This window comes from Malus domestica, chromosome 17, assembly GCF_042453785.1.
Source record: "Malus domestica chromosome 17, GDT2T_hap1".
In the NCBI taxonomy this organism is placed as follows: Eukaryota; Viridiplantae; Streptophyta; class Magnoliopsida; order Rosales; family Rosaceae; genus Malus; species Malus domestica.
Genome location: NC_091677.1, coordinates 650,784 through 778,821, shown reverse-complemented (window position 1 = coordinate 778,821; position 128,038 = coordinate 650,784). Strand labels below are relative to the sequence as shown.

Sequence of the window (128,038 nt, the reverse complement as noted above, 5' to 3'; positions counted from 1 at the left end):
TAAAGGACATAAGAGTCTCAGTTCACAGACTATTAAATAAGGACCAGAAGTTTCTCATGTCCATACTCAAAATGGTTTAGCAGAAGCATTCATTAAGTGGGTGAAATTGATTACCAACGCTCTGCTCATGAAAACGAAATTGCCAGTTTTCTACATGGGGACATGTAGATTTTACATGATGCATTATTAATTCGGTTGAGACATGTTACCAACCATCAACACTTCTCAGTACAACTCGTGTTTGGGAACCAGCCAAGCATTATACTTTTACGAGTTTTTGGTTGTGTTGTCTATGTGCTTGTAAGACTGCCATAACGTACTGAAATGAGGCATCATCACGGATTAGGCATTGATGTTGAACACCATCTATCATTCAATATTTGAAATCCTTGACTGGGGATATGTTTACCGCGTGGTTTGCAGACTATCATTTTGATCTGACAAATTTTCTGCCATTAGAGGGAGAAAATAACATCATTCTAGAAGAACGATGAGAAAATATCATTCCAGAAGAATGATAAGAAAATACTGTTCCAGAAGAACGAAGAGAATTTGTCTTATTTTGATTCACGAAGCAAACAATGAGAAAATGAAATATGAATAATTGAATGATGCAACGAAAGTGATGAAATTATATATACTTGCTGCAAATGTGCCTACAAGAATTGATGTCCTTGTTGGACAAAATAATGGGACAATAAATGATTTATCTGTTGCACGCCTGAAGCGTGGTAGACTTTTAGACTCAAAAGGTTTAGTTATTTGAAAGAAGAAGAATATGGCACTACTGAACTATTGCATTCCCGAAGCATAACTATTGCATGCCAGAAGCATGACAGTCACCACATGGATACACGTCACAGAAAGGACAATCCGCAAACATGGGAATATTGATGTCTCATGCATGAAGCATGATTGACGTATAGGTTCTAAATGACTCAACTCCTAGAAGTGGAGATTAAAATCCAAGCTCTATAACGCTCAAGAAGAGGTTATGATCCGCATTCTTTAAATTATAATTATCCTGAAGAGATAGTATAATGCCCTTGAACAGGCAATGGATATCCAAAAGAAATGAAAAGTTTTTATGCATGCGCATGCACATGAGAATATGGGATCACAGATTGATGATAACCAATGATAATTTTGGTTTTTATAAGTAGCTACTAAATTCATCAATTAGCTGTGTTGATATTGAGTCCCGTTCTTTTTCGTCACCAAAATTTATTGGCCAAAATGGAGAAAGGCAATTCCATTACAATTTTGTAAGAAAGTGGAAAAATGGACCTATATACTTGAATATAATACAAATAGTCAAAAGATGTTGAACCAATGAGGTTACATATAGGCATTTGTAATACAATGAAATACACTTACATGATATGACACAAGGTTACTAATTATACTCTTGTAAACGAGTTCATATGAATGGAGAATTATATATAAAGGGTTATGAGTCGCCCACATCATATCTCCATAAGTAAATCCCTTAAGTATACATGGGAGCAAATTGCTCTGTATAAATTCCAAAGGAAAATGTGTCATGAAGTGTAGAAAATCCCTGGAGGATCCTTGAAGTAAGCCCCCAAAGGGTAAAGCATAAATTATGTACTCAATACCAATGGATGGTATAAATTGCCTTAGTGAGTACTATCATTATGATATTGTTGCAACATACTAAAATCTCTTGCAAAAGTCAATGAGTTAGAACTCCTGAAGAGTTGATGATATTAAATTGAGACTCCTGAAGAGTCAAGAAAAATTATAAAGTGTTGAGCGAAATATTGTCTCGAGCTGCAGATCGAACAATCTACCAACACGAATCTTATCCATGATGTTAAAGAACCATATGGATTGAAGATTATGAGTTGAATACTCAAATAATTTAGACACTAAGAATAATCATTTATCTTCGTGAGGGTAAAGATAAATTAATATTTGGTCCAGAAGTACCACATCTTAGTGAAGTATATACTTTATTATATTTAGCACAATACATTGAATGAAATAAAGTTTATCTATAAATATCTCCGAGAAATTATAGATATGTACATACACATAAGTTAAAACAAACTAACAGGATGAAGCCTTTACAAGGGTTGCTCATGTGAAACCTCAGTACTCGGAAGTACCCCAGAAGGGAGAGGCACTGGAGATTGATCATGTGGCACCCCAGTACTTAGCAAAACACTAGAATGGGAAGGCATCAATTGCTTTCGAAATCTAGCAATGAACCTCTGGTGATCACTTTGAATTTGACTTTCGGATTCCTGCAGCTGGTCAAGCTTTCTTTTCATGCTCGTCGAGTAATTATTTGCAAGCACGTGCAACACTCTATTCTCGTGCTTGAGCCCTCTGATCTTTTGTTTAAGACTTGCCACCTCAGCTATCAATGATTCAACTTGGCGAGTTTGAGCAAGTAGGCGTTGGCCCATATTGGATACAAAGCCTGCACACTGAATACTAAGAGCCAAGGAGTCTTGAACGGCCAACTCGTCAGACCGTTTTGAAAGGATTCTATTATCCTTTGGAGTGAGAAGATTCCTAGCTACCACAATAGCGATTATGTTATTTTTCATCACAGAGTCCCAAACCGTAAGAGGACCATTAGAAGATAAGAAGCGCCATATGTTATCCTGACGCTGCTCGTCTGCATCACTCCTAAGACTCAAATCTAAGCAAATGTTAGATGGGCAAGTCATTTTCAAAAATGATGAAGGAAAAATGAGGTCAAATAAAATTTCAGAAATGCAAGAAGGGGGAAATTTCTCAAGCAGCAACTATCTGAGCATACTCTTGAACACAATTGATGTTTCTATAAAAGAAGATCCAACCGAGCCATTTGTTCAAAGATCGAAGCGACACAGCTCTCCGAATTTCAAAAGCCAGATTTTCCTGAATAAAGTTCGTTGGCATTTTTCAGACACAATCTCAGCTTTTTTGAATATCGCGTGCAACTTTGTCAAAGATCTCTGACAAAGTTGAAAATGCGTAAATCTTACTGTTCTATTTACACCACAATTGCTGACAAGAGTAAAAGCACAGCACCACCACTTGCTATTGGGAAATCTCTATATATGTCGACCTCTGTTCTCCATAACAATGCAGACCTGCAATAATGTCCAACTCTTCCTCATCTCTGAGAATACCTTTTCACATAAGTCACACCAGAGCAAGATTATCTCATATCTTCAAGGACGAGAGCAAGAGTATCTCATATCATGCAATCTCCATGTCCTTTCCTTTATCCTTGTTCTTACCTGCAAAGACAAGGATAAAGAAAACAATATGTCGGAACCTCCACTCAAACTCCCAATAAGGAACTGACTGCCTGAAACCTTTCCTGATTGCTTACCTAGCTCTCGAGTAGTCATCTTCAACTACTGTTGGAGCTGGGTCTCCAGTCACCAAGAAATGATGAACCATCCAAATGCAAGGGTTGCATTCCACTCCTACATCAGAGGGCAAATACTGCAGGAGAAGATGCCACACATGCATGGGGGAAAAACAGGGAAAATACTACTTAAGCAAGGGAGCAAGTAAGGAAAGTGAAAATGATACATTGAAACATGTGGAGACAAGTGCAACAAACATGTGCTAATTCATCCCCAACAAAGTCGAAGATCATTTGCCACGTGAAGCTCTTCACGATACAACTTCATTCAACATCAAGCCTCGAAAGTCCTTGAAGAAATCACAAGTCCGATTCAAGATCAAGTGTCCACTACCCTTGAATCAAATTCCGCTCCAGATAAAAGGAGTAAATTCAGACTTTTGAAGCAAGTCTAGCAGAAAGCCCTCCAGCTTAGTTCAAGAACAAGCCTGTGGAAAGTTAACAACAAGTAAATCACCTCTTTCGACAACTCTTTTTGCTAAGAAACTGAAGCAGAATGATCAACGATTAGCCTAAATGTTTTAAGATCAGGGGGAGATACTCATCAAGGGGAGCATCCAAAACAGATCAAGATTTTAACAAGTTAATTGAAGACTTATGTGGGTATTCAAGGGGGAGTGTTGTAAAACAATAGGTATGTTTGCCCACATGTATATAGTAAAGGTTCACAAGTTAAATAGTGAACTTTTTGTTTGCTTTCATAATGTTTGCTTTACAAATAGAGCATTACAAGGAGATAAGTAGAGAGAGGTTCATGGGAAAGAAAGGAAGGAAAAGAAAGAAAGAAAGGAAAGGAAGGAAGAGGAAGAGAGAAAAGAGAGGAAGAAGAGAGGAGATAATAGAGAGAGTTATCTTTGTACTCTTATTATTTCAGATTATAATGAAAGCACCACTGCTGCCCCGATGACGTACTCCAATCACACTGACTGTAGAGAAACCTCGTAAATTTTGTGTTTTGTTTCATTTATACCACTGCACCTATCGTCGATTTTACAACAACTCTCTCATCATGTGACAAAACAGAATAAAAGAAATACTAATGAAGGGGTACATCTCATGTTATATCTGTTGAATGATCTCACATTGATAAGAAGAGAGATCTTGCATGAACTTCTAAGTAAGTTTGGATTCTCCATATTACGAATTGTTTTATGATGGAACCTCAACTTTCTTCATGGTATCAAAACATGTTGTTTCACGTGTGAAGTCAAATGGGCACATGTGCTCTACGTTACTCCGATGTGTTGTCCACGTTTTAGACTTGAAAAATACGTGTTAGCCTATTCTCAACACGCCTGCCCTGGTATGTTGAGAATGAATCTCATATTGATAAGAGAATGAGCCTTGCATGGGCTTATTATATTTCCCATATTGACAATTGATTTTATGGTGGAATCTCAACATCCATCATATCCAAGAAGAGTTCTAAGTCTATGTCCATATATTTAGAGGAGAGCAACTGACACGCCTTGATCCTGATATTCCCTGAATACAGGATATACGTGTGCTGGCCGACACCCGAGGATGATGAAAATCATTAATTGATACAAAAGCTAAGAATAAGAAGTAAATAAGGGTTATGAATTTAAAATACAATAAATTAATAATTTAGGAACGTGTTCAGAGCATATAACTAACTAGAGTTCTAAAAGAATTAATGTAAAATTAAAAATTAAAAAAAATAATAAATAAAAAATGTGGGTCCTACATCAAGAGGACTCAAATATGCCAATGCAAAAGCGTTGACGTCGGGATCGTATACCTCGATTCTAAATCCTGAAAGGGGGTGCAAAACAAGGGTGAGTGGATCAAGTTCATATATATAATAATAATAAAACAGTTATCAAGATACTAACCCCCACAGTTTATATAAAGAAAACTACTAGCATAATAAGTGATAGGTTTAATGAAAAAAATCCTAGCATGCCAAAAATATCTCAAGAGACATATCGTGGAACACAAAATATCAAACGTCTCACAGATCGTCTCGTCGCGTGATGTACTCTAGTAAGATCACTGAAATATATATATATATATATATATATATATATATATATCTCTCTCTCTCTCTCTCTCTCGGCCCTATGCCAGCACCGTGGTCTCTGCGACCGTAACCAGAGATTACCAACTCCCGGCCCAATGCCACTCCGTGTCCCTCAGCCTGTAACTAGGGATTATTTCTCCCGATCTAACTGCCAACACCAGATCCTCGCCCCAGGCGTCATAGTGTCCACTAGGTACGCACAAATAGTTACGCCTCTCATAAATAACCATTTCATACTATAAAGAGGGGTTTCTAAAACATGTTCTAGCATCCTATCGTCATTTCGTCTACCAATTCATGATTTTTATAGAAAATACGATATTTTAAAATATAGCTCAATATAGGCCAACAATTAATTTCTCACAAAAAACGAGACGATAAATAACATATTTCATAAATCTGCTTAACATAAAATCAGTTAATAACTCGTAAGGCATGCATTTCATTTATGCAATTAAACTATGAAATTATGCAAATTTTAAAAAGGGTCAACTCACTGTACTTAGCCTCAAAAAACTGTGCTATTAGCGAAAACAGAAACGTCACAATAATTGCCCCTAAGCACAAAAATAGCACATTTAATCAAACTCTACTCAAACGATTTAATTTAGGAAAACGGGTCTAGGACGTCGAAATTAGCCTAGGAGAGGTCCCAGACGAAACCCTAAAAAGTCAACCCTAAAAGTCAACGTTGACCGTTAACCGAGTCAACTGAGTCTAGGCTGAAGGTTTGGATCAAGATTATGGTTTAGGTTTAGGTTAAATAAAGTTAGGACTCATTGGGTTTTGGTTTTGGATAGGTTTAGGAATAAAAAGGGTGGTTTGGGCTTGAGCCCAAACCTACACAACACCTACAACACACTCCAGCATGCACATATACATGCACAACACACATGCACACATGCATCGCACCACACAGACGTGCACATGCTTACACGCACACACCCACATACGGACACACACACACGGGCCCAACACACAGATACTCACTACACACATGCACGGCCACACACACACACACACAGAGGCTTAACACACACACACTCACTATGCACATGCACGACCTAAATAACCAAAAGGGAACTGGGCCAGTCCAAGTAAGGGCTAAGGCTCATGGATGGCCTGAAGGGCCTGACGCCGACGGGAACTAACAGAAAAGAACGTTAGAGCTTCTACAGCTCCGGCTGACTGCAAACGTAGCCTTTAGGGTTCAATCTAGCTACCAATATGAAGAGGAAGTTGAGATGAGTGAAATTATACCTTTAGTTCGCCATGAAAGGACTGAAGGTGGCCGGACTTGGGCTCGTAACCCACAGCTCGCCGGAAATTGGGTTTAGCACACCCACGGTGCCTCAATGTGATTTCGTCGTCCTAAAAACATACTCAAGGTTAGAATTTGGTAAAAAGGGACAAAGATGAAAGAATCTCAAGGGAACCGAGGCTTACTAGTCATCAGAAAGGTGAGAAACTTACCGGAGTATTTTCTGGGCTTCTCCGTGCCTCGCAGCGATAAGAGAGAGAGACAGCAGGATGATGATGAAAATGATGACGATGAGGACGCCGTTGACGTCAGGAAGGGTGGTGTGGGTCGAGAGGTAAGAGATCGGGGAGTGAGGGAGGGAGAGACAGGAGTGAGTGTAGAAAGGGAGAGAAGAAAGAAGGGGGTTACGGGAAAGAGACAAAGAAAGAACACGAGGATTGATAGGGTGCTGCCACGTGGTAGCTCAATTGGGTAAAGGAATAAGGACTAAATTGATAATTTCATAAACATTTTGGGGAACAACGAAATTATACATATAATTAAGGGTTGGGGTGTTTCAGCAACTCACATCATACACGTCTTATTAGCACTAATAAGAGCTCTAAATCTATGTCCATCTATTTAGAAGAGAGTAACTCACATCACACACGTTCTATTAGCACACATGGTCGCAGTATCCATTGAAGTCCAATATAGCTCATGCAATTTATATAATAATTGGTTCATTTCAGAGCATCTACAATTTTACAGGTTATTAAGAGCAACTCCACCCCAGCCCAAGCCAAGCCACATGCCGGCCCAAAATCAACAAAGGGAAGAGATGGCTTATCTGACTTCAGCATGACGTTAGATAGCCTTTTATATTTTTTTTGCGCCATGCGCATGGGAAGGACACGCATCTTCGACAACAAAACTGAGGCGGGCGCGCTTACGTAGGCGCACTAAACCTTTCTGATGGGAGGCCACGTGGCCAGTCCTCGACCATTGGATTTCCAACAGCTAGATTTCTGGACCGTTGGATTTCCAACGGTAAAAAAAATTTGAATTTGAAATTGATCTGGACTGTCCGATCCAGAGATTAACGGTCCACATTTTTCTGCCAGAAATTAAAATTAAAAAAAAAAACACAACGATCAGAATTATGACTTTTGGCCACGTGTCAAGGTATAGACTATTGGATTTGAATCTTTTTTAAATCCAACAGTCCAAATTAATTACCTAAATTAAAATTGATAAAAAAATTGTTAAAAATACAAAATTTTATTTTATTTTAAAATCCCTATAAATACCTAACCCTCATATTCCACCTTACACCGCATTTCAATATTTTCAACAATTTCTACCAAAGCTTTCATATAATTTTTTAGAGAAAAAATGACTACGTGGAAGCTCATCGAAGGTCTTACTTTGTTTGAATGTTGGGTTCACACTACTTATGACCCGATTACGGGTAATAAGATGGATAAGCGAGAAACGTGGAGTAAAATTATGAAAGCTTTTGGCGATGTACATGGAAAAGACGCCAGAAGTAGTCAAGGTCTTCAAGGTCGTTGGAAAAAACTCAACGCATCCTTTACTTGTTGGAAAAACACCATCTCTCATGCTTTTGGTAATCTGCGTAGTGGGACAAGTTTAGCGAATCAAGTGACAATATTTTTATTTATTTATATGCATTCCACCCACATCAATATTTTAATTTATTTATTTGTGTTACACCCGCATTTTATAATACTGTCTTATCCCACATTTATAGACACTACAAGCACAAGCATTCTACAATGCAAATAACCATAACAAATCATTCAGCAGATGAGAATGTTGGCAAATTGTCAAAGATTGCCCCAGATACAAAATTGTGGCAACCGGTCCAGAAGTTGTCATGCACGACATGGGTTTACACAGTTCGCCAGAGGCAAACATGGCCGAATAAGAAGACGACACATTTGAAGAGATGGAAGGGACGCCTAAAGAAGTGCTGGAGACCTAACCGACTCGTCAGTCCCTCAGGCCTCAAGGTAAAAAGGCATCAAAGAAAAAATGTAGTTCTTCCAAAAATGACTACACTAAATATATGGACGAACTTGCTCACCAAGGTGAACTGAACATGGCGCAGGAAGCGGCTATAAATGAGGAAAAAGCTGTTGTTATGGCAACAATATTAGCAGCTACTGAGAGACGTAATACGACGTCTGAGAGACAAAGAGAAATAGTTAATCGAGAGAACGAGATGATTAGAGAAGCACTTAATCGAGAAAATGAGATGCTTAGAGAAGAAATGATGGCTCAAGCAGATCATGACACTATGAACAAGCCTCTAGTAGGATTGTCTCCAAATTCAAAATATTTTTGGATTTCGGAAAAAAGAGACGTCGTGCTAAGGAGGTGTGCAAGAGATGCGGAAACAAGTTGAGGGGGTTCTACCTACACAGATCCTAGCAACGAAAATCCTAGCACCACATATCCTAGCTCCACATATTTTGTATAATTTCGTATTTATTTTTAGTACTTTATGTAATTTCGTCTTTATTTTTTGTACTTTATGTAATTTATTATTTATTTTTATTAATAGATGTAATTTCTTATTTATGGTTTAGTACTTTGTGTAATTTCTTATTTATTTTTAAAACTTTATGTAATTTCAAATTTATTTTTGGAACTTTATTTAAACACATCAAATAAGATAGTGACACGAGATGCGTTAGGATTGGTTGAAAATCTTAGCGGAAATCTATTCACAAAATAGTATGTTCGGATAATGACACGTAGCGTGACGAAATTGATTAAAAATTCTATAAGAAATTAAAACTATTTTTTAATTTATTATTAAAAAATATATTTTTTAAATGGGCTAAGTGCCAGCATATTTTGTAGGGGTGGAGATCGTTTGTGCCAGCGTATTTTTTAAGGGTGGAGATGCATTTGACTTATTACTGTTTATTAAAGTTTATCACTGTTCACTGAATGGATTGAATGCAAGCGCATTTTTTAAAGGGTGGAGTTGCTCTAATGAAGTATGACTCTTTTTCCTCCCTCCCATCCTCCCTCAACTTCCTCATTTTATTTCTCTTTAAAAAAAACAAAAAAAAAAAAACAAAGACAACACAAAATGTTGAGATGTCTTAATCATGACCTTTCAAATAAAAGAGAACCGATGAGAGAAATTTGCTCCGTTAATTAACACGGTAGACAGACCCCGGTGCCATAGAGGAAAGTAAACGACCAAAAGCAGAATGCTGATGTGAGGGAAGAGGACAGGCTTGACAACTGAAAGTGAAGCTGATGGAAATTTGGAATTGATGGTTTGATGGAAACAGGAACTATTAGTACTAGGATTAGTGCTAGGGGAATGATTAGTGATTGATTAATCAAAAGGATTAGTAGGAACTATTAGTACTAGGATTAGTGCTAGGGGAATGATTAGTGATTGATTAATCAAAAGGATTAGTAATAAACTCATGATATCACCTTTTGATCTTTAATAATTAACACTGACTGCACACACTTTGTCCTGTCGCTGTTTTCGTCCCTCTTCGCCGCTAACTACATGTCGTTATGTCAAAGTAATATTTTGATATTCACACAAACCCCGTAAAGTCTAAACATCAAAAGCTTGCTAAACACATTTTATTACTTCACACGTTGAAATCCCCAGATCGAGGTAAACCCCGATTCAGTCAGTTACTTAGTTTCTTCAGTTTCTTGTACCTGGTCTATAAACTTTGAGTGACCAACTCGAACGGTCCGACCAGTGATCAAGCCCATATCATTGAAATCAGTGGCAGATGCAGGATTTCAACCTCGGATGGTCTTAGTATAAAAGATTTAAAGATTTTGTAAACAGAAATAGTGTGTAACGGGTAATTTTTTTTCTCTATTTTTTAAATTAACACTTCGTTGAGCACTTTGTGTGTACATGGGCATCCTTGCTTTGTCTTTTAGGGTGCGTTTGTTGCACTAGACTATCTCGGACTGAACTAGCTTTAGGGATTAAGCTGGACTGGCTTGGCTTAGACTAAACAAGATAAAAATAGTGAAGTGTTTGGTACAGTGCCAGATTAAGTGTCAGACTAAAATATTGACCCAATTTTTTGTTAATAGGAGAACAGGAAATTAAGAAAGAAATGCAACGCCATGTTGTATATGGGCAGCGTAAAACACTAGAAAATGGAGATGAGCAAAGCATGCCGGTGATGACAAAGACCACACACTGTATATTCCTTTGAGAAAAAGACGTTGAGGCCTTAACAAAATTAACCCAGAACTCAAAATTAAACCAAAAAAAAAAGGAAATGAAAGAAATTAACATCAAAATTAAACCTAGAACTCCGCACTGCAACGCAAAATCCATGTAAGTTTTCCTACCAACCAAACAAAATTATCCCAGAACTCCAGAACTCAAAATTAAACCAGAATTTCAGAAAGTCCAAGAATGCTCTAGAGTGTGTGACTGCAACGCTATTCCTTTTAGTGACTTCGACGACATCGAATCTTGGTCGTCGACACATCAAACAGAATCAACCGTCCTAGTAGAATCTTGAGAAGAAATGTTTTAGATCAATAATACAATGTTATTTAGAATTTAAACACATAATATTATAATATCATTTTAAAACGATAATAGCGTTTCAAGAGGCATATGCAAGCCATTCCCCTCGTGTAGAAGTTAGGAGCACAAAATATAATTTCTATATGTTATGATTACATCGGATGGACAGATCACCAAAAGTGTTCACGTTTTAGTGCATTGAAAAATCTGATTAGCCACGTAATTAACGGTGTCGACAAAGTACACACATATATTTATGTACAGCGAAACCAGCTGCATGCCTGCATGGCTGCATCTTGCAACCAAAACGACACCTGCCTCTCCCCAGTAAGACGTGTGTTAATGTGCTTTCATCCTCCATGCATTAGGAATAGAAATCCTGTTTTTCTTGTAGCTGACAAGAATTTTTAAGAGCTTTGGTCTATAGATGGAGAGCCACTCATATAAGATGCGTTGACGAGACTCTAGTGTTTTGGTTCAATATTGTATTGTTACGTTTAAATACGCACAAGGCAATGCGTTATTATATTTGGACTTTATGTGATAGTAACATGTTTTATATAAGTTTTTTGAGCAAAATTTAGAGTGTAACTATTAATATATCCCCTTATTAGTATTTATTTCATCACGTGTTGTAACGTGATGACTTATATCATTGTATAGCTTACGTCTTATGACCGAGTAAAATTTGGGGTGTAACCAAGATATACTCTCCCATCACGAGACAAAACGGAATGGTGATGAGGGGTTACACCTCACGATACATCCAAGAAGAGCTCTAAGTCTATGTTCATCTATTTAGAGGAGAGCAACTTGCATTACACACAAGTCAGATTATTAACACACCTAGTCACGATAACAATGTACCAAATCATATAGGTTCTTCTTTTAAAGACCCTATCCATTAAAGTCCAAGATAGGTCGGGCAATTTATATGGGGTAGTGTTATTCGTATACCCCTTTTACCTCCCACACGCATTTATTAATTTTTGTCCATTGATCTTTTTATATTCATTCAATTCAATGACTGGAAATTGAAAGGGTTTGTGAGAGGTAAAAATGTGTGTGGGTAGAACCACCCTTTATATATTAATTGGTTCATTTTAGAGTGAGAAAATTGTAGCAATGATCCCTTAACTTTAACCCTATTGGAGTAATGGTTCCTCAACTAAAAATTCATGACCATTGGTCCATTAACTCATCAAAACGTATAGTTAGGGTCATTTTCGTCAATTCAATCAGAATTCCGTCAAAATGACTAATGTTGGAAGGACCAAACAAAGAGATTCGGAGAAGACATAGATTCAACCCTTTTTTTTTTAATTTTAATTTTTTTTATATCCAGACATAGATTCAACTTAACCAATGTTTGGTTGGGTGGTAATACTCTAAAATATACTAATATAGGCATGGCGATGTGTATGATTGGGCCTAGCCCAATAAACGTCAATCAGAGAGGGCCCAATATTAAACCTGCATCCCCGTATGACCGTAGGATCAATCTACTTTCCTCCTTCAAGTCACAGAGTGTTCGACGGTCGAGATTTTCACCGTCTCCGTTTGCCAAAACCATGTCAGTCCCCTACCCTGACCTCAGCTAGGGTTTTCCTTACATTCATGAGAAAAAAAATTAATGAATGAAAAATTTTAGCAAGCTCAGTTGGGGTTTTCATACGATTTATTTCTTGTGGGGGTTTTTTAATTTGTGTTTTGCATAGTGTGTGTTAAAAAGAATGGATTTTTAATTTGTATTTGTGCATATTTTGTTGGAAAATTAAGGTGGAAATCTGTGAATCGTCCGCCGACGCCGGATGCTGCAGAAAATCAAGCAAAAGAGCCCACCCTTCAAGAGCTTATCAGCATCGAGGTGTAGTGTTTTATTTTAATTTAATTTAATTTATTGTTACCGTTTTATTTGGGAACTGGGGGTTGATTTTACTGAGCTGACTTAGATTTTTCTGGTTTCTGGTTCGAATTTGCTGCCTGGTTTTTACAGTTGATTGAGAGCGGTGAAAAGGAGAGGTTAATGGAGCTTCTGAGGGAAAGGCTGATAGAGTGTGGATGGAAGGATGAAATGAAAGCTCTTTGCAGGTATTTATTGGGATCAATTCATCAGTTACACTGTATGGAGCCAGTAAACAGTAAAGTTTCATTATTTGATTCGTAATTTCGAGGTTGATGCGGGTTAGGAGAGTTGACCTGGGTAGTCTTCCCGCCCTCTTGCACCCAAGTTCAAATTCAATTCACCCTCCCTTCAGAGTAGAGTAGTTTAGAACATATATCGTCTTTGTCATAGTAACCTGAAGGTGTGGGACGATTGGAAATCTTTTAAAATGCGCCCTCACTGGATTTGTGATGCCTCAAAAGTGTGACCGTTGTTAAAATTTCAACGAACCAAGTTACGATGTTGATCAATTTAGGCAACACTTGGACAAGATTGATTTGAGGTCATGGTGGTATCTACTCTACAAGACAACTGGTTTTTGCTGATTTCCACATCTTCCTCTTGGAGGTTGCGGCATGGTCCTAGGGGCTCGATGGTTGTGTAAGCTGAATCTTGTCCTTGGGATTACAGCAACCTCGATTGTATGGGAACTGTAGGAACTAAATGGCTGACTAAGATAGCTTTAGTCATGAACTATTTGATAACATGTACATTGAATCATCCATTACGTTTCTTTATTGCGAAATCGTTCTGTGTATTTTAACATAATGTTTTCATACAGTCAACTAAGTGTTCACATATCAAGGTTGCTAATTAAGCATCTTTTAACCCATGTGTATCTTTTTAATGTTAGGGCGTTTATAAAGAAAAAGGGGAGGAACAATGTTACAGTTGATGACCTTGTACATGTAATCACCCCAAAGGGCAGAGGTAACTCTTTCTTTCGTTCATCATATTCTTTTGATTGTTTTAGACACTCAATGTTGTATAAAAGGCCTTGTTTGTCAGTGGAAAACTTGCACATCTTATTTTACCAATTTTCGTATGGCATTCTGTGTTTGGTGTGCGTAATGCAAAGGTAGTATTGAGAGTACAATAGTTGATGGTGTCTTTGTGGGAGCGGGTAGCATGATGGATGGTGTGGGAGGAGTTGGACGTCTCTGTAAAAATGTGCTGGTGGTGTCCGTGAGGGATTAAGGATTGTTTAGATGATGGTGTCTTTGAGCATATGTAATGAAGTTGGGTGGGCATGTGGGTCGGAGTGATAGTCTTGTATTAAGTAGAATAGGTGGTTTAGGAAGCTACCAGAGCCAGGGAAGGTGGTTTTCTGGCCCTTGCGGTCATGGTGTGGCTGTTTTCTTCTGGTGCTGATCATTAGGGTCATCAAAACCCCTTCACTCTAGGTCGAGCGAGGTTTATTTTTTTGGTGTTACTAATACTACACTTATCCTCTGTAGTAAACTTGATTGATTCCTTCACAATCTTATCCTCTGTAAGTGAGACTGAGATTCACTCGGAAAAATGAAATGAAACTGAGCGTACGTATATTTACAATCAAGAAAAGTAGTCTTAGAATTCAAGAGATTCAAGTTACCTTGATCTCGATTGACCTTGACATATTTCATCCAATTTCATGTTATCGAGATGTTGATGCCCGTTTGACAGTTAGTACTCACTTATTTGTCTTCGAATTAGTTGATCTCACTGTTTAAATTTGCTATACGCAGCCTCCGTCCCCGATTCCGTGAAGGCGGAGCTTTTGCAAAGAATTCGTGCATTTCTCATGTCAGCAGCTATTTGATGCACCGTGGTTCCTGGTTGTGATGATGATGATGATGCTGATGATGATACTGATGATGCTGATGACAATGATGATGATGCTGATGACAATGATGATGATGATAATGACTATGATGATGATGATGATGATGATAATGACGATGATGATGATGTTGTTAGTGAACAGCTTGGAGGGTGGAGGGAGGCAACTGCTTTTTTATTTTTAAATGGGATTTTAGCGAACGCATGAGAATTGTATCATGTCTGTATGATGATGCTGATGATAATGATGACGATAATGACTATGATGATGATAATGACGACGACGATGATGATAATGACGACGACGATGATGATGATGTTGTTAGTGAACAGCTTGGAGGGTGGAGGGAGGCAACTACTTTTGTGTTTTTTTTTATTTTTTATTTATTTATTTATTTAATGGGATTAAAGCGAACGCATGAGAATTGTATCATGTCTGTAAAGATTTTGCAATCATTTATGTCAGTGATGGAGGAGAGAATGATCCGGATGTATGGCGCGCTGCAAGTAGCTTTATCGAAACTAAATAAATGCTTTGGCACCGGAAATGTGAACGCTTATTAACACTTTTAAAATATCATTCCACATTAAATGTAATTTTCTGATCAATTATAAAAAGTTTGAAGGGCGAAATGAAATTTTTAGAGTGTCAATAACAATTTTCTCAAAAATTAGTAAGTATATATTTTGCATCTGTGCATGTGGAAAAACTAATTTAGTATCGAATTTTTTAATTCATGAAATGATTTTCTTCATCACGTACCCATTCATGGTAGTAAAGAACCCAAAATACACCTTATGTTTGTTGAATTTCAGCTAGAAGAAAATTAATAGCACAGCCACTTAGTACTGCGATCTAGTGGTATTCTTCTTTCACTTGTAAATGAAAATTTTAGATTCGATTTTCATCAAAGACGAATTTGAAATACATTATTACTAGGCCATTATAAAACTAAACTTACCCCCCCTTAGTATAGTTAATATGGTTTGCTCAAAAAAAAAGAAAACTAATAAAAAGAGCTTGAAAACTTTGAGTTTTAATGATAAGGACAAAATAAAAGATAAAATGAATAGTACCATAATTGACTTTTTAATGTAAAAATATAGTTTTTCGTTAAGTCCCGGAAGTTTTTCGTTAAAGTTCACCACAGATTGTTGAGAAGTGATAGAAATCACAAACGAAGGCGAGATTTGAGCTTGAAGAAGCTACATCTGTAAACAACATGGATAGCACACAGCATCAACAAGGACTTGACCTTCAGAGGCTTTATCATTACATTACACAGCGACTGCGTCACAGCACAATCGTTTCGCTTTTACATCTACCTGACTTCGTTTTTTCATCATTATCAAAGCTTTCAAATGTTGTAAAACTTAAAACAAGCAGCTTCACGAGACACGTTCGCTTATTCGGCAGCGCTCACTCACGGTAACACTGTGTAACTGTTACCATACGACTCCAGACGATAAAGAAAAAAGGAAAGAAAAATGAAAAACCAGATTTAACCCCTAAGCTTGCGCTCCATGGAAAATCTGTTGAAAGCACACAGCTGAAATGCACCACGAGAAACTCCTACATCGGCATATTGCTGCCAACATTTAGCTTATGCTGCGGAGCCCGCTTGTTCGCATAGGTCCAATAGATTAAGGGTCTGCAAAATAATCAAAACTCATCAAATGGGTTTACATGAAATCACTACAATTAAACCAACGGAGTAGAAAATGCAACCAATGGCTTTTAGCTGCCATGCATACCTCAGGAACTGACAGCTCAAGACGGAACTTGGGACCATCATAGTGGTGCAAGACAGGCCTGAAGGAATCTTCTTCCAAAGCCTTGCAGATTTTTCTCACACGGATCCTTACCTAATAATCGAGTATAACAGAGGGAGACAGTCTCCGTCAAAAAATTGGATACGTGCAAAAAATTGAAAGACCAGAACTTTCAACTTTATCATTTCAAGTTTACCTGAGCAGGAAACCTAGATTCGCCTTTACACTTCTTGTCTTCCCAAGCAGTTGGATCGATGTTTGAACCACCAAAGCTCGCTGCCTGCACAAAACCAATTGAAAGAGGAAACAATAAGCTAATATCATAACGACCTTACTAATAAGCTAATATCATAATGACCTTACTAATAAGCTAATATCATAGTCCACGTCTGTACACTTTCTATGCTGCAAAGAATATTGCAGTCAAAAGTCAAAACATATGAATACAGTATAAGCTAAGTTTGAGAACAAACCTCGAAAATGCCATGCAGCTGGTGTGTTGTATAATTGTAGAGAAACAATGGCAAGCCTGGTGTTATTGCCCGAACAGAATCTCTATACCTTGGAGGTAAACCTACCACATAGATATAATGATTAATACACATGAGAATTCCTTCGAGTTTCAAAAAAGGAATACAAAAGATATACTTCATAAGCATAATCTGCATTTATTGTTAACTCAGGAAATAAGTTGCATGGCTAGACAAATACATCATAAAATCACAAAACCATTTCGTCCAATGTACTATACTCCCACTTATAACTTTTATGAGTTCAGATCCCTATGGATATTCCTAATAAGCATTGGCATAAACTGAAGGACCCTTTACATGAACTAGTATCTCAGTAAAGACTGCAAATGCATCATGCAGGGAATGCCAGCTAAATGTCAGTCATTTAAACCTGGACCTATAGTTGTAACCCGCAATTTAAGCTTAAATTTTTTTAACACACTAAAGCAGATTTTTAAGGGAGCTAAGAATTAGTCAAACTTACCAAATAGTTGTCGCTTCAAATCTTCCTGCATTGTGTCATTGTTACACACAAAGATGTAACCTCCAAGCACTTCATTTCTTGGGAGCGTCTCAGTAGCCGGCAAGGTCTTGAACCTTTTCTCAACTGTATTTGCAGATTCGTTGTTGTTATTGTTGCAGTTGTTGATTTCTTTGTTGTTGTACTTGTTACCAGTCATGTTTCCTACAATGCTTGCATTGTTCTTCTGGTAAACTGCATTCATGTTATACATACCATTCCTGAAGGAAATTTTGCTCACATTCTCATTTACTTTAGAATCCAAGCTCAGCATGTTAAAGTATTGGCTTTCAAACTTGTTATCTTCCTGGAATCCAAATTTATCCCTCACCCTTTGTTCAACTGGGCCCTTTGAAAGATCAAGGTTATTCATACGCTCGCCTTTTACCCTTGTCTGCTCAGCCAATTTTGAAGCGGCCATTAACCATTTGTTATCTTCTGCGACTTTTGACTGCCCTCGAAGCTCATCACCCAACTGCCAAAAGCTGCTCAAGCTCCCCATCTTGCAAACTCTACTCAGATCGACAGGTCCTGTAAAACAGACGAGAAAAAGATATTAATTGAGAAACTGGAAAGCTAAAAGATCGGGTTGAGAACAGAAAACCAGTTAAACTCAAAACGTTAAAACATATAGAAATACGTATAATAAGGAAATGCTTATCTAAATAAATTGCACAAAGGCAGTAATAACTGTCCAAATGCCAAAAGGAACTTTGGTTAAACAGCATTGATGGCTGAATCCACAAATTAAGCAAGGACAAATAGACAAAGTTCACAATTCAGTCGCAGCCATATACAGAATATAACCATATACAAATCCCTGAAGCTGAATCTGCATAACCACAGAATTGGAAAGACTGCACACATTTAACACCACATCGACCCGAAGTTGAGTTTTCTCCAATGAAAATAATTTGATGAAAGAACATTTATTCATGCCTTAAAAATTAGGAAAATAAAGTCCTTCCAATAGCTAAGTTCATAATTTACTCGAATCAGGATAGTTTTACAAATGGAATGCATTAAAAAAATAAATCTTAAAATCACATAAAAAGGTTTAAAAACCTAAATTTTTTTTAACAATTTGGTTTCCTATGTATTACTCATTGGGTTTGCACAAAAACACACATCCACTACAAATATGGGATAGGAATCCATTTCTCAGAATTTTTCCAAAATTGAAACACGATTCTTCTCAAAATTTGAAGATTTAAACAAAAAGCTCGAAAACAAAGCTTTTCGAATTTTGCTTTACAGACATCCACGAGAAAAAATTAACCTATAAGAACCCAGAAAACTGAGGAAGTTAACTATTTTCCATCTAACCACCAAAAATTACAGCTAAAAAGTCAACCAAATTACAGAAAAATAAATAAAATTATTCCAAATCGTGAAAAAAAACTGAACTAATCAGCTAACAAAACACAAAAATTCCTAAATTCAACCTATAAACACCAAAATCAAATCAAAGATCCAGACGCGCTTTTGAGATTAAAACAAGAAAAATAGCAAAACAACAGAAATTAAGGAGTACCAAATGCAATTAGCAAAATGTAGCAAGTAATTACCAATTAAACAGAGAGATTAAGCAAATAAAATCTTCAATTATTAGGTTTAAAGAGGAAATGGAGGCCGGCTCTGATTTGGTGGAGTGAGAGGTTAGAAGAACCCTAGATTTGGGGATCAGAGGGAAGGCCTTACCTTTTATCTTTGCCCTGTGGAGCAGGAAAACGCGACAGAGGAGGAGAGCAGCTAGATTTTTACCGTTTTATATATATATGTTTCAGTTTACCGAAAGTGCCCTCGGGTGTTTTCTTAATTACATTTCTTGCCAATTGGGATTTTGAATCTACACGAGTCATTAGTGTCACGATTCATGGGATGTATCGGTTACGTGGAAAGGTTCACATTATTTTTCAAGCTAAAATCACATTTGCGTAACAAAAAAATCAACCGGTTACTTTACCACGACAGTTTACTCGAGATCGAAAAAAATTTCAGAGATTTTCAAATTATCAACCTCACAATCATGTTATTCAACGCACGAAACAAAACACAAATACTTATTCATTAAAGGGAGAAATAATAGCTTGAAGATACTTAAAGTACAATTATAAGATAGTTAACATATGTGATAAGAGATACATGAATGATGAATTACGACTTTAATATGTAAGTTTAACTCTATATATGTTAAAAAATTAGATGGGTAGAGTATAAAAGACGCAGTAGCGAATAATGTGACAATCATGCCTAAACGAATTGCAACATGTATTGGCAACACTACATTATTAGGATAAAATGTTACCATCGATTGCAAAGTTTTTATTCAATATGTGAATTTGCAAAGCTTTTTGAAGTTTTTGGTTCACGTTTTTGGTCAAATTATCAACTAGCTCTTCTCCTAGCGATATTTCTCATCCTAAGATCGATAGTAACATCAGGTTCAAATCACTTATGCTCAAAGTACCATCAAACTGTTAACTTAGTGGTACTTCTCATGTGTGTGTGTGTGTCTATGAAATTATTATCGGCATTCCAAAATTCTCATTATACACTCCAAACTTTCTATATTTAGAAACTAGATATCCTCTTTGTGTGGATTCTGAGATTCTTTAATTATATTTGTTCATCTTACATCGTTTGATAAAAAATTATTGTAATTTTTTTATTTAAAATTAAATATAAACAGCATCTGACAAAAACTGATCATACAATGTATAATGAACGAATATAACTAGAAGATTTCCGGACCCTCATAAAGAATATCCGGCGAAGATCCTCTGTCATTTAGATTCTACAACTTTTTGCAATGTTCTGGTTCTATGTGTCGGCAAATACTCACGTCCCATTCTATGACTCTAATTATGAATCTGTCGCTTAAATAGTTAAGTGTGTTTGTTGTCCCATACGAAATTTTATGTTTAAATCTCTCGCTTTCGATACTGGCTGTACACGAAAAAAAAAAGAAAAAAAAAAGAACCACATGCTCGTATACCTTAACTATTAACAACAAATCCCCCGGTTGTCTGTTGAGCTGCAGACCAAGCTTGCTTAAATATCATCAACTTGTAAGTTGTAACAATCTTTTATATAATGTCTATTTTATATCATAGTCGGTGGGGTTGGTTGCCATGTAACGCGTGAGTATTGTCAAATATTAAGAGTATTTGTCGTTGCACATGCAATTTGTGCTACCATCTCCTCAATATTGCTTGTATAAAAAAAAAAACTAATGAAAATAATTTAAACTTGAATTTTAACGATAAAGACAAAATAAAGGATAGAATAAATAGTATCATGATTGAATTTTTAGAGTAAAAATGTGATTTTTTGTTAAAATAAACAGTACCAGAAATTTTTCTTTAAAGTTCTCATAAAAAAATGTAAGCTAAATCAACATAAGATATCAAGTCATGCTCACCCAAATCTCTCATGTTTTGGGCCTTTACTTGGTTCACGAGCATTGTAAGGGACCGGCCCATCAAATGGTTGATTTTGGGGCAGATAATGGGCTTGGATTCTGGTTGCCCTTTTTGCACTGACATCAAGAGACGAGAATGCAAATAGAAAACATTGCCTGGGAAAGTCTCAGCAGCCTGCGGTTGTCGAAACTTAAAAGCTTGTTTATAAATGTTTTTAAAATGTCTGAAAATGTTTTTGATAAAAATAAGTTGAAATTCATCCTTAATAAAAATGCAAGAAAATTTTAAATGAGAACCCTCTGTAAGACATATTCTGAAATCACAACAACAAGGCATTAGGATCACGAATAAATCAAATCAATATGAAATAGAGATCGACTAATTATATTAAACTTATCTGTAGAATACGGAAGACATGATTATGAAGGTGAAGTCATTGATCCTTGCGAACAAAGTAGAAGTAGTCTTCTACTTCCAGTACCTCTCAATGAACTCTACTATCAAAATAGGCTTATAGTTTTCGTGAGTTTCTATCGGTATGGAAGCAGAGACTGCTCCTAGGTTATATAGCTAGGGTTTCAATCAATTCCTCCCTATTATCGGAAAAGATATCAACCCAAATCATATCTCATCAATTATAGTCCCATCATGACTCTTATTCATTGTATTTACTTAATAAAGGCCCTTAATTGATTGCATGTAATTAGGACTCCAATATGTTTATTTCCTTAAGGTACCGAGAGTCCTAGAGATTTCATTAACTTGATTGTCAAGTCAACTATTCCCTCAATTATCCTCGGCATAATTCATTGTCATTCACAAAATGGTTTTACATTCTCCCACTTGAATATCAATGAGAATACCTCAACGAGATAAATATATATGGTGATCACTTGAGTCCACTAAAGTATGCAATCATACATTTCAAGTAACTTGTCACTTTGAGACTAAATGCAGAACCAAGGAAAACAAGGCACACATTGGACAGTTCCTTGCACTCCATGATTACATGCACACTTAACTCAAAGCACTATGTTACTAACAAAGTCATGATATCAAGAGCTAATAGTCAAAACATTAGCTCACAATAGTCGAACTGAAAATATGAAAATATACTTCAGTACAAAAGTAGTTCACAAAAGAACTTAACAAGGTTGGTAACAAAATCCAACTTTTCTGTCAATTTAGAATATAATAAGAGAACAAGTAAAATACAACATACTGTTTACAAAATCAGGACCCCTTATTAAAACTTATGAACAAAATTTAAACCAAATTTACTCTTAAAGTATCAGCCACTAAGACTTCAAATTTTCAATACAAAAGGAAATCTTTACTCCCATTGATTAAAAGAGACAAAATTATATAAATTATTTTTACTCCCACTGATTAAAAGAGTAAAAAAAAACTTTATAAATATCTAAAAAATGAAACAGATACCTTTCAAATATTCCCATTAGCAAAACATTAGTCACGGGATCTAGAACATAAAATTTGTGAGCTCAACATCTTTATTTTAGATATCTGTAGGGAGATGATTCTCGTGACTGAAAAACTTTACAAAATTATTTGGTCAGTTTTGTTCATCTAACAATTGACAGAAATAGAAAACTTTAACTGAATGTTTTCTTATTGCATCAAAAGCATATAATTCCATAATCATCTTTGGACAAAAACTAATTATATTAGGTTTGCATAGCTAAAACACAAAATACAAGGGCAAACATATATAACTTCAACACTTTTGAGCAGATGAAGTATATGCAATCTTGTCAAATTCATGTTTCACTATACATTGATTTATATTTGTACTGAATAAGAAAACACTTTTGAGCAGATTAATTATTCATCAATAACATATAAATCACAAGTCCAATTTCTTGAACAACATATAAGAATTAATAAGTAAAACACTTTTGAGCAGAATATACTCATTAACCATTCTTGAATTTCCTACACGATTAGTTGCATATGTAACAAATAAAATATAAACAAGTATGATAATGTACGTTTTATCTACCAAAACTATGATCATTAAAAGCATGCAAAATTGATGAGTGTGAAGCCCATAATACATTATTTCTCCCACTTGGGCAAACACTCAAAATTGCAAGATTAAACACTAGAGAAAGTGGTTTTCATATACAAAATATAGGCTAGTTGAATAAATAAAGATACTATACACAATCCATTATATAATATAAGATGACAAATTTTTACAAAGTTTGGAGTTAGAAAATCTATCAAAATGGTAATCAAATAGGACACGTTGCAAGGTATGCAAAATTGCAGCAGTATTTCCCAAGCTCTACCACAATTTCAGATTTAATCATAATTTAAATAAAACCAATTTACAATCTTTAATATGCTCAAAACACAAAAAAAAAAAATTCTTAAATAAATTTGTTGAGTCACAAAATAGTTGGTTTGGACATAATAAACCAATCTATATGTATCAAAATTAGGCTTATATAAGGAACAATATCTCAACATTATTAATCGATCTAAAAGTGACAAGTGATTAGATAAACCAATGGCTACAAAATTTATTTTAGTGTATGAGAGAAGACCCACATATGTGTTAAATATTAGATCATAAATTAAAATGAAACCTAATAAGAGAATCCAAACTCAAAATTTATGTTTTAATTCTAAAACAAAGTCGATTAAAGTAAACACATAGATATCTCAACAACATCAATTTTTTCAATAATAATTTTAATCCAATTTAGAACTCACAGAAAATTAAGGAAAAAGATTGGCAAATTTACCTACTCATTCTTGATTATGCAAGATTCATCATGGAAGTAGTGAGTTGTGGAGGATCGAACCAACTCCAAATTGCATGATTGTTACACCTTTGGGCAGAAACTAATCATGCAAAGAAAATACCTGCATAGCTAGCCAAAACATAAAATACACAAAATACATATAGCTTCAACAGCTTTGGCCAGGTGAAAATATGTTAGAAGTACTTTATGATTTGTTATAATACTAATTTATAATTGGTGAGTGATTTCCTGAAATTCTCATTGGGACAAAGTATTCACCATATAAATTAGAATTCTGATTTTTCAAAATAATTCTTTAGAACAGTATTAAATAACCGTTTTGTTGGATATTCAATGATTCTCAAAAGATTCAATCAGACACAAAAGTATGTCGTTGTTAACATTGAACAATAGAGTTCTCGAAAGAGGAAACATGGTTATTCAGTTGTTCGATAGGGACCAAAATGATCAATTAGTAAACTGATGCCACTTTCCAATTTTCTCTCAAAAGACAATTATCATCATAATCAGAATTGATGACCAAACAAAACATTGGTTTAAGCAAAACAAACCAATACATCTTTAAATCAAAATTTATTCAGTGTTGTCTATAAAATTCATTAGTGTTGATAATTTGCATAAAATAAGGACATATTGGAACCATAAACTTGTATAATAACCGGTACCAATAGATGTGCACAAATCAGTGAAACAATATCACATAACAAAACTAGTTTTGAAGTACCAAAAAATTCAGCAGTACTATTTTAGTTTGCAAATTCACCAAACACTCAATTCTCTTTAGATTGTCATGAAAATTTTTAGGTATGCACTAGACATATATGGCTACTATTTCTCAAAATTTCATGATTTTTAAAAAAATTTAAGCAAGCCAAAATGAATTCGAAAAGAAAAGTGCTTTAGAAACTGCAGAAAATGTTCATTACAGACTTGAGATTACAAATTCACCAAATATTCATAGTTTATCCGATATGCATGAAATTTTTCAGACATAAAGCAAACATATAAAGCTGTTAATTCCCAGAATTCCATAATTTTTGAGATTTTACAAGTGTACTAAAAGAAAATTATAAATGGGATATGCTGCAGAAACGGAAAAAATTCTGCAGTACATATCGGAGACTAAATAATTCACCAAAAATTTAATTTTTCTCCAATATGCATGAAAATTTTCAGAAATGAAGTAGACATATAAATTTACTGTCACCCAAAGTTCCATTATTTTTTCAATCTTAAAAGTGGGGTAAAATTAAAATCGAAATGAAATGTGCTGCAGAAGCTGAGTAAATTTGCAGTACAGGCCCTAGATTAAAATTCACCAGTAACTCATTTTCAGACCAATGCTGGTGAAAATTTCCATACTTCAAATAAACATCTCAATGTATATCATACTAAAATTTCATGAATTTATGAGTAACATTGATATATCAAAATAATATCACAAACAGACTATTCTGCAGAAGTCTGCAGAATTCCAGCAACATGGTATCACACTTAAAAATTTACCATAAATCCATTTCTAAAACTTGAAAAAATACCAGCGTCTACAATCCATTTAATATTACGAAATGACCGAATTTCATAATATTTGGAGTTATGGAAGTCTATCAAGCACAGGTTATTGAAATGAATGGGTTTCCTTTTAATGAGACTTTAATGGAGTCATACCACTATAATATTATAGTTTGAAAAGACTATAATGTAGCACGATTAATTTTGACAAAAGTTTAGGCAATAAATAATTCACACCACAATTGAATCAATTTATTAAAAAGTTGAAAACCTAATACGAACCGTCTGAAAGCAATTCATAATAATGTAATTAACCACACATCAAAATTATGACAGCAAGCAATCCTTCATAATACAATAATTTGTTCATATATACGTAAGTTGCCAAATTGTTTCACCATTATCGGTTCATCAGAAAACAAACAAATTGGAAATGCCTTTTAGAACATGTTAATTAACAAGGCTAAATCCAAATTTTAAATCATGAAAGCATGAAATCCAATACAATATTCATCCAGAAAACTCACATCTGGAAGGGTTAATTTAATAATTTGACAGAATCGTAACATAGAACAGCCCAAAATACAAGCAAACTAACCAATTTTTTTTTTTTAAAGGCTAGATTTTGCAACGTAATAAGCGGAAGCATAAATTCTCAACTTAATCAATTTTGAGATGGAAAAATAAATAAGAAAATAAAGGTTGATTGCCCAGAATCAACAATATCTTGATCAATTTAGTTGAAACCAAAAGCTTAATTTTAACTCAACCAAATTAGGTAGATTAAATTGTATGATTTCATACCTTTCCGGAGAGAATTCTTACCGGAAAACACCAAATAGATCCAAAAGCCGCTATTGAGCTGTTTTGCAAGAGAGCTAAAGACTTCACACGCAAGGGAGAAGACCCCGTACTGTTTCAACGGCCTATCTCACCTTTTTTTTTATTTTTTTATTAATAATAATGAAATAGAATTATCGCAACTAAATCAATCATAAGAGGATTATATAATAAATCCAATTATCATCCAACATTAGGTTTGGTCAAACGCCATCAAAACCCTGCACTTAGTTTACAAAATTTCAAGCAATTCGAAAAGAAACCATGTCATATTGCAATTTGAAAAGAAGTTTTCTTTTAATGGTGAAGTACTAGAACAATAGTGACTTTGATTATATGTGTGTGTGTATATATATATACACACTTTTATTTTTCCGTACAATATAAACATAATAAACTTACGAAAAAATTAATTGATACAAAATTCAGAATCGCGGAAGCATGTTAACTGATTTCATAGGATAGAATGATAGAAATCAGCCAACCAAAACAATATTCTGTAATCAAACAATTACCTTTAATTCGAACCCTAAGCTTGTTGTGTGGCTCTGATACCACATGTAAGACATATTCTGAAATCACAACAACAAGGCATTAGGATCACGAATAAATCAAATCAATATGAAATAGAGATCGACTAATTATATTAAACTTATCTGTAGAATACGGAAGACATGATTATGAAGGTGAAGTCATTGATCCTTGCGAACAAAGTAGAAGTAGTCTTCTACTTCCAGTACCTCTCAATGAACTCTACTATCAAAATAGGCTTATAGTTTTCGTGAGTTTCTATCGGTATGGAAGCAGGGACTGCTCCTAGGTTATATAGCTAGGGTTTCAATCAATTCCTCCCTATTATCGGAAAAGATATCAACCCAAATCATATCTCATCAATTATAGTCCCATCATGACTCTTATTCCTTGTATTTACTTAATAAAGGCCCTTAGTTGATTGCATGTAATTAGGACTCCAATATGTTTATTTCCTTAAGGTACCGAGAGTCCTAGAGATTTCATTAACTTGATTGTCAAGTCAACTATTCCCTCAATTATCCTCGGCATAATTCATTGTCATTCACAAAATGGTTTTACACCCTCTTGTTGCCTATGTTCATATATATCGCCACCATTCTAATTTTTTTATTTTTTTTTAAGAAAAGAAGTTAAATTTTGATCTGGGTTTTTTGTATTAATTGTAGAACTTGACGAGGTGGGCTGGTGCTCTGCTAGAGCTTTCCCAGTTTCAGAATGTTTTGGAATCAAAGAAGATGACTCAAGGTGCCAACTTTTGTTTTGGATTAATTATGTTAGATGTTGGAATTCTCCATGTAGTAATTTGAAATTTGGAACTGTGTTTTCATTTAGTAATTTGAGAGTTTCGAATTTGGGAATGCGGGTTTGTGTTTGTTTGCCCAGATGCTATTTCGAAGCTGGAGGAGGCATTGTTGATTAATCCTAGGAAACATGATGCTCTCTGGTGTCTGGGAAATGCTCAAACTGCTCGCGCATTTTCTGCTCCGGACCAGAATGAAGCAAGGGTTTATTTCGAAAGGGCGTCTCAGTGCTTCCAGAAGGCACTAAATGAGGTACTTCCCCTGAAAATTTTCAAAGAGACTGTACTGTTTTTCAACTTTTGATGTGTAGTGAGTATTTTATGTTCTTTTTGCAGGAGCCGGGAAATGATCTGTATCGCAAGTCTTTCGAAGTGGCTGCTAAGATGCACTGCTCTCTAACTTGGTCTCCTTGCTTGGTTTTGTTTCTGAAATTCTGTGTTGGCATCCATTTTGCGGTACCAAGACATGCATAGAAATTTCAATTGTTGGTTTATTGAGAAGTCGGTTGCTCCTGATTATAATATTTCTAGAACTGAAACTGTTTTATCTGTTCTATCAGCTTATGAATGTTAGACTTAAATCACAAAGTTACTAATTACTGTGTTTATAGGGGCCGCAACTGTACTCAGATTTGCGCAAGCATGGTTTAGGTCAACTGGGGATGGAGGCTGCTGCTGGAGCTAGAGCTGGAGCTGGACCTTCTGCTTCAATTGGTGGAAAGGTGATTTTTCCGTCTCATGGTTCTCTTTTTCCGATACCCTTGTTCTTTTGTGTTCGCGTTTTATTTACTAAAAGATATTAAGCTTTGCCAACGATTTACAGCAGGGTCCTTGTATCTTTTGTTTTTTATTTACACTCTATCTGGTGACGGATTGTTACCTTGTTTCTGTTAAGAGTAGCAATATGTCCCCTGATTAGATCCTTACTTAGCTGTTAAGCTTGTGATGTGTAGTCTTAGTTATTTGTATTATACTGAGCTGGCATTATCTATGTATATATACTTGATGTATGGTTCTGATGAAGTAATCTAAGAATCACAATTGTATTTACCTTTCTCTCTCTACATTCCTCCTTCTCTCTCTATAACTGTTTCTCTCTCTCTGAGTTCTGAGTTTCAACATGGTATCATCACCATTGTCTAACCGCCTCCGATCCTCCACTTCTCTTCTAGGGTTTTCTTGAATTTTCTTACCTCCCAAACAGGTCGCTGCCTCTCTGACTTCTTCCTTTCTTTCTACAAATCTTGATATGTCGGCTGTTCCGAATTCCTCCGATTCTCCTCCGCCTCCTACAAACCCTACTTTTACCCCAAATCTCCCTCACAGTGACGTCTCCAACCCTTCGATCATGTCGATTTGATCAATTTCCATTGCCAATGTTGCTGGCATGGTTCCGACGAAACTTAATCATCAGAATTATGTCACTTGGCGCAGTCTCTTCATCCCTGTTCTGAAGCGCTTCAAGCTTCTTGGCCTCGTCAATGGCGCGAATCTGTGTCCTCCTAAGTTTGTTCGCAATTCCTTTGGTGATTGTGTACTCAATGATTCGTTTGAGCTCTGGTGCGAGCGTGATCAGATCCTTACTATTTGGATCAACTCTACACTATCTGAAGACCTTCTTCCCTTGACTATTGGCATGTCAGACTCTCGCTCTCTTTGGCAATCTCTTGAGCGACGTTTTTCTGGTGCTTCTTGCACTCATGTTCATAGTCTTCGATCGAAGATCCAAACGATTCAGAAAGGTGATTCTTCCATGACCGACTTTCTGCATTCCATTAAAGATATTTCTGATAAACTTGCTGCTGTTGGTGAACCTTTGTCTGAATATGATCTTGTGGCCTACATCTTATCTGGACTTCCTGATGAATATGAGTCATTTGTTGATTCTATTGAAACTCGCACTGAATCTGTGACTGATGATGAACTTTATGGACTTCTATTGAGTAAAGAAATTTCGCTCCAGAAACGCAAAACCAGAGCTTCTTCCTCATCCACTACACCATTTCATGCTTATGCTGCTCAATCCACAAATTCTGGAGTCAATTCGACCAGAGGTACCTCGAACAACAATTTTCGATATCGAAATCGTAATCGATCTAATCAGAATCGCAATTCTGGGGGCAACAAATCTAACAACTGGCACAACAACACGTCTAGTGGTCTTCTTGGTGCTGGTCCTACTCGTCAAAATTTTAGTCAATCCTCACTTTCTGGCCAACATTTTGGTAATCGTTCTGTGCAATGCCAGTTATGCCTTCAATATGGCCACTGGGCTCCGACATGTAATCGTCTCTCTCAATTTGCCTCATCTTTGGCAAATTCATTCACTCAAGCTCCCACAGCAATGTCTGCCATGACTTATTCTGCACCTCCTAGCTATTGGCTTACTGATATCGGTGTATCTCATCATGTCACACCTGATCCCTCCACACTCAATTCTGCCATTCCCTATGCTGGAAGTGATCAACTTTTTGTTGGAGATGGTAAAGGTCTGTGTATCTCTCATAATGGTTCTGCTCTCATTCGTACCAAACATGCCTGTTTTCGTTTGAATGATGTTCTTTTAGTTCCTCAGGCTTCTCATAACTTGCTATCTGTTTACAAATTCGTCTATGACAATTGGTGTTCTCTGACATTTGATCCTTTTGGGTTCTAAGTCAAGGACCTAAGAACTGGGAAGATGCTTTTCCAGGGCCTCAGTGAAGGAGGTTTGTACCCCTTCTACTGGAATGCTTCTAATGGTGTCTCTGGAATTGCAATCTTTCCAACAGCTTTGATGATTGCCAAGGCTGACATTCATATCTGGCATCGCAGACTTGGACATCCTTCTCTGGGAGTTTTACATTGTGTTGTTCATAAGAATAATCTCCCTGTAATTGGGTCTGTTAATAACTTGTCAGTGTGTACTGCATGTTAATTTGGGAAAGCTTCTAGGCTTCATTTTTCATCTTTACCTTGTACTTCCACTAGACCACTTCAGCTTCTTCACATGGATGTATGGGGTCCATCTCCCTCATCTTCTTGTACTGGTTACAAATTCTATCTAATAATAGTGGATGATTTTACTAAATATAGTTGGGTTTATCCTCTCTATTTCAAGTCAGATGTTTTCTCTACTCTCAAGACATTTCTTTTAAAGATTCAAACACTTCTTGACTTCAAAGTGCAGAGTATACGGTCAGATTCAGGGGGTGAGTTTTTGAATAAATCACTCCAAGGTTTTCTTAATGATTAAGGCATCACCCATTAGTTGAGTTGCCCTCACACTCCTGAACAAAATGGGTGTGCTGAGCGCAAGCATAGACATGTTGTTGAAATGGGTCGAACATTGTTATCTCAGAGTGGTTTACCTGCCAAATTTTGGGTTGAAGCTTTTCAAACTGCCATCTATCTCATTAATCGATTGCCTTCTCAGTCTTCAATGGTCAGTCCTTGGGAACTTGTGTTTCATGCTTCCCCTAAGTATCACACACTGAAGACTTTTGGATGTGTTTGCTATCCATGGTTACAGCCTTATTCGCGTGACAAATTGGACTCAAAGAGTAAACAGTGTGTTTTTCTGGGTTACAGCTTGAATCATAGTGGCTATCGGTGCCTGGATCCTCTCACCAATCGCCTCTATATCTCAAGACATGTTGTATTTGATGAGTCTTTATTTCCTTACAAACATCTCTCTACGTTGGTGTCATCTTCACAACCATGTTCACCGCAGCAATCCAGTTTTCCTCTCTCCCTTTCTCTTCCACTGCCAGTGTTACATTCTGAGAAACCATCTCAACCTCCACCTTCAAATTCTGAGCCCTTCTCATCTTCTGCTATATCTTCTAGCACAGCAGCATCTCCTCTTGCTTTATCCCTACCAATCTCATCTCAGTCGTCCCCCTCTCATCCTCCTATTCTTGTCAATCATCATCCCATGATTACAAGAGCAAAGGCAGGCATTCATAAACCTAAAGTGTTCACTGCTACTAAACATAAACTTCCATCTTCCATTGACCCTCTTACCAAGTTGCCTCCTACTCCATCAACTTTTCTTCAAGCATCTAAGCACTCTCATTGGATGGAAGCTATGCAATCTGAATTTCAAGCTTTGCAGTCTACTGGAACTTGGGAATTGGTATCTCATAATTCCAATTATAACCTTATCGGCTGCAAATGGGTGTTTAAAGTCAAACACAAACCAGATGGTACAATTGAAAGGTACAAGGCCAGACTTGTCGCCAAGGGCTTTCATCAACAGGAAGGCTTGGATTTCTCAGAAACCTTTAGTCCAGTTGCCAAGCCTACCACTATCCGGATCTTACTATCCCTTGCTATTCACTATGATTGGTTTATACATCAATTGGATGTCAGTAATGCCTTCCTTCATGGTCATTTAAAGGAAGATGTTTATATGATTCAACCCTCTGGGTTTGTCGACTCTTCTAAACCTCATCATGTCTGCAAGCTTAGGAAATCACTCTATGGTCTTAAACAGGCTCCTAGAGCTTGGTATGAAGCCTTCTACAATGCCATTCATTCTCTGGGATTTCAGTCCTCCTATTCCGATACCAGTCTCTTTATTAAAAAGGATGCTTCCATTACTTTTATATTGGTTTATGTTGATGATATAATCATCACTGGCAGTTCACCTACTGAGTGTCAATCTCTCATCTCCAATCTCCAAGCTTTGTTCCCTGTTAAGGATCTCGGTGATATTCATTATTTTTTGGGTATTGAAGTTCACAGATCAGCCAAGGGCTTACTTATGCATCAATCTAAGTATGCTTTAGACTTGCTACGAAAGACAGATATGCTTGGGGCTAAACATTGTGCCACACCTGTGTCCACTTCCAAACTGGATCACTCAGGCACACTTTTATCTGATCCCATTCATTATCGGTCCACATTTGGTGCTTTACAATATCTAACTTGGACACGGCATGATTTAGCCTTTGCTGTTAATCAAGTTTGTCAGTATATGCATTCTCCACGCACCATTCATCTGCAGGCAGTTAAACGCATCTTGAGATATCTCAAGGGTACTGTTGATTCCGGAATTTGGTTTACTAAAGGAACTCAATGTCTCACTGCTTGGTCTGATGCCGATTGGGCAGGTTGTCCTGTGGATCGACGATCCACCAGTGGCTACTGTGTGTTCTTAGGTCCTAATCTCATCTCTTGGAGTGCTAAGAAACAACCCATTGTTGCAAGATCCTCAACAGAGGCTGAGTATCGCTCTCTTGCGAACACTACTGCTGAGATAACCTGGGTGTGCAAGATTCTGCAAGATATATTCTTTCCTTTGCTCAGGAAACCGATCATCTACTGTGATAACCAAAGTGCCATTGCTCTTGCTTTTAATCCTGTTTTTCATGCTCGAATCAAGCATGTTGAAATAGACTACCACTACATCCGAGAGAAAGTTTTACTTGGTCATATTGGTGTCCAACATGTTGCTACTCTTCTTCAAATTGCTGACATTTTTACCAAGCCTTTGTCTGCTGATCGCTTTGCTGCTCTTTCTTCCAAGCTCTCAGTTCGATCACCTTCCTTTAGCTTGAGGGGGTGTGTTAAGAGTATCAATATGTCCCCTGATTAGATCCTTACTTAGCTGTTAAGCTTGTGATGTGTAGTCTTAGTTATTTGTATTATACTGAGCTGGCATTATCTATGTATATATACTTGATGTATGGTTCTGATGAAGTAATCTAAGAATCACAATTGTATTTACCTTTCTCTATCTACATTCCTCCTTCTCTCTCTATAACTGTTTCTCTCTCTCTGAGTTCTGAGTTTCAACAGTTTCCCTCTCCCTTGCTCTGCAGACTACAAAGAAAAACAAGTGCAACAATCTCAAGTATGACGTATGTGGTTGGATAATCTTTGCTGTCGGAATTTTTGCTTGGCTCAGATATGCGAAATCCCATGCGCCTCCTCCTCCGCTTCCGTAGTGAGCATAGCAGGAACTGGTCATAACTTTTGGCACTTTAGAAGATGGTTTCGAGATCAATCAAATCATTAATCAGAAGGTGGAGCTACACCAGCCATAACTAGTTAACTTTTACCGTAGCGATGACAGTGTGACTGATAAAATAGTTTAACGATATTGAACATTTATCAAGGGAAATATAGTTGACGATTTCGCAGCTAGTTTTTGTGGATGCTGGGTTTGTGTTTGCAGATTCAATTCCTTGGTTTCAAATGCCGATCATGACTACGATAATCTATCTTATTGTGATCACATCTAATCCTAGCTCTCATATTCGTTACCTTCGTTGCCCACATGATAAACAAACTGTGAAATAAAGCAGCAAAATGTTTGGTAAACTTTTTTGTAAAAGTGCTTTTGGAAAAAAAAAAACAGTATGATAGTATTTGGTAAACTTTTATGTAAAACAGCTGTGACTGTGTGAAATGACCAAAAATGGTATAATACTATATTAGTATTATGATATTTTATTTAATATTATTATTTTTATGTGAGGATTTTGTGTGTCTGTGGGGCCACACCCCATTTCCCTTATCCCTATGTCTTCTTTTCTCTCTACACTCTCGAACTTTCTCGAAAACTCTCAACTCTCTCTCTCTCTCCACTCTCTCCTCCATCGAGACAACCCTACACACAAACCTTCGATCTTAGACCATCTCACCTCAGCTCTCTCTCTCTGCACTCTCTCCTCCACCGAGACAACCCCACACACACAAACCTTCGATCTCAGACCATCTCACCTCAGCTCTCACTCTCTGCACTCTCTCCTCCACCAAGACAACCTCCACCGAGACAACCCCACACACAAACCTTCGATCTCAGACCATCTCACCTCAGCTCTCTCTTTCTGCACTCTTTCCTCCACCGAGACAACCCTACACACAAACCTTCGATCTCAGACCATCTCACCTCAGCTTTCTCTCTCTCTCTCTCTCTCTCTCTCTCTCTCTTTGCACTCTCTCTTCCTCTTGCTCGGAATCCTCGGAATCAACCGCTTGAGCTTGAGCTGAGTGAATGTATCGGTGAAATGGAGAAATGGCTTTTGGGAAATTAGGGTTCTTGATGGGTTTGGAGCCGCCATAGCTCTGTGGAAGAAACGACGTCAAAGGCTGGGTCTGTTTTCCTCCGATTTCCATTCAGGATGTTCTCCGCCAGCTCCCACTCAATCCGGTCCCGATAAACGGCGTCGTCAAGGACCTGGTCGGCTAGCTTCGCCCATTCCTCGAAGTCGCGAGTGCGGAGATTTTTGGAGACCCACTTGAGGTAGGCTGAAGGGAGGGTGCCCAGCATCTTGCCCTTGTATTTTCCGAAGTCGATGACTTTGTCTCTGGCAGGCGGCGGTGTTGAGGCGAATAGAAAAGGTGGTTTAGGGGGTTTTGTGGGTTTGAAGGAGCAAGAGAGGCGGAAGGGGTGCGGAGAGGTATGGGATAATGGTGGGTTTGACGGAAAAGAGAGCTCAAGGTAGGATTGCCATAAACTTTCATTAAAGGGTCACTGTTCACTCGTGTTTTAGAGGTTTGCGCAGAAGCTGAAAAGCCAGCTTTTCAAAGCTGCATTTTGCTGCTTCTGTTTTGTGGCTTTTTTTCACCCAAAACTATGAAAAAAAGCTGAAGCTGGAAGTTTATCAAACACAAAAATGACCTCCAGCTTTTTTTAAAATCACCTCAACCCCAAACCATGCCTAATATTGTAAACAGTACATTTAATACGAAGTTAATTGGTAATGACTTCACATTTTGTATTATTTGGGGGGACCATGTTACTTGATAAGGACCAAACATGGTAAAAAAATTTGGAAGCAATCAATAAATTTCATTTAATTTGTATAGATTTAGGAGCCAAATGCTGTTTTTTAAGCCCTTCATTTCCAAATTCCAAAACTGGCGCCAAAAAAGATTGCCGCTACAATATTAAAACTTTGAAAAATATCCAGCCAAGGCTTCCCTGGCAAGCTTCTTTACCTGAAGCTCCCTTCTCAAATGACCGTTGTGCCCCTCTCCACACCACTCCTCATCCAGTAGCCGCAAATGCAAAACACAGAAACCGTATTGCGCGCCTACTAAACTGCCTGAATTTCCCAAAGTACCCTCGTTTTCGGTTCATTCTCCCGCAAGCTTCTCGTAAATTTGAAATCACCCGCTCCCGAAACCCCCAATTCAAAATATTCATAAACCCTCCGCCCTCTATATATATATTCGGTCCAATCCCACCGAATTAATCCAACCCCAAGACGCAGAATTCGAAAACCCCCCAAAAATCTCCGTTCGAATTTCATCACAAAAGATGCCTGCCTTCCCAGAAGAGCCGCTGCTAGCTCCTAACCCGGACCGCTTCTGTATGTTTCCGATCCAGTACCCGGAAATCTGGGAAATGTACAAGAAGGCCGAGGCCTCCTTCTGGACCGCCGAGGAGGTCGACCTATGCCAGGACATCCGCCACTGGGAGGCCCTATCCGACGGCGAGAGGCACTTCGTCTCGCACATTCTCGCCTTCTTCGCTGCCTCCGACGGCATCGTCCTTGAGAATCTCGCTGGGAGGTTTATGAAGGAGGTCCAGGTCGCCGAGGCCCGCGCCTTCTACGGGTTCCAGATAGCCATTGAGAACATCCACTCCGAGATGTACAGCCTCCTTCTCGAGACGTACATCAAGGACTCCGACGAGAAGCACCGCCTCTTCCACGCGATCGACACCATCCCCTGCGTCGCGAAGAAGGCCCAGTGGGCCCTGAGATGGATCGACGGCTCCGAGTCTTTCGCGGAGCGAATCGTGGCCTTTGCCTGCGTGGAGGGGATTTTCTTCTCGGGGAGTTTCTGCGCGATATTTTGGCTTAAAAAGCGCGGTTTAATGCCGGGACTGACTTTCTCCAACGAACTGATCTCGCGAGACGAGGGCTTGCACTGCGACTTCGCGTGTTTGCTGTACTCGCTGCTGAGGAAGAAGCTGAGCGAGGATCGGGTTAAGTCGATCGTACGGAACGCGGTGGAGATCGAGAGGGAGTTCGTGTGCGACGCGCTGCCGTGTGCGCTGGTGGGTATGAACGGCGATCTGATGGGCACGTACATCGAGTTCGTGGCGGATCGGCTGCTGGGCTCGTTGGGATACGGCAAGATGTACAATGTCCAGAACCCGTTCGATTGGATGGAGCTGATCAGCCTGCAGGGGAAGACCAACTTCTTTGAGAAGCGCGTCGGCGAGTATCAGAAGGCGTCAGTGATGAATAGCATCAACGGCAACGGTGGTTCCCATGAGTTCAAGATGGACGAGGATTTCTGAATGTCTGATTGATTGATGGATGTCGCCTCTGTAATATCTTTGTGTTTTAGTACAATTTTAAAATTAGATCAGTTTGTTCGTTAATTTCTCGTTGTCATGTTTTCGAAAGTATAAATGGAAGATGAAGACTTTATTACCATAATCTCATTTAATTTTTGCCCTAATTTAATCTCTGAATTGTGAACAAAACTTATTATTTTTTTAATTGTGTTTTTATATCGAGAAATTTTTTATTGTGATGGGAATATGAGTATTACATTATGTGTTTTTATAGATGGTGTATCATCTTGTATTTCAATCACGATGAAAAATCTCTTCTTTATATCAATCTCATTGTTTGCGACCATGGCCAAAGCTCTGAAAAATAAGTTCAAAGTTGCGGAGCTCCTCCTGAATGCTGTCGAGGGAGCAGCAGCTGCTCCAAATGATGAAGTGCAACTACTCGTTTTTCGTTAACTATGGTAAATTTATTGTTTCTTGCCTTTCGTTCATCGTGACTACATTTTATTCTTAAGTAAATTTATGTGCCATTTTTTAGGATGCGAATATAAGGTGCTGTTTTTATACTCGGGAACTTCTGTTATCGATGTGAAAATTGTGTGAATTAGCCGGTGAGGATTCTAGTAAGTAATAATTTAGTAAGCCTTGTGGTTGTATGCGATACGTTATTGAATAAAGTTGAAGTTCTACTATAAAACCAATTGAAAATATCAGGAGTAACATAACTTATTTATAAGTATAAACACGATTCCTCATCTCATAAATGTGGATTCATTCTTGACAGTTACCTAAGATATTGGGTTAAAAGCCCAAATCTCTTAGCTACCGTTGGATCAAAAATTTGGAACCTAAAAGTTGAATGGTTGATTTTATCTAACTGGATTAGAGATTAGGATGACGAATGCAAACGCCTTCTTGAAATTCTAATGGCTATTTTGGCATATGATTTACAAAGAACAAAGCTAATGTATGGTGTTTTGTTCTTACAACTGCATCAGCAGATGGAACATACCAATTTTGATGGTGCTGCATCGATCTGTTTTGTCATCAGAGCAAATTCAGGAGATTGTTCGAAGGTGGGCGTGAGCCTTTATTTAACGTTAGATAGAGTGGAATATGGATCAATGATGCAATGTAGTTGTTACCTTGTTTTTGTCTTTCAGACTGCTTGTTATCAATGATGCAATCACATATAGAACGCATATTATTGAGCAAATTTGTTTTTCTTTCACCCACATCCAGTGGCGAAGCTACGTGAGGACGAGGAGTAGCGGCCGCCCCTCCCTTCTTCGGAAAACATGCCTAGGAGCGCTAGTTCAGCCCCTCTGCTCTAGTCGAAAATGAGAATTTCCGCTCCGGTGATTTGGTTTCTGCTGCTGCGCAGCAAAGATGGATTTGTTTTTTTCCTCTTTTTTATTAGATTTTGGAGAAGGAAATCTGAAAAAAAATGTAGTTGCAGACCGACGGAACTTGCGAAGAAGATGAAGGTGTGTTTGATATTCCCTATACCAAACGGTGTCGTTTGGCAATGCTGACCCTTTTTTATAGTTTTCTATCTTAAAAGTTAAAATTGATTGTACTGACACATTTGTTTACATTTTTCTCTCTTAAAAGTTAATACTGATTGTACTGACACACCCTTCTCCTTCAGTCCCTTCTGCCCCACTTTGTTTTCCCATTTCCCCCTCCTCTTTTTTTCTATTCTGACCGCACCTTTGTTTTGGTTTGTTAATCAATTTCTTTCTCTTTTTTATTTTATTTTTTATTATCATTCTTGTATGTATTTTCCCTCTTTTGAATACCTCAACATATGTATTTTAAACTCTCACATTATCTATAAATATTGTATTAATTTTAAAAAAATAATGTAAATATTGTTTAATGCTTATTTTACAATAAAAGAAATTCATTTAAATCCATCTAGGCTCCTATCTAAATCTTGCTTAGGCGCCTAGCTGCAGGCTCCAGTCCGCTGCCTGACTAGTGCTTAACGTTTTTTTAGAATCTAATCTTAACTAATTTAAGCTTCTTACATGGCTTTATATTACCGCATACAACCGCTTTGGTGAAGAGATGGTTTGCTGTTATGAATATTGATTCAAAATTTTGCACTCTCCAATGTGAAAGCAACCACTTCAATTGAACCTTGCACTCTTTGGAATTTCGCCCCTCCCCTCCGTAAATCGTGGCTTCGCCACTGCCCACATCCCCTTTATTGTGAAAAAAACACTTGGGAAGTTCGGTGGAACGACTAACCAAGTGGATGGTCAAGTCAACCTCACAAAAGCACGAATCTCTGTATTTTAGTACCATTTGGCTTCACACTCATCCCACACGTATGAAAACCGTACCAAAGAGTCACCAAATTATAGATACTTTACTTTACCCTTGGAAACCAAATGTGAGTTATGAGCTGCGGCCCTAGAGAAAAAAAAATAAAAAACAAGAGGAAAGAAACCAAAACAAAGGTCCCACCGAGATTTGAACTCGGGTTACTGGATTCAGAGTCCAATGTCCTGACCACTAGACCATGGGACCAAGTTGGTAAAAGCTGGACTTATTGCTAATATAAACCTAGCAAGTTAAGTGCCGTAGCCGCTCATTGGCCGTTCACTTGACACGTATTTGAATATTAAAGGTATGTTCAAATCTCAAGTCACACGTGGACATGGCCGAGTTGGTCTAAGCGCCAGATTAAGGTTCTGATCCGAAAGGGCGTGGTTCAGATCCCACTCTCCACATTTGGTATGTAAATAAGAACAAAAAATGACAAAAATACTCTCAAGTTAATAAAATGGGCCAAAAGGATGTGACAAGATTAAGGGTATTTTTCTTATTTTCACCTTATTTAACAGAGATTTTTCACGGTATGACCAAAATAATTGATGGTGGACAAACTCTGGAATCAGTTCTATTGCTTTTAAATCCCAGAAACCAAAGTAAAGTATCATGCCAATCTTAGGAAAGTCTTTTCGTTTTTGTGATTTGAATACTATATAGTTTTTAATAGACTAGCCTTCATGCACGCGCTCACGTGCGTGCATAATGTATTTTTTTGAATCACGGCGTGCTACGCGCGATTTACATATTTTAAATATATTTATAAGGGAAGTCAAATATTTGAAGTAAATGAATAATCTTAGATAATGCTAGAAAAAACCCCTCACAAACCAATCAAAGCAGCTGAATTCACATAATTAAATTGGTCCTTCAATTTCCATCTACATTCTATTGAATTGACAGTAATAATAGAAAAAAATAATATTTAATAAACAACTGATTGAATCACATTATTGCTAGCCCATTGTGAAGTTAAGCTCACTCCTCCCCGTAGATAATATCGTTTGTTAAAAAAAAAAATAATCATTTGACAACTAATTTAATCACATTATTATGCCCGTGCGAAAAACCTTTTTTATAACTGTTATTACACGCCTCTTAAGATGATTTGAATGTGTTTAAAAATAGAGTAAATAATATTTAATGAATAACTGATTGAATCACATTATTACTAGAATATTGTGAGATACTAATTTAAAAAATAAATAAATAAACAAACTGTACAAAAAGAATTAATTATTAAAAAAACACTGTTAAAATGATAAAAATACTCCTGTATTATTTAGGGTTGCTTTTGAAATTTTTTGTTTTGGGAGCATTTTTGTCCAAAATTTTTTGGTGAAGCTTGAGACCCCAAAAATGGTTGTTAGCTTTATATATAAAGATTATTCACAATTTCAAAATCAACCCTAAAAATATATATTTTTTATTCCTACTAAATTATTATTAATAAAAAAAAAAGTTAGGCTTTATTAACAACTTGTGGTTATGGACAAAGAGGTCTTACTAGGCTTAAAAGGTCATGGTATCTTGTTTACAAACAAGTCAATTGTCTGATTTGAATACCAATCAATTGATCACATTAAAATTAATCAATTCTGGGTGACAATTGAATATGTGTAAGTTATATATTTAAAACGTAAGTGGAGAACGACTTTGTACTTGTACTTAAGATAAAATATTGATAAATAAAACATTTAAAATAATTGAGTAGAGCTAACAACAAGTGCCCGTGTTACGACCTCACTCAAAAAAATTTGTTTATTAGTTAGGGAGGGGGGTTCCAAAGTTCGTATCTCATCCAAAATTTTATTTTATTAGTTGGGGAGAGGGTTCAATTGGGACTTATCAAATGACATAAATTAATTGAAGAATGAATTGAATGAATTGAATTGAATGAATTGAATCGAATGAATTGAAGAATATCAAATGACATAAATTAATTGTTGGAGAGTTGACCTTTGTAATTAGCTTAGTTACCTGTTTGGGTCCTTGTAATCAGGATGTAATTAGGATATATATTATTTGGTGTTTCTTTCCTTGTAAATCAATCTTGTACAATATATATTTTCCTCCTTGGTGAGAAGAATAATATCAGAAAATTAAACCCCAAAATAAGCCCTAATTAGCATTAATGTGGGTGCATGAGAAGTAAAAACAGAATGCTTGAATAGCACCACTCTTGCGTTGACTAAAAGAAAATTGTACAACTAACTTAAGCATCCATCTACAACGCATCTTGGTTGAAAAATGTCTCCTGCATTATGTAATATTTTATGAACTTACTTTGCACATTGCACTCCAACTGCATGTATTTTATTTTGTTGTTCCACAGTAGTGCGGAGCCAAAAATAATCACAAGGCGACACGTGGATTCTTGGGTAAAAGAGGACAAAAATACCCTTGAGGCATACTGAGATTCCTATGTGCGAGCAGCGGGCAATCATCCCTAAACCAAGTCAAAAGTGCCCAAAGGAAGGTAACAAATTCATAGTTATCTCATACATCCTCATCTTAGGTAATTACTTCATAACCTACAAATTATTTCATATAAATAGAGATTAATTGGCTAATTAATGGATTAATTCCTAATTAATCCATTAATCACCAATTTAATCACCCATTATATCAAATAAACCACCCAAAACCACATCAATGGCCGGCCATCCCCATCTAAAAAGGGATCCATCCTATTTCCTACCTTTCCTTACCCTTTTCTCCCCTTTTTAGCTAATTATTTAGTTATTCTTTATAACCTTTTCATAACCTAATTATCAATTTATTCTAAATAAATATGTAACCACCAATTTATTCTTTAAGGTTTAATTAGCCAATAAATTGGCTAATTAAACCAAAATCTCAACCACAAAAACTCCTTCAAGGGCCGGCCATTCCTTGGAAAAAATGGCAAAGCCTAGCCCTATAAATAGGCTCCTATTTTCACCAAAAACTAATTCCAACACTTTGGCAAAAATCCCAAAAATTTTTAAACACTCTTTCTCTCTAAATTCTAACTTTGGCATCAGAGGTTCTTCGGCCAAAGCCACCCTCCCCATTCAACGTGGGCGCGTGAGGCTCTTGGCCTTAACCTAAGGTGTTAATTATTTTGTAGGTGCAAAATTGTCCAAGATCAACGAGGAAGAAATTTGCATCCACAAGTAGCACTCCACATGATTTAATTTTTTTGTTGTTGTTCCAATCATGTAGAATTTCTGATTTTAAATGGTAATATATTTCATATTTCATCTATATTTTGTACAAGAGGCAGGCCAAAGTATTTATGGAAGAGGTGAGCCGGCAAGAACCTGCCAAACTTAGGCGCCTAACACACTTTACACTTAACAAATCAAAACTAGTATTTAAGTCGACAAGACCTTAATCACTTTCAACATATCAATCCAAAAGATTTTGTTTATTAGTTGTTGAGGGGGATCCATAAGTTGAGAAGACCTTAAGCACTTTAACATATCAATCCAAATTGAAGTGCTTTGATTTGCAAAGCAAAAATACCACAAAGTCGTATGATGAAATTGATCACAGCTTATCTGGATCAAATTATGTTTCTAATTGACGAAACGCCCTATTTTCCATTTTTCACTTCTCTCCTTGTCTGCATCCTGGTGATTTTTTGGAAGCGATCCAGAGCCGGAGGCCTAAAGTCACCCCCCGGGCCATGGAAGCTGCCTGTTATTGGAAACTTGCACCAGATGGTCGGTCCGTTGCCACACCACACACTGGGAGACTTGGCCAAGAAGCATGGACCCGTCATGTACCTTAAACTGGGTCAATTAGACGCCGTGATTATTTCATCTGCCAAAGCTGCCCAGGAGGTGTTGAAGACACATGAGCTTACATTTGCGCAGAGGCCTATGGTTTTGGCAGCAGAGGTTATGTCTTTTGGTCAAGCAAGTATTTTCTTTGCTCGTTATGGAGATTTATGGAGATCGCTGAGAAAGATTTGTATGTTCGAGCTTCTGAGCGCCAAACGTGTGCAGTCTTTCGGATCCGTAAGAGAAGAAGAGGTATGGAATCTTGTTGAGACCATTGGCTCAATGTCTCACAAGGGACTTGCCATCAATTTTAGGGACAGGTGCTGCAGCTTCACAAACGACGTAGTGTCAAAGGCAGCATTTGGGAAAAAATGCAAAGACCAAAAGGAGTTCCTTTCCCTTCTTGACGAAGTAATCAAACTTGGTAGTGGGTTTGATATTCCTGATTTGTTTCCTTCACTCAGTTTTCTTGGGTTCATTACTGGGTCGATCCCTGCTCTCAAAGACATAAAAAGAAAGATCGGTGTGATTCTCGAAAATATCATCAACGATCATAAAATCAAAAGATCCAAAAAGGACTTGATGATCAGTAGTACTAGTACCACTACAGCAAGCAAGGACAAAGAAAAGGAGGAGGAGGAGGAAGAAGATTTTGTTGACGTACTTCTAAAACTTAAAGAATCCAACAAGGTGGAGTATAATTTCACAACCAATCAGATCAAAGATATCATTATGGTGAGTAATATAGGCTTGCTTTGTTGTACTGCAGACATTTTATCTTCGTCATTACTCATCACTTTATAAAAGTAAATGAAGGGGTTTCATCACAGATGGTTGCTTATGTTTTCAAAACTCATGATTTAGGTCCTGCACATTGAAACTCAATTACTGTCATGCTGCACATTTTGCCCCACGCATCAATGTCATCCTTACGGTCTAACTCAGTAAAAAAAAATTGTTATGTGCACGACATCTTCTCTGCAGGAAGCGAGACTTCAGCTACTACCTTAGAATGGGCAATGTCAGAGTTGATGAGAAACCCAAGAATCATGAAGAGGGCTCAAGCTGAAGTGAGACAGTCGGTCCTCCAATTTGAAGGGAAAAAAAGAAAAGTTATTGAAGAAAGAGATGTTAAAAAAATGGACTACTTGAAATCGGTGGTGAAAGAAACTCTGAGGTTACACGCCCCAGGCCCTTTGCTCCCAAGAGAAGCAAGGGACACGGTTCAAATTGGCCGATTCAAAGTACCAGTTAAATCAAAACTAATTATTAATGTATGGGCAATAGGAAGAGACCCGGAGATATGGGGGGCAGATGCTGAGTGTTTTAAGCCAGAGAGGTTTCATGGCTCTTCTGTTGACTTTAAGGGTTTTGACTTTGAGTTCACTCCGTTTGGGGCCGGCAGAAGAATATGTCCAGGCATGTCATTTGGTGTTAACATGATTGAACTTGCTCTTGCTGAATTGCTCTACCGCTTCGATTGGAAACTGGCAAATGGGATGAATCCAGACGAACTTGACATGAGAGAGAGCTTTGGACTGAGCTGTAGGAAAAAGAATGCTTTGTACGTAATCGCCACCCCACATTTTACTTCACTCGGCGAGTCAGATTGACTCGGCGTTTTGTTGCCATGAACGGCCAACAAACCAGCTCCATTCTGGTTTATCAGGTATCAATTGTTCATTCACTTCTGTATTCCCTCTTTTACAGGCTAAAACACGTTTTCAGTCCCATCAGTCGTCGCAATGTCCCACTTTCGTTCCCATATTTTCGAGTGCGATGATTTTCATCCCTGCAGTTTGCAGATTGTCTAAATCTAAGGCTTTAGCGCGCTCTTCCGGTCTTTTCAATTATTACTTGCGTAATAAGGCATGATTAATGTATAATATGTATCCCTAAGATGTAAACTTGTTATTCAGATCAATAATACATGTACTTGTGTGTGTTCTTTTGGTGAACGCTACTTTTACGTTGATAATACGTACTAATCCCTTACTACTATATGCCAGTACTTGTCTTTCCAATATTCAAAATGTCTGAAGCTACAAAATGCCCCTCCCTATTACTACTCTACTGCTACTCTTCTTGCTCTTCTTCTTCTTCTTCTTCCAAAATTTGTTGTCCACAACGATTGCCAGAGACGATGAACAAGACATGACTTGGGTTGAGTACGATCGAGGTCGGCGCTGGGAACCAGAGGCTAAAGCCGGCTCGGCCTCAAGATTTTACACATTAACAATATTAAAGTTATCGGATCGCGATTGTACTCAATCTTGACTGAATTTGCTAATTATTCGGTCTGTTAGGCAGACAAATAGAAAAATTATCACGCTAAACTTAAGTACTCCGTTAAAAATAGTTTAAAGATTCCGGGTGTCCTGCTAATAGATATTATATTTGAATTATTCAAAATACGTGCTGAATTTGGACTAATAATTCATAATATATATGAATAAATATTCATCAATAAGTTAGGGATGATATTAATACTCTAGGGCGAGCGCTAGTCGAACGATTTGGATTGGTTTCACTCTTGAATCCCATCAAATCAATCAACTGTTTAACGGTTTAGTCTTATTTGATTTTAGTTCATATGAGACATTATATCTCCAATTGTGTCATATGGAAATTTGTGTCTTAAGTTTTTTAAATTGAATTTGATAAGAAGAAAAATTTGGATAAGACAGCCTAATCAGGTGAAAATTCATCACCATATCGACTAGAATATTGCACTCATCCATGCATTGACATTTGACACTCATAAACTAAATTTGGTAAGGAAAGAAATAGAAAAATGAGTAAGCTTAGCTAACTAATTTGGTGCTACGTTCTAATCACATATTAAAGAATGGTTAATTTGATGCTAATTTCTGATCATATATTACTTAATGACCCAAAAAATGTTAGGGAATCACTCATCAATGCAACTTAACTTAAGCAATCAAGTGACCAGACCACCTCGATCCGAAAAGGTCATTGTGATGGTCTCACTCATATGTTTACACTGGAATTGGATCCCATCCGGATCTAAATTGTGGGGATCCTAGGGATCCTCACATCTTAGTTATTCATCGTGTATCGTACGATAAAAAGTCATTTGACTTTTCTTTATTTAAAATTAAACACAAATGGTACTTGACGAAAACTGGCCGCACGATATACGAACGGTTAGGATGATTTGTAAGTGGCTTCGATGACAGTCTCATTCGTCCATACGCCCATAAACTGAATTTCCTAATTCAGAATCTGTGTTGAATTAGTTGGGAATCGACAATACTATACTCTGAACTGTAACCAATTTTCTACTTGGTATGTTGAGAATCCTTTTAGATGTACTCTCTTGCAACCTGCATCCGGGAATTATGGTTTTGTTATCTGCAACACCCTTCTGTTGGCATTTCTTAGCTCACCCCACTCGTACTTGTAACTCGGTTCTGCATCAGTTATATCACAAGCTTCTGCAAACTCCAACATCATAGTACATGGTACTGTGCCAAAAGCAGCTATGCCCAAATGTAGATTGTTTGCCGACAACAATTGTATCAGGTCTGGCAATGGTGGTCGCTGTAGCATTTAGCATTACAGCAGTCATAATGCAACCCAAAACCCATAGCACCTACCTACTCCTACTCCTACTCCACTTGATTGGTAACTGGAGCTTTGAATTTCCCTCTCTTTTTCCCCAACAACATATTCATCGATCATGATTCCAGCCAATGTTTTTTCTAGTTCCTGTATATGAATAGTCAGTTTATGTATATAATAGAATTAGACTACATGTGACAACTAGACATTCTTGTGGAAGTGCTTCCTTGGTAAAATATGAAAAAACACTTAAAATGCTTTTGAAACTTTAAAATATTTTCTTTAAAACCGATTTCAGTAATTTTAAAAGCACTGGCACACAAGTTCTAGTTCAAAATTTAAACCTCCAATTAATCAACATGAAAGTCCAAAAAGAAAAGAAAGGAATCTTGTCGTCTTTTTTTTTTTAATATATTTTATAACAGCACATGATTGGCACGCGAAAACGTTTTTTGGTCTTTTTCACCGTGGTCAAGTGCGGAAAGAGATCCTCGGATCTCTTTCCACCAAGGTTACCGGATTAAGTAATCCGAGTTTTTGAAATTTCATCTAACGGTCCACCTGTTTTGATCCCTTAAAAACTATAATAATTTTTTACTGTTGGATAAAATTTCAAAGATCTGGATCACTTAATTCAATGGCCTTGATGGAAGAGATCCGGAGATAATCTCTTTCCGTTGAGTGCCGAATAAACCAAACGGTAACTACTTGAAAAGAAGTCATCAATAAAGTGGTGTGCAATCTAGCCCTTTTTGTTGTTCAAGGCCATAACAGAATTGAAAGCGAAGGGCGACGCTGTGGGTTACAGACGGTTGAAAAGATAGCTAGAACCAGAGGGAAAAATAATATCAGATAAAACCCATTTTATACATTATTATTGACAAAGTCAAAACCAACTCTAAAAATATATATTTTTCATTGTTACTGAATTATATTAACAAAAAATGTTAAGGCTTATTACCAAACTTGTGGTTATGGACAAACAAGTCAACTGTCTGATTTGAATACCAATCGATTGATCACATTAAAATTGATCAATTATTGGGTGACACTTGATATGTGCAAGTTATATATTTAATTTTTGTGTGTTACAATGTAAGTGGAGACAGACTTCATGCTTGTACTTTAGGTAAAATATTCATGAATAAAACACTTTAATATAATTGAGCAGAGTTAACAACAGAGTGGCGGTGTTACAATCTCACTCAAAAGAATTTTTTTAATAGTTCGGGAGGGGTTCCAGAATTTGTATCTCTTCCGACATTGGACTTAGTATCATGTTGATATTGTATTCCAAATGGTGGTGTTATCTGTATATCTCATTTTACCTCTCACGCACCCTTCTTAATTTATGGCTGTGGATCGAATAAATTCAAGAAAAAAAAAACAGAAATTATCATGAACCTGTAGTAAAAATGGGTGTGCATCTTGTGAACTTGCTTTGCACATTTGCAAATAGAAAATTGTACAGTCTAACTTAAGCGTCCAGCTAGAGCATACATCTGGTGTGGAAAATGTATCCTGCATTATTGTGGAATATTTTATGAACTTGCTTTGCACATTACACTCCAAATGCATTTATTTTATTTTGTTGTTCCACAGTTGACTCCGCATGATTTTATTTTTTTAATTTTTTGTTCCAATCCAAAACAAATTTAAGTTGAGAAGATCTTAAGCACTTTCAACATATCGGTCCAAATTTAAGAGCTTTGATTTGCAAGTAAAATACCCCAAAATCTTATGATGAAAGTGATCACAGCTTATCTGAATCAAATTATGTTTCTAATTGTCGAAACGCCCTATTTTTCTTTTTTCACTTCTCTCCTTGTCTGCATCCTGGTGATTTTTTGGAAGCGATCCAGAGCCAGAGGCCTGAAGTCACCCCCAGGGCCATGGAAGCTGCCGATTATTGGAAACTTGCATCAAATGGTCGGTCCACTGCCACACCACACATTGAGAGACTTGGCCAAGAAACATGGACCCATCATGCACCTTAAACTGGGTCAATTAGAGGCCGTGATTATTTCATCTGCCAAAGCTGCCCGGGAGGTGTTGAAGACACATGAGCTTGCATTTGCGCAGAGGCCTATTGTTTTGGCGGCAGAGGTTATGTCTTTTGGTCAAGGAGGTATTATCTTTGCTCCTTATGGAGATTTATGGAGATCGCTGAGAAAGATTTGCATTTTCGAGCTACTAAGCGCCAAACGTGTGCAGTCTTTCAGATCCGTAAGAGAAGAAGAGGTACGGAATCTTATGGAGTCCATTGGCTCAATGTCTCACAAGGGACTTGCCATCAATTTTAGTGACAGGTGCTGCTGCTTCGCAAATGACGTAGTGTCAAACGCAGCATTTGGGAAAAATTGCAAAGACCAAAAGGAGTTCCTTTCGCTACTAGACGAATCAGCCAAACTTGCTAGCGGGTTTGATCTTCCTGATTTGTTTCCTTCACTCAGTTTTCTTGGATTCATTACTGGGTCGATCCCTGCTATGAAAGACGTACAAAGCAAGCTCGGTACAATTCTCGAAAATATCATCAACGATCATAAGATCAAACGATCCAAAAAGGACTTGAAGATCAGTAGTGCTAATACTACTACAGCAGGCAATGACAAAGCGGAGGAGGAGGAGGAGGAGGAGGAGGAAAATTTTGTTGGCGTACTTCTAAAACTGAAAGAGTCCAATAAGGCGGAGTTCAACTTCACAACCAATCAGATCAAAGATATCATTCTGGTGAGTAATGTTGGCTTGCCTTGTTGCACTGTAAACATTTCATCTTCGTCGTCATTCATTACTTTATAAAAATATATGAAGGGGGTTTTATCACCAATGGTTGCTCGCGTTTTCGAAACTCATGCATGATTTTGGTCCCACACATTGAAGATCAATTATTGTCATGCTGCACATTATGTCCCACACACCAATGTTGTCCTTATGGTCTAACTCAGTCAAAAAAAAATTGTTACGTGCAGGACATCTTCGGTGCAGGAAGCGAGACTTCAGCTACTACCTTAGAATGGGCAATGTCAGAGTTGATGAGAAACCCAAGAGTCATGAAGAGGGCTCAATCTGAAGTGAGACAGTTAGTCCTCCAATCTGACGGAAAGAAAAACAAAGTTATTGAAGAAAGAGATGTTCAAAAAATGGACTACTTGAAATCGGTGGTGAAAGAAACTCTGAGGTTACACTCTCCAGCCCCTTTGCTCCCAAGAGAAGCAAGGGACACGGTTCAAATTAGCGGATTCGATGTACCAGTTAAATCAAAAGTAATTATTAATCTATGTGCAATAGGAAGAGACCCAGAGATGTGGGGAGCAGATGCTGAGTGTTTTAAGCCAGAGAGGTTTCATGGCTCTTCCGTTGACTTTAAGGGTTTTGACTTTGAGTTCATTCCGTTTGGGGCCGGCAGAAGAATATGTCCAGGCATGTCCTTTGGTGTTACCACGATTGAACTTGCTCTTGCTGAATTGCTCTACCGCTTCGATTGGAAACTAGCGAATGGGATGAATCCAGACGAACTTGACATGGCGGAGAGGTTTGGACTGAGCTGTAGGAGAAAGAATGCGTTGTACGTAATTGCCACCCCACATTTTACATAACTCTGTGAGTCAGAGTGACTTGGCGTTTTGTCGCCATGAATGACCAACAAACCAACTCCATTCTGGTGTATCAGGTATCAATTGTTCATTCACTTCTGTATTCCCTTTTTTACAGGCTAAAACACGTTTTCAGTCCCATTACTCTTCGTAATGTCCATCGTTCCCATATTTTCTAGTGCAATGATTTTCATCGCTGCAGTTTGCAGATTGTTTAAATGTAAGGCTTTAGGGCGCTCTTCCGGTCTTTTCATTTAGCACTTGCGTAATAAGCCATGATTAATGTATAATATGTGTCTGTAAGATGTATTATTCAGATCAATAATATATGTACTTGTGTGTGTTCTATTGGTGAATGCTACTTGGTACGTTGATGATACGTACTAATCCCTTATTGATGTCGGTACTTGTCTTTCCAATATTCAAAATGTCTGAACCTCCGAAATCCCCCTCCCTATTACTACTCTACTGCTACTCTTCTTGTTCTTCTTCCAAAATCTGCTATCTACAGCGATTGCCCAAGACGATGAATAAGACATGCACTTGGTTTGAGTACGGTCGGGGTGGGCGCTGGGAACCAGATGCCAAAGCCGGCTCGGCCTCAAGATTTTACAAATTGACAATGTTAAAGCTATCGGTCGATAACGCGTTCATGATCGTACTCAATCTTGACTGAATCTGCTAATTATTTGGCATGTTAGGCAAACAAATAGAAAAATGATCACGCTAAACTTAAGTACTCCTTTAAAAAGAGTTTAAAGATTATTGGTATCTTGCTGATAGATAATGTATTTTAATTATTCAAAATATGTGCTGAATTTGGACTAATTATTCATAATATGTGAGTAAATATTCATCAATAAGTTAGAGATGGTATTAATACTCTAGGGCGGGCGCTAGTCGGACAATTTAGATTTGGTTTCACTCTCGAATACAATCAGATCAATCAACTATTAAACGGTGCGGTCCATTTTGATTTTAGCTAGTATGAGACATTTTGGTAAATCTATATCTCCACTTGTGTAATATGAAAATTTGCGTCTTAAGTTTAAACGGAATTTGATATGAAGAAAAACTTAGGTAAGACAGTCTAATCAGGTGAATGATTCGATACTCTTACAAAAGCACATGCTCAAATTTACACTTTTGAGCTGGTGAGATATCTCTACTCAATTTTATATCCTTTATCTGAATGATTAATTAATAATTGGGTAATGCTAGGGACACTAGTGGATCCATGCATGGACCCAGGACCACTCGTGTGACGACCCGTCCCAATTTATTATATAATTTTCTCCTCTAGCGTGTAAAGTGATGAATATGTCCTCGTTGGCTAAGTGACGTGGATGTGTATATGCAGTTTTAAATTATTATTTCCACTGTTGTAATTAAATCGTACTCAACGTCTCGAATGCGTTGAAGCGAGTTAAAACTGAATTGGAGCCGTAACGAAAAAGTTACGATTATTTACGTGCGTAAATGGTCTCTATGCAACTTCCCTAGCACTTTAGAGTAGATTTGGAGTGGAGTGGACGTCGGAATAGGTGAGTACGAAGAGTTGCAGAATTGGCCGGATTTTCCAAGGAATTTTCCGATCGTTTTTGTTGGATTTTAGACTTCTAATAGGTACGAATGTGTTCTACTCTTCGAGACCTTCAAATCCATATAAATTTCATGGATTTTGGTTAAGAAATGAAGTAGATATAAAGCTTTGAAAATTTTCCAGAAACCGGCTTGTGTAGACGGCGGCCGGCGGCGGAGACCGACGGGTAATCGAAGAAGAAGAAGGATATTCCGTTAACTTTAACGGAATATTCTAACGGCGTTAGGTAACACCGTTAGGGTTTCCGTCAGTGTGCCGTGCACGTATCTTCGCGTGGCCGGCGTGTGTGGCCATGCCTTGGCGGGAGCGTGAGGGCTCGTCCGATGTCCAAAAATCTTTCTAAAAATTTGTGTGGGTTCGTATCATCGAGTACATCACATTCGTATATTCAAACCTTACATTTGAGCAAACTATGAGGAGTTATTCCTGGATTTCGTATATGTGCTAATTAATTAATGTAAAAATAGTTGTATCGCATATAGGTGAGACATACCCCAAGGACGAATAAGATGTGTTACCATTTTAGTTAAATTTAATCCCTAATTGATCTGACTAACCAGCCAAAAAGGATTATATAGACAATGTCTGCAAATAGATGGAATTAATGAAAATTAGTCCTTAATACTTCCGTCTGACTACATGATAGTATTTTGTGGCTAAACATAGTTTTTACTCGATGAAATATTTACCAACTTACATTGACAAATTCTTCTCCTTCATTTGAAGATCAAAAGCCAAATCACACATGGATCCCCAAACTTTAGGTTTACCATTACTAATTCTCTAGCTTGGAAATTTTAAAATAAAATCATAGGAAAACTATTGGAAGTAGTCCAGTGGTTATTTGAGTCTCCTGAATATTAAGGTGGTTCACTGTAAAACTGGGCAATTAGGGTTTGGTCAATTACTCAAGTATGTTTCCACTGGGTATTGATTGTTCCCTAAGTGGTTAATAGCCGGCTACACTTTTCTTGTGATTAGTAATACATGTATAGGAGTCTCATCTTGGTTGTCAACTCCTTAATTCAAGAAGCTGATGTTTTATCTTCCCTAAGCCGTCAGTTGTGGCGTAAATCAAGGAGGGTTAATCTCCTTATATATTTCTGTACAATTGTAATGAGGTTACGAATGAAATACAAGATAACACTTTGAAAGTCAATAAAACCATGAATCTTATTATATACCAAAGTCAGGATATTATGATAAAAATCAATTGATACGAAAGAGTAGAGCTATTAAAGACCTTGCAAATTGGATCAAGAGATTGAGCAGATTGAAACGTTGATTTGTCCATGTTTTGTCGAGAGCTATAAATAATATTTTGGTTGTTATATCGATCTCACGATCCTTGCTGGAAAACGTTTACAATTGGACTTTCTTTTAGTCTCCGGCAGCTCAATTGATATCGGTTTTCAACATCTGTGTCCTTTGTGTTTTTCAAGGTGTGGTTTTCGTCGATCTTAACTTTTAATTTGTTTTTCAATTTTTTGAAGTTTTGGATTTGTAAAAACCCTTGATTGCATAGGTATTTGTATGCTCTCTTGTAGTAGAAAGACGCCTATCTTTTTTTTTTTGGGTTAAAACTTTAGGATCTGTTTGGTAGTGTATTTGAATCAAACTTTTTAAACTCAAAAATAATTTTCAAATTTTAGGTTTTAAAAACTTGTTTAGTAGGACTATTTTGAAAAACTGAACTCAAGACTAACTAAAAAATATAGTATATTCTCCAAAAACATAAAAAGTGAGTTTTTAGAGTTTTTAAACTTAAACTCACTTCTTTCTTTTTTCTTCCTCCTCCCCTCTCACTCCAAATCTATCTCTCTTTTCTTATCTCTCTCTCCTCTTTTTTATTTTTTTTTAGTTTATCTTTTTCGTCTCTCCTCCAATTCGCTCTCTTCATTATTTAGGTTCTTTTTCTCACTTATCTTCCTCTTTATCTCGTCCGATTCTCACTCTTTATTCTTTTTCCTTAAATCATTTCTTACTTTCTTTCCTCCTCTCTCCTCTTTCTACATCTCTTGTGATCCCCTCTTTTTAGATCTCTTTGTTATAGTTTAAGTCGTAAGATTTAAAAATTTTAAATTGGAAATCAATCAAGTTTTTGAGTCTTCAAGAAAACTGTTTTCAAGAAATGTTCTTAAAAAATGTTTTGAGAAATGATAAAAACTTTCAAATAGGATACCAAACAGACCCAATTTTTGTTAATTTTTTTGGCGAAGGAAATCAGCTGATAGCAGTATTGCCAATTAGTTACGGAAGTTATATATTTTGTATGCAGAAATTCAAAGCAAGTGGAGATCTCGAGTCGAAAACAGAGGTACACATATCTTTTTGTTCGATTTTGGCTTTGTTTTTATCTCTGTTTTCAATTTTGGGTAGGATTTTGTGCTTTATAATTGGGTTTGATGTGAAATTTTTGAAGCAGCTAAATCTCATTCGGATTTGTTTGATTGATTGTTTATTTAGCGTTTGTTCTGTTTTGCTTTGTAGGTTTAAATTGATTTGGGTTTATATTTGATATCGAGTTGATTAATTTTTTATTAGTTGTAAATCATATTAGTTGCAGATCATGAAACAATTTCATTTCATGTTTTCTTTAAAAGAATAGGCTTGATTCAATGAGATTTGGATTCATGAGTTATAGCCATCTGAGATAGGCAAGAGTGTTTGCATTATTTAGAAAAAATTTAAGAGCAACAAAACTATGCTTTAAAATTGAGTTATGTGATTACTATTTTTTGTTCTTCATCTTACTAAGATTTTGGTAAATTTTTAGCAACTCTTGCACAGCGAAATGACTCCCACCACCCAACAAATGCAGCTGCTGCAATTTCAATTGCAGTTCTTGAAGCTGTTGGAAATTATATATTATAGTATAAAATATTGTTATATATAATTTTAATAATTGAATGAAAAATAGTGTTAACCATATTTTTTAGAAAGGTTATGTTATTTAGGTGCATTCCCTTGTTAAATGATGTATACTTATAGATGAAAAGTTACATCACTTTAACAAGAAGTACTTGGGTTCTATATAAACCCATGAAACCATTGGTAATATAGATAGAAAATTAGAGTTAATTTTTGAGAAATAGGGTTTCCCCACTTTGTTTCTCTCATGCTTCGTGTGTCAAATTCCAAGTCGTGTCTTGAGAGTACAGAATATATGAAGTTCGCCAGAGTCCGAAGATTGAAGTGCTTTGACTTCGGATTATAGCTTGTTGAATCCTAAGAGATGGACGCCTACCGAACTACAAGCACAAGAGTAGGGGCGAAATTCTATCTTTAGGACATTGCATTTATGCAAGCCTCAATCTTCAAGTTTGTCAGTTTTTCTAACTTTATCGCTAGTTGTTTATATTAATCACATATATAATTGATGTTGTGAAATTTCTTTATGATTATTATCATTGAAGTTCTTGTGTTATTTTTCATATTTTCTAATATTGCTCCAATAGAAGCAAAGTAAAGCTGCTACCTTTCTGTACAAAGTCTTGGATTTTTATGTGGGGTTTCCTTTTTTTAGACTTTTTTGCTCTCTTGATAATAAATATTGTTGTTAGTTATTAAATTCAACTATTGCATATGTTAAATTTGACTTCAAATTGTTGTAATTGTCATACAAGTAAATATTTTTGTGTAGAATTGCTAACAGTTTGAATTTTGGATGAGAGTTTAGAATATTTATAAGTTGGTTCTATTGTGGGATCTCCATATAGCAAATTTATCCTACTCTGCTTTTAAAAAATATAATTAACAAATTCACCGATTTGGTAAAGTGCTTTTATATGCACTTTAGAATTGTGCTATCTTCCCAATTTTTGTATAAATTGTGTTTCAATCATTAGGGTCCTCTAATTATGTACAGTCTAGACAGATTCATAATTACAAGTTTGTAACTTCTCTACAATTTAAAAAGCAAGAAAATAAGTATTAATGGTGTGAATTAAAAAACATGTAAAAATTATTATTTATAATTGAACAATCTTATGTCAAACAAGTTCTTAAGATAACACTCAAACATAAGTATGACATAAGGTGTAACTTTGATAAAATTGCTGTAACAGTACAAAATTCTGCACTACAAAACCTTACACACGTATTTATAGTTCTTCAGTTTCTTCTATTCATCTGGCCCAGTTTACAGTTCAGGTGAAAACAATAATACTTTCTCTCTCTCTGTAATGGTTTATTCAAAATTTTCAATGTATGAGTGCTGCTTAAATTCGTATCTGTCATTGGTGGGTTAATTTTTAATAATTGATGTTTCAAAATGATGATATAATAGTAATGTTATTGGGTTTGTTTTGGTTTCTGCCAACTATAGTATGTGTTTATCTCAGTCTACAAAAATATCAATCACCCCATCAGTTCAGTAGTAATTATATATAACATTTCTTTGTGACTTTATGTGCAAAACTTGGAATCAGCTTTTTACATTACATGGATGATGAATAGGAAACTCATACACAGAATGACCCCACCGAGGTATATGCAAATTAAAATCATAACTTGCTTCAATATAGAAGTATAAATTATTTTTTAGCACACAACCTTGACATAATAATTTGTCTCATAATTTATAAAATGTTGTACAGATTTTAGCTATCTGGCAATCAACGACTAATATCACTTCTAAGAAGGCAAGATCAACATATTGCATGTTAGAGTAGTATATTTTTAGGAACTTTAATGAAAAGCTTCCGGTACTGTTCACTTTAACGAAAAACCACATTTTCATACTAAAAAGTCAATCTTGGTACTATTCACTTTATCCTTTATTTTGTCCTTATCGTTAAAACTAAAAGTTTTCAAGTCTTTTTCATTAGTTTTCCTTATATTTTTCACAAACAGATGGTAAAATTGTACAATCACATTAGGCAAGTTTCAATCTTTTTTACTTCCATTTTAACACATTTCTAATTAACATTTCGTACTAAATTTTGATTAAACTGCATTTAAATGTTTGATTTCAGAATATCACAAGTCAAATTACCACCTCCATAATAGGAAAAATACATTTGAACTCCGGTTACAAGGTGACTTCACCTCTCTCTCTCTCTCTCTCTCTCTCTCTCTCTCTCTCTCTCTCTCTCTCTCTCTCTCTCTCTCTCCCAAAACTCAATTTTGAACTTTTTATGCATATTTTTGTTTATCATCGGCTAACTGTCTTTATTATCTTTTGCAGTTGTATTCATAATTGTACATGACACACTCTGAAATCTGTTACAACCAAAGGTCTATTTTTCCTTCTTTGGAAACACCTCAAGCTAGGAGCAACTCTGGTATCCAATCTTTACATTCATTGCATATAACAATTGAAAAAGCTAATAATGTTTTTCAACTTTGTTTAGCGTGTAGGGAGCTTTGTTTGACTGCTATACTCTCAATATTGCATTTATCAATTACGCAGTTATCGTTAGTCAAACTGTTTGAATAAACAATTATCTTCTTCTTTGCACTTTGAAAAATCTTTCTTTTAGTGTCTAAATTTGTTCCATTCATGATAAATTTACATATAAATTGCATTGCCATTCGTAATTTTCTGTTTTTCACTCAAACATTGTTTATGAAAATTGAAGCTATAAAATATTTCATATAATTTTCAGTCCCGTAGCAGCTCACGGGTACAAATTTCTAGTGTAATCTATAAATATGTAGATACTGACAATGTTTTTTGGGAAAAATAATATTAGAAAAGCTAATTTTAAACAATTTTATTCACAAGTCAAAACCAACTCTAAAATATATATATATATATATTTTAATCTTACTAAATTTTGTTTACAAAAAAATGTTAGACTTATTACCAAACTTGTGGTTATAGAATATGGACTAACAAGTTAATTGTGTAATTTGAATACCAATCAATTGATTAATTATTGGGTGGCAATTGAATATGTGCAAGTTATATATTTAATTTGTTACAAAAAAATGTTACTTATTACCAAACTTGTGGTTATAGAATATGGACACACAAGTCAATTGTGTAATTTGAATACCAATCAATTGATCACATTAAAAATTGATCAATTATTGGGTGGCAATTGAATATGTGCAAGTTATATATTTAATTTGTGTGCTACAACGTAAGTGAAGAAAGACTTTATACTTATACTTTAAATAAAATATTTATGAACAAAACATTTTAATATAATTGAGTAGAGTTAACAGTGAGCGACAGTGTTACTATTTACTCTAAAGATTCTTTTTAGGCTAAATAGCCAAAATGGTCCCTGAGATTTGCATAATCAATAGAAATGGTCTCTGAGATTGAAAATCAATAGAAATAGTCCTTGAGATTGTCCACCATCCATGATTTTGGTCATTCCGTTAAAAACTTTTAAGGCAATTTTCAAAGCTTCGTAACTCAATCGATTCTTAACCAAATTCGACCCATAATATATCAAAATGATAGGAAAGTGTAGAACAAGATTATACCTATTTGCTAGTCAATGGTTGCTGGAGATGGCCGAAAAATAGCCTGAAATGTGACTGGTCCGCGGGAAAACTGGAAAACTCGCCGGAAACGTGGTAAACTTTAAACGTTCGTAACTTCTTCAATACTCAATGAAATCGAGTGATTCAAAAACGAAAATCATACTTCTCGACATGACGAATAGAATGGTACCTTTCTAGATAACTAACTCGCCGTGGTTTGTCCATAAAAAGGCTTGAAAGTGGTACCTTTATAACGTTCATAACTAGTTAGCCATTTTCGAGCCGTTTTCCTGCCAAACCATGTAGAGTTAGCCATCTAGAAAGGTACCATTCTCTTCATCTCATCAAGAAGTATGATTTTTGTTTTTGAATCACTCAATTTCGTTGAGTATTGAAGAAGTTATGAACGTTTAAAGTTTACCCAGTTTCTAGCGAGTTTTCCAGTTTTCCCACGGACCAGTCACCTTTCAGGCTATTTTTCGGCCATCTCAGGAAACCATTGGGTTTCCAAATAGGTATAATCTTATTATACACTTTCCTATCTTCATTTTGATATATTATGGGTCGAATTTGGTTAAGAAACGATTGAGTTACAAAGCTTTGAAAATTGCCCAAAGAGTTTTTAACGGAAGGACCAAAATCATGGATGGTGGACAATTTCAGGGACCATTTCTTAGGGGTGGTTCGGTATGGGATACCATACTGAAACTAGTATCCCGAATCCCAAACCGAAATTTTTCGGGATGAGAATTTGAAGACCAATCCCAAACCAAATTTTCGGGAATCCCGAAATATTTTCGGGATTTCGAGACAAATCGGGAATCCCAAATTGAAATTTGAAATTATGAATTGTTCTTCAAATATATAATTCAAGAACACATTCATGAACTAGGAATGTCATTTCATTCACACTACCATTTAATCTAAAACTAGCATGCCTGACTGTTTTTATCAGAGTCAAAATTCAAATTAATTAAACCATTTTTGCAATCTGTTGAGACTTGAGAGACAAAAGAATCAAGCCTTCTGAAATCATCAACCATGGCAGCAGCAATAATAAAATCCAAATGAATATAAAACAGAACATGAAAAATATGTAAGGTGTAGGGCATTCCAGGTTGCGAAGCATGAATTAGAAACTACTAGCATCAATTATAAAAGAATAATATATATAATATATATGTATAAATATATATATATATATATATAATAATTAATATTATATATTTTAGGTTCGGTATGGGATTCCCGAAACAGTTAATTAGAATTAGATGCCTCATTTTAGATTTTTCTAAATTAAACATCTGTTACTTTTCAACTTTTGATTAAAGTGCTTTTACTTTTAATTAAACTTTATATTCTAGGTTTATTCTTAATTTAAGTATTTTATAAATTCTTTTAAATCCACTTCTACGTAAAAAATTGCACTCAATAATATTCATTAATTTATTGCTATTTTTATGGAATCTCATCCCTTCCTCAATTTAAAGATTCAATTATATCTACTGGGGTTCAAGATTAATTGGACGAAATATAGTTTTTCCAATTTCCAACTCAACATTTTATATAGATTATAAGAAAACAAGAGTTCGTTTATAATTAAAATTGAGATGTAGACTAGACTGCCTAATTTCATGCAACTAAAAATAAATTTGAATTTTTTAACAACTATTTATAGTAGAAACGTGAACTAAGAGTTTTCACATTTTTATTTTTATTTAAAATGAGTCCTTATTCCAATAATTAATTATTAAGAGTTGACAAAATATTTTTTAGTGCAATGTTTTAATGTGAAAAGTTATCTTTTTTCGGGTTACACAACTTACACATAACGTACCATAAATTTTGTAAGTACCAAAATAAGGATAATACAACGTACTAATAACTTGGTACGTACTAAATAAAGAATTGCATAATGTACCAAAAGCAATATTTTATTACGTACCAAAATACTAATACGTACCCAGATTAAATTTATATAACGTACCAAATGATTGGTACGTTATATTTAATATATCTGTTTGGTACGTTATATTTAATATATGTGCATGTTATATTTCATAATTGTATGTTAATAGGATGTTTATGTGTTTTTAGAATTTAAAACAACAAATTATTTGAATAAGAAAAATTCATTTTGAACGAATTATGATAAGATAAGATAGGAAGTTTGTGGTGATTTTAGAATATTTGTGATATTATTTTCTGAACTAGTTGGTTAATTAAATACAATAAAAATCATAATTTTTAATTAAAAATTAGTAGAAGAACGTTTGATCAAAAGTTTAAAAGTTATAGATGTTTGATTAAAAAAATTCAAATTTGAGGCATCTATATCAAAATGCCCCATCCCGAAATATCGAGAAGCCAATCCTGAATCTCGTACCGAAATTTTAGAATCGGTTCAGGATAGCATCCCAAAAATTTCGGGAATTTCGGTTTGGGATTGGGATTTTTTCGGTTCGGTTCGGGATTTTCGGGAATTTTTTCCACCCTATTTCTATTGATTTTCAATCTCAATGACCATTTCTATTGATTATGCAAATCTCAATGACCATTTTGGCTATTTATTAGTTGGTGAGGGGGCTCCAAAATTCGTATCTCTTCCAACATTGGGGCTCAGTATCGATCCAAATTTAAATGCCTTGGTTTGCAAGTAAAATACCCCAAATTCGTATGATGAACTTGATCACAGCTTATCTGGATCAACTTATGTTTCTAATTGTCGAAACGCCCTATATGTCTTTTTTCACTTCTCTCCTTCTCTGCATCCTGGTGTTTTTTTGGAAGCGATCAAGATCCGGAGGCCGAAAGTCACCCCCAGGGCCGTGGAAGCTGCCTGTTATTGGAAACTTGCATCAGGTGGTCGGTCCGCTGCCACACCACACACTGAGAGCCTTAGCCAGGAAACATGGACCCATCATGCACCTTAAACTGGGTCAAATAGAGGCCGTGATTATTTCATCTGCCAAAGCTGCCCGGGAAGTGTTGAAGACACACGAGCTTGCATTTGCACAGAGGCCTGTGGTTTTGGCAGCAGAGGTTATGTCTTTTGGTCACGGAAGTATTGTCTTTGCTCCTTATGGAGATTTATGGAGATCGCTGAGAAAGATTTCTATTTTCGAGCTACTGAGCGTGAAACGTGTGCAGTCTTTGAGATCCGTAAGAGAAGAAGAGGTGTGGAATCTTGTTGAGTCCATTGGCTCTACGTCTCACAAGGGACTTGCCCTCAATTTTAGTGACAGGTGCGGCAGCTTCACAAATGACGTAGTGTCAAAGGCAACATTTGGGAAAAAATGCAAAGACCAAAAGGAGTTCCTTTCGCTGCTAACTGAATCAACCAAAGTCGCTGGTGGGTTCGATATTCCTGATTTGTTTCCTTCACTCAGTTTTCTTGGGTACGTTACTGGGTCAATCCCTGCTATGAAAGACATACATAGCAAGCTCGGTAGGATTCTCGAAAATATCATCAACGATCATAAGATCAAAAGATCCAAAAAGGACTTGATGATCAGTAATACTAGGACTGCTACAGCAGGCAATGGCAAAGCAGAGGAGGAGGAGGAGGGGGAGGAGGGAAATTTTGTTGACGTATTTCTAAAACTTAAGGAGTCCAGTAAGGCGGAGTTCAGCTTGACAACCAATCAAATCAAAGATGTCATTCTGGTGAGTAATGTAGGCTTGCTTTGTTGTACTGCAGACATTTTATCACTCATCATTTTATAAAAGTATATGAAGGGGTTTTATCATGAAAGGTTGCTTACGTTTTCGAAACTCATGATTTTGGTCCCGCATGGTTAAAATCAATTATTGTAATGCTGCACATTTTGCCCCAAACATCAATGTCGTTCTTACGGTCAAACTCAGTAAAAAAAAATTGTTATATGTGCAGGAAATCTTCTCTGCAGGAAGCGAGACTTCAGCTACTACCTTAGAATGGGTAATGTCAGAGTTGATGAGAAACCCAAGAGTCATGAAGAGGGCTCAAGCTGAAGTGAGACAGTTAGTCCTCCAATTTGAAGGAAAGAAAAGCAAAGTTATTGAAGAAGAAGATGTTCAAAAAATGGACTACCTGAAATCGGTGGTGAAAGAAACTCTGAGGTTACACTCTCCAGCCCCTTTGCTCCCAAGAGAAGCAAGGGACACGGTTCAAATTGGCGGGTTCGAATTACCAGTTAAATCAAAAGTAATTATTAATCTATGGGCAATGGGAAGAGACCCAGAGATATGGGGGGCAGATGCTGAGTGTTTTAAGCCGGAGAGGTTTCAGGGTTCTTCTGTTGACTTTAAGGGTTTTGACTTTGAGTTCACCCCGTTTGGGGCCGGCAGAAGAATGTGTCCAGGCATGTTATTTGGTGTTACCATGGTTGAACTTGCTCTTGCTGAATTGCTCTACCGCTTCGATTGGAAACTGGCGAATGGGATGAATCCAGACGAACTTGACATGACGGAGACCTTTGGAGTGACCTGTAAGAGAAAGAATGCGTTGTACCTAATTGCCACCCCACATTTTACTTCAGTCAATGAGTCAGAGTGACTCGGCGTTTTGTTGCCATGAATGACCAACAAAACCAGCACCATTCTGGTGTATGGCTTTAGGTTTGAATTTTTCCTTTACAGAATAAAACATGTTTTCAGTACATCAGTTCATCCTTGCAGTTTGCAGTTTGTAGATTGTTTAAATCCAGGCTTCTTTTCATTTAGTACTTGCGTAATATAAGGCATGATTAATGCAATGTTAATTCAATATGTCATCCCTAAGATGTAAGCTTGTTATTCAGATATGTATATATGATCAATAATACATGTACTCGTGAGTGTTCTACTGCTACTCTTCTTGCTCTTCTTCTTCCAAAAATTGTTGTCCATAATGATTGCCTAAGACAACGAATAAGAAATGAACTTGCTTAGAGTACGACCGGCATCGGGAACCAGAGGCCAGGGGCGGCTCGGCCTCAAGATTTCACACGTTAACAATTAATGATGCGATAACGATCATACTCAATCTGCACTGAATCTGATAATTATTTGGTTTGTTAGGCAAACAAATACAAAAATGATCATGATAACATATTCATCGATCATGATTCCAACCGATGTTTTTTATAGTTGTTGCATATGCATAGCCAATTCATGTAGGTAATAGAATGAGACTGTTGAGCTATATATTTTCACAAACAAAATATATTATGCATATGCATAGTCAATTCATGTAGGTAATAGAATGAGACTGTCAAAGTCATCAAAATAATTATCATGCATCCTTGGTTACGAAGAGATCGACGGAAAGAGGACGAGAGAGGAAAGCACACAACAGGGGAGATAAGACAAGAAAAATAGAAGAGGAAAACAAGCAGAAAGAGTACATGGCAAGGGCATAAAAAAAAAAAAAAGAAAAAAAAAAAGAGGTTTATGGATCCTTTGTCATTATGTTTCAGCTTTTGAAAAAAAATGGAGAAGCTTTGCTTTCCCACTCCCCAAAGCAAAGCAAATGGTGGGACTTGCACTGATTCCCAGCAAGGTTAGGAGGATCAACCTTCTTCTTCATCAATCAAAATTTCAGAGAGTCTCTCCCTCTCTTTTCTCGGCAAAAATAGAGCAAAACCTCTAGAAACCTGCAACTAAAGAAAGGTTGAAACCAAGCCTCTCAACAAGAGAGGCAACAACCTTCGCACGTCCCCTGTCGCTGCGTCATCGGTCACAAGCAGCAACAGCGGCAACCTTGTCATTTCCTGGAATGCCGTCAACAAAACGAAGTACCAAGCACCACCTCTAGCCCAGCAAAAAGCATCAACTATCCTTTGTTCCAAACTTTCAAGATTGTTTCTCTGTTAATAAGAGGAGAAAACTGAGTCTAAAACTCAAAAAGAAAGCTCAAGCTAAAAGATACAAAAGGACGCTTTTATCAAATCAAAACATAAATGGAGCTAGAGAAAAGAAAAATTTTCAAGCCTCGTACATGTCAAAGCCATTTCCACGCACGATGCTTGAGGGGGCAACTGTTGAGCTATATATTTTCACAAACAAAATATATTAGCAAGTCTTAATAAAAATGGGGAGACTTCAAAATAATAATAGTAATAATAATAGAGTCCAAAATATGGACTGACTATAAATAAGGCTCACTTTATGTGTGTATGTGCATATATTCTTATATATACTATATTTTATATATAAGAAATAAAGAGAGGGAAAAACAACTCTACACCCGCACAGGTGGACCTCAGCGTACACCAAGTCTGAAGGCGTTTGTCATCTACATGGCAACCGGGTATAGAGAACGTGTGTATCTATAACCCTCTAAAACTCCCACGTTCTCCACTCAAGAGATGGTTTTCTCTCAACATCTCCACACCCCAGGAAAGTTGCATCCCACTAACTTCAACTGCCATGTCCACTGTTCGCCTATAAAAAAGCATCGAACCAAAGCAAAGAGGACAGAAGACACAGAAAGAAGAAGAGAGACTTTGCAGAAATTGAGAGAAAAGATTGCAACGAATGGGGTGATAAGAAAACGCTGCAGAAATTGAGAAGCACACGAGGAAGGAAATTGACGGAAAAAAAAAAGAAAAAAGACAAGCAGCAAAAGAAAGCGAAAAGGAACAGCAACAAGAAGCCAAAAGAGAGGAGAAAGCTTAAAAAGGTATTTACGTTCTCATAATGGATTCCTGATTTTTATTAGGAGGTTCTTGTCGTCTTTTGCAGAAAAATGGGGGGGGGGGTTTCTTTTCTTCTTGTTTAACCGAAGCAAGGAAGATGGTGGTGGAAACATGCACCATCAATTCACACTGACCCCCCAAACATGTCCTTGGGCTTATTCCTTCCTCTTCTCCACCATTGGAGATGTTTGTCGTCTTCTTCGTCCTTGCCGCTGTCAACTCATCCACCCACGGAGTGTTCTTTCTTTGTCTCCACCGATGGAGACATTTGCAGCTCCACAAAAACAAAAACAACGGAGATCTCACCAAAATGCAGTAGCAAATCGGTTTGCCATAAGCCTCTTGGGTGTCTAAAGAAGTTTCGACATCTTTCTTTGTCTCTTCAGAAATGCAACGGAGAAGAAACCATCATCTTCCACGTTTCAACAAGTGAAGAAGAAGAACCCATTGTGCCCAGCGATGGTCCCGAAACCCGTCGATAATGCAAGGACGGTTTCGAACAAGGCAACAGTAGTGACGACGAACAAGCAGCAGCCTTTCCTTCTTTGCATAACGCTGTATCAACTGCCGACGTCAGACGGAAGCCCAAACAGAAGTAGCAGTCGCGCCATTTCTCCAACCATCGTCTCTGGTAATTTTCCAGATGAAGTCCGTACATTATGCGGCTTGAAAGAGATGGGTTTGGTGATGCCGTGTTGCATAAAACCAGAAAAACTAGAAGGAAGTCGCAGGACGTGGCTTGAAGGAGATGGGTTTGGTGATGCCATGTTGCATAAAACCAGAAGAACCCGAAGGAAGTCGCAGGACGTGGCTTGAAGGAGATGGGTTTGGTAATGCCGTGTTGCATAAACCAGAAGAACCCGAAGGAAGTCACGTCAATGGAGGATACGGCTTGAAGGAGATGGGTTTGGTAATGCCGTGTTGCATAAAACCAGAAGAACCCGAAGGTCAATGGAGTATATGGCTTGAAGGAGATGGGGTTTTGGTGATGCCGTGTTGCATAAAACCAGAATAAACCCAAGGAAGTCGCGTCAATGAAGGAATGAGTGCCTAAAGAAGTTTTGGAAGTACGACTTGCATAAAGGAACAGTGCCAAACCACTGTGCCTAGTGATGGCTCCGATGCTCTCTCACTTTTCACGACAAACTGGAACCGGAGGACTGCCTTCTCACCTGGACTTTGACAATAGCCCGCTGCGACGTCGTCGATCACTAAACACTTCAACAACACCAATGAAGACATTTGCGAACACCGCCGCCGTCTCTGCCAACTACATCTTTGAGGACTCCCCTCGTATTCAGCTTCCCCAAGAGGCCTTCGGTTCAACCCACTTCCGAGTTCGACAGCGACTCCTCCATCTTCTTCCACAAGGTCTCTTGCAAGCTGCTCGACAGCCTCGCCAAGCTGAAGCTTTCCTTCAACAACAACCACAAGGGCAAACTCTTTCCGCCGCAGTTGATATTTGTCTCCAATAACCTCTCCGTTCACCACAACTTCGAAGATCAATCTTGTTGGATGCTAAACACTTCCAGTTTGATCGAAGAAATGAAGCAGCAACATGCTAACGGCTAGTTTTGTAACGGCTAGTTGTTTTTAAGTAATGTTTTTTTACAAGTGTAGGGCTTAGATTAAAAGCTCTAGTGAAGGGCTTAGATTAGCTTAGTACTATATGGTAGTTGTGGTTTTTGTCAACTAGCTCCAATGGAGATAAGATCTGACCTTGTATACCAAAACCCTACTGACAGCATATATATATGTTTGCTATGAGCTGCTAAGAGAGCAGACTGCAATAGCCGAAATCCCTCCTTACATTTCTGTGTTTTTCCATAACCAAAAACCCTGTCAAGAACATTTCTACAAAATATAAACCTTCCAAAACACTAACATGGCCTCAGAGCTTTGTTCTTGATCACTGAAATCTGGGCATTGTGGAATCTATTTCGAGGGTTGTTCAGGTAAAAGCTGAAACCCTAACTGTCAATATAAGTTAAAAATGAAAGGAGCTGGTGGAGGAGAACTTAAAGCTCCAGTCTTTGATGGAGAAAACTACGACTATTGGAGGATCCGGATGACAACTATCTTCAAGTCGTATGATCTCTGGGAAATGGTTCAAGATGGATATGAGTTACCAGAAATAGAGGTAGATGCTCTAGAAGAGGATCTCACAGAGAAGCAGATAGCTACATTGAAGGAGAACAGGATGAATAATGCTAAAACGTTGGGAATCATTCAAGGTGCTATCTCCGATGTCATATTCCCAAGGATAGCAAATGAAGAAACTGCCAAAGCTGCCTGGGATACCCTGCAACAAGAATACAGAGGAGATGTGAAGGTACGGAAGGTAAAACTCCAGTCTCTTAGACGTGATTTTGAGTATACACGCATGAGAGAAGATGAGCCATTTAAAGACTATGTTTCTAGGCTGTTTGATGTTGTGACTCAAATGAAAACTTACGGAGAAGAACTGCCTAATGAAAGAATAGTACAAAAACTTCTAATTAGTTTGACTAAGCCTTATGATTCTATTGTGAGTGTGATAGAAGAAACTAAGGATACTGATACACTCAGTGTTCAAGATGTAATGGCTTCCTTGAGAGCTTTTGATCAAAGGCTCGAAAGGCATTCTGATGGTGCAACTGAGAAAGCCTTCCAGTCACTAAACATAGGGTCATCAAATCACTCTAATCAGCATCAAAACAGACCAAGGAGAGATTGGAAAGGGAAAAATAAGAAGTGGGAAGGAAGACCAAGTGGAGAGAACAAATACAACAGTGGAAGCAACAATGGGGGTGGAAAAACCAAACCATTGTGCAGATACTGTGATAAAGCCCATTTTGGTGAATGTTGGTTTAAAAGAAAGCCAAAATGTCACAAATGCAATAGATTTGGCCATTTGCAGAAGGATTGCAGATTAAACACCACTCAGCAAGTGAACATTGCAAAACAAGAACAAGAAGGAAACAATGTCTTTTGTGCTTTTAGTGCCAATGTTGTAAAAGACAGTGAAGTGTGGTATATAGACAGTGGGTGCAGTAATCATATGACTGCTCATGAGTCTCTATTAACTAATATTGATACTACATTCACTGGAAATGTTAAGATGGGAAATGGTGATATTGTGAAAGTAACTGGCAGAGGTACTCTTATCATAGAAACCAAGAAGGGAAAAAGACACATTGAAGAAGTCATGTTGGTACCTGGTCTGGAGGAAAACCTTTTAAGTGTTAGACAGATGATGGAACATGGCTATTTCTTGTTGTTTGGAGATACCATTGCTGAAGTATATGATGATAGAACTCTATTGAATCTGGTTGTGAAAGTTCAAATGAAAAACATAAGCTTTCCATTGTTGCTGAAATGCTTGGAAGAAGTGGCAAGGAAGGCAGGCAAAATTGAGTCAGAGAGACTATGGCACAAAAGGTTTGGGCACTTGAATGTGCAAAGTCTAAAAAATCTGCAAAAACATGAAATGGTGCAAGGTTTGCCTCAAATGGATGAAATGAAGGAGGTTTGTGAAGGCTGTGCATTTGGGAAACAACACAGGGACAAGTTTGAAACTGGAAAGGCTTGGAGGGCTGAGAAACCTCTAGAATTAATTCACACTGATGTGTGTGGTCCAATGAAAAATGCATCCATCAGTGGGAACAAGTACTTCTTGACTTTCATAGATGACTACTCAAGAATGTGTTGGGTATATTTTATGAGGTTCAAATCAGAAGTCTTCAATATATTCAGGAAGTTTAAAGCAATGGTGGAGTTACAAAGTGGGCATCAAATCAAGAAGATAAGGAGTGATAGGGGAGGTGAGTATACCTCACTGGAATTCAAAGCTTTCTGTGAAGATTTGGGTCTAGAAAGGCAACTCACAGTAGCTTACACTCCTCAACAAAATGGAACTGCAGAGAGAAAGAACAGGACTATAGTGGAGATGGCAAAATCCATGCTACATGAGAAGAAAATACCCTATTCATTTTGGGGAGAAGCTGTGAATACTGCTGTGTATCTCTTGAACAGATGTCCTACCAAAGCTTTGGAGAAGCAAACTCCATTCGAAGTGTTCAGTGGAAGAAAGCCTGGAGTCAAGCACTTAAAGGTTTTTGGCTCTGTGTGTTATGCACTGGTGCCATCACAACTCAGACACAAGTTACAAGAACCAAGCAATAAGTGCATTTTTGTTGGGTATGGCACAAATGAAAAAGGTTATAGATTGTATAATCTAAGAACCAAGAAGATCAATCTCTCAAGAGATGTAATTTTTGATGAAGAATCATTGTGGAATTAGGAGACAAATGCAGTAGAACAAGACAAAGTATCACTGCAAGTTGATGTTCCTGAGCAAAGAACTGCACAAACTGAAATTGGTGAGATGTATGAACCTGAAGAAGAAAGCTTGCAGATACCTTATACCTCACCAGTTCAAACCCCTCAGAGTACACAAAACTCAAGTGCAAGTTCAACATCTCAACAGAGAGGGCAACAAAGCTCGAGTTCAAACTCAAGCTCAGGATCAACACCAATTAAAATGAGAAGCCTAGAAGAAATCTATGCAGCATGCAATTTCTGTGTTATTGAACCAGAGACCTTTGAAGAGGCTGAAAATGACAAGTCATGGCAGATAGCAATGAGAGATGAAATCTCAATGATAGAGAAAAATGAAACTTGGACTCTGGTGGACAGACCAAGTGATAAACCTGTGATAGGTGTGAAGTGGGTCTATAAAACCAAGTTGAACTTGGATGGATCAGTACAGAGGAACAAGGCTAGATTAGTGGCTAAAGGCTACTCTCAAAAGCCTGGAATTGACTTTAATGAAACATTTGCACCTGTGGCTAGACTAGATACAATCAGGACACTAATTGCATTAGCTGCACAGAAGGGTTGGCAGCTATATCAGTTAGATGTCAAGTCTGCTTTCTTGAATGGTGTACTAGAGGAAGAGGTCTATGTGGACTAGCCACAAGGTTTTGAAGTCAAAGGGTCCGAAAGCAAAGTGTATAGATTAAAGAAGGCACTCTATGGCCTGAAGCAAGCACCAAGAGCCTGGTACAGTGAGATTGATGCACATTTCACTAAGTGTGGATTCAAGAAAAGCCTCAATGAAGCAACACTCTATACCAAGGTTGAGAACAAGTCAGAAACTCTCATTGTGTCCATCTATGTGGATGATGTGTTTTTTACTGGAAACAGTAAGAAAATGGTGGATGAATTTAGAAATGAAATGATGAGAAGATATGAGATGACAGATTTGGGGTTACTTCACCACTTTCTTGGAATGGGGGTGATTCAAAAATCAGATTGCATTTTCATTCATCAAATGAAATATGCACATACATTGTTGAACAAATTTGGACTCAAGGGATGCAAACCAGTAAGCACTCCCTTAATTGCAAATGAGAAGCTCAAGAGTGAGGATGGAAGTGAGTTAGTGGATGCAAATCTCTACAGGAAAATTGTTGGCAGCCTGTTATACCTCACAGCAACAAGGCCAGACATTATGTATGCTGCAAGCCTGCTCTCAAGATTCATGCATAGTCCTACCAAAATACACTTGGGAACTGCAAAAAGAGTACTCAGGTATGTGCAAGGAACAATTGATTTTGGAATCAAATATGAAAAAGGACAATCAGCTATTCTGGTTGGTTTTTGTGATAGTGACTGGGGAGGTAGTGAAGATGATATGAAAAGCACATCGGGATATGCTTTTACATTTGGCTCTGGTGTGTTCTCGTGGGCCTCGGTCAAGCAACAAAGTGTTGCACTATCAACCGCCGAAGCTGAGTATGTGAGTGCTGCAGAAGCAACATCTCAAGCAATCTGGCTGAGATTTGTTCTAAAAGATTTTGGAGAAATGCAAGTTGAACCAACTAAGCTAATGTGTGATAATACCTCAGCTATAGCAATGACAAGAAATCCAGTTTTTCATCAGAAAACAAGGCACATAAAGAGGAAGTATCACTTTATCAGAGATGCACTACAAGAAAATGTCATTGAATTAATGTATTGCAGAACTGAAGATTAGATGGCAGACATTTTTACAAAGGCATTACCAAAAGAGAGGTTCACATACCTTCGAAGCCTGCTTGGAGTCAACACCAGGAAGAGTTTAGAGGGGAGTGTTGGATGCTAAACACTTCCAGTTTGATCGAAGAAATGAAGCAGCAACATGCTAACGGCTAGTTTTGTAACGGCTAGTTGTTTTTAAGTAATGCTTTTTTACAAGTGTAGGGCTTAGATTAAAAGCTCCAGTGAAGGGCTTAGATTAGCTTAGTACTATATGGTAGTTGTGGTTTTTGTCAACTAGCTCCAATGGAGATAAGATCTGACCTTGTATACCAAAACCCTACTGATAGCATATATATATGTTTGCTATGAGTTGCTAAGAGAGCAGACTGCAATAGCCGAAATCCCTCCTTACATTTCTGTGTTTTTCCATAACCAAAAACCCTGTCAAGAACATTTCTACAAAATATAAACCTTCCAAAACACTAACAAATCTACACTCCTCAAAGGCTCCGTCGATGTTGGCCCAAAATTGCATCTCCGTACTACCCATCATCGTTAGTCACAAGAAGGAGAGATTACTAAGTCAAAAAGAAAAGGGTGTCTTCTTACAATTACAAAAGCCCCAACAATAGCATACTTCAAATAACCATTGGCTCTGCAAAAAAAAAAAAAATAGGACAAAGACCTCTGAAAGTTGTCAGTTGTTGTCTTTATGTCTTTTGTCCGAGAAATAAAAAAAGGATGGAAGGAAGCATCACTTGGATGAAAGCAACACCAAACAAAAAAAGAAGGGGTGAATAAAGGCTGCACCTCACATGAAGAGGGAGAGAGGATTTCGAACTTTCAAGTCTTATTGGAACTTGGAAGCTTTAAAATCATATAAAAAAAAACAATGAAGAGAAAAGCTTGCTGTCAGAAGGTTTTGAATCAAATGGGTTCAAAGTCCCATATTTAAATGGGGTGGAAAAGCCAAAAAAAAAAAAAAAGAAGAAACAAGAAGTTTGCTGTAAACAAACTTCACAAATTAATTAGGGACGGTACTTACGTGGAACCCTCAAAGAACATGCATCACAAGAAGTTATATGGATCAAACCTTTTCCGAACCGTGTGGAAAAGCCATGCAAAGATGAATCCTAATTCACTAAGGATTTATAACACGAGGGAAGCCCTTCAACCAACCAAAAATAAAAGGCTGTTTAAATGCCTTTTCAGTCCATATGGCGTGAATCCTACCTTCTACTCAAGGAAAGGACAAAGTCCTATTTACTTTGTACTGCGCATCCCATGTGGGTTGCTACTTGAAGAAAAAAGTGAAGTCCCATTTCACAAAGATCTATTGGATATTACCAAAGGTCATGTATGGGTTTCAAACAAGTCCAATTGACTTCTCATTTTGCCAAGTCTCAATACCCAATCAACTTCTCATTTTGCCAAGTCTAAACAAAAGAATGCAAATCCAAATCAAGCATTAATGAACTACGCCGGTTTGATTCCGTTAAGGATACGTAGGCAGTCTGATATCAAAATTTTAGACGCAACCGTGAAGCTGAAACGAATCCCTGGTTTATATAAACTAAATTCACTCCTGCTATCAAATACCAAAATGGCACGAAGTCGAAGAAAAATTTTCAAAGGGCACAAAGCCTCAACAAATCTCAAAGGCACGAAGCCGTATCAAGTATCAAAAGGCACGAAGCCGTATCAAGTATCAAAGGGCATGAAGCCGCAACAAATCTCAATGGCATGAAGCCGTATCAAAAGGGCACGAAGCCGTGACAAGACTTAAATGGCACGAAGCCACATATGCTCCTCGCCCGCATAAGCTAAAACTGCACAAGGCATTAATGCTCCTCGCCCGCATGAGCTAAAACTGCACAAGGCATTAATGCTCCAATGGCTTAAAGTCCTCGCCTGCATGAGCTAAAACTGCATAAGGCATCAAATCCAAACAAGTATCAAGCATACAAGGAACTACGAGTGACTTGATCCCTCAACGAGGGTACGTAGGCAATCTAGGGTTCTACCTAGATACAGTCACAAAATCAAATAAACACTCCAAATCCCCAAGATACGATTTATTCATATTAGAATCAAAGGGTGTTCCTTTCCCAAAGGAAGGGTTGTAATTAATAGGCGTGTAGCCTAGAATGGGTTGAACTTGAATTAATAAAACCCTCTTCAAGAAATGAACGAGGGTGAAATTGTGTCGAGTGAATTATTTGTTTACATATTATGTACAATTTTTTTTGCTCAACAAAGACGACATGTGACAATTAGTTCAAAATTTAGACCACTACTTAATCAACATGAAATAACAATAACAAAGCTTTATCTCACTAAGTAAGGTTGACTATTTGAATCGTAGAACGCTACTACGCTTGATTTTATTAACATGAAAGATGCCATGCACCATACTGTATTAGTGTGAAAAGAGGTTCTTGAAAATAAGTTTAGAGTGTTACTGTTAGTGGAAGGGGCAAATAATCTATAAATATGCTGACAATTTTTTAGGGAAAAATTATATTAGATAAGCTCATTTTATACATTATTATTCACAATTTTTTTTTGAACATATTCACAAATATATTAACCAAAGGCCTAATTTTAATACCAATCAATTTGATCACATTAAAATTGATCAATTATTGATTGACACTTGAATATATGCAAGCTATATATTTAATTTGTGTGTTATAACATAAGTGGACAACGACTTTATACTTATACCATTAGGTAAAATATTGATGGAGATCGCTGAGAAAGATTTGTGTTTTCGAGCTACTGAGCGCGACACGTGTGCAGTCTTTCAGATCCGTAAGAGAAGAAGAGGTACGGAATCTTATTGAGTCCACTGGCTCAATGTCTCACGAGGGGCTTGCCATCAATTTTAGGGACAGGTGCTGCAGCTTCACAAGTGGCGTAGTGTCGAAGGCAGCATTTGGGAAAAAATGCAAAGACCAAAAGGAGTTCCTTTCGCTACTAGACGAAATACTCAAACTTGGTAGTGGATTTGATATTCCTGATTTGTTTCCTTCACTCAGTTTTCTTGTTTTCATTACTGGGTCGATCCCTGCTCTCAAAGACATAAAAAGCAAGCTCAATACGATTCTCGAACGTATCATCAACGATCATAAAATCAAAAGCAATGACAAAGCAGTGGAGGAGGAGGAAAATTTTGTTGACGTACTTCTAAAACTTAAAGAGTCCAACAAGGTGGAGTTCAATTTCACAACCAATCATATCAAAGATATGATTATGGTGAGTAATGTAGGCTTGCCTTGTACTGCAGACATTTTTTTCTTCGTCGTCACTCATCATTTTATAAAATTATATGAAGGGGTTCTGTCACAAATGGTTGCTCATGTTTTCAAAACTCATGATTTTGGTTCCGCAAATTGAAAATCAATTATTATCATGCTGCACATTTTGTCCCACACATCAATGTCGTTCTTACTGTCTAACTAAGTGAATTTTTTTTTTTTATGTGCAAGACATGTTCTCTGCAGGAAGCGAGACTTCAGCTACTACCTTAGAATGGGCAATGTCAGAGTTGATGAGAAACCCAAGAATCATGAAGAGGGCTCAAGCTGAAGTGAGACGGTCAGTCCTCCAATTTGAAGGGAAAAAAAGAAAAGTTATTGAAGAAAGAGATGTTCAAAAAATGGACTACTTGAAATCGGTGGTGAAAGAAACTCTGAGGTTACACTCTCCAGCCCCTTTGCTCCCAAGAGAAGCAAGGGACACGGTTCAAATTGGCGGGTTCGAATTACCAGTTAAATCAAAAGTAATTATTAATCTATGGGCAATGGGAAGAGACCCAGAGATATGGGGGGCAGATGCTGAGTGTTTTAAGCCGGAGAGGTTTCAATGTTCTTCTGTTGACTTTAAGGGTTTTGACTTTGAGTTCACCCCGTTTGGGGCCGGCAGAAGAATGTGTCCAGGCATGTTATTTGGTGTTACCATGGTTGAACTTGCTCTTGCTGAATTGCTCTACCGCTTCGATTGGAAACTGGCGAATGAGATGAATCCAGACGAACTTGACATGACGGAGACCTTTGGAGTGACCTGTAAGAGAAAGAATGCGTTGTACCTAATTGCCACCCCACATTTTACTTCAGTCAATGAGTCAGAGTGACTCGGCGTTTTGTTGCCATGAATGGCCAACAAAACCAGCACCATTCTGGTGTATGGCTTTAGGTTTGAATTTTTCCTTTACAGAATAAAACATGTTTTCAGTCCATCAGTTCATCCTTGCAGTTTGCAGTTTGCAGATTGTTTAAATCCAGGCTTCTTTTCATTTAGTACTTGCGTAATATAAGGCATGATTAATGTAATGTTAATTCAATATGTCATCCCTAAGATGTAAGCTTGTTATTCAGATATGTATATATGATCAATAATACATGTACTCGTGAGTGTTCTACTGCTACTCTTCTTGCTCTTCTTCTTCCAAAAATTGTTGTCCATAACGATTGCCTAAGACAACGAATAAGAAATGAACTTGCTTAGAGTACGACCGGCATCGGGAACCAGAGGCCAGGGGCGGCTCGGCCTCAAGATTTCACACATTAACAATTAAAGCTATGGGTCTATGATGCGATCGCGATCATACTCAATCTGCACTGAATCTGATAATTATTTGGTTTGTTAGGCAAACAAATACAAAAATGATCATGATAACATATTCATCGATCATGATTCCAACCGATGTTTTTTATAGTTGTTGCATATGAATAGTCAATTCATGTAGGTAAGAGAATGAGACCACATGTGACAATTAGTTCAAAATTTAAACCTCTACTTAATCAACATGAAATAACAATAACAAAACCTTATTCCACTAAGTAAGGTCGACTGTTTAAATCGTAGAACGCTACTACGCTTGATTTTATTAACATGAAAGATGCCATGCATCATACTGTATTAGTGTGAAAAGAGGTTGTTGAAAATAAGTTTAGAGTGTTACTGTTAGTGGAAGGGGCAAATAATCTATAAATATGCTGACAATTTTTTAGGGAAAAATTATATTAGATAAGCTCATTTTATACATTATTATTCACAAATATTTTTTTTTTTGAACATATTCACAAATATATTAACCAAAGGCCTAATTTTAATACCAATCAATTTGATCACATTAAAATTGATCAATTATTGATTGACACTTGAATATATGCAAGCTATATATTTAATTTGTGTGTTATAACATAAGTGGACAACGACTTTATACTTATACAATTAGGTAAAATATTGATGAATAAACACTAAATATAATTGAGTAGAGCTAACAGCATGTGACCATGTTACAACCTCACTTCAAAGGTTTTGTTTTGTTGGGGAGGGGGATCCATAAAAATTCATTATGATACCTTGACAAATAGAAAATTGTACAGGCTAACTTAAGCATCTTGGTTGAAAATCTCTCATGCATTATTATGTGATATTTTAAGAACTTGCTTTGCACATTTGCACTCCGAATACATTTATTTTATTTTGTTGTTCCAGTCCAAAACTAGTATTTAAGTTGAGAAGACCTTAAGCGCTTTCAACATATCAATCCAAATTGAAGTGCTTTGATTTGCAAAGTAAAATACCCCAAAGTCGTATGATGAAATTGATCAAAGCTTATCTGGATCAAGTTATGTTTCTAATTGACGAAACGCCCTATTTTCCTTTTTTCACTTCTCTCCTTGTCTGCATCCTGGTGATTTTTTGGAAGCGATCCAGAGCCGGAGGCCTAAAGTCACCCCCAGGGCCATGGAAGCTGCCGTTTATTGGAAACTTACATCAAATGGTCGGTCAGCTGCCACACCACACACTGAGAGATTGTTAGTGTAACTTGATTTCAATGAGAGTTTTGATGAAGATGGAGCTGTACAGAAAACACACGATGAACAAAGGTTGGAGAAAGCGAACGGTTTCTTGTTCTTTTCTCTGCAGAAACTTTACAGAGGAATATTGCTTCTCATTCCAGAAATGAGCACTCACGTGCTTTACATTAACTGAAGGTCCTTAACTTGGGACCACATAAACTACTACATTTCATCCTAGACACACATCTCTCTAATTTCATGGATCTACCAACACATGGCACTCATGGTCTTTTTACAAAACTAGACATTTACACTTTGCCTCATTCTGCACAAGTGGATTCACCAATTTAAACAAAACTTATTCTAAAACATTTCAGCTCAAATACTTATAGTTCAACAGAGATTTAGCCAAGAAACATGGACCCATCATGTACCTTAAACTCGGTCAATTAGACGCCGTGATTATTTCATCTGCCAAAGCTGCCCAGGAGGTGTTGAAGACACATGAGCTTACATTTGCGTTTTTGAGCTATTGAGTGCGGCACGTGTGCAGTCTTTCAGATCCGTGAGAGAAGAAGAGGTACGGAATCTTGCCGAGTCCATTGGCCCAATGTCTCACGAGGGACTTGCCATCAATTTTAGGGACAGGTGCTGCAGCTTCACAAGTGGCGTAGTGTCAAAGGCAGCATTTGGGAAAAAATGCAAAGACCAAAAGGAGTTCCTTCCGCTACTAGACGAAATACTCAAACTTGATAGTGGGTTTGATATTCCTGATTTGTTTCCTGCTCTCAAAGACATAAAAAGCAAGCTCAATACGATTCTCGAACGTATCATCAACGATCATAAAATCAAAAGCAATGACAAAGCAGTGGAGGAGGAAAATTTTGTTGACGTACTTCTAAAACTTAAAGAGTCCAACTTGGTGGAGTTCAATTTCATAACCAATCATATCACAGATAGGATTATGGTGAGTAATGTAGGCTTGCCTTGTTGTACTGCAGACATTTTTTTCTTCGTCGTCACTCATCATTTTATAAAATTATTCTCACGTTTTCAAAACACATGATTTTGGTTCCGCAAATTGAAAATCAATTATTATCATGCTGCACATTTTGTCCCACACATCAATGTCGTTCTTACTGTCTAACTAAGTGAATTTTTTTTATTTTTATGTGCAGGACATGTTCTCTGCAGGAAGCGAGACTTCAGCTACTACCTTAGAATGGGCAATGTCAGAGTTGATGAGAAACCCAAGAATCATGAAGAGGGCTCAAGCTGAAGTGAGACAGTCAGTCCTCCAATTTGAAGGGAAAAAAAGAAAAGTTATTGAAGGAGGAGATGTTCAAAAAATGGACTACTTGAAATCGGTGTTGAAAGAAACTCTGAGGTTACACTCTCCAGCCCCTTTGCTCCCAAGAGAAGCAAGGGACACGGTTCAAATAGGCGGATTCGAAGTACAAGTTAAATCAAAGGTAATTATTAATGCATGGGCAATAGGAAGAGACCCAGAGATATGGGGGGCAGATGCTGAGTGTTTTAAGCCAGAGAGATTTCATGGTTCTTCTGTTGACTTTAAGGGCTTTGACTTTGAGTTCACTCCATTTGGGGCTGGCAGAAGAATGTGTCCAGGCATGTCATTTGGTGTTACCATGGTTGAACTTGCTCTTGCTGAATTGCTCTACCGCCTCGATTGAAAACTGGCGAATGGGATGAATCCAGACGAACTTGACATGACAGAGAGCTTTGGAGTGGCCTGTAAGAGGGAGAATACGTTGTACCTAATTGCCACCCCACATTTTACTTCAGTCAATGAGTCAGAGTGACTCGGCGTATTGTTGCCATGAATGGCCAACAAAACCAGCACCATTCTGGTCAATCAAGAATCAATTGTTCATTCACTTCTGTATTCCCTCTTTAACAGGCTAAAACATGTTTTCAGTCCCATTAGTCTCCACAATGTTCCACTCTCTTCCTATATTTTAGATTGCAACGATTTTCATCCCTGCAGTTTGCAGATTGTTTGAATCTAATGCTTCTTTTCATTTAGTAATTGCTTAATAAGGCATGATTAATGCAATGTTGTTGTCGGCTCTAGGACATAGTAGGATAAAACTTTGTAGTTGTTTGTCATTCCTAAGATGTAAACATGTTATTCAGATATGTACGGATATATGTTGATGATACACCATTTTTTATTGGCCATATTGCTCACTTTTCAGAGCCTCAGGCTAAGTTTGGGAAAGGAATTTTTTCCCAAACTACTAAAACCAAGATGTCTTTCTAATATTCAATATGTCGGAAGTTCCAAAATCCTCATCCCTATTACTACTCTACTGTTGCTCTTCTTGCTCTTCTTCTTCTTCTTCCAAAATTCCTTGTCCACAACTCCAAATTGATTGTCTGAGACGATGGATAACAAATAAACTTGTTTAGAGTATGAACGGCGTCAGGAACCAGAGGCCAAAGGTGGCTCAGCCTCAAGATTTTACACATTAACAACGTTAAAGCTATCGGTCAATGACGTGATCGTGGTCGTACTCAATCTGCACTAAATTCGCTAATTATTCGGTTTGTTAGACAGACAACAACAACAACAAAGTATTTTCCCACTAAGTGGGGTCGGCTATATGAATCTTAGAACGCCATTGCGCTCGGTTATGTGTCATGTCCTCTGTTAGATCCAAGTACTCTAAATTTTTTTTTAGAGTATCTTCCAAAGTTTTCCTAGGTCTTCCTCTACCCCTTGGCCTTGAACCTCTGTCCCGTAGTCGCATCTTCTAACCAGAGCGTCAGTAGGCATTCTTTGCACATGACCAAACCACCGTAACCGATTTTCTCTTATCTTTCCTTTAATTTCGGTTACTCCTACTTTACCTTGGATATCCTCATTTCTAATCTTATCATTTCTCCCATGCCCACACATCCAACGAAGCATCATCTTCTACGCTGCACCCATTTTATGTACATGTTGATGCTTCACCGTCCAATATTTCGTGGCATACAGCATCGCCGGCCTTATTGCCATCCTATAAAATTTTCCCTTGAGCTTCAGTGGCATACTGCAGTCACACAACACGCCGGATGCACTCTTCCACTTCATCCATCTAGCTTGTATTCTATAATTGAGGTGTCCATCTAATTCTCCGTTCTTTTGCAAGATACATCATAGGTAGCGAAAGCAATCGCTCTTTGGTACTTTCTGATCTCCGATCCTCACCCCTAACTCATTTTGGCCTCCATTTGCACTGAACTTACACTCCATATATTCTGTCTTTGATCGGCTTAGGCAAAGACCTTTAGATTCCAACACTTCTCTTCAAAGGTTAAGCTTCGCATTTACCCATTCCTGAGTTTCATCTATCAACACTATATCATATGCGAAAAGCATACACCAAGGAATATCATCTTGAATATGTCCCGTTAACTCATCCATTACCAATGCAAAAAGGTAAGGACTTAGGGATGAGCCTTGATGTAACCCTACAGTTATAGGGAAGCTTTCAGTTTGTCCTTCATGAGTTATTACGACAGACTTTGTTCCATCATACATATCCTTTATAGCTTGGATATATGCTACTCGTACTCTTTTCTTCTCTAAAATCCTCCAAAGAATGTCTCTTAGGACGTTATCATACACTTTTTCCAAATCTATAAAGACCATGTGTAAATCTTTTTTCCTATCTCTATATCTTTCCATCAATCTTCGTAAGAGATAGATTGCCTCAATGGTTGAGTGCCCTGGCATGAATCCGAATTGATTGTCCAAAACCTGTGTCTCTTGCCTCAATCTATGCTCAATGACTCTCTCTTAGAGCTTCATTGTATGACTCATTATATTCGTAAGAAATAGAAAAATAATCACGCTAAACTTAAGTACTCCATTAAAAATAGTTTCTAGATTCTGGGTATCTTGATAGATAATGTATTCCAATTATTAAAAATCTATACTAAATTTGGATTTATGAATACAAGGAACACAAATCACGCCGTGTATTATCCATGCGTTATTATAATAAGTGTGGTCGATATGGTTTATATGTTCAATAAAAAACAAATCCGAAGACTTTTTTAGTATCTGCCTCACCCACCCCTTTTTGGTCCCACCAAGTAAGTCTCGGCCGGACAACAACATGGCTACAGCCTACCGGACCAAAACCCCCTCGCGGATGTGGGCTTATCGCTCAAGCCCAATGGACTGAGTAATAAACGGCCCAAGTAAACATTTAGAACACACTCGGAAGTGATACCCAATCAACAGCCTCCAGGATAAGGTTCTCTCACTATCTTCTCCCTTCCTCTTCTTTCTTCGTCCAAAGCTATAAGCTCGGCTGTCGAACATGAACTTGGTTTGAGTTTCAAACATGGACGCACGTCAAGAGTAGAAATCCAGTACTCTATCCACTAGAATATTAGACTACATGTGGTGATGGTCTCATTCATGCATTGACATTTGACACTCGTATACTAAATTTGACAAACCAACAAATGAAAAAATGAGTAAGCTTAGCTTAGTTTGGTGCTACTTCGAGTCACATATCAAAGAATGGTTAATCTGATGCTAATTTCTGATCATATATTAGTTAATGACCTAAAAAATGTTAGAGAATCACTAATCAATGCAACTTAACTTAAGCAATCAAATGATCGGAAAAGTTCATTAATCGCAGTGTAAGGTAGGTTAAGGGTTGCAAGTAGCTGATGGTGTACTCCAGATATATTTAGGTCAAGAATTGCAGGTAGCTTTCTTGATGGTCTCGTTCATGCATAAACTCATAAACTGAATTTTCTAAATCAGAACCTGTGTTGATTAGTTGCGAGTCGACCATACTCTACTCTTGATTGTAACTAATTTTTCTACTTAGTATGTTGAGAATCCTTTTAGATGTACTCTTTTGCAATTTGCACCCGGGAATTATGGTATTGTTAGCTCCAACACGTTTCTGTTGGCCTTTCTTAGCTCACCTCACTCGTTCTTGTAACTCGGTTCAATATCATAGTACATGGGGCTGTGCCGATTAGCATTATAGAGTATGTATTATGTACCTACCCAAAGCCAAATACTGAGCAGCTATGCCCAAATGCAGATTGTTTGTCGATAACAATTGTATCAGGTCTGGTGATGGCGGTCACTATGGCATTTAGCATTACAGCGGGCATGATGCAGCCCAAAACCCATTGCACCTACCTACTCCTGCTCCACTTGATTGGTAAGTGAATCTTTGAATTTCCGTATCTTTTCCCCAACAAAACATATTCATTGATCATGATTCAAACCGCTGTTTTTTTCTAGTTCTTGCATATGAATAGTCAGTTTATGTAGACAATAGAATGAAACTACACGTGACAGCTAAAGACTCGTTTGGAAGTGTTTTTAAAATGACTGAAAGAGTTTTTGGTGAAAATGTTTTTATAACCAATCCTTAGTAAAATGTGGAAAAACACTTGAATTGTTTTTGGAACCCAAAAACATTTCTCTAAAAGCGTGTTCAATTATTTTAAAAGCATTTCCAAACGAGTTTTAGTTCAAATTTAAACCTCCACTTAATCAACATGAAAGGCCCAAAAAAGAAAGAAAGAAATCATGTCTCTTTTTTTTACTTTTATGATAGGCACATGTAATCTATAAATATGCTTATACTGACAATTTTTTAGGGAAAATATCATATAAGCTCAATTTGTACATTGTCTATATATCTATTTCTATTCTATTAAGAGAATCCTCCTTGTCAACTTTTTGCCACATAAGGAGGGCAAAATAGTACTTTTGTATATTTTGAGAAAATGACAATCATATCTCCATTTTTCTTATTTTACCTTCACTTCTGATCCACAATATTTACATAAAGAGGGCAAAATGGTAATTATGTAATATTAAGAAAAATATGCCCTTATTAAGAGATCTTATCATCATTGTCTCATACTCTTTTTAAAAAATTTAAAAACTAATCACACTCCTTAATCAAAAATAAAAAAGAAAATGAAATTGTTCGCACACAAAGTGTGTGCTCATCTTCTAGTACTATTATTAAGAGAACCCTCATTGTCAACTTTTTGCCACATTTTTTCCAATTTTGCCCTCACTTTTGATACACAATACTTACATAAGGAGGGCAAAATATTAATTTTGTATCTTTTGAGAAAATGACAATCATATCCCTATTTTTTTCTATTTTACCCTCACTTTTGATACACAATATTTACATAAGGAGGACAAAACAATAATTATGTAATATTAAGATAAAATATGCACTTATTAAGAGAAATTATCTCACCATCATTTTTTTATACTCTTTTTAAAATTTTAAAAACTAATCACACTCCTTAATAAAAAAACAAAAAATAAAATGAATGCTCATCGGCTAGTTGTTAACAAAGTCAACACCAACTCTAAAAATATATATTTATTATCCTTACTAAACTATATTAACAAAAAATGTTAGACTTATTACCAAACTTGTGGTTATGGACAAACAAGTCAAATGTCTAATTTGAATACCCATCAATTGATCACATTAAAATTGATTAATACTTGGGTGAAACTTGAATATGTGCAAGATTTATATTTAAATTGTGTGTTACAACGTAAGTGGAGAAAGACTTTACATTGGTACTTTAGGTAAAATATTGATGAATAAAACACTTTAATATAATTTTTTTTAAAAGGGGATCAGCTGGTGGCATTACCACGACAGTCCTCTCTTTCAAGGGTCGGGAAGGCTCATAAAGGCATTTCAGCCTCCCCCTAGCCACCATCATGCGATTCACTAGCGCCAGGAATTAATCCCAGAATGTGCCAAGAGTAATACAGGCCTAGAATTCATCCACAACCACTGGGCCTAGAATTCATCCCTAAACACTTTAATAGATCTGAATAGAGTAATGGGTTACGTGATTTATGTTCTTAATTTCCTGGAGTGGATATTGACAGGAATTGATTGAAACTTTAGCATGGGCTCATGAATGCACATCTTTGGCTAATTTGATTCAATAGAGAGATAAACCGATGGCTCTTTCCATTGTGCAAGCAAGATTGGTTGGATTAGCCCACTTTTCTGTTGGGTATATATTTACTTATGCGGCTTTCTTGATTGCCTCTACATGGAGTGGTGATGTTACAATCTCACTCAAAAGAATTTTTTTTTTATTAGTTGGGGAGGGGGTTCCAGAATTTGTATCTCTTCCAATGTTGGGACTAGTATCATGCTGATAATGTATTTTAAAGAATAATGCTATTCATACATCTGTTTTTTACCTCTCATGCACATTTCTTAATCCGTGAGAACGAATCAATTAGAGAAAATAAAAAAAAACAGAACTGTCATGGACGTATGGCAAGTAAAAAAGGGCGTTTGCACATTTGCAAATAGAAAATTGCACGTGCTAACTTAAGCATCCAGCTAGAAAACAGGCATTGGTTGAAAAATGTCTACTGCATTATTATGTAATATTTTATGAACTTGCTTTGCACATTGCACTCCAAGTGCATTTATTTTAAGGAAAACTAATGAAAATGACATGAAAATTTTGAGTTTAAATGATAAGGACAAAATAAAGGGTAAAATAAATAGTACCAGGTTTAACTTTTTAGTGTAAAAATGTGATTTTTCATTAAAATGAACAGTATCGCGGGTTTTTCGTTAAAACTCTTTTTATTTTATTTTGTTGTTCCACAGTTGCACTACACATGATTTTTTTTTTTTTTTTTTTTTTATTGTTCCAATTCAAAACCAGTATTTACGTTGAGAACACCTTAAGCAATTTCAACATATCGATCCAAATTTAAGTGCTTTGATTTGCAAGTAAAGTACCTCAAAGTCGTATGATGAAATTGATCACAGCCTATCTGGATCAAATTATGTTCCTAATTGTCGAAGGGCCGTATTTTCCTATTTTCGTTTCGCTCCTTGTCTGCATCCTGGTGATTTTTTGGAAGCGATCCAGAGCCGGAGGCCTAAAGTCACCCCCAGGGCCATGGAAGCTGCCGATTATTGGAAACTTGCATCAAATGGTCGGTCGACTACCACACCACATATTTAGAGACTTAGCCAAGAAACATGGACCCATCATGCACCTTAAACTGGGTCAATTAGAGGCCGTGATTATTTCATCTCCCAAAGCTGCCCGGGAGGTGTTGAAGATTCATGAGCTTGCGTTTGCGCAGAGGCCTATTGTTTTGGCGACAGAGGTTTTGTCTTTTGGTCAAGGAGGTATTATCTCTGCTCCTTATGGAGATTTATGGAGATCGCTGAGAAAGGTTTGTATGTTCGAGCTACTGAGCGCGAAACGTGTGCAGTCTTTCAGATCCATAAGAGAAGAGGAGGCACAGAATCTTGTTGAGTCCATTGGCTCAATGTCTCACAGGGGACTTGCCATCAATTTTAGTGACAGGTGCTGCAGCTTCGCAAATGACGTGGTGTCAAAGGCAGCATTTGGGAAAAAATGCAAAGACCAAAAGGAGTTCCTTTCGCTACTAGACGAAGTAAACAAACTTGCTAGTGGGTTTGATATTCCTGATTTGTTTCCTTCACTCAGTTTTCTTGGGTTCGTTACTGGGTCGATCCCTGCTTTGAAAGACATACAAAGCAAGCTCGGTAAGATTCTCGAAAATATCATCAACGATCATAAGACCAAAATATCCAAAAGAGACTTGATGATCCGTAGTACTAGTACTACTACAGCAGGCAATGACAAAGCGGAGGAGGGGGAGGAGGAAAATTTTGTTGACGTACTTCTAAAACTTAAAGAGTCCAATAAGGCGGAGTTCAACTTCACTACCAATCAGATCAAAGATATCATTCTGGTGAGTAATGTAGGCTTGCTTTGTTGTACTGTAGACATTTCATCTTCGTTGTCATTCATCACTTAATAGAAATATATGAAGGGGTTTTATCACAAATGGTTGCTTATGTTTTTTAAACTCATGATTTTGGTCCCGCACATTGAAAATCAATTATTGTCATGCTACACATTTTGCCCCACACACCAATGTCGTCCTTACGGTCTAACTCAGTCAAAAAAAATTGTTATGTGCAGGACATCTTCGCTGCAGCAAGCGAGACTTCAGCTACTACCATAGAATGGGCAATGTCAGAGTTGATGAAAAACCCAAGAATCATGAAGAGGGCTGCTGAAGTGAGACAGTCAGTTGTCCAATTTGAAGGAAAGAAAGGCAAAGTTATTGAAGAAAGAGATGTTAAAAAGTTGGACTACTTGAAATCGGTGGTGAAAGAAACTCTGAGGTTACACTCTCCACTCGCTTTGCTCCCAAGAGAAGCAAGGGACACGGTTCAAGTCGGCGGATTCAAATTACCAGTTAAATCAAAAGTAATTATTAATCTATGGGCAATGGGAAGAGACCCAGATATATGGGGGGCAGATGCTGAGTGTTTTAAGCCAGAGAGGTTTCATGGCTCTTCTGTTGACTTTAAGGGTTTTGACTTTGAGTTCATTCCATTTGGTGCCGGCAGAAGAATATGTCCAGGCATGTCATTTGGTGTTACCGTGATTGAACTTGCTCTCGCTGAATTGCTCTACCACTTCGATTGGAAACTGGCGAATGGGATGAATCCAGACGAACTTGACATGACAGAGAGTTTAGGACTGACCTGCAAGAGAAAGAATGCTTTGTACCTAACTGCCACCCCACATTTTACTTCACTCGGTGAGTCACAGTGACTCATCGTTTTGTTGCCATGAATGGCCAACAAAACCAGCACCATTCTGGTCTTTCAAGTATCAATTGTTCATTCACTTCTGTATTCCCTCTTTTACAGGCTAAAACATGTTTTCAGTACCATCAGCCTTCGCAATGTTCCACTTTTGTTCCTATGTTTTCGAGTGCAACGATTTTCATCCCTGCAGTTTGCAGATTGTTTAAATCCAAGGCTTCTTTTCATTTGGTACTTGCGTAACAAGGCATGATTAATGCAATGTTAAATTATTAATAATATGTTATGTATCCCTAAGATGTAAACTTCTTATTCAGATCAGTAATGCATGTACTTGTGTGTGTTCTTTTGGTGAATGCTTCTTTATACGTTGATGATACGTACTTCATACTTATGAGTATTCTTTCAAAATTCGTTGTCCACGGCGATTGCATGAGACGACGAATAAGAAATAAACTTGCTTAGAGTACGATCAGGATCGCCGTCAAGAACGCTCAACTTCAAGATTTTTACACATTAGCAATGTTAAACCTATCGGTCAATGACGCGATAGTACTCCATTAAACGTAGTTTAAGAATTTTGAATATCTTACGGATAGATATTGTATTTCAATTTCCACTCACTCATGCAAAATTAATGCTAAATTTAGACAAATTTTTAGTACTAGAAACACAAACTATGCAGTGCATCATCTCACTTGTGGTAAACGATATGGTTTATATGTCCAATGAAAGACAAACCCGAAGACCTTTTTTGTTATCGGCTTCACCCAACCCTTTTTGGTTTCACCAAGTGAGTCTTGGCCGGACAACCACATGTGCGGCTACCGGACCAAAACGCTCTGGTGGATGTGGGCTTATAGCTCAAGCCCAATGGACTAAGTATAAACGGCCCAAATAAAAAATTAGAACGCACTCGGCAGAGATACCCAATCAGCAGCCTCCAGGATAAGGTTTTCACTATCTTCTCCTTTCCTCTTCTTTCTTCGTCCAAAGCTATAAGCTTTGGCTGTCCACAAATTCACACTCTCCTGTTTATGAAAGCTTAATAATTTCTCAGAAATGGCGGTTGCGTCCATGAGTTTCAACGTAGTCGGAGCTTTCAGGGGGCTGTCTCTCCGCCCAACCTCCACCTCCAGCTCGTCCTCCTCCTCCTTCTTCAGAGGCGATTTGGGTTCTCTGCAACTGGGTCCCAAGCTATCGTTAGTGTCGTCGGGCCCACAGAGACTTCCATTGACGATTCAAAACGCGCACAAGAAAGGAGCTGGGAGTACCAAGAACGGCCGTGATTCCAAAGGCCAGAGGCTCGGCGTCAAGATTTACGGCGACCAGGTCGCCAAGGCTGGCTCCATCATTGTCCGCCAGCGTGGCACCAAGGTAACTTCAATTTCACCCATTTTTCTGATAAAATTGGTTATTATTATTATTATTATTTTTTTTTTTTTTGGCATGGTAGGATTTAGGAATAATTAAAGGAATCTTAACGAAAAGTTGTCGGGACGGTTCATTTTAACGAAAAATCATATTTTATACTAAAATGTCAATCTGATACCATTTATTTTACCTTTTATTTTATTATTTTCGTTAAAATTCAAAGTTTTCAAGCATTTTTCATTAGTTTTCTGTAATTAAAACCAATTTGAGAAGGAAATGAACTGTGTCGAACTTGAATTTGGGTACTTGAAGCTAGGGATTGGCAATGGATCATGTTTGGGTTTACTCATTTATATATGCGTCTTGCTCATTTCATTTAGATGGATGTTTATTTCCGTCATTCGGATTGAATAAATCAAAAGAAAATCAATAAACAAAAATAAATGCGACCATATAGAAAGAAAAAAAATGAACGCGGAAATCATTTCTCTTGACTAATGTTTCATTTTGGCACATGTAGAAATGTAGAATGTTGTTGTGACTTCTGGGTTTGTTTTGGCATCGAATTATCAGTTCCATGCAGGGAAGAATGTGGGGCTCGGCAAGGACCACACCATATTCTCTTTGATTGATGGCATGGTTAAATTTGAGAAGTTTGGACCCGACAAGAAGAAGGTATGATCTGGAGTTCTTGTGGTTTGATTGTCTGCGTATTGTATGCTAACACGAATCGTTGATTTGTATTATCCGCAGATTAGTGTTTACCCTCGAGAAGTCCAGCCGGAGAACCCCAACAGCTACCGGGTTAAAAAGAGGGAGAACTTCAGGCTACAGCGTGAACGTAAGAAAGCGAGAAAGGAAGGCTACATCCTTCAAAACAAACCCGAGCTACTACTTGCTTCTGCTGATGCTGCAGATGCCAATCCGGTTTGTTAATTTCTCGGTTCTATGTTGAGCAATCTTGCAGTTGAGTTTGCCTTGCTTTTCCTTTTCCCTTTTGTAAAATTTTATAAGAACACTTCCACCGGAAAATCTCGAGTCGTGTATTGAGTTTGCAATTTTAGTACCTCTCGTCTAGTGATCGGCTTAGTCTGCAAAATCTCACTCCGATTCTCCTTTTCGTTCTCCATATGTTCGAAGATGATAGAGAGAATGAACGAGCCATGACCAAGAGAGAAGTTCTAAATGGCTAAATGCTTTGAATTATGGTAGAACAAGTTAAAGAGAGTACAATCTCAACTGCTTCAGAAACATTATTTCAACTAGCTCTGAAGAAACAAATGTCTAAAACACTGATTAACATCACAGTGCCCGTGACGGTAGATCGTGATGGTAGATCTTGGCCCTCCTTAGCGCTCACTGCCAGACTTTCATCTACTTGAAAGTGCCAAACGACCTGCAGCACAAACATTAAATTTTACAGACGCTTAATTGGCGAAACAATGATCAAGAACCTTAACCTTTAAGTAGAAATCCTGTGATTCCCTTGATTTACGACTACAAGCATTCCCACGCAATCATACACGATGATCAAACACTCGGAAATTGGAACAATTCGCATGTAAATCTGTATAAAACCAATCACATTCGCAGAATCCAGTCATTCAAGTTACAGAAAACAGATGGAACACCGGTGCCAGTGTGCAACTTTCGCAAGCAATGAATTGCCTTCATATACAAAATTAGGATAATTCAATACACACACAATTCCAAATATAATGGGCGACCTTAAGCCATCAAGGCTCTCCACTTTGCGATGGTCGGAAGGAATACTCAACCTTAACCCTTGAGGCATTTTCTGTTGCGTCAAAGCTCGCCCTCACATTTCCAAATATAATTAAACTAAATTGGATCATGGAAATGGTAATTAAGAAATCCTAAATCAGAGTTCCATTTGCAAATTCATTGCATGCAAACTGACCATATAAAGAGGGCATTACCTAAGCAGCTCCGACGATGATGTTGTTGATCGGGATGAAGATCAGCTTCACGAAAAATCCGACGAATCCCATCACCACGAATCCGATCGCCGTACGGAGCGCCACCTTCGTGAACTCTGTTACATTCACACGGAAAAGAAAAGGCGCGCCGGATAGATTAGTCCGGTCCAAAGCACAGATCGCATCTCGAAGGTTTTCAAAATCAACAGGATTACGTTACACATTACATGCAGGTTGGATTAATTATCCGAAGAAGGAAATGGATGGGACTGGATTGGAAGTGGATGGGGTTATTATTACCTATACGGTCGGGTTTGTGGCAGCGCTTCACGAGGCGGACGCTGTCCTTCGAGAACTCTCTCAGCGGACTGAACACTGAATCGATGGCGTCCATTTTTTCCGACGAGCTGAAGAATTGAGGGAACGAAGAACACGAACAGAATATCGAAGTTATGAGCTGAATTGAGAGGAAACAGGGGATCTTTATACACAGACGTAAAGCGCTCTATTGCAAATTGCAATTGTTGCACATCTGGGCACGGTTATACGACGTCGTCTGCATGTTGCCACTACAAAAAATGATTTTGTATTTCTTAACTCGTTTGAAAGTACTTTTTAAATGAGTGAAAGCGTTTATAAAAAAAATGATTTTGGATTTCAAAAGCACTTGAAGTGTGCTCTTCAAAAAGCATCAGTTATGTGCTTATTACATGAAGCATTTTAAATGATTTACTTGCATTTTTACTAAGAAGTACTTATTTCAAAAACATTTTCTTCAAATACGCTTTCAATCATTTTAAAAGCACTGAACTATTGCATTAAGCTAAAAGAAAAAAGAAAATATTCCATCCACATCGGTGATCCCAAAACATCCTTACAATCGGAGGGTGTAGCAAACTGCTCACTCATAACCGTTTAACAATTAATCATCACCACCTACAACATTCAAAATCTTCCGAAAGAGTTCTCGGCATTCCAACTTATGCAGAGTCCGGTTTTTTCTCACGTTGAACAGCTCTTGGGGTGAATGTCACGGCACGAGTGGGTCGACGACCAAAGCTGATGGCTGAAGGGGTCGAGTCTGATGTGCTTAATTTGGAGACGGCAGAAACAAGGCCATCCATGGTTTCGTTATCTACTTGCATACTAGATGAATCTGCGTTCTTTGAAACAACTTGTCTCCGTTGGTTCTTCTTCTGCCTCTGCTTTTTGGAAGGAAGAGCCTTCTTGAAAAACTCAAATGAAGTGGGGAATTTATGCTTGTCCACCAGATGTTGCTGCCGACTTTTATAGTTCTTGAACTTCAGACCACAGCCTTCTACAAGGCATTCATACTGTTACACCACAGAAATCCAAACAAAATTAACACGATTAAACCAGTGCATGCTCAAGAAGGCGATATAGAAATCTTTCGTCTTTGAATTAAGACCCTTTCAGTATATAAACCAGAAAACATATCTATAGACAAAGATATCACCTAGCAAAAACGATGAGCTTTAGCCAAGGCGCTGTCAGCGGAATTCAAGAGGAAAAGAAAAGTACGAAAAGTCTTCCATGGTAGTGTTTGGATTGTGTTCTTGCTTCATATAAAACACTAACATTTTCAACAAATAATACTTTAATAAAAGTGCACGAAGAATGCTGGTGAAAGAGACAAAAGCAAACCGTCCTTTCAGTACATAAATAAGAAAACATCTGTATAGACAATATCATCTAGAAAAAGTGGTGATCTTTGATGAATGCCGGATGGATTCTCAGGTTTAAGTATAACTCTAGTTCGCACTTATGCGTTTTTTGAAACTTTTAAGGGGTAATGATATGCCGTTTGGGGGTGAGGATTTCAGCGATTACCCAATCCATCATCCGTGGGTTTCAAGCTTGACAGCTAGACAGTAGAAGAGAGAACAAAAACTATAAAATGACTTCAACGGTCACGTTTGGCTTCTGTTTTTGCTTCCCCTAGAACTCTCGTAATTTAAAACCAACAAAATTGAGTAAAAGTGAAAGAGGAACTTGCACTACGCCATAACTGACTCAAATTCGAAAGCAAGAAGAAAATGTCATACGATGGACAATACCAGCACGAATCAAGGAGGAAAATAAAGAGTAAATACCATGAGATAGCCGCGTGCCACTTTCGACTGAAAGAAAGAATCGTGTGCTTCGGATACATGTATGCTGAGCAACCGTGAGGTTGGATAGACTCTAGAGCACACAGAACAAGACGCGGTGTGCCGTGCATTGTAGTGATCTTCAAAGTCCTCCAAGGAACTCAAGCGAGCACCGCAACCAACAATCGGACAGAAAACCCCCCTGCAAAAGCAAAGAACGCACTTCACATCAAGTAAAAAAGCAACAAAACAAACAATAGCGTCTTACTGCAGTACATTAATTTCATATAACCATGAAACGTGAATACCTGCCTTCCTCATCTACCATTTCTCGAAGCTGATGCTTTTCGTCTTCGGTTAAATCCAATGCAATCTAACCAAAATCACAGTAAATTGATTTAGCATAAAGCAACCCCAAATTCAAAACTCAAATGTGCTACCAAAATTTTGAAATGCTAATTCCTCATTGCGTTTGATGATTAAAAAACCCAGTTCAAATTCGGACTCGAGCGACGCAAATCATCTGAGATGACATCAAAATTCATGAAATGTACACCAAATTAGAGAGAAATGTAAACCTGTTTGGCGAGCAGTTCCCTCTCGATGTTTCCAGTTGCGAAGAAAGGAGATTCAGGAGCAAACCTTCGACGGAGGGGTTTCCAGAAACCCCAGTCGTGCTTCTTCTACATCCATCGACGCCATGGCCGTTGTAGTCTTCCTCTTCAACTGTGTGCCCTCATATAGACTTGTTTGAAATTTGAATCGCGTATCGGTAAGATTCGTATGCTCCACCCGTACTAAATATTGGAGAGATTTTTTAGGGTGACATACAGATGGTACACACTATATAAATAATGAGATATGTGTTAATAATTTAATAAATAAAATTCTCCATCACTTAGAGCAAGTCCACCGGAGGACTTTTTGCCCAGCACTCAGTTGAAAAAATAGGCCAGGACCCAGTGGATCCCCTCCAGCCGACCCAATTGACTGGCGCCCAGCCCATGCCACTCTCTAGCCCAGCCCATTTTTGACTGATCAAGGGACTGGCCTGTTTGCATTTTTGCACTGGCGCGTGGCCTTCACGATCGCGTGGGCGCGAGTAGGAGACAAGAAATCAGGTGGTGGGGTCCGCACGCAGGCGCACTCAGACCACAACCCGAGCTCAGCGACGTGGCCCACTTGCAGCCGTTGGATTTCCAACGGCTAGTTATTCTAGACCGTTGGATTTTCAACGGTAAAAAAAATTTAATTTCACTTTTAAACTGGACCGTCCAATCATAGATCAACGGTCCACGTTTTTTCCCCCAAAAAATTAAGAATTTCACTTTTAAAAAATACATAAACTTTTTAATAAATTTAGAAATTATTATTATTATTATTATTTTATTTTTTTATAAATTCAGAAATTAAAAATAAAATTATTATTTTATAATTAAAAAACTAATATTTTAATATAATGGACTAGGCTATTTTTTGTTAGGGGTGGAGATGTTTTGGCCTATTACTATTCACTGGAGTCTATTACTGTTCACTTGAATGGATAAATGCGCTGGGTGCTGGCACAAAGTCCTTAGGGGTGGACTTGCTCTTACGTAAAACCTCGTAGTATACTATCCGTGTTTCCGTTACAATGAAAATTTTCTCGAAATACTATAAGGCCATCATGAGAGATTTGGGCCTGCCGACATTCTATAAGGCCATCTATATATGGGCCTATTTGCATGGTTATGAACGTTACATTCAATGTTCCCAACTTCATTTGAACTTTGCAATATTCAAGGCAGGGATGCGATGCATCGATCATGATTTTGCTTCACCAAACGGGGATACAGAGAAGTACTTCACTGATAAGCTGTCGTTAGCAGGAGACGGGTTTGACACCGGGATCAAGGCAAAGCAAGCAGGGCAAAGCAAGCAGTGGAAGCACAATGCCCCGGTGTCGTCTCCTGTGCTGACATTTTGGCTGTGACAGTCCGGGATTGTGTATTCTTTGTAAGTGTTGTCTTGAGACTCATATGAGTTGTGGTGCACTTCCACTAGACAATGAACTGGCTCTCTCATGTTCCACATTCAATTTTCTGCAGGCAGGAGGCCCTTCGTTCAACGTGGAATTGGGACACCGTGATGGACTCATCTCGAAAGCCTCACGGGTTGCTGGGGAAAGGGTTGTTGAGCTCAGATCAGGTTCTATTCTCTGGCTCTGCATCACAGCCCATTGTCCTTGATTTTGCTAAGAACCCAGGTAACTTCAACGAAGCCTCATCGCTGCCATGAGGAAGCTTGGAAGAGTCGGTTTTAAGACTGGTAATCAAGGGGGGATCAGGAGACACTGCACCACCTTCAATTCATGATCATCGAAAGCTAAGAAATATTCATCATGGCATAACCTACTGGTTCTAATTAATAGGGTTAACAAGCACCCGATAATCTCCAAAAGAAGAACTTAATTCTCAGGAATTTAAGTTTTTCATAACAATTGTAACTGTTCTAAACCCTTCATTCATGGGAAAATTATGAACACAACTGATCACGAAACAACAAAATTTCAAGGTCAATTGACTGGCAAAATTCAATACAACGTTCTTATACTCGAAAAGACAATCTTACACAACCATACATAGCACTGAATTGGGGCACCGATCCTCAAGAGTACTGAAGAGGCTTGCACTTGCCTCCATCATCCTTGAAATGTGGTTACAGAAACACACAAAGAATCTACACAACCCTCAGACAAAGTATAGAAACATCAAAACAATTTGGAAGAAATACAATGTGGTTTGACACAGAAAAAAAATACAGGATGTATTGGATGGAATCCTCAGCTTATGAAAGCCCAGCTGGACGTGATTTTCCATACAGGTTGGCATATACAATCTTAGTCCGATGTACCAGAATCATGCTTAAAACAAAGGCAACAATGCATAATCCGGACATGATTAACGAAGTTAAGAAGAAGCATATAGAACCGTCACACTTTGGCGCGTCCATTCGAAGCATGCCTTGGAAAACTGATGTTCCTGGACTCATATGCAGGTGATGGTGCTGATGAGCTTGCTTCTCAGCTTCAAAGTCGTATATGCTGCTAGCAATCACGCCAGAAAAGAGCAACGAACCAGCAGGGTTTGCAATTGTGAGGAAATTGTACAAAGCCCCAAACTTTTTCAAGCCAAACAATTCAGAAGCAGCAGCTGGCACTATCGCCCAATGTGCCCCATAGCCTAGCCCAACCAAGATGGTGGCAATGTGCATTGCCCCAGGCCATCCGAAAGCAATGAAGATATGCCCAATTGCCATAATGAATTGTGCCACAGCCATTGCTACCGGTCTTGGATAAGCATAGTCCCTATCAAATGCATAGCGATGGATGAGAATTGAGAAGTCACAAACCCAAGTTTAAATAATGCTCTACATAAACTCTAGATGAGAATGTAATCAGTTCATACCTCACAATAATCTCAGAGAAGTAACCGCCACCAACCCGACCAAGAAAGTTCCAGATGCTGATCATGGATACAAATATATGTGTATCATCATACCCGAGAGACTGGCTCATCTGACCGAGGTTATCAATCACTGTCAAACCAGATCCTGAACCCAAGAGAAGTGAGAAAAAAATCAGCCAAAAGTCTGCTTTGATCAAAGCTTGTGTCAAGGTGAAGTCTTCCCCTCTACGCGGACCGGTCCTCCTCTTAACCCTAACTGCTCCATCGGCAGCTGCTTGGAATAGTTTCGATTGCAATTGTGCAATTCGTTTTTGCCTTTCAGATGCTGGAAGTAAGTCCATTTCCTTAGGCTTCTCATCTTCCACCTCACTAAATATTACCTCATTAGCATCGTGCCCAGATTTCCCAGGGTCTTGTTTCTGCGGCTCGGGTAGGAGTGCCTCTTCTTCTAGAGATCTTGACTCAGAAGAAAAGCTCAACGAAATGGGAATCACTACGGGAATCAACAGGAGCACAAACAAAATCGCTGTAAATATAATCAACACGGTGTGGCTCAAATCAATTAGATCTTCAACTAGCATGACCCCCATCAAATAAGCAGCTAATAGGAGGCACAGACTATAAATAAACGTGAAGCTCATGTCATCAGTTGGTCGGACTTGTCTGTGACCTCCAACCGGTCTGACAATAAACATTAAAGCAATAACCACCATTGCTGGACCAACCGCAACCATGAAAATCAAAGATGCATGATCTGGTGAATGGATCATCACATATATCTGAGTCAGAATTGCGCCGCCCAACCCAGCAAAGCCCTTGAGAATTCCAACCACAGGACCCCGACTTTTTGGGAAGTTTTGCACACAAGAGACCAAAGCAACTGTATTGAAGAAGGTCTCGCCATTTGTTCCCACAAATATAAGAATACACATCTGCAAAATTGAAAATTGTAACTGTTAAAAAGACTAAACCAAGGCAAGATGACAAAAAGTAATACCGAATCATTTAAAAGAATACATGGCATAGGCACCAACCCCCCATTGCTAATCATAATGCTTAAATGGTTTGTAAGTTTGTTATAAACATTGTTGCTTTATCAAAAGTTTTCATGAACGAGGTTTACTAACGCAGTAGAAGATCTAATTACAAACCAGAAACTACTACAGAGAACTACCTTACTCTACCAGAATGACCAATTTTGTTAGCAAATTGCAAACACAGTGAGCAAATTTTGTTATCAAAACATATGACACAAAAATGGCTATATCCAGTAGCATCAAGGAAAAGACATAACATACAACAAAAGAATGTCTAAAGTTCCAAAAGCTCATTGAAAAAGCCGTTCTTTCTTCTTTTTTTTGGGCGTACTTTACGCTTTGCTTAGACCACAGAAAATTGCAGAAATGCTGATTCCACAGACCAAACAGAGCCTTAAACAGCATGTATATATACTCAATTCACTGCAAGTGGTCAACCAAAAAGATTGCTAATTTATAAGAAAGTAACAAGTTTAAGGCAAAAGATTACTCCTTTTTTATGAAAAAATTAACATTAAGCTTCTTCTTATCAACTCAACCTCTCAACCCATACATACCAAAAAACACTATCCATTTCCAGAGTTTCAATCAGTATATCCGCAAACTGAACGAAAAGAAGTAATCTTCGCACTCCCCTTTTCAACGCCTTACTCCTCCCTCTTTTAGCCTTTGGATTGGATTACCAAACGAAATCAAGAGCCAGAAATAAGGTAAAAGTGCAGAACAAGAAAACGGGAGTGCGAAAATCGCCAAAAACCATCCACAATGGCAAAATACACGATCAAACTAGATCAAAAAGGTAACAAAATTAGAAAAAAAATTACAGGAAAAGCAAAGAACTTTGGTTAGATATGATACTCACAGCCCACAAATTCAAAGAAGGAGCTCGACCAGTAACAACAAGCCAAACCCAACCGTACCCAACAAAGTTCATCAGAGCACCAACGAGCAGCGCCGCCCACAATGGCAGCACCTCGCACAAGCTCCCCGCCAAAAACCCAACGCTGTCCCCGAGATCTTTAGCCACACCCAGCCGCGCAATCTGCCGCTGATTGTAGTCCATGGAGCTCTTGATCACCGGCGATATGCTCCCGAACAGGTAGCCAATTCCCGCACAGGACTGCACCCACATTGCCGCCACAAAAACCAGCCATCTGTTGTTGAAGAAGGACCGCAGCTTCTCCTGCACCCGACCCATCACACAGAAAAGTGATAACTTTCGACGATTTGGAAAAAAAAAAGAGTGATTTTATTTTGTTGGGTTTATTTTTTACGAGAAGATGAGGAAGAAGAAGAAGAAGAAGATATGTATTACAGTGATGAGTGTCGTAGGCAGGCGGGTGGATGATGGTGATGTGCTGGATTTCGATTCGACACCCGGTGACAGATTTCTGATTTTTAGTATAATGTTATGGATTTTTATATTTTTAGTACAATATTTTATAATATTTTTAACGTAAACGTATTGATTATTATATTTCATATCATCATTTCTATCATAAAAGAAGAATAATTTATAAAGGGTTTCATTTTTAACATAATATCCTTACCATTTTTAACGTTGATTTGGTCAGATTATTTGGTATAAATGGAGAATATTACCATTTATTTGTTCAAAGTGATTTTGATTCATTTGAATGATTCATAAAAGTTAAATTGGATTCTTCAAACACAAAAACCGACCTAATGATTTCAAATTACAATCGTGTTCTTGATAAAAAGCTTGTCATGTTTCATTTTTTTTGCTTTACTTTTGTGAAAAAGGTTTTAAAAAGTAAGGATATTATCCCCTTTATTTTGGTCCGAAAAACAAAGGGTGGTGCTATCATATATTTGATTTTATTTTTTACACATTTTTTTTAATTATCGATTGTTAAATTAAATAAATTTTGAAAGATAAAAAACAACAATTAAAATTGATTGTACAAAAAAAATTATGTGTAAATAGCACCACCTAAAACGAAAGATATGCCTTGTGTGAAAGTGTGAGTGAAGTAGGTTGTCATTTTAACATTCATTGCATAAAGTAGTGGTATGTAACATGTCGTAAGTGGACTCTAACTTATATAAATGTGGCAAAGGTAAACGACATAGATTATGTGGTCTGCTCTTTGTTTTTCCAATCGATGAATCATGTCGTTTTCTGAATAATTAATGTAAGGACTCCAATTAATATTTTGCATCACCATGACTAGCAATATACTAATCTTGAAGTAATTGGAAATAATAATTTGCAGATCTTCTTATTAAGGAGTTGTCGTTTTCCTTTGTATCAATCCAAAATGTGCCACGTTTTGCTGGATTCTTTTATTTGATGGATTTGGACCATCTCCTGAGCAGAGGGTCTGAATGACCAATCAACACAAACAGTTGGATTAAAATTCAACGGTTACAAACAAGAGAACCTTCTAAAAGTTATAATAATTATAGCCATTGAATTTTGATCTAACGATCCGTGTTGCTTGGTCAACAGGATTCGTTTATTTTCTTAATAAATAAATAGAAATTCTCAGAAAAGCAAAAGAAACGTAGAGTTGGCACGTGTAAGATGAAACGTCTAGGGCTTTCATGACATCAATGTCGATATGTCCGAGTGGTTAAGGAGACAGACTTGAAATCTGTTGGGCTTCGCCCGCGCAGGTTCGAACCCTGCTGTCGACGTCTTTTACAATATTCCATTTTTTTCCCCCACTTTCAAAAGGGTCTTTTCCTTACTGGATTCTGCAGTTCCACGGCCCACATCCATTTGTTCAGTTGGGTTTGTCGCCTTTGAATATTTGGGCTCGGCTGATCTAATACTCCATTTTCTTCGTTTATTAATAGAAAATAAAAGTGACCTAGTATTTACTTCCGGACGGAGCTACTCTAAGCTCACTAAACATCCACATGCAATCCTACATGGCTAGGTAATACATCATATTCAATAGAAAACATTAACGAAAAGTTCCCGGTACTGTTTACTTTTACAAAAAAAACCATATTTTTACACTAAAATATCAATCCTGGTACTATTCATTTTACCCTTTATTTTGTCCTTATCGTTAAAACTCAAAGTTTTCAAGCATTTTTCATTAGTTTTCCTTATTTAATAATAGGATGAAGTGCTTATTTAGTAGTCTCTGAACTATTACTTCAATGAAAGTTAGGTTTATGAATTATTATTTTTTTGTAAAATAAGTCCCTAAATTAATTAAAAATTGCTAATTTCATCCCTACTATTATATTCAAAGCTATTTTATCTAATTTTTAGTCAACTCAAGTCACTTGACACACTTTAAAGTGTAATACCGTTATTTTCTCGCCTATAAGCCTTTAACATTTTATATAGGTTGCGAATCTAACGTCTAATTTACCCTCCTAAGTTAACTTACATTAATTATTATGGAAAACTACCAATTTACCCTCCAAAGTTAACTATATGCACTATTTCTTTATGAAAAACTATCAATCTACCCTTCAATGTGTATCACATGCAAGTAACGTGACTTAAATTGACGAAAAATTAAATATAGTAGCTTCGAGTATAGTATTAGGGATGTAATTGGTAGATTTTTATAATTCAATGACTAATTTTTTCTAGAGAAAAAATAATAATTTAGGGACCTAATTTTCATTGAGGTGATAATTCAGGGACTAAATTGGCAATTCACCCTTAATAATATTGGTGGCTTGTCTTTGGTAGTCTAGACTATCGAGTAGTCTTATTTTTAACTATATTTGTTAATTTTAATGTTAGTATATTGCTTGGAGATACCCCCATTCAATATAATTTTTTTGGTTTGTTCCTATATACATGTTAATTTCGACTTCTAAATAAACAAATTCAATATCAAATTATTACTGACTCATTGTATAAAAAAAGATAACGAAGTATATCAATTTCATGAAAAGCTAGTGAACAAAAGTCTTTTGGTTAAATACCCAAATGATCCCTTAGAGCAGCTCTAGTGTAACATCCCACATCGTCCAAGGATGAAGATCCTGTAAGCCTTATATGCATATTTCCATCTCTACCTAGCACAAGGCCTTTTGGGAACTCACTGATTTCGGGTTCCATCGGAACTTCGAAATTAAGTTAGTTCACGCGAGAGCAATCCCAGGATGGGTGATCCACTGGGAAGTTATCGTGTGAGTTCCCAGAAACAAAATCGTGAGGGCGTGGCAGGGGCCCAAAGCGGACAATATTGTGCTACGGTGGAGTCGAGCCCGGGATACGGTAGGGGCCCAGGTCGGGATGTGACAATTTGATATCAGAGTCAATCCCTGGTCGGTAGTGTGCCAACGAGGACGTCGGGCCCCTAAGGGGGGTGGATTGTAACATCCCACATCGCCCAGAGGTGAGGATCTTATAAGCTTTATATATATATTCTCATCTCTATTTAGCACGAGGCCTTTTGGGAACTCACTGGCTTCGGGTTCCATCGGAACTCCGAAATTAAGCGAGTTTGCGCGAGAACAATCCCAAGATAGGTGACCCATTAGGAAGTTCTCATGTGAGTTTCTAGAAACAAAATCGTGAGGGTATGGTCGGGGCCCAAAGCGGACAATATCGTGTTACGGTGGAGTCGAGCCCTGGATGCGGTGAGAGCCCGGGATGGGATGTGACATCAAGCGTGTGCTGGAGCCTAAGGGACAGGGCCACGAACAGTGGCAGAGAGCCCGAGCAAGCAAGCTCAGCGTGTGCTGGTGAAGGAGCTTGAGCAGGCCCAAGGGAGAGGCCCGACACGAGTTGTCAGCCCGAGAGCCCAAAGGCAATATGATGTGGGTTGACGTCAGGACGACGTCAACCACAATATAAAATTAATAAAAAATTAATAAATTAATTAAAAAATTAAAAAATGTAAAACCCAGCAAGCTTTAACTTGGCCGCAGCACCCCAGTCCCTCCTCCGCCACAGCTGCCGCCCCACCCCACACCGTCTTCACCTCCACGCACTCGCGATCCACCTCTTTCCACTCGAGCGCCCAGATCACATGATTTGGGATTTGTTTTTAAGAGAGAGAGAGAGAGAGAGAGAGAGAGAGAGAGATTTTAACTAAGAAGTTGGCGATCATTTACCTACTTAACTAAGGAAAAACTGTGAATTTTTTCACGGATCGGCTATTGATATTGTAAGAGTATGAGGCTCTGCCTCCGGAGCCGGAGCTCAAGTGAGAGAGAGCTGCTGAGCTTGAAAAAGAAAGAAAAAAAAACACATAGATTTTGGAATGGTGTTTGACACCATGTGAAAAGAAGAATAAAAAAATAATAAAAAAAAGGTTTTGGAGTGGTGCATCGACACCATGTGAAAAAAACAAAGATTTTGGAATGGTGTGCTGCACTATGTGAAAAAAAAAAAAAATTAATAGAAAGTGGTACAACAAAACCAATTAAAAATCCTATCCGAAATTATAAATAAAATTATTTTGTATTATTTTTAAAAAATAATACTAATATTTTATTGTCTATTGTCAGGACTATTCAATGCAGGGTAAAGATGCAAAAGGCAATTACTGTTCATTAAAGACAGTTATTGTTCACTATATGAATTAAACAGTGAATAGCCCGCGGGGCCTTATCAATGGTAGAACTGCTCTTAAGCAACTGAAAAGTGTCTTTTGAGATCCAAATGCTCCACCGAAATCAATATTATAATTTGATTGAAAGCAAGGGAGCCAATAATTAATAGGATTATCAGTAAAGGAAAAGGAAAAACAGCAACTTTTATACCATAATAATGCTTCAGTGACAAGAAAGCTCCCTACCATGAATCTTCTTATCTTGATTTCTTATGGTTCCTGAAAACATTAGAAGTCTAGTCAAATTAATGAGTGATTATTACATGTTACTGACTGTATATTTACGTGTTTATTGTTTTGATCGCATAACGCAAGCGATATAAGTACGTAATCGAGAATATGTCAGATTTTTTTTTGTAAATGGGCATCATTTGCCCAATTCACCATCTATAGCAAAAGTAGAGTTGAGTAGCATTCTTGTAGGGTTGAGTGTCATGTGGGAAGCTTCCTTTATTTAGGATGCATGTGATGTGAAGTGTAAACTACCAAACTACATGGAAATGTGAATGGGGGAAATTGGAATAGCTTGATACTCTAACCTTACACTTCACTTTTTTTCCCTAGTCATCAATCCCTTGTCTCTTCCTCCCAAATGCTCAACTTTATAATCATGCACACCTTCCATCTTTCTTTCCCTCGTACGACCCAATCCTTCTCCCACTCATTATATTAGCAGATCACAGCTAAACACGTCTGTTAAGTTTTGGGAGAGATCAAGAGATCGAGATTTCTTCGATATGTCGGATTGGGGGCCGGTTTTCATAGCAGTGGTGCTGTTCATATTGCTGACACCAGGACTGCTGATTCAGATGCCGGGAAAGAGCCGGTTCGTGGAGTTCGGAAACTTTCAGACGAGTGGAGTGTCCATACTGGTTCATTCCATAATCTACTTTGCTCTCATTTGCATCTTCTTATTAGCCATCGGTGTCCACATGTATGTTGGCTCTTAATTGTCACTTAATTAAAAGGCACCAACGTATCATCTCGTCTCAACTTTACTTGTACACTTTAATTAGCTTGTTTGGCTCTGCATCTGGATTTGATCTTGTACTAATGTTTGTTTTTCCTCCCCTTGTTTCGGAGATTTAAACTACTCGTTAGGATCGTTGGTCATTGTTTGTCCCATTGATTTTTAAGCTTGATACACAAACTTAATCAATGGTGGAGTCGAGAATTATGCGAATGTTTAGCGTAGAATTAGCCTAAGTAAGTGATTAAGAATTATAACACACAAGCTTAATTTCATTAGCCTCCATGTTTCTGCTAGGTGAGTTTCTTGCTAAAGCTTTAACTGGGGAACTTCTAAATTGATTAACTAACTATATAAAGTTAATCAAAGGGAAAAAAATGTGAAATAATCTGCTGATCTCTCAGTTACATGTCGAGATCATGTGTTATTGCTGCTGTGTGAGATCCTTGTTAGCGAGATTTCGTCACGAAAGATTTACATTTATGCAGATTATGGAAGGTAAATGAAAGCATAAAGACCCTTGCAAAATATAAAAGATTGCTATAATTTCTTATTTGCACAAAGCAGAATTCAGGAAGGTAACTAGTAAATAGTTAATAAAAGCAAGTAAAACAACAGAATTAACTCCTCCTTTCGGCTGGTGTGCCAAAACCACAACGTTTCTTGGATCCTAAGCATGGATGTGAATGTCAAGAATAATAAGAAACAGAATGAGGAGCAAACCATAGATCACGGCGTGCAAGAACATCGACGCGATGCTCGTTTTCATGTTCATGAATTCCAAGGGACGTTCCTTTCCCGGCATCTGAAACACCAATCCCGGCAAAAGAAACGCAAACAGCGCGGATGCTATCAGCGGAGCTGCCCAATCTTTCATTGTCAAAACAAGAAGATGTCAGAGCAGAAGAACAAGGGAGGAGGAGGAGAAGGAATATAGCAAAAGTATATAAAAAGGAGCTTCGGATGCTTTATAATTTGGATTTAAGCCCCTGAAAGAGGGGAATAAGAATCTGTCACATCCCGTCCCGGTGTCCACCACATTCAGGACCCTTTCTATCACCGTAGCACGATATTGTCCGCTTTGGGCTCCGACTACGTCCTCACGGTTTTGTTTCGGGCAACTCACACGAGAACTTTCCAGTGAGTCACCCATCATAGGATTGCTCTCGAGCGCTACTTGCTTAACTTCGGAGTTCATACGGAACTCGAAGCTAGTGAGCTCCTAAAAAGACTCGTGCTAGGTAAGGATAAGAATATACATGTAAGAATCATTCTCCTGAACGATGTGGGATCTTACAGAATCCCTTAGGGCTAGAAAGAGCATAATTAATCCAGTTTAATAAGCCTTATCTTTGAATTTTAAATGCTTTGGTGTTGCATTTGCTGTTAACTTGTTATTGCTTTCTTGGACTTTTGGATAAGGCCTAGCATCATTTTCATTTTCTACTGCCATCAAGGCTATATACTGTTACATAACTTATAAGCAGAGAAAATTTGAGTGGGAAGAGATGTTTCACTAGAGAAATTCTAGAGCGTCGGCAGATCATCTCATCCTTACGATCAACGCACAAAACATCTCATTGAGACCTATTTTTCTATATTTCGATCTCATTCACTGTCATTTTGGTCTCATCTAATGAGTTTTGGCTAGTCAATTACATGTTGCATGTATTGACACCAATAACTTATGTATCTTTATTTATTTGTAGAGCATATTTCACAAAATGATGAGACTGATATTCTAACTGTCTATATAAGGACAAAATTATTTTGATCCGTTTAACTTTACCCAAATTTTCTATAGACAAAATTATTTTGATCCGATAACTTTACCAAAATTTTCAGACCGAACATAATTGTGGTGTTTGCAATTGCAATCAGTAGCAGTTACATTTAACACTTGTTTTAAGTTGAAAGGTTGGCTGTTAAGCGCTTCAATCCCTGTCCAAATCACACCACCATCATATTCAATTCGAATGTCTATCAGTCCATGCCACCGACAAGCTTAAAGCTTTACAACCCCATATCAATGTCCTCCTAAGATTAGTCAAAAGATATAAAGAACAAAAAAAAAAAGATTAATGCTTTAAACTTAGTGGATGGTGGGTCCCGACTGCAATAATCTACCCTGCAACCCAAACCAGAGAATCCAAACCTTCACTAGCCCCTGTACATTCCAGTTCCTTCCCTCCACCTCCACCGCTCGTTGCTATACAAATTACAATCACAAATTGCAAAACCGTTTCCAAAAACGGAATCCCAAGTGCCACAGGAACCGAAAGCTTGCAACTTTAATCTGAGAACTGATTTTTGAGGAAGCAGCAATGGCGGACTGGGGCCCAGTATTGATAGGAGTGGTGCTGTTTATCCTGCTGCAACCGGGGCTGCTCTTCACGTTCCCGGGAAACGGCAAGCAGTTGGAGTTTGGGCGCATGAAGACCAACGGCAAGGCCATCGCTGTCCACACTCTCTTCTTCTTCGTTCTCTATGCCATTCTCATCCTGGTCGTCCACGTCCACATCTATACCGGCTGATCCTGTTACCCTCCGCCGCTCTGAATCTCTGTGTATGTTGGACTGTCTCTCTTCTGGGCTGCCCTGTTGTAACTTAATACTTGTACTATTTGTCTATGACCTCCATATAAATATAAAGCAGAAAACTTTTCTCTGATTTGGAGAAGAAGAGATGCAGCTGCTTGCTTATGGATTCTGTTCAGTCTGGGATTTGAGAAACCCCTTTTCTATTTTATTTTTTTTAATTCTATTTACCAATTAATTTTGATGCAATTTAATTAGATTTTCCGATTTTTCTGTTTGTTAACTGTTCTAGACCATTGGTCTGAACTTGTTGACTTGATTGTAGGCTAGCCAAGTTCAACTTAAAGTTCGAATCTTTCCCCTCGTGGATTAGATTTAGATTAGATTAGATAGATTTAGATTAGATTAGAATATCGCTCAAACTTTGAATGAGCCAACTAGTGTGGTGGTCTGAACTATTTCTGTAGCTACTCTTTTAGAAGGATATGAATGTCTAAGGTTTTTAATGTAGAAAATCCTTTTGCTAGTAGCTGATATCCGAAATTTGAGAGTCGATCTGTTCCCTCTTAGGCGCTTCATTTTGTTAAGCTTCAGATTGCGTTGATAGAAACTGGTTTTTTAGGGAATTATTATTGGCACTACAAAAATCTCATTCTACACTCCAAACTTTCTATATTTGAAAAGAAAAATACACTTGTGAGGAGGAGTGTAGAATGAGATTTTTAGAGTGCTAATAACACTTCTCGGTTTTTATCTAAAACTTTCACCCTTAGAATGCGTAGATGACAACAATACTCGTTAAAATTGCAAGTCAATTCCATTAAGTTTAGGTTTATTACAATGTACATGATACTTTCCCGGTTTCCCCCCTTTGATTGTGTATGATACTATAAAACTTAAACATAATGGATCGAATACTTAGTCAGAGATTAAACTCAGATATGAAACATTAAACTAGGAACACAGTATAAGGGAAGAAGAAAAGCCTAATAAGGAGTTTGCTTACAAAATATGACAGTATTTTGCGATATCAAAGGAAAAGAACAAACAACTCCAATTGTGAGTGGTGGCTGAAAACAATATAGATTAGTTGACATGTATGTGAATACCAATTGCAATGACCAAGATGGTGATTATGCAGAAGTATATGACGGCGTGAACAAGAATAGCAATCCCACTTGTGGACATGTTTCCGAACTCCATCACCCTAGTCCTTGCCGGTAATTGGAATAGCAGCCCGGGCGACAAGAGGATGAACATAACCACCGCAACAACGACCGGCCCCCAATCAGCACTCATCTTTCTCTCCAGGTAAGTTTGAATGGAGGGGTAAGAAAACTTAGAGGCCTCTATCTTTGGAAATAGATAAACAGAGTGTTTGCGATGTTTCCGAATATGAAGAAGGACGAAACCTGAAGGAGAGGTAAGAAAACTTAGAGGCTTCTATATTTGGAAACAGATAAACAGAGTGTTGTGATGTTTCCGAATAAGTAGAAGGACGAAACCTAATATCTTAGCGAAGAAGGAGAGAGGGATGCTAAGCTTAAGTGAGAAAGAAGAGAGTGAGATTAAAAGAGGGGAAAGGTATTAGGAGAAGGTGGTGGATGGCTTTATGGGCATCAAAGCAAAGATGTTTGCTTTCCTAAGCTTCCAATAATTGTTCGTTTAAGAAGCTCTTTTTTTCGCTTTCTCTTTTAGGGATCGATGAAGGTGGAGTGTCTTTACAGAAATGCCATAAAATAATGTGGGAAAATGAAGTGTAAAGTTGTAGTTGGGTTATGCATAATTGCATATGTTTGGAATGCTTTTCTTGTTTGGTTTAACTTTCTAAAGGAAAAGGAAAGACATTGATTTTGGCCAGTTTCTACAGGGAAAAGCTACAATGCATACATCAAGGAATTTATCACAGTGATCCATGTGGTAAAAAAAATGGAACTTTAACGAAAAGCACCCGGTACTGTTCACTTTAACGAAAAACCAAATTTTTACACTAAAAAGTCAATCTTGATACTATTCACTCTACTCTTTATTTTGTCCTTATCATTAAAACTCAAAATTTTCAAGCCTTTTTCATTAGTTTTCCCTAAAAATAAATCATGCTCAAGTGGTGGAGCTTGGTATCAATGTTGATCAAAATCGAGATTTTCATCCAAAAGTTGCACACGGGTTCTCGGTTTTGATCAATATTGGTGATAGACTCCATCATATGGGTTTGATTAACGTATTTTGACCACATGGGGCTCACTTTAGGAGAAGATATCCGCCGGGTTGATTGGATAGGGCGGCCCTCACACAGTGAGGATTTTGAAGGCTTTCGTTTTTTGTAACAAAAAAGAAGAAGTGAATTTGTGCCTGTGCTTATGTTATGATCACAATTGAATTTACTTCATTGGGCCTGTGCTTAGGCCCAAGAATAAGTGAATTTGAGCAAGAAACAAGGCCCAAGATCAAATGACGGCCGTCCATATTTTCCAAAAGGAATGAGGATCCTCTTTGTGCGGTTCAGGAGATTCTCTAATTACGTCTGTTGATCGTACATCGTATAATGATTTTTTACCGTACGATGTACGATAACGAACATGATTCTCAGGATTCTCAGGATTTCAACAAAGAAGATTCGGAGAGGATCCTTATTCTTCCAAAGGTTCAAACAAAAGTGCCACGTAATGCTGCACACGTAATGCTGTCCAATGCGGCAAGGAAGCCGTCCGAGTCCAAAGATACTACCGTCTGCTGATTTCAAAGTTTCTAACCTTCTGCTTCGTCGTGGAGGCCGGCTCACTCTACTTCTTTGTCTCCATTAATTCCCATTTTGTCCCTTTACCGCCATCACTCTCTCCTTTTATGCTCCTTCCTTCCGGTTGCCCTTTCATTTCCACTTCCATCGTACGAGTCATCATCTTCTTTATTATTCTATCTGCTCGGAAACTCGACCTTACTGTGAAATTAGTTAGTTGAGGAATGGCGGATTGGGGGCCGGTGGTGATAGCGGTGGTGCTGTTCGTGTTGTTGACGCCGGGGCTTCTGTTTCAGCTCCCCGGGAACAGCCGGGTGGTGGAGTTCAACAACATGCAGACTAGCGGGGTTTCCATCTTGGTTCACACAATCATTTACTTCGGACTCATCACCATATTCCTCATCGCTATCGGCGTTCACATCTACTTGGGCTAGCTCTGCATGCTATACATCTGCAACATTTACGTTTTCTTGATCCGCCGAAACGTTAATTGTTTTGTGATTTAAGAGTTCGTTGTGTTTGATTAATTTTATCAACATCTGTTGTCTATGAAATTAATTGCCTGTTAATTTGGTTCCAAATTATAACAAAAAAAAGAGATTCACTTCAATTCGGTCCAATCTGGGCTCCGCCTTGCTTGACTCGTGTAGCTGCGGATCGTACTAGGAGAGGTATGGTCGCGGCAAGGCAGACTGTCTACCCTCCTGTTTGGGTGCCATTTCCATCTTCTCTTATTTGTGCAGTCACGGTTAAGTCACGTCAATATTTTACATTCTTATTACTTTTTGTCTTATTATTTATATAAAAAAATTAATATAAAATGTTGACGTGACTTAACCGTGGCTGCATAAAATAGGAGGAGATGGGAACGGCACCCAAACAGGAAGGCAGACAATTTGCCTCCATGGTCGCGGGCGGTCTTCCCTATGGCATCCTAATCCCAAGTTATGAAGATAGTCAATCGGTTGGTTTTTTCGAATTAGTTAGTTTTGGTTAGTGTTGATTTGTTGTTTGTGCCGCTTTTAGAGAGTGTTGTGTCGCCTAATGAGTGATGTGGTCTCGCCTATCAACAATGACTTTGACGTGATCTCACTATTCGGCGAGAACATTATGTGCTTCTCAGTACAAGCCGTTGTGTTTTTCGTTTTTTGTGGTAGATTTGTACACTGTTGTAATCACGTAAGGATTGATTCACTACGGTTGTTTATGAAAATTATCAACATACCAATGCATTGGTGACTGAACTCTTAATCATAAACCCTAATATGTCCATACTTTATATCGTTTGTTGATTGATGAAATGTCCCTATCCTTTCCGTTCTCGTCACAAAATTCAATTCAATCTGGGGAGGGCTTAGATATTGAGCTGGGCCCACATAGATTATATCATTGATCTAAAATTTATTTGGGCCGTACAATTCTCGTTAATTTTGCTTCTTATTCTTGGGGGGAAATTCATCTCCCCACTATTAACTTTCGAGAACTGTTTATATTTTTTATTTTAATGTGCTTTTAACTATGATTAAAGAAAATGGAACTTTAACGAAAAGTTCCCGATACTGTTCATTTTAACGAAAAACATATTTTTATACAAAAAAATCAATCCTGATACTATTCATTCGTTAAAACTTAAAAATTTTAAGTATTTTTCATTAATTTTTTTTTTAAAAATGACACGTGACAAGCTCGTAGAGGGGCGATGGACATCCATCAAAATTTAACGGTGGTGGGCAAAACTGGTCATATTCTTAGTAACCCAACAGCCAAACACAAGGGGCGGGTGGGTTTTTATTCTTTATTTTTTTTAGTTGGACCCACTGCGAAAAGGTTCCACTTTCCAACATATTCAGTCCATCTTATTGGTTGATCGTTTATGTTTTGGACTAAGAGTACGATGTAATTCGTCCGAAAAAGAAAAAAAAGTACGATGCATTCCTTTTTGTTTTATTTTTAAACAAATGGTCCACATAGCTTCTTGGATTGTTTTCTATTCTTTTGCATTTAGATCAATGGTTAGGAAATTAACAATAATTATTTTAATTTAAGAAATGAATTGTTATTAACATTCTACAAATCTTATTTAGCTCTTCAACCTTTCTATAATTAGAAAAAAAAATACATTTGTGAATAGTGTAGAATGTAATTTTTTGAATTGTTATTAGCATTTTAAAAATCTTATTTTGTATTCTAAAATTTCTATAATTAAAAAGAAAAATATACTTGCGAAGAGTTGTAGAATGAGATTTTGAAAGTGCTAATAACAGTTTCATTAATTTATTACACATGTTTAAAAATTTACTATATTTATTGGAGCCAATATTATTTTGGGGACCAAAAGATTCTCTTTAACTCCTTAAAAGAGTCTTGAGAGTGGTGGTAGGGACCTTAAAATGAGGTTTTTCATTGGAGATGCTGTTATATCTCATTCAAAATTGTGATGCTATAAATACTAATTTTTTAAGTGTAATAGTGGACTAACCATATTAAAATTCATCAATATATATGGATCTCATCTATATTTTATAGATTTTATTTAAAAAAAAACTATATTTTATAAGCGACATGACGTGACGGTTTATGGTAAATTTTTTTTCTTTTTAAACCATATTTCTTTAAATCCTTGAAAGCAAAATTTAATTATAAATCAAAGGAAAACTAACGAAAAATTCTCAAAAATTTTAGTTTAAATCAAAATAACAAAATAAAAGTGTAAGTGAATAGTATCAAAAGTGACATTTTAGATTAAAAATATTCTTAACGTTAAAAATGAATAGTACCAAAAATGTTTCATTAAGATTTCCAATCAAAGGAAAACATAAAAATCAAATATTGTGGCGCTACATACAAATTCAAGTCGGGATCCCGTTCATACACGATATATTATACAACACGGTGAGGCGGGTTCCACTCTGCCTTACAATTTCGGTTCTCAAGACATGTCCCCAGAGTTGGTAGACGTGTCACCTCGCCTTATTGCCACGTATACAGTATAGTACATAAGTTGCCCACACCCTAGAAAGTAGTCAAAACAAACGAAGTATGGTGGCCGGAACATCGTCGTCGCTGCTGCAGTTGTTGTTGTTGTTGGAGGTGGTGGTGGTGGTGTGATTAGCGGCGGAAGTGTTCTGCTGAACCGGTTCCTCGTCGGCAGCTCGGTCCCTGATCTGCTGCTCCTTTGCTGCAATCTGAAAAATTAAAGGCCATCAAGTGACTGAGTACTTGTTAATTTTTTTACTTGCTTTTCTATCACAATTTCTTCCTTAATTTCTTCAATATCTCAACGAAATATATAATTATATGTGCTTATATACCTCATTTTCCAAGAGAAGCTTCTCTTCTTTCAGCTGTTTTTCCTGCTCAGATTTAGTGCCATGTATATAATCCACCAAATTCAAATCAAAACTCTCTCAAAATATCTCCACAAATATTTACGCCAACATATCAGTGGCACCAAATTATAAATTCAGTTCATAGAATATATATATATATATATATATATGCGGCACCAGCAGAAACTCAGAGATCAGACAACTGGAATATAAGAAAAATATTAGGGCTTGTTTGGTATTCTATTTAAAAACTTTTATCATTTCTCAAAATATTTTTTAAGAACTTTTCTTGAAAACAATTTTCTTTAAGACTCAAAAACTTGTTTGGTATATAAGTTAAAAAATTTACATCTTACAACTTAAACTGAACAAAAAGATCTAAAAAGAGGGGATTGATGGAGAAAGAGGAGAAATGAGAAATGAAAGTAGGAGATGATTGGTTGAAAGAGAAAGAAGAAAGGATCAGAGGAGATAGAGAGGAAGATGAGTGAGAGGAAAAACTGAGAGAATGAAGAGAGCGGATTGAAGAATAGACGAAAAAGGTAAAAAATAAAAAGAGAAAGGGGGTTGAGAAAGAAGAAAAAAGAAATAGATTTGGAGTGAGAGGGGAGGAGGGAGAGAAAAGAAATGAGAGTTTAAGTTTAAAAACTCTAAAACTTGAAAATTATTTTTGAATTTAAAAAGTTGTATTCAAGTAGAGTATCAAACAGACCCTTAGTATCAATATAGTTGATCTTAATCTACACTTTCCCCTCCCCTTCTCCCAAAGCACATAAAAATGAAGCAACATAAATGCAAGTCCCTGCACGAATTGTGAGTTCGAGGGAGGGCATATCCACAGTACACATGGACCGCTCATCGGCACATGTGTAACGTGACTATGCCCTCAAACAGATTGCAATTGGCGCTCCCATTAGCTAGAATTGCAAATTCAAGACAGTACTAGTATACCAAAACTGCACGGTAAAACCCCCACCCCTTCAATCTCCACTTAAACAGAGCATATATCTTGGTAATTAATGACAACACTCTTCAAACAGAAAACACTTTCTGTTCAAAGTCGAAGGTTGATGATGCCATATAGATAGAATGTGTACCTGCTCGATAAGAGCTGTAAGGGTTTCCATCATCAGCTGTGTCTGCATTATCAACAGCACTCAAGTGAGTTTTTACCACCAATCTATCAGACTTACCGTACTTCCAATACACGACGCAAATTATATAAACGCTTCGTGTATCTGTTACTATTGTGCGTTTATTTCAATGATAGTCAAGTGACTCGAAAGCCCTTTTTTTTCTTTTCTTCGTAATCCTAGTTGTTTATGGGACAGGAACAGAGCACCATCTAAGAAGAACCACTAAAGTATACAAGCATTTACATTTTACAGACCAAAATTAGGATGGCCAAATTGTTCTCTGCCATTTATTCAGAATTTATATTAGTGCACATATCTGTTAGTCTCTGGAATTACTGAAATTATCAAATATCACTAAAACTTGTGTCATAAAATTGCAGTTCAATGGATGAATCATATATTTTGTGGTTTAAATTTCACCCCAAACCTGAAGAAATACCTTGATATCATGGAAACAACAGAACTTACCACTAACACAATTGTTGATCACCGACGCAATCCCAGCTAGAAAAGGAAACTATATATGCAGGTCTATATTCCGAAAAATAGGTACTTAACTTAATTGAAATGCAGGTTTATATTCCGATTCCAGAAACTATATATGCAGGTTTATATTCCGATTCCAGGTACTTAATTGAAATGCAGGTTTATATTCCAAAACCAGAAACTATATATGCAGGTTTATATCCGAAACCAGTCTAAGTGAAACTTTTAGGTTATTTTTCCATGAGCTGTCACAGCAAACCAGAATATGAACTAGTTAACGATGGTCTATATAAGAATAAAAGAAGATTAATAAACCTTTCTTGATCTTGTTTGTCTTAAAACTGCATCCAATTCCTCCTCAAGCTTGGTGAGCTCTGGAACATCTAGATTATCGAGGTCTTGTGCTTCTATATCACTGCATAAAGGCAATCAGATCCCAGTCACGTTGGTGAAATGTAATGAAGCTTCTGTACATGATACTTACCTTTGAATCATTTTCAGAGATCGGCTAGCGCCTGTACGGAGACCACTGCATTCCAAATTATGCTTCTGCACCCGAGATTAGCAGAACGTGAGAAGAAACGATATGGTAATTGGTAAATGATAAACTTCTGTTCTTGTCCAGAGAACATAGGCTGAAAGTATTGCTACTAGTGTTTGTAATTTTGACAGTGATACAAAACTTGAAGTCCTAACAAATACACTAAATTGGTTGAACTGTTATTTCAGTAACTTCTTTCACTATCAACTTGGCCCACCTTTGATTCAAGAACAACAAATATTGGATCCTCAACTTCTTTCATAATACTAGTGCAACTTGGTCAAAGGTGGGCCAAGTTGCGCTCACTTCATAGAAGAAGTGGAGCACCACCCATAACCAAATTAGTTCCTTACAAGCCTTTGCCAAGTTCCGTTACTTTCTAATATGAACAACTTTCACATCTCTTCACTCATCTCGTTTGGAGGCAGTCAAGCCAATCATGTGGACAACACACATCATGTGGCTCAGTGCACGTGTTATCTTAGGGCTTTACATGTGAGCCAAGTTGAGCATCACCGAGCTCGATAACTTGGTGGATTAACATATAGGATTTTTCAATACTCTAATCCTGTTAATTTTGTGCAGGGTAAAACATTTGACTAACCTTGTCAGTATCACCAGCATTCTTGGAAGCAGCAATTTCCTCAGCATTATGTTGCTGGTAACGCTCCAGAAGCTTTGCAAAACTGAAGCAGAAAAGGGTCACAAGAAAAAAAATATATATGTCAGAAGCAAGTTTATTTTATGCATTGATTAATTTGAAAGAAATAAATACACTTACAGTAGAAAAGATGCCATTTATATGCACATAATTCATCCAATTGAAATAAAACATCTAGTGCTAGTGATTAACAGTAAATTAAGAAATGTGGAATTTCGTGATTAAGACTAATTGACAAGAAGCGTGCATAAACCCCACCCCACCCCAGATCCCATATAGAAAAGAAGGCTTAGGGCATGCATTAGGGAGTTGTTGGAGATGTTAAGTTGAGGCAACTAGCTTTTGACATTATTCACTAGCTAGTTTAGCAAAAACTTTGAAAATAGTAAGGAGTGGACCTCTTTTGGAGATTAAAGCCCAAAACGGGATCCACTCATTTCTCATGTTAACACTTTAATGATTCTTTAACTAAAAAAATACGAAAAATCATCATTGGCTTACCATTCCTAAATCATTACATGATGTTGATGATTAGATTATTACTTAAGTCTTGATTTACGTGTTTATTTTCTATTTGTGACAAATCACATTGTTTGCTAACATGCTCAAGTATCAAGGGATTTGGAATAGATCGAAATAGGCTACGTAATATTAGTTTGAGGAATTTGAAATACACTACATGATCGTTATAAAGATAAATAAGTATTAACAAATTCCTCATGTGAGGTAACCATTTGTAAGTATAAATGCACAACATGGTCATTACAAAGACATGTATGCTGGATTGTTCATGAATCCTTCTAAAAGCGATTTGCAAATCCTTTTCACATGCCTTTGTAATACCCATGAAATGTATTTCAAATCCTCTATACATCTCACATAATGTAGCCCATCTGTTAGTAATTTGGCTTCAATCCCTTCAAATTTGCAAGTTCCTCACCCAAACATAACCTTAGTGCATTGTCCCTAATTCATTCATCCCTAATCCAAACATAGCCTAAGCCAGAGTCTTTACTCGGCGAGCTTGCAGCTATCTCAATTCAAAATGTCATTTGCAATTGAAAAGCTAGCTCCTTCGTGGTCCAAAAGCATTCAACTCCAAAATCTAATTTGCCGTGAAGTCAGCCCGAATCTCAAGCGTTGCTTAAGGGTACGATTTCCATTTGTTGCGAGAAAGCTGGTGAATGAGTTCGACCACCAACATTCACATTTGTGGAAAACCAATTGGAAATAGGAGGGAAGGGGCTTAAGACCATTTAAAAAACCAAGGCGAAGCTTCCCTTTTTATTGTAGAAAAAACTCAAAACACGGCTCCTCACATGTAGGGATCAAGAGTCTTAACACGTGAAAAACGTATTGAGTGATGATTAAACATAAAAATAGCATACTCCGTCACCGTATTAGAATGTAAGTTTTCAATCTAAATCAATTGTCAAGAGCAAAAAGACACAAGATCAATATTTGCTTCTAATTTAGCCATGTTCCAAATGGATATGAAATTTTAACCTTTGGGCTCGACATTTGTGTGTGTCCTTATTGAGAATATCTCACACTAGATATGGAAGTTTGGCATTAGGTATTAAAAGGTCTCTTGGACCTCTTTGTGATTGCCAATTGTATTTTACATGCTTATACTATAACTTAGTAGGTTAAGCACATGTTAGGCCCAACATACACACTTGTTAGGCTAAGGACATGTTAGGCCCAACATAAACAGTTGTTAGGCTAAGGACATGTTAGGCCCTAAGAACATGATAGGCCCAACATAAACAGTTGTTAGGCTAAGGACATGTTAGGCCCAACATAAACACTTGTTCCCAAGTGGGAGATTGTGGCATACAAGGAGTATCTTTTGCGTTAAGTGCTCAAACTTGGCGTTTCCACGTATTTCCAATTGAGTTTGCATTGAGCACTCATAATCTAACATGGTATCAAAGCTAAATTTAATAGATATCCTTGAATTGAAACATAATAGAAAACAATAGGGACCCAAATTGAAGAAAATTGAAACTAAAAGGGTAGAAGTAAAATTTTGTGCAAACTACATGGACTAATTGTAGTTTGTCATAGAAAGAAGGGTAATTTGTTTCCTTCAAGGGTGGATGTTGACCTCAATGAGTTGGAAGAATCTATAAAGATCAACTTTAGCTTTGTCCAAGGATTGAAAAGAGGAAATGAGCTTCATGGCCCTATGTGTTCGAGTCTTTTTTTCTACTCTCTCAATCCTTTATCAACTAGTCTTTTCATACACTTTCTTTAGTTTGTATTCTCGTTGTAGCCTTAGAGATGTCCTACTGATCTTATGATCTTATTCAATGCTTTATGCAAATAAAAAATCCCAAGGGCTGCTCTCCCTCTCTGGATTTTGAGACCTATATATTATAGACATTTTCGTTGGGAGTGTCCAAGACACTGCCTACAGAGCCTAAACATGTAACTGCCAAGGATTTGTTTGGTGGGCTGGATGAGATTAGGCATTAGAATAGGATTGGATTGACAGAGATTGGTTAGGCAGGACTTGTGACTCATGTATAGAGATAAGTTGAATAACTCACTCTATTGTGGATTCATAACCCATCATGTCCAATTATGTTTATCTCATACTTTGATACAACAAAGAACAGACTATAATCAAGTCCATTTTAATTGATCACAACGTATGCCAACCAGCCCACCAAATAGGCCTAAGGACCCTTGACCCTAAGTTACGGAAAAGCCAAATAGATGAACATAGAAAAACGACATTTTTTTTAGGTATTCACCATTCCATGCATATGGTAGATCCCCAAGAAGGTTTAAATGAGTGACATTTACGATTTTACTCTCAATGTGCATGCCATGACTATTTCGGCGACACTTTAAGATGGATGGTCAAGGATGGAAACTTGATTAAGGGGGCCTTATCCCTATACTGCACCACTAGAGATAAACATCAAATCTAAGCTGCACATTGCAGTTGGAATGCATGTTTTCGAAGTGTTTTAGGAATAGTTTCAAGCCCTTTTAAGTTAACAAACGAAGTTTTGTCAATGTTTAATATGAAGAGCTAATGCTTCTATACTGTAAAAGCATTTCTAAGTGCTTTTATGAAAAAACACCTAGCAAGTGTTTCTTCAAGAGTTTTAAGCGTTTTTTTTTTTAAGAAGCACTTGTATTTATTAGAACTTTTGATTTGCATCTAATAAAAGTGTTTATAAGCAAAAGTACTTTCTAGGTGAACATTTTTAAGAGACCCTACGTTTGAGACAAAAATAATGTAACATAAATAGACCAAATGATGTGCACGACGTGGTATGCAATTGATTACTGTGAGAGTGTGAAGCATTGTCTCCCATCATAAAGTTAGAAAGCCTTGCAAGTGCTTAAAAGGAGTTGGGTTATTCTCCCTATTTCTTTTTTTGTATTATATCGCTTTGGTGAGACATATTTAAGATGATATTCCTTGGTGTATGCTTTTCACAGATGATATAGTGTTGATAGTTGAAACGCATGAGGGAGTAAATGCGAATATTAACCTTTGGTGGAAGGTGTTGAAATATAAAGGTCTTCGCTTAAATAGGTCAAGGACATAGTATATGGAGTGCAAGTTTAGTGGGAACGGGATCTAAATGAGATATAGATGAGGATTGGAGATTAGAAAGTACCTAAGACTGAATGCTTTTGTTATCTTTGATCTATCTTGCAAAAGAACGTAGAATTAGATGGAGATCTCAATCATAGAATACAAGCTAGATGAATGGAATGGAAAAGTGCATCAGGTGTGTTGTGCGATCATCGTATGCAACTAAAGCTTAAGGGAAAATTTTATAGGATGACAATAAGGCTAGCAATACTATATGGCACATAATGTTGGGTGATCAAGCATCATCACATGCAAAGATGAGTGTAGTGGCGATAAAAATGCTTCATTGGAAGTGTGGGCGCACGAGAAATGATATGATTAAGAACAAGGATATCCGAGATAAAGAAGGAGCGCCGCAATTGAAGATAAGATTAGAGAACATCGATTAAGGTACTTTGGACATGCGAACTGAAGACCTACATATGCTCCTGTTAGAGTGCGATTATGAGATATAGGTTCAGGGTAAAAGAAACAGAGGAAGACCTAGGAAGACTTGGAAATAGACTTAAAAAAACATGGAATACTTGGAGCTAACGAAAAACTTAGGACAAAACCGGGCACAGTGGTATTCTAAAATTCATACAACCGACCTCACTTAGTAGATAAGGCTTTGTTGTTGTAACAAAGCACTTTGGCTCACGTGTGAATTCAAACGGTCATACATACTTCACATTAGCTAATATGTGTTGCCAACAGCCATACGTGTTTCAAGCATATTGCTAATGTATTTGGTACGGCGTAGGTATATGTAATGAAACGTGTGACGTTGTGAAGAATTATCCCACACAGGGATATGTAAAAACCTTGTTTCTTGCAAAGGTTTATAAGGAATTGAGCTACTTCCAATTTGAGGTGGAACCTCAACTTCTTTCATGGTATTAAAGCAAGTTGGCCATGTGTGAAGCCTCACAGTCAGCCATGCTCCATGTCACTAGTTACATTGCCTACCTGTTAAGTTTGAAAATTCGCCTAGAACACCAATGAGTGTGAAGAGGTGAGTTATTCCTCTATTACTAGTTGTTTTGGATTGGATATTCACCTTCTACAATAGTTTTGGATTGCAAAAGCTTAAGTTACTTCTTTGAAATAAATGTCAAAAACTCGAATATATCATGTAATTTTTGTTTAACTTGAAGTCAGATGGTAAACTATGAGATATGAGGTCAACCTAGGACTCTAACTATGTAAGCGGATTATCATACTGTTTATACCCGATTTTACAATGTTGGCCCATATGTTTGCAGCCATTAGACTAAAAGATCAAGATGATTTTGAATAACTTTACTAGATATTATTATGGTTTTAATAATCATAATATTGTCTAAGGTGTTCTTGGAAATTCTCTTGAAAATGCTTGAGTAGGGATAATTAAGGAGTCGAATATTTCATGCGATAAAGACTCATCTTGAGGTCACGGCTAGACATGCGGTGAATGCGATTATCTCTAATAATATGGAGATAATCAAGTATAAGGTTTGGACTTGATCATGAGTTAAAAAGAACAGATTATCCATGAGAAAATTGAAGATATTCTCAAGTATATCAAGATAATATTTCAAGGAGTTGCAATTTTATCAGACTCTATAGTATTAGTACAACTTGAATATCAAGCAATTTATGCCCATAAATACAAGTATGTGGGCAAAAAGAAAAGGACCTTCAACTTAACACACAAATCAACGCTCTATGCGAAATATTTTCACACCCTTTTTGTGAAATTGACTTACTAACCGCCAACACAATCTTCAATTGGATAGACAGGTTTGGGTTGGCAACTAACAAATGACAATCGACTGGATAGACGGGTTTTTCAAAAGCAACTAGTATAAATGACCGATTGGATAAACAGGGTCCAAATTCATAGAGTAAGTTTGTCTTAAGAGTTTTGACCGACTGGATAGACAAGGACTAGCTCAAGTTTGGGCTGATTTTTTTATCTTAAGTCTTGGCTGGCGAACAGTTTTTTACTCTTTTGCCAAAAGAGATCACTTCATCAGCCTTTTTGGCAAAGTGATATGTACTATGATTGGTTACTCTGAGGTTACATTAGAGTTCAGCACACAAATAGTCGAACCATCTTTACGATTAAGAGACTCATCTTCTTCGAGTATCTTTGTTCATACAGTTCGACACCGATTCAACCAACCTATATATTTACCAATATAGTTGAGGCTGCCAAACCTAGTGCACAAGATCATAACTTCATAGTGATTTGCATAACCTTCCCTTCAAGTTTTAGAACTCAAGGCCAAGAGTGTTACATTTCATCATGACATTTAAGATACTCGCTGGCCGAACTTGGCAGCGAGATGGCACACCCGCATCATCATTTAAGCCACCAAATGAGTAATTAGCTCCTAGTTATTTGGCTTACGTGCCATGTAGGCTTTATAGTTTTTAAAATCAACATTTTGGTATGCTCAATGGGACCTTTGTGCAAATATGTGAAGCCCATATGATATTTCAATATTCCAATCCATCTCATTTCAGCCGATTGGACGAGACTCAAGCTCAACTAGAGAAGCTCATTCAAAAAAGTAAGGAGGATAAAAGGAATAGAAGGTGAAGAAGATTCTTGATGTACATAAGAGATGAGAAAATTCTTATCCCAAATGTAGAAAGTGAAAGCTCATGTAACCTTCAAAACAATGGCTAGATGAGAAAAGCTTCCCTTTTATTCCTATGGACAAATTAATTCCATTTAAAGTATGGTTAGATCAAAAGGTCATAGAGGGGGGTAAGGGGTGGGGGAAAATTCTCGCTCTAGCCATAATCAAGCCTTTGCCTGAGAAGATTGTTTATTTGACTCACGAAGAAGCCAATCCACCTATTCTTTCTAAAAATTTGGTTGGCCTAGAAGAAAAAGTTAAAGTTTCTAAGACAATTATAAAGATTGACTCAGGAGGTGATTGTCGAGGGAATGTTCCAATGACAAAGAAGGCCGAAACACGGTCTCTAAAGTAAAAACCATGTCAATTGATATGGTTATTGAACATACCACCGATATGGAGGAATCTCATAGTTGAGGCCGCCAAACTCGGTGCACAGGTTCAAAACTTCATAGTGATTTGCATAACCTTGTCTTTAGTTCTAGAACTGAAGGTCAAGACTAGTCCTTCTTCGGCTGGAGTTACTTGACTCAGAAGTTGGCAGCGCATTCCATTACATCACCACATTCAAGTTATTCACCTGGCCGAGCTTGGCGGCAAATTGGCACGGCCACATCAGCACTTAAACCACCATAGAACATAATTAACTCCTAGTTACTTGGCATGCGCTCCACGTAGATTTTGTAATTTTTACAGTTACACATATTTTATTTAGATGCATGTTGAACTTATTTAAATATTTATTGTATTTTATGTAAGTATATACTTTTAAGTCTTTAACCATCTTAACGTTCTCTCATATGAGTACTAGATTTAAATTTTTAAAAAAAATTATAGAAAATTAATCAGATTGTCGTCTTTATATTAGGTGATTTGTTTTAACAATAATGCCATAGATTTTGATCTTGGTCCTTTATTTTAGTTATATTATTACGACAATATTTTGATCCTTTCTTTCCCAGCTGTATACCTGTAATGGCACAAGATTGTATTGAGCTTTATAAACATATGTACCATCGCCCTTCATAGAATGGACTACATCTTTCTTCTTTCTGCAGTCAGAGTTGATGTTTAAATTATTGTAATAACATCATTGGCCATGCAAGATGATATACAAATATACTCACTACAGGGTAACTTCTAATTTTTATTTTTTCTTTTCATTTTTCAGTTCAAGATGGTTAACAAACCTGAGCAAGCTAATTAATTAGTTCTTAAGACGCAAAAACCATGAAAATCGAACAAATGGAATTAGACCCTTCACCTCCTATTAACCCGAAAACGATATCAGATATGCTGGAGATTAGACTTTGGCTACTCACATGATCCATTCTCCTATAGTGCTTCGCCAACTCACGTCATGCAGCTCGCAAACAAACTTCATCTCGAACATGCTCACGACATGCATGCATGGCAATTTGGACGTTACTCTTTCAACTATTGCCATACCACTCCTTCATCTTTATGCATATGGAAACTTTGAGAATATTTTTGCTCACGATGCTCAAGCGATGGTGGTGCCCACTATCTTATTTATCACCGTTAGATAGATTTAAATTTTGAGATAAGACACAAATTCTAAAATTTAAACTCATCCAACGATAATAAATAAGGTGACGAGCATTACCACCACTTGAAGGTGATGAGCAAATTGCACCTGAAAACTTTTTCTTATCATCTCAACATATCGTCCCAAAAACTTTTCCTTATCATCTTAACATATCGTCCAATACTATTTTTCAGTGAATTCTTGATGGAATTCTTTCATGTGAGGGAAACACCACTTGACAGTGTTATACACTCACAAACTCACCTGAATACAATGCGCACAACTATTAATACATGAGTGCATACTAGAATCTCGACATAGCAAGCGTCACACACAACTTCTATCGGACAAATGGTGATTATATTGATAAATCGCTATTTTAGTTACTTATGACAGCTAGTTAGTATTATTTACTTCCTTTTCCACACTTTGGATTCCCGATCACATCTTTGTTTCACAAATTAGATGTGATCAATCTATATGAAAGGTTGAGGTATGTGATAAGCTAGTCAATGATAAGATGAGGTATGTGATTGTTTCTCAAGTTAGGGGGCAATGTTCTCTTGTCTTACTAGAGTCGATAATCAAACTGTAAATATAAATCACACATTATTTAAGTGATCAATTAACAATATAGAAAAAGAAAAGGAATAATATTGGCTATATATATAGTACGCACCTTGACTATCTTATTAACTGTATATACATTTTCCCATAGAAAATTAATAATATAGACAGAGAAAAGGAATAATATTAGATATATAGAGTACGCACCGTCACTATCTTATCGTCTTATATAGATAGTACTCATATAACAAGTACTCAATCGGGTCCTCCCGAGGGCGTTTGAAGAGATTGATGCTATGTCATTCTCTAAGGACACTGCAATGGACAGTATGGAGGTGACATTTTCTTCCAACCCAACTTTTAATATAATATTTTAAGTACTTTTAATATAATATTTTAAGTACTTTTAATATAATATTTTAAGTACTTTTAATGATCATCATCTTTAGCTTCAATCTCAATACAACTAGGTTGCTCTAAAGGTATTTATTCGTTATCAACGGTAGACAATGGATGCTCCAATTCATCTGTCAAATGTTCGACACACACCATAGTGTTGTTCATGCAAGAGGTAACAAATAATAATAATAATAATAATAATAGTAATAATAATAATAATAATAATAAATTTTGAAAAACGTTGAAAGCAAAGTTAGTGGGAATTTGGTCCAATGGCGAGCGTTGGATGGAAGCATATTGGGTGGGAGTAGGCTGGAAATTCAGAATTCGAAACCTTCGTAAGCAAAGGAGATATTTATGGGAACGAAAGCTAAAGATATTTATGAGAAGTTAGTTTAAAGGATTCTTTCAAATTTCCATCCATATCAAGTTATCAACAAAACCTACAAAGGGACGAAAATACACAAAATAAAATTATACATGAGAAAACAAATGGAACCATTTATTGGCAAGTTTTTAATTACAAAGATGGCGGCAGCTAGCGAGCACCCTAGCACTGCAGAGAGAAACATACATACAGAAGAGATAGTTCGAGAGCCAGCTGGCCAGTTCCTATTAGCTAAAGTATTTGTTTTTTTTACCACGGAAAATAAAAATAAAAATAAAAACAAGGCGGTCGAAACTTGGAAGGAAGAAGAAATTAAGTGGGGGGCGTACCTCGAGCCGCTACAGAACTCGTAGAGCCTCCCCTTTGTGGAGAAGATGACAAGGCCGACCTCCACCCCGCAGAGCACCGACAGCTCACGTGCCTTCTTGATCAGCCCGCTTCTCCGCTTGGAAAAGGTCACTTGCCGCCTGATCTTGTCGTCGATTCGCTTCAGCTGCACCTTCCCTCGCCCCATTACTTTGCTCTTGCTCTTGCTCTCTCTCTCTCTCTCTCTCTCTGTTGTTTCTCTCTCTAGTTTCCGGGAGCCAAATGTAAAACCCTAACCTAGAAGCAGCAGCAGCAGCGAATTCGACACCTAAATAATGAAAGAAAGAGGGGTTTTGTACTAATTACAGAGAAATTAGATTCGCGACCGGCTTTCTCTAACTCTGATAGCTCGGTCGGTAAGTCAGTCAGTCGGTAGCTCCTCCCAGCTGTTGCTTGTTTTTGAAGTCGTACTTGTGGTGCTGTTGGACATAAACCCCATTACCATTTAAGGAATTTACCTTTTATCCCCAAATATCATGCCTCCTCCGTCTCTCGAATATACGCTGCATCTCTGGCCGCCACGTGTGCACTCCTCCCGCGGTTGATCAGATGTTTTTAACAGCGCGATTGATTTCCATCATCCACTCTACTTACTTAAGCCTAATTCCCAAAACATGGAAACCGTGACCGACCCCGTCTATCTCCTCCTTAGCTTATTCAACTTGGGTGAGTCGACTCGGTTCGACTCAGTTAAGATATTTTGAATCGGGAGAGAAAGATAAGAGAGGAGAGAGAGATAGAGAGTGGGAGAAGAAGAGGAGAAATATCTCGAAAGTCGTACTATATAACGTTTCCGTTGGAACAGTCAACTTGATATAAGTGAAGCTTTGTTCAATTTGTTGGTTTAAGTTCACATACTAATTATCCACATCAAGCTTATTTTTATAATCTTTTATTTAATTTTTAAGCTTAAATATAATAATGACTTATTGTTTCTCATTTTTCCTACTCCTAATTCTTATCTCAATACTTTCTTCTAGCTCTCTTACAAGTTAACTATGTGAACTATTCTATGTTACGAGTACTATATATATATATAAGCATATATACCAGTATGGATTCATAAACGTGTACAAGATGAAATTTCGTTGAACTATTTTTATGCATGATAAGAGATTAAATTTTATTTATTTTTGTATATTCGTCTTTCACATGTATAATTTATCACCTAACATGTAAGTTTCATATACGATGACAAATATATTTTCTTAACTATTTTTTAGAAAAGTGGTTGAATTTTTATATTTAAATATGTAAATTAAAATTTTGAGTTAACATGTATAAAACAAAACCGTTTAGTACTACGGTCTAGTGGTATTTATCTTCACTAGTAAGTAAGAGGTTTTAGATTTGATTTTCACCAAATGCAAATTAGCTAAGCCCACTTTGAGGCTTAGCCCACATCTCACTCCCTTAATATATATAATATCATTTGTTAAAAAATATATATAAAGCAAAAAATTCCAAATATTTAAACCTTATCAAGGTACACCGTTCTTGCTTAAACAAACGATATTATGTACACTAAGAAAGTAGGAATGCGGGTTAAGCCTCACAATATACTAGCAATAAATGTGGTTCAAATTCACATTTGGTGAAAATAGAACGTAAGATCTCTCCCTTATAAGTAAAGAAGAATATTACTATACCGTAATACTAAATGACAGGTATTCTCTTTTGAAACATCAAGTAAAACTGAAGTAATGTGAATATTACTATTTTGTTCTAATGTAACTATTTTGGTTTCTAGGGAATGTACCGGACCCATAGGAGGAAAGTTTTATTGTTGGTGCACACGTCAAGGAACTGGCAGGTGGGAGTTGAGGAAGCTAACAAGGGTGGTGGGATATATGTGTTAAAAAGTTAATAATTTAAAAAATAAATTTTTCTACCATTTATATAAAAACACGTGATGTACCACTTGTATTATGATTACAATGAAAATTTTCTCTAACTGAGGAAATAGGATATTTTTCTGATTTTTCGGAACAAAATAAAGTTATTCTATTTAAAGGTAAATTCTCTATTTTGGTTTTAGTTATGTGCGATGGAAACAAAGTAGTCTCATCACTGGTCAGGTAGTTCTTTTTACAATTGAGTATTATTCGACATTTTACAGTGTACACTCTTATGAGTGTGTTGACCAATTACGCATTTGTTATAATTCTTCTGTTCCACATCGGTCAGATGGTTTGAGAATAAGTTTTTTAAATATAATTATTCAACTTTAACTAACATCAAGACATTTTATATTAAAACCTCACACCTAACGGATTGAGCAGATGCTCAAGTGGGAACAATATCAGTGTTGTTAGAGTGGGCCCATGGTCCGTTTACTTGAAATTTAAGATGGTATCAGAGACAAGGGACGGGTCCGTACTACAACGTGAACGGAAGGATCCCCTTTGGGCCTGCGTGAATGGGTGAGCCCCGACATGGCTCCATGTAGACCAAAAGATGTCATGTGCCATTGGCCCAGCACGAAAGGGTGAGCCTCGGCTTGGCTCCACGTGGCTACTGATGTGTGGAACTTCACGTGTGACTTATTAGATGGGTTCTCACGTGCAGGGAAGTGTTAGAATTCATCTGTTCCACATCGGCCAGAAGGCTTGAGAACAAGCCCTTTAAATAGAATTACCCTACTCTAACTTACACCGATGCCTTTTGGATTAAAACCCCACACCTGACGGATTGAGCAGATGATCGAGTAGGAACAATATCTGTGTTGTTGGAATGGATCATCGCCCGTCTACCTGAAATTTAAAAGTATTCAAATTGCTCTAAAATTTTATAAATATATTTTATTTATGCAAATCTAGCCGTCTAATGAACCTTTTATACTATGATTGTTTTATGGGAGTTTTAACGAAAAGCCCACGGTACTGTTCACTTTAACGAAAAACCAAATGTTTACACTAAAAAGTCAAACCTGATACTATTCACTTTACCATTTATTTTGTCTTTATCATTAAAACTCAAAGTTTTCAAGTCATTTTTATTAGTTTTCCTTTGTTTTATTTGTGTGTGCTATTGTTTTTTATTTTTTAAGGGATACTAGCTATAGAAGGGAGACTGCACTCAAAACATCGGTACAAATCTAATTATTTTTAACCAACTGATTACAAACCCTTTTAAATATTTTGATACATAAGATTGACTTGGTTTGGACTAATTACATAGATTGACTTGAATTGGTTTGACTTGGATTGAGCTGGTTTTTACTTCAGCCTCATTTTAAATTACCTAAAATAAGCTCATATGACAAGAAGATATAATCATGTTTGATATAGGCTGAAATTGATTGATTTTTTATTTTTTATGCAATGATATATTTAACCAAAGATGTGAGAGAATAAATTGATTATGAATTCATTATTTTCAAGATTGGGATCTAAAATTTCTTATTTATAAATTAAAAAAATCACTAAATTGTAATACTAAATAGCGCGCGATTAGTTCAATCATGTCTCTCCTTATAATCTCTTCCAAACGAGTTGCACTAACAAACTTACGGAAATTAAGTCTTATTTTACTCAGGCCAAAGCTTTTGCGTCTTCCTTTACTTCTTTGTGTTGGAAAGTAACTCTCTTTTTTGCGTGTAATGAAGAATTACATCTCTATGCACATCTCTACTTAGTCAAAAGGCAACTCCATGTTAAATTTTCAATCCATTCTTCGTTCTTAGGACGATCAATCAAACGCCCATCTGGGTAATTCTACTTTCCGTATGTTTTGTTTCTTATTGCTTCACTTGGATTCCAAAATTAGGTAAAACTAAATTTATTTATTTTCTATAAATAGTAGTTACTATTTCCTGGTGACCCGAAGATATGCTCTTCTGTCCTGATTTGGTAAAATTGGGGCCCCACAGCTAGGGTAAGCAGTAGGAAACTTTTGCTTTTGTCCCATCAAACCACGTCCACATCATTTTCCATATTTACGTGTATTATCAAATATGGAAAAATTACCCTCATTTGGAATTGGCCGTCGGTTTTCGTCGTGGTCGTGGTGGGTGTGCGGGTGACCTATCTTTTCACGACAGCCTCTCTCTGTCTCCCCTCGATCCTTCATCTGGAAACATAGGTTGTACAATACATTTTTTATGTAAGTTGTGTAATTTTATTTTTTAAGTTAGTAATTTTTTAACACACATATTTTATTATTTATATAATAATACGTAGTGTACTACTTCGTATACTAATGACACTGAAAAATCTCTTCTCTCTCCACTCGCACTG

The 128,038-nt window shown here is 37.2% G+C and overlaps 16 protein-coding genes, 1 long non-coding RNA gene and 3 other non-coding genes across 21 annotated transcripts; 12 read left to right on the top strand and 8 right to left on the bottom strand.

The window, feature by feature from the left end:
* Positions 1 to 12,733: 12,733 nt before the first annotated feature.
* Positions 12,734 to 15,501, top strand: LOC103404191 (transcription and mRNA export factor ENY2). Its single transcript, XM_008343079.4, has 5 exons — positions 12,734 to 12,818; positions 13,025 to 13,112; positions 13,242 to 13,336; positions 14,044 to 14,120; positions 14,918 to 15,501. Coding segments are annotated over exons 1-5 (336 nt in total). The 5' UTR covers positions 12,734 to 12,816; the 3' UTR covers positions 14,992 to 15,501.
* A 738-nt stretch (positions 15,502 to 16,239) lies between these two features.
* LOC103404189 (B2 protein) lies at positions 16,240 to 19,656 on the bottom strand. 2 transcript variants are annotated; one of them, XM_008343077.4, is made up of 6 exons: positions 19,518 to 19,656; positions 17,781 to 18,347; positions 17,258 to 17,358; positions 16,981 to 17,064; positions 16,767 to 16,877; positions 16,240 to 16,663 (listed from the first exon to the last, which is right to left on the bottom strand). In XM_008343077.4, exons 2-6 carry the CDS (start codon positions 18,316 to 18,318, stop codon positions 16,616 to 16,618), a joined length of 882 nt encoding a protein of 293 aa, XP_008341299.1. In that variant the 5' UTR covers positions 18,319 to 18,347; positions 19,518 to 19,656; the 3' UTR covers positions 16,240 to 16,615. The 2 variants fall into 2 exon arrangements, with proteins under 2 accessions (XP_008341299.1, XP_008341300.1); XM_008343078.4 differs by having other exon boundaries at positions 19,385 to 19,563.
* Positions 19,657 to 29,531: 9,875 nt separating this feature from the next.
* Positions 29,532 to 29,670, top strand: LOC114822837 (small nucleolar RNA Z247). The gene has a single exon (XR_003771026.2). It is a non-coding gene; the product is annotated as a small nucleolar RNA Z247 (small nucleolar RNA).
* A 6,020-nt stretch (positions 29,671 to 35,690) lies between these two features.
* Positions 35,691 to 37,098, top strand: LOC103432016 (ribonucleoside-diphosphate reductase small chain). Its single transcript, XM_008370184.4, has one exon. The coding sequence runs from the start codon at positions 35,973 to 35,975 to the stop codon at positions 36,960 to 36,962; it is 990 nt and encodes a 329-aa protein (XP_008368406.1). The 5' UTR covers positions 35,691 to 35,972; the 3' UTR covers positions 36,963 to 37,098.
* A 2,330-nt stretch (positions 37,099 to 39,428) lies between these two features.
* TRNAQ-CUG (transfer RNA glutamine (anticodon CUG)) lies at positions 39,429 to 39,500 on the bottom strand. The gene has a single exon. It is a non-coding gene; the product is annotated as a tRNA-Gln (tRNA).
* Positions 39,501 to 42,559: 3,059 nt separating this feature from the next.
* LOC103432057 (melianol synthase CYP71BQ5-like) lies at positions 42,560 to 78,710 on the top strand. The gene is made up of 2 exons (XM_070816891.1): positions 42,560 to 43,807; positions 77,948 to 78,710. Exons 1-2 carry the CDS (start codon positions 42,824 to 42,826, stop codon positions 78,461 to 78,463), a joined length of 1,500 nt encoding a protein of 499 aa, XP_070672992.1. The 5' UTR covers positions 42,560 to 42,823; the 3' UTR covers positions 78,464 to 78,710.
* LOC114822800 (melianol synthase CYP71BQ5-like) lies at positions 48,268 to 50,648 on the top strand. Its single transcript, XM_029097978.2, has 2 exons — positions 48,268 to 49,387; positions 49,627 to 50,648. Exons 1-2 carry the CDS (start codon positions 48,398 to 48,400, stop codon positions 50,251 to 50,253), a joined length of 1,617 nt encoding a protein of 538 aa, XP_028953811.1. The 5' UTR covers positions 48,268 to 48,397; the 3' UTR covers positions 50,254 to 50,648.
* Positions 60,890 to 63,125, top strand: LOC103435517 (melianol synthase CYP71BQ5-like). Its single transcript, XM_008373912.4, has 2 exons — positions 60,890 to 61,960; positions 62,187 to 63,125. The coding sequence occupies exons 1-2, from the start codon at positions 60,935 to 60,937 to the stop codon at positions 62,829 to 62,831; spliced, it is 1,671 nt and encodes a 556-aa protein (XP_008372134.2). The 5' UTR covers positions 60,890 to 60,934; the 3' UTR covers positions 62,832 to 63,125.
* Positions 73,703 to 75,385, top strand: LOC103435327 (uncharacterized). The gene is made up of 2 exons (XR_011577880.1): positions 73,703 to 74,214; positions 74,448 to 75,385. It is a non-coding gene; the product is annotated as an uncharacterized lncRNA (long non-coding RNA).
* Positions 78,711 to 84,516: 5,806 nt separating the features above from the next.
* LOC103425781 (melianol synthase CYP71BQ5-like) lies at positions 84,517 to 86,664 on the top strand. The gene is made up of 2 exons (XM_029096933.2): positions 84,517 to 85,569; positions 85,803 to 86,664. Exons 1-2 carry the CDS (start codon positions 84,589 to 84,591, stop codon positions 86,442 to 86,444), a joined length of 1,623 nt encoding a protein of 540 aa, XP_028952766.2. The 5' UTR covers positions 84,517 to 84,588; the 3' UTR covers positions 86,445 to 86,664.
* A 663-nt stretch (positions 86,665 to 87,327) lies between these two features.
* LOC103425782 (large ribosomal subunit protein bL27c-like) lies at positions 87,328 to 88,877 on the top strand. Its single transcript, XM_008363883.4, has 3 exons — positions 87,328 to 87,814; positions 88,385 to 88,486; positions 88,565 to 88,877. Exons 1-3 carry the CDS (start codon positions 87,500 to 87,502, stop codon positions 88,745 to 88,747), a joined length of 600 nt encoding a protein of 199 aa, XP_008362105.3. The 5' UTR covers positions 87,328 to 87,499; the 3' UTR covers positions 88,748 to 88,877.
* A 113-nt stretch (positions 88,878 to 88,990) lies between these two features.
* On the bottom strand, positions 88,991 to 90,247 carry LOC103425783 (protein transport protein Sec61 subunit gamma-1). The gene is made up of 3 exons (XM_008363884.4): positions 90,052 to 90,247; positions 89,752 to 89,867; positions 88,991 to 89,207 (listed from the first exon to the last, which is right to left on the bottom strand). The coding sequence occupies exons 1-2, from the start codon at positions 90,143 to 90,145 to the stop codon at positions 89,752 to 89,754; spliced, it is 210 nt and encodes a 69-aa protein (XP_008362106.3). The 5' UTR covers positions 90,146 to 90,247; the 3' UTR covers positions 88,991 to 89,207.
* A 298-nt stretch (positions 90,248 to 90,545) lies between these two features.
* Positions 90,546 to 92,711, bottom strand: LOC103425784 (uncharacterized). Its single transcript, XM_008363885.4, has 4 exons — positions 92,441 to 92,711; positions 92,171 to 92,235; positions 91,866 to 92,064; positions 90,546 to 91,085 (listed from the first exon to the last, which is right to left on the bottom strand). Exons 2-4 carry the CDS (start codon positions 92,188 to 92,190, stop codon positions 90,732 to 90,734), a joined length of 573 nt encoding a protein of 190 aa, XP_008362107.3. The 5' UTR covers positions 92,191 to 92,235; positions 92,441 to 92,711; the 3' UTR covers positions 90,546 to 90,731.
* Positions 92,712 to 94,392: 1,681 nt separating this feature from the next.
* Positions 94,393 to 97,730, bottom strand: LOC103402901 (protein NUCLEAR FUSION DEFECTIVE 4-like). Its single transcript, XM_008341684.4, has 3 exons — positions 97,208 to 97,730; positions 95,309 to 96,240; positions 94,393 to 95,208 (listed from the first exon to the last, which is right to left on the bottom strand). Exons 1-3 carry the CDS (start codon positions 97,541 to 97,543, stop codon positions 94,689 to 94,691), a joined length of 1,788 nt encoding a protein of 595 aa, XP_008339906.1. The 5' UTR covers positions 97,544 to 97,730; the 3' UTR covers positions 94,393 to 94,688.
* Positions 97,731 to 98,924: 1,194 nt separating this feature from the next.
* Positions 98,925 to 99,006, top strand: TRNAS-UGA (transfer RNA serine (anticodon UGA)). The gene has a single exon. It is a non-coding gene; the product is annotated as a tRNA-Ser (tRNA).
* Positions 99,007 to 102,488: 3,482 nt separating this feature from the next.
* LOC103404184 (uncharacterized) lies at positions 102,489 to 103,148 on the top strand. The gene has a single exon (XM_070816888.1). It carries the CDS (start codon positions 102,641 to 102,643, stop codon positions 102,851 to 102,853), a length of 213 nt encoding a protein of 70 aa, XP_070672989.1. The 5' UTR covers positions 102,489 to 102,640; the 3' UTR covers positions 102,854 to 103,148.
* Positions 103,149 to 103,401: 253 nt separating this feature from the next.
* Positions 103,402 to 103,875, bottom strand: LOC103404183 (uncharacterized). The gene has a single exon (XM_008343071.4). It carries the CDS (start codon positions 103,748 to 103,750, stop codon positions 103,544 to 103,546), a length of 207 nt encoding a protein of 68 aa, XP_008341293.1. The 5' UTR covers positions 103,751 to 103,875; the 3' UTR covers positions 103,402 to 103,543.
* A 2,503-nt stretch (positions 103,876 to 106,378) lies between these two features.
* Positions 106,379 to 106,861, bottom strand: LOC103404185 (uncharacterized). Its single transcript, XM_008343073.4, has one exon. The coding sequence runs from the start codon at positions 106,707 to 106,709 to the stop codon at positions 106,497 to 106,499; it is 213 nt and encodes a 70-aa protein (XP_008341295.1). The 5' UTR covers positions 106,710 to 106,861; the 3' UTR covers positions 106,379 to 106,496.
* Positions 106,862 to 108,241: 1,380 nt separating this feature from the next.
* LOC103404186 (uncharacterized) lies at positions 108,242 to 108,757 on the top strand. The gene has a single exon (XM_070816889.1). The coding sequence runs from the start codon at positions 108,372 to 108,374 to the stop codon at positions 108,579 to 108,581; it is 210 nt and encodes a 69-aa protein (XP_070672990.1). The 5' UTR covers positions 108,242 to 108,371; the 3' UTR covers positions 108,582 to 108,757.
* Positions 108,758 to 110,918: 2,161 nt separating this feature from the next.
* Positions 110,919 to 124,653, bottom strand: LOC103404519 (MADS-box transcription factor 14-like). Its single transcript, XM_029097527.2, has 7 exons — positions 123,764 to 124,653; positions 114,244 to 114,325; positions 113,583 to 113,647; positions 113,414 to 113,513; positions 112,574 to 112,615; positions 111,459 to 111,500; positions 110,919 to 111,332 (listed from the first exon to the last, which is right to left on the bottom strand). Exons 1-7 carry the CDS (start codon positions 123,946 to 123,948, stop codon positions 111,171 to 111,173), a joined length of 678 nt encoding a protein of 225 aa, XP_028953360.1. The 5' UTR covers positions 123,949 to 124,653; the 3' UTR covers positions 110,919 to 111,170.
* Positions 124,654 to 128,038: the final 3,385 nt, after the last annotated feature.

Coding starts and splice junctions, on each gene's coding strand:
- LOC103404191 (XM_008343079.4), top strand. Junction 13,113..13,241: donor AAGAGCTTATCAGCATCGAG/GTGTAGTGTTTT, acceptor TGGTTTTTACAG/TTGATTGAGAGCGGTGAAAA. Junction 14,121..14,917: donor AATCACCCCAAAGGGCAGAG/GTAACTCTTTCT, acceptor TGCTATACGCAG/CCTCCGTCCCCGATTCCGTG.
- LOC103402901 (XM_008341684.4), bottom strand. CDS start 97,543: ATGGGTCGGGTGCAGGAGAAGCTGCGGTCCTTCTTCAACAACAGATGG. Junction 96,241..97,207: donor CTTCTTTGAATTTGTGGGCT/GTGAGTATCATA, acceptor TCAATTTTGCAG/ATGTGTATTCTTATATTTGT. Junction 95,209..95,308: donor TTCTCTGAGATTATTGTGAG/GTATGAACTGAT, acceptor TGCATTTGATAG/GGACTATGCTTATCCAAGAC.
- LOC103404189 (XM_008343077.4), bottom strand. CDS start 18,318: ATGGGGAGCTTGAGCAGCTTTTGGCAGTTGGGTGATGAGCTTCGAGGG. Junction 16,878..16,980: donor AATCTAGGTTTCCTGCTCAG/GTAAACTTGAAA, acceptor CTCGATTATTAG/GTAAGGATCCGTGTGAGAAA. Junction 16,664..16,766: donor TTGAGCTGTCAGTTCCTGAG/GTATGCATGGCA, acceptor ATTATTTTGCAG/ACCCTTAATCTATTGGACCT.
- LOC103425783 (XM_008363884.4), bottom strand. CDS start 90,145: ATGGACGCCATCGATTCAGTGTTCAGTCCGCTGAGAGAGTTCTCGAAG. Junction 89,868..90,051: donor CCACAAACCCGACCGTATAG/GTAATAATAACC, acceptor TGAATGTAACAG/AGTTCACGAAGGTGGCGCTC.
- LOC103435517 (XM_008373912.4), top strand. CDS start 60,935: ATGCCTTGGTTTGCAAGTAAAATACCCCAAATTCGTATGATGAACTTG. Junction 61,961..62,186: donor AAATCAAAGATGTCATTCTG/GTGAGTAATGTA, acceptor TTATATGTGCAG/GAAATCTTCTCTGCAGGAAG.
- LOC103404185 (XM_008343073.4), bottom strand. CDS start 106,709: ATGAGTGCTGATTGGGGGCCGGTCGTTGTTGCGGTGGTTATGTTCATC.
- LOC103404183 (XM_008343071.4), bottom strand. CDS start 103,750: ATGAAAGATTGGGCAGCTCCGCTGATAGCATCCGCGCTGTTTGCGTTT.
- LOC103425781 (XM_029096933.2), top strand. CDS start 84,589: ATGATGAAATTGATCACAGCCTATCTGGATCAAATTATGTTCCTAATT. Junction 85,570..85,802: donor AGATCAAAGATATCATTCTG/GTGAGTAATGTA, acceptor TGTTATGTGCAG/GACATCTTCGCTGCAGCAAG.
- LOC103404519 (XM_029097527.2), bottom strand. CDS start 123,948: ATGGGGCGAGGGAAGGTGCAGCTGAAGCGAATCGACGACAAGATCAGG. Junction 114,326..123,763: donor GAGTTCTGTAGCGGCTCGAG/GTACGCCCCCCA, acceptor TTTCTGCTTCAG/TTTTGCAAAGCTTCTGGAGC. Junction 111,333..111,458: donor AGCTTCTCTTGGAAAATGAG/GTATATAAGCAC, acceptor TTAATTTTTCAG/ATTGCAGCAAAGGAGCAGCA.
- LOC103425784 (XM_008363885.4), bottom strand. CDS start 92,190: ATGGTAGATGAGGAAGGCAG. Junction 92,065..92,170: donor ATGGTAGATGAGGAAGGCAG/GTATTCACGTTT, acceptor TTGCTTTTGCAG/GGGGGTTTTCTGTCCGATTG. Junction 91,086..91,865: donor TGGCACGCGGCTATCTCATG/GTATTTACTCTT, acceptor GTGGTGTAACAG/TATGAATGCCTTGTAGAAGG.
- LOC103425782 (XM_008363883.4), top strand. CDS start 87,500: ATGGCGGTTGCGTCCATGAGTTTCAACGTAGTCGGAGCTTTCAGGGGG. Junction 87,815..88,384: donor TCCGCCAGCGTGGCACCAAG/GTAACTTCAATT, acceptor TCGAATTATCAG/TTCCATGCAGGGAAGAATGT. Junction 88,487..88,564: donor TTGGACCCGACAAGAAGAAG/GTATGATCTGGA, acceptor TATTATCCGCAG/ATTAGTGTTTACCCTCGAGA.
- LOC103432016 (XM_008370184.4), top strand. CDS start 35,973: ATGCCTGCCTTCCCAGAAGAGCCGCTGCTAGCTCCTAACCCGGACCGC.
- LOC103404186 (XM_070816889.1), top strand. CDS start 108,372: ATGGCGGATTGGGGGCCGGTGGTGATAGCGGTGGTGCTGTTCGTGTTG.
- LOC114822800 (XM_029097978.2), top strand. CDS start 48,398: ATGATGAAAGTGATCACAGCTTATCTGAATCAAATTATGTTTCTAATT. Junction 49,388..49,626: donor AGATCAAAGATATCATTCTG/GTGAGTAATGTT, acceptor TGTTACGTGCAG/GACATCTTCGGTGCAGGAAG.
- LOC103432057 (XM_070816891.1), top strand. CDS start 42,824: ATGATGAAATTGATCACAGCTTATCTGGATCAAATTATGTTTCTAATT. Junction 43,808..77,947: donor AGATCAAAGATATCATTATG/GTGAGTAATATA, acceptor TTTTATGTGCAG/GACATGTTCTCTGCAGGAAG.
- LOC103404184 (XM_070816888.1), top strand. CDS start 102,641: ATGTCGGATTGGGGGCCGGTTTTCATAGCAGTGGTGCTGTTCATATTG.